Here is a 144,179-nt window from a genome sequence, read left to right on the forward strand (position 1 = left end):
GAATTGGCCATGCTAAATTGCCCGTAGCGTTAGGTGCATTAGTCAGGGGCGAATGGATCTGGGTGGGTTGCTCTACAGAGGATCGGTGTGGACTTCTTGGGCCAAAGGGCCTGTTTCCACACTGTAGGGAATCAAATCTATAAACAGAATTGTTTGGTTAATTCTTTACTCAGAAAGTAGTAAGGGTATGGAATGCTTTGCCTGCAACGGTGGTAGATTCGCCAAGTTTAAGTGCAGTTAAATCGTCATTGGACAGGCAAATGGACGTACATGGAATAGTGCAGGTGGGATGGGCTTCAGATTAGTATCACAGGGTGGCGCAACATCGAGGGCCGAAGTTCTATGTTCTACGTTCAATGTTATGATTCAGAAGAAACATAACAAATAGGAGTAGGTCATTCAGCCCTTCAAGCCAGACATACCAAATTCAGTATAATCATGGTTGATCGTCCGACTCAGCACCTTGTTCTCCCCAGACCATTTAATCCCTTTAGCCAGAGGAACCATATCTAACATCTCCTCGGAACTATGTTTTGGTTTCAATGCCTCTGTGGCAGGGAATTCCACAGGCTTGGCACTCTCTAAATAAACACTTTTCTCCTCTCAGTCATAAATGGCCTACTGTATTCTTAAACTGTGACCCCTGGTTCTGAATTCTCCAATCACTGGGACCATCCTACCAGCATTTACCTTGTCTAGTCCTATTAGAATTTGAGAGGTTTCCAAGACTCCACCACCCAGTCTTCTAAACTCCATTGAATATAATCCTAACTGATCCAGTATTTCTTCATACATCAGTCCTGCCATCCCAGGAATCAATGTGGTAAATCTTTGTTGCACTCCTTCCATAGCCAGACATCCTTCCTCAAATAAGGAGATGAGGGGATTTAAGATGGCGGTGATCTGAGATCACACTGCAGAGCTTCGCATCGCAGCAGGAGCAGGACAGTCCTTTAACCCACCCAACCCAGATCATCAGGATTTCTTGGGTTGTTGGAAAGATTGTGGAGCCCCAAGAAACATTTAAAAATTGACTTACCTGTATTTTCGCTGCAAATGTGTTGCTGGTCAAAGCACAGCAGGTTAGGCAGCATCTCAGGAATAGAGAATTCAACGTTTCGAGCATAAGCCCTTCATCAGGAATAAGAGAGAGAGAGCCAAGCAGGCTGAGATAAAAGGTAGGGAGGAGGGACTAGGGGGAGGGGCGATGGAGGTGGGATAGGTGGAAGGAGGTCAAGGTGAGGGTGATAGGCCGGAGTGGGGTGGGGGCGGAGAGGTCAGGAAGAGGATTGCAGGTTAGGAGGGCGGTGCTGAGTTGAGGGAACCGACTGAGACAAGGTGGGGGGAGGGGAAATGAGGAAGCTGGAGAAATCTGAATTCATACCTTGTGGTTGGAGGGTTCCCAGGCGGAAGATGAGGCGCTCCTCCTCCAGCCGTCGTGTAGTTGTGTTCTGCCGGTGGAGGAGTCCAAGGACCTGCATGTCCTCGGTGGAGTGGGAGGGGGAGTTAAAGTGTTGAGCCACGGGGTGATTGGGTTGGTTGGTTCGGGCGGCCCAGAGGTGTTCTCTGAAGCGTTCCGCAAGTAAGCGGCCTGTCTCACCAATATAGAGGAGGCCACATCGGGTGCAGCGGATGCAATAGATGATGTGTGTGGAGGTACAGGTGAACTTGTGGCGGATATGGAAGGATCCCTTGGGGCCTTGGAGGGAAGTGAGTGTGGAGGTGTGGGCGCAAGTTTTACATTTCCTGCGGTTGCAGGGGAAGGTGCCGGGGGTGGAGGTTGGGTTGGTGGGGGGTGTGGATCTGACAAGGGAGTCACGAAGGGAGTGGTCCTTGCGGAACGCTGATAGGGGAGGGGAGGGAAATATATCCTTGGTGGTGGGGTCCGTTTGGAGGTGGCGGAAATGGCGGCGGATAATACGTTGTATGCGCAGGTTGGTGGGGTGGTAGGTGAGAACCAGTGGGGTTCTGTCTTGGTGGCGGTTGGAGGAGCGGGGCTCAAGGGCGGAGGAGCGGGAAGTGGAGGAGATGCGGTGGAGGGCATCGTCGATCACGTCTGGGGGGAATCTGCGGTCCTTGAAGAAGGAGGCCATCTGGGTTGTGCGGTGTTGGAATTGGTCCTCCTGGGAGCAGATGCGGCGGAGACGAAGGAATTGGGAATATGGGATGGCGTTTTTACAGGGGGCAGGGTGGGAGGAGGTGTAGTCCAGGTAGCTGTGGGAGTCAGTCGGTTTATAATAGATGTCTGTGTTGAGTCGGTCGCCCGAGATAGAAATGGAAAGGTCTAGGAAGGGGAGGGAGGAGTCTGAGACAGTCCAGGTGAATTTCAGGTCGGGATGGAAGGTGTTAGTAAAGTTGATGAACTGTTCAACCTCCTCGTGGGAGCACGAGGCAGCGCCGATACAGTCATCGATGTAGCGGAGGAAAAGGTGGGGGGTGGTGCCAGTGTAGTTGCGGAAGATGGACTGTTCCACGTATCCTACGAAGAGGCAGGCATAGCTGGGGCCCATGCGGGTGCCCATGGCAACTCCTTTAGTTTGGAGGAAGTGGGAGGATTGAAAAGAGAAGTTATTCAGGGTGAGGACCAGTTCAGTCAGTCGAAGGAGGGTGTCAGTGGAAGGGTACTGGTTAGTGCGGCGGGAAAGGAAGAAGCGGAGGGCTTTGAGTCCTTCGTGATGGGGGATGGAGGTGTACAGGGACTGGATGTCCATAGTGAAAATAAGGCGTTGGGGACCGGGGAAGCGAAAATCCTGGAGGAGGTGGAGTGCGTGGGTGGTGTCCCGAACGTAGGTGGGGAGTTCTTGGACTAAAGGGGACAGGACCGTGTCGAGGTATTGGGAGATGAGTTCGGTGGGGCAGGAGCAGGCTGAGACAATGGGTCGGCCGGGGCAGGCAGGTTTGTGGATTTTGGGCAGGAGGTAGAAACGGGCGGTGCGGGGTTGTGGGACTATGAGGTTGGAGGCGGTGGATGGGAGATCCCCTGAGGTGATGAGGTCCTGGATGGTCTGGGAGATGATGGTTTGGTGGTGGGAGGTGGGGTCGTGGTCAAGGGGGCGATAGGAGGAGGCGTCCGCGAGCTGGCGTTTGGCTTCAGCGGTGTACAGGTCAGTGCGCCAAACTACCACCGCGCCTCCCTTGTCTGCGGGTTTGATGGTGAGGTTGGGATTGGAGCGGAGGGAGTGGAGGGCTGCACGTTCTGAGGGTGAGAGGTTGGAGTGGGTGAGAGGGGTGGACAGGTTGAGTCGGTTGATGTCACGGCGGCAGTTGGCTATAAAGAGGTCGAGGGCGGGTAGGAGGCCTGCACGGGGTGTCCAGGTGGATGGGGTGTGTTGGAGGCGGGAGAAGGGGTCGTCAGAGGGTGGGCGGGAGTCTTGGTTGTGAAAGTAGGCACGGAGGCGAAGGCGGCGGAAGAATTGTTCAATATCTCGCCGCGTGTTGAACTCATTAATCCGAGGGCGTAGGGGAACGAAGGTGAGGCCCCTGCTGAGGACTGATCTTTCATCCTCAGAGAGGGGGAGATCAGCTGTCCAGAAATGCCGAAAAAGGGAGGAGGAGCATCTGAGGCCTGGCCTGCAGCTCAGCCTGCAGCAGCCTCAGAGCCGATTACTCTCCAGGACCTGGTGAACCAGCTCTCGAAATCTCGAGAGATATTGGGGAAACAGATTGAAGAGAAGCTGGCTCCAGTCTCTCTCATGCTGCAGAAGCACGAGCAGCAGCTGGGAGACCTGGCGAAGAGGACGGATGAGGTGGAGCACAGGGTCACAGTGGTGGAAGCTGATGCCAGTTCATTCAAGGAAGAGATCCAAACCCTGAAGACACAGGTTCGTAATTTGCATGACCAAGTGGATGATCTTGAAAACAGGGGCAGGAGAAAAAACATTCGGATCATCGGTCTGCCTGAGGATAAGGAAGGTGAGCGGCCTGCGGTATTTGTTGAAGATTGGCTTCCGAAATTCCTTGACTTGGAGACTGGCATGAGAGGATTGAAGATAGAGAGGGCTCACCAGGTCACAGCACGGAGGTCGGGTCTGGGTCAACATCCTCGTCCTTTCCTGGTGCAGTTCCATCATTACCAGGATAAGGAGAGTGTCATGTAGGCTTCCAGACTCCAGGGGAAGGATCCAAAGGCCCTAATTTACGAGGCGTCTAAGATCATGTTTTTTCAGGACTTTTCAGCGGCGGTGATCCAGAAACGAAAATCGTATGATGGTGTCAAGAGAAGATTGAAGGAGCTTGGGATTCAGTACTCCCTGAGATATCCGGCAGTGCTTTGGATCACCTGAGATGGATCCATGCATCTCTTTGACACATCGGAGAAGGCAAGAGACTTTGTGGACAAACTAACCTAATTTAAACAATTGTGTATGTATAAATATTGTTGCTTGGGTATGCGTTTATCATTCTGTAAAAGAAATGGAGGAAATCTGGTTGGAGCTTTGTTTTTCCCCTTCTTTTTCCTCTATTGATAATAATTTGGTTCAAACTATGTCTGGCGGTGGTTAAGATGTACATTTTAAATTTCTAAGTTAGGACATCCCAAAGGATGGGTGGCGTATTTATTCCCCCTTTTTTTAATAAAAGGATTTTTTTTATTCATATCGATATTCTATGGGGTGTTTATTCTTTTTAGCTTGTGCTTGTGATGCGGCTTAAGCTGGGAGAAGTGAAGGTGGTTGAGATGGTTAGATGCCTATTTATGGGCTGTTCGGGATGGGTAGTTGCTCCCTCCGGGCAGGGGGTGAGTTCCCCTACTCAGCGCTATTGGCCCTTTATATGTTGGTTTGTTTTCTGGTTTTTGTTGTTTTTTATTTTTAATAATTTTGTATGTTTGTTAAATGTAGTGGTTTTAGTTTACATAGTTTTTATATTTGGTGGACCATGCGACACTAAGGCTCAGCAATTTGTGGTTCAGGTTCCTCCTCTCTGGAATTTAAATGTAATTGCAGAAGATTATGGCTAATGATTTATTTAAATGGTGTACCTGGAATATCAAGGGAAGTCACTCACCAATTAAGAGGAAGAAGGTACTCTTGAGTCATAGAAAGGAGAGGGTGGAGATTGCTTTGTTATAAGAGACACATTTAGATGACAAGGAGCATCTGAAATTACAGCAGAATGGCTTTAACTGAGTTTATTTTTCATCATTTAATAACAGAAGTAGGGGAGTGGCTATATTGGTAAGGAAAAATCTCTCATTTAAATTGTTGGAATGTGTTAAAGACACATATGGGAGGTTTGTAATTCTTAAAGCCTTGATAAATGGGGAAGAATATGGCATTTTAAATGTTTATTGTCCCCCAGCTCATCCTCTTAAATTCTTGGTAGATGCTTTTTCTAAACTGATAAGTCTCAAGTCTCAGCACATCATTATAGGGGGAGATTTTAACTGCCTCATGGACCCCACAGTAGACAGGTTGCCTAAAGGTCCCTCGATACCCTCTGCACAAACTAAACAGTTATTGGGTTTGTGTGGGGAATTATGATTGGTGGACGTCTGGAGGTGTCTCCACCCTACAGGTAGGGATTTCACGTTTTTCTCCAATCCGCACAGATGTCACACGAGAATTGATTTTTTTCTGACCCCTGCGGTAACTCTGGATCTGGTGGCATCCTGTATGATTGGTAATATTGCCATCCCTCTGATCATGCTCCAGTGTACCTCATGGTTAAGATTAAGGAAGTTACACTAGATTCAAAGTAGTGGCGAATGGACCCCTTTATTCTCATGGACAGCAAGTTTGTGGAGTATTTCTCTAGGAAATTTTGGGCATTCCTAGACATCAACATAGGCTCAGTTGATAGCTCATCTGTTCTCTGGGAAACTGCCAAAGCTTATGCCAGAGGGTTAGTTATTTCATATTCCACAAGTAGGAAGCAGCAGAAGGGTGAGCAGCAACATCTCCTTGAAGCACGGTTGAAGGCAGCCGAGAAGGCCTACTTTGACAGACCCTCGTTGGTCAAACTACAGAGGACTACGGCACTGCGGTCTGCACTAAATTCCGTGCTCATGCAGATGGCAAAGAAGGAGCTGGCTTTTGCAAAGCAAAGGTTATATGAGCATGGTGGCAAGCCAAACAAATACTTAGCATTCCTTACCAGAAAGAGAAGTGCCCCACAAACCATTACAGCAATTAGGGAAGGGTCTGGGAACCTAACATGTGATTCTAAAAAGATTAATGTGGCGTTCCAGAGATTCTACACTAAGTTATATCAGTCTGAGAATTGTGAGGAGGGGCAGGCCAAAATGGAATCCTTTTTTAGAGATCTGAAGCTCCCGGGTGTGACTCCCGAACAACAGTCCTTTCTCAATGCCCCATTATCAGAGCAAGAAGTGCAGGAAGCTGTGAGGCAGCTTCAGAGTGGAAAGGCGCCCGGTCCTGATGGACTTCCCAGTGAATTCTATAAGGAATTTATAAGTATACTGTCAGGCCCGATGCTGAGTATGTTTAATGATTCATACAGTCATGTTTGTCTCCCACCATCTCTGAGAGAGGCCAATATTTCACTTATCCTTAAAAAAGGGAAGGATCCAGAAGACTGTGCTTCATACAGGCCCATCTCACTCTTAAATGTGGACATTAAGATCCGCTCTAAGGCTCTTGCGTTAAGGCTGGAGACTGTGTTACCCTCTATTATTAAAGAGGATCAGATGGGCTTCATAAAGGGTCGCAGATCCTCCAATAACGTTAGGAGGCTGCTTAATGTAATTCAAGCATGCCAACAGCAGTCAATACAGGGATTGGTGATTTCTTTAGATGCAGAGAAGGCATTTGACCGAGTTGAGTGGCCGTACCTTTTCTATACTCTAGACCGGTTTGGTCTGGGCGAAGTTTTCATAAGATGGGTAAAGGTTCTCAACAGTGTACCTCTCACTGCGGTCATTACCAACGGGGTAAGATCAAGCAATTTTAATATTTCTAGGGGCAGCCGGCAGGGCTGTCCCCTTTCACCATTACTTTTTACGTTGGTGATTGAACCGTTGGCAGAGGCCATTCGTGGGGATCTCAATATATCAGCTCCAGAAGTGGGGTCAAAATTACATAAGATCTCACTGTATGCAGATGATGTTCTAATTTTCTTGACAAATCCAACAGTCTCAATGCCTTGCCTGATACAATGTATTCACGTGTTTGGCGCTTTTTCAGGGTATAAGATTAATTTTGCTAAATCAGAGGCTATGCCTATGGGTGGTCTTATGAAAGAGTTGGCTCTTGAGAGTGACTATAGATTCCCATTTAGTTGGTCATGGGGGGTTTTGTGTATTTGGGCATATTCATTACTCCAGTTCTGGATTGGCTGTTCAAAGCCAGTTTTACTCAATTATTTGAAAAAAATTAAACAAGATCTCCAAAGATGGGAGGCACTTCCAGTCTCATGGTTGGGTCAGATAGCGTTTATTAAGATGAATATTCTCCCTCGTTTGCTATACCCTATATGGATGCTCCCCCTGATTTTCAATAAACAAACACTCAGGAGACTGAACAATTGGTTCAGCTCCTTTATCTGGCACCATAAATGGTCCCTCAATTAATTAGCCAAACTGCAGTTGCCTCACAGATTGGGGGGAGTAGACCTTCCGGACATTAAAAATGACCAATTAAGCTTGCTTTTGACCTATGTAAATGATTGGGTTTGTGGGGACCCTCTTTCAATATGGCTAGATGTTGAAGTCTCCCAGGCAAGGTGCCTCCTTACCAGTTTGCTGTTTTTGGACAAGGTGAGGACAGTTAGGGAATATTGCCATAACCCAATAGTCATCAATACTGTTAAAGCATGGAGGGCAATTCGGCAGAGGGAAGGTAATATTGCCAAAACATCTTTGTTTACACCTTTAGTGGGTATGCCGGGTTTTCAACCAGGTATGATAGATTCAGGCTTTAAACATTGGGCAGCTAGGGGTATATCTTGCATGGGTGATTTATTTGAGGGAGATGTAACGATGTCCTTCGATCAGTTCGTACGGAAGTATGAGTTACATAATAGAGACCTTGTTTGTTTTTTTCAAGTTAGGGATTTTATTCAAAAAAAATCACACTTTTGACTGATCCCTACAAATCTGACATAGAAAGAGGGGTATTCAGGGCTGAGAGTACACTCTCTGTCCGTACTCTATATCACCAATTGGGGAGTGCCACCTCAGATGAGTCTGATCGACTCTGCAGGATGTGGGAAAGAGCTGGGTGTTGAAGTTTCTTCAGAGGCATGGGAGGATATTTGGGAGAATGCAAGCAAGATATCAATTTGCAATAGGACCCATGCTTTACAGTTGAGGATTCTCCACAGGGTCCATTTAGCCCCAGACTGTTTGTCAAAATTTAAACCAGGGGTATCTTCAGCATGTCCCAAGTGCAAGGTCTGTACGGGTACTCGTACCCATTGTCTTTGGTCTTGTGACAGGCTTCAAACATATTGCAGTGCTGTGGTGGGTGCAATGGAGAGGATTTTAGGTGTAGGGTGGAGAAGGACCCTGTCTTTCTCCTTTTGGGCCTACCCATTGTATTTCCTGCAGACTCGTATAAGGCAAAACTTTTCAATATTCTTACATTCTGTGCAAGAAAAAATATCTTGTTAGGTTGGATTTCAGAAACCCCCCCAGGCCTGTCGGGTTGACGGAAGATTGTTATGGAGTATATTCCCCTGGATTTTCTCACAAATATGGTACACCACAAAACTGAGAATTTTTACAAGACATGGCAAGCCATTTTGAAATACCTGGACACCGATTTATCTGCCACACTAACAAGGGCTTTTATATAGCCGTAACGATTGTGTTTCATGTGTCCAATATCCAGGGAGGAGAAACTGTGAATGTATGAGTGTTTTGTTTGGCTGAGCTGAGTTATTACTATTTATTTGTTTGTTGTTAGGTATTTATTTAGTTAGTTAAATAGCTACTTTAGGTTTTTAAAAAATTTTATTCTTCTCTATATATGTTAAAACATTCATATAGGAGGGTGGATTGGGGAATTCTTTTATTACTTGGGTTTAGTTTTGCACTATTTTTGTACTGTTTTGAATTGCATTGTTTTGTATTTGTTGTAATATTTAAAAATCTATGTTTTCAATGCACACACTACTCCAGGTGTGGTTTCACCCGGTACAATTACAGCAAGGCACACTTGCTTCTACACTCAAATTCTCTGCCTCTATAGACCTACATCCCATTTGCCTTCCTTACTGCCTGCAGCACCTGCATGCTTACTTTCAGTGAATGGTGTACAAGGAAACCCAAGTCATGTTGCATCTCTCCTTTTCCCAATAAATCATCATAACCTACCTTCTTGTTTTCGCTACCAAAGTGGACAACTTCATATTTATCCAGATTATAGTACATCTGGCATGCATCTCTGCGTCCTGCTGACAGTCATCTTCAAATCTGAAATTATTACATTTGCTCTCTTATTTAAATAATTAATACAAAGAAGAAGGCCTTTCGGTTGATTGTATTTGCATCTGCTCTGAGAATGAGCACCATGATTTAGTCCCGTTCCTCCACGCTTTATTTCCACTTGATTGAATCAAATTGATCCACTGCATTTCTGGACACTGCATTCTGACAGAACCATTCACTGAGTGAAATTCTCTCCTTTGCATTTACTTCTTTTGAAAATCACTTTAAAGCTGTTGTCCTCTCATTCTTCATCCTTTTATGGGCAGGGACAACTCCTCCTTTTGCACGGACAATTTTGAAAATTTATATCAATTCTCCTCTTTGCCTTCTCCTCTCCATGGAAAACACTCCAAAAACTTTTATAACTGAAATTGCTCAACCTTGGAGTGTCTTCTGCACTCTATCCAATGTGTTCACATCCTTCCTGACATTTGGTGCTCAGAATTGTACACAGCTGAGGCCTAATTAGTGACTTATACTAGTTTGGCATAAACTACCCACTCTTGTAACATTGGCCCCTATTAGATTAGTTTAGATTAGATTCACTACAGTGTGGAAACAGGGCCTTCGGCCCAACCAGTCCACACCGACTCTCCGAAGAGTAACCCACCCAGACCCTTTTCCCTCCGATTAATGCACCTAACACTCTGGGCAATTTAGCATGGCCAATTCACCTGCCCTGCAGGTCTTTGGACTGTGGGAGGAAGTCGAAGCACTTGGAGGAAACCCACACAGACACAGGGAGAATGTGCAGAACTCCACACAGACAGTTATCTGAGGGTGGAATTGAACCTGGGACCCTGGTGCTGTGGGGCAGCAGTGCTAACCACTACAGTCTAGGCTTACCATATGTTTTAGAATTACCAAATGATTTATCAACTGTGCTCTCGCCACCAATTTTGCCATGTTTAATGACTTACACACAAGAACAAAGAACAAAGAAGAACAAAGAACACTGCAGTACAGGAACAGGCCCTTCAGCCCTCCAAGCCTGCACAAATCCAGATCCTCTATCTAAATCTGCCATCTATTTTTGAAGGATCTGTATTCCTTTGCTCCCTGCCCATTCATGTATCTGTCTAGATATATCTTTAAAGATGCTATCATTCCGCCTCTACCACCTCCACTGGCAACGCGTTCCAGGCACCCACCACCCTCTGTTTTTAAGAACTTTCCACGTATATCTCCCCTAAACTTTTCCCCTCTCACTTTGAACTCATAACCTTTAGTAATTCTCTCCACTCTGGAAAAATATTTCTTGCTATCCACCCTGTCTACACCTCTCATGATCTTGTAGGCCTCAATGAGGTCCCCCCCAACCGTCTTCTTTCCAATGAAAATGATCCTAATCTACTCAACCTCTCCTCACAGCTAGCACCCACAACCTTTTGGTAATGTGGTGACCAGAACTGTTTGCAGTATTCCAAAATGTGGCCGAACCAAAGTCTTATACAACTGTAACATGACTGCCAACTCTTGTACTCAATACCCCGTTCAATTAAGGAAAACATGCCGTATGCCTTCTTGACGATTCTACTGACCTGTGTTGCCACCTTCAGGAAACAGTGGACCTGAACACCCAGATCTCTCTGTACTTCAATTTTCCCCAGGACTTTTCTATTTTCTGTGTAGTTCACTCTGAAATTGCATCTTCCAAAATGCATCACCTCACATTTGCCCGGATTGAACTCCATCTGCCATGTCTCTGCCCAACTCTCCAAGCTATCTTTATTCTGCTATATTCTCTGAAAGTCCTCTTCAATATCTGCTACTCCACCCATCTTAGTGTTGTCTGCAAACTTGGTAATGAGGCAACCTACATCTTCATCCAATTCATTTATGTATATCACAAACAACAGTGGTCCCAACACGGATCCCTGTGGGACACCATTAGTTATAGGTCTCCAATTTGAGAAGTTCCCTTCCACTACTACTCTCTGTCTCTTATTGCCAACCAGTTCCCTATCCATCTAGCTAGTATACCCTGGACCCCATGCGACTTCACTTTCTTCATCAGCCTACTATGGGAAACCTTATCAAATGCTTACTAAAGTTCATGTATATGACATTTACATGCCTTCCCTCTTCAATCAACTTCTGTTACCTCTTCAAAGAATTGTATTAGGTTTGTAAGACCTGACCTTCCCTGCACAAAACCATGCTTCCTATTACTGATAATCTCAATAATCAGGTCTCCCAGCTTCTGTGCACCCTTTAGAATAGTGATCTTTATTTTGTATCCTTTCCGTGTTTTCCTAATGTACCACCTCACATATTTGCGTTGGACTTCATCTGCGACCTATCTTCCACTCTACTAATTTGGCAATGTTCTTTTGAAGTTATGGGCTCTCCTCCTTTGTTTACAATGCTTCCAGGTTTTGTGTCATGCACAACTTGTCCCCTGTATTTCAATATTTACATCATGAATATAAATCAGGAAAAGCAAAGTATTGAATACCAACCACTGGGGAACTTCACTACAAACCTTCCTCCGGTCTGAAAAAAATCCATGAAACATTACTCTCTGTTTCCCATCACTCAGACAATTTTGTAGTTATGTTGCTACTGTCCCCTTTATTTAATAAGCTATAACTTTGCTCACACATCTGTTGTGTGGTCCGGAACCAACTGTCTTTTGGAAGTCCATGTATACCACCTCAACTGCGTTACCTCTCTGTTACCTCTTCAAAGAACTCCAGCAACTTAGCTAACTGTGGTTTTCCTTTAAAAATTGACAGTCAAATAAATGAAAAGCATGTAGTCCCAGTACTTAACCGAGTAGGCACCCATTAAACACACCAGAAAAAGGTTAGGGCTCACCTGTTCAAAAGCATTTGAAGTTTTAGCTATATGAGAAACAACATATCCTGTAATTCAATTTATTCAGTGGAGGGGCAATTTTATCCAGTGTCTGGTCCTGGCAATTGATTTGCATAAGCTTTGGTTTCATTCCTATGGACATTCAATATTATTGAAGATATAGTACGTTTTTTCTCTGACTCTTTTAATTCCCTCTTAGAGTCATAGAGTCATACAGCACAGAAACAAACCCTTCAGTCCAACAGTCCATGCTGAATATAATCCCAAACTAAACTAGTCTCAGCTCCTGGCCCGTATCCCTCCAAACCTTTCCCTTTGATGTATCTACCCAAATGTCTTTTAAACGCTGTAATTGTACCTGTGTCCAACACTCACTCAGGAAGTTCATTCCACGTGCGAACAACCTTCTGTGTAAAAAAGTCTCTTACGTCTTTTTAAATCTGTCTCACCTTCAAAATGTGTCCCCCTAATCTTGAAATCCCCCATACTCGGGAAAAGTATTACCATGAACTTGATCTATACCTCTCACTATGATATACATTTCTATGAGATTGCCTTTCGATTTCCTACGCTCCAGTGAAAGAAGTCCCAGCCTATTCAGCCTTTCTTTACAACTCAAACCTTCCATACCCAGCAACATCCTGGTGAATCTCTTCTGAACCCTCTCCAGCTTTACAATATCCTTCCTATATCTAGGTAACCAGAACGGAACAGAGTATTCCACAAGATTCCTCACCAATGTTCTGTACAACCTCACCATGTCTTCCCAACTCCTTTACTCAAAGGACTGAGCAATGAAAGCAAATGTGCCAAATGCCTTTTTAATCACCCTGCCTATATATGACACAGACTTCAAAGAATTATGTACCTGCATCCCTAGGTCCCTTTGTTCTGCAACACATCTTTTTTCCCTCTCATTATTTTGCCCTCTGTCGGTCATGTTCTATTAAGTTAAACTCCTCCTGATAGAGACTGTCAAAGATTCAGTGATAATCTTTCAACCTGACTGAACAGACTCAGCCCAGATTTCTGCTCCTGAGTCACTGACTCATTGACCTGCCAGAATGTTGTTCCTGGGTAGGTGGCTGTATATAACCTTTATAGATTTAGAGCATTCCAACAAATTCAGAAATCCACAAATCATGGTTCAGAAACTTGGTGGATCAAAAACACTTCTGTTTGATGATAACTGCACTTTAAATCATACCTCTGCCCCTATAAGTTCTAGATTTACCCTCCCCAACCCCAGTGGAAAAGAATAGAACTTCCAGATACAGGCCCTGCCAAAATATTGGCTAAGGCATGGAATCCTTCTTTGTAAAATGTTTGACCATGTTTTGGCTATATGTACAGTTCATGGATATTTTTCTAATTATTGTGAAATGCTGCATCAAAGCTGGTCGAGCAAAAGACTGCAAGTATGATGAACAGCAAGCACTATTTCAATGTAGAATAGAAATTCTATCATAGAATTCAAACCATTGAAGTTGGGAGAAATGCTCTATGTGGTAACTTTGTAAGGCATTAAGGTAGACAAGTCCCCAGGACCTGATGGGATCTATCCCAGAATGCTGAGGGAGGTGAGGAAGAAAACTGCTGGGGCCTTGCATGAAATCTTTGATTCATGTTTAGTCCCTAAGGACTAGAGAATAGCCAGCGTTGTTCCTTTAAGAAGAGCGACAGCGCTAATCCAGGGAATCACAGGCTGGTGAGCCTCACATCAGTGGTAGGGAAATCATTGGAGAACATTTTTAGACATAGGATTTACTCACATCTGGAAAACATGTAGATTATTAGTGATAGGCTGCACAACTTTGTGCATGGAAGATTGTGTCACACAATTGAGCTTTTTAGGGAGGTGAGAAATATGATTGATGAGGATAGGGTGGTAGGTGTTGCCTATGTGGACTTTAGCAAGGCCTTTGACAAGGTCCCTCATGACAGGCTGATACAAAGGTGAAGTCCCATGGGATATATGGTGAACTGGTAAGAAGGATATAGAACTGGCTGAGTCAGAGGAGACAGGCAGTAGCACAGGAAGGGTGCTTTTCTGACTGGAGATCTGTGACCAGTGGAGTTTCACAGGGTTCAGTGCCATATAATGATCTGGAGGAGCATGTAAATGGCCTGAGTAATATATTTGTGGGCATCACAAAGATTGGAGAAGCTGTAGATAATGAGGATTGCCAGGGGGTACAGCAGGATATAGATAGGCTGGAGACTTAGGTGAAAAATGGCAGATGGAGTTTAATCCAGACAAACATAAGGTGGTGTATTTTGGAAGATTTAATGTAGGAAGGAAGTACACAGTAAGTGGCAGTACCCTCAGTCGCATCAATATATAGAGGGATCTGGAGTACAGATCTCCAAAGATCGCTGGGGAGAACGCTGGTAAGTGGAGTTGAAATGCCCATCAGCCATGATTGAATGGCGGAGTGGACTCGATGGGCCGAATGGCTTTACTTCCACTCCTATGTCTTATGGTCTTATGGTCTTATACAGTTCCCTGAGAGTTGTAACACAAGTGAATAAGATGGTCAAGAAGGTATATGAAATGTTTCCCTTCATTGGTCAGGACATAAGAGTATAAAAATTGGCAAGCGATGTTGCAGCTCTATAGAATTTTAGTCAGGCTACATTTGGAATATTGTGTACAGTTCCGGTCACCACACTACCAGAAGGATGTGGAGGCTTTAGAAAGGGTACATTTATGGTTTACCAGAATGTTGCCTGGTTTGGAGGCTATTAGCTATCAGCAGAGATTGGACAAACTTGATTTGTTTCCACTTAAACATCACAGGATGAGGGGAGACATGGTAGAAGTTTACAAAATTATGAGAGGTATGGGACAGAATGGATAGAAATGTCAATTATGAGGGGAGATAGGTTTAAGGTAAAAGGGAATAAGTTTACAGTAGATTTTGAGAGGCAAGAGTTTTACTCAGAGGGTGGTAAATGCCTGAAATGCACTACCAGAGGAGGTGATGGAAGTACACACAATCGCAACATTTAAGAGGCATCTTGACAGATATATGAGTAGACAGAGAATATAGGGACATGGACTGAGTAGAGGCAAAAGGTTTTTAGTTTAGAAAGACATCACGTGTCGACACAGTCTCAGTGGGCTGAAGGGCCTGTTCCTGTGCTGTACTGTTCTTTGTTATTCTTAGTAAAATCTTGTGGAATTAACAGTTTATAAAGATTTATACAACCTTTCCTTGCTTTTGGCATGGGACCCTGGCAAATATGTATGTAATGAAGTTGATGCTATAGTCTTGATTTGCAGCCTGAAACAAAATGACAGGGTGATGATCTTTGACTCTAATTTACACTGACAGACTACCTAAGGGTAAACAAGTTAGGTGAGTTCCTTTTCAATTAATCTCTCCACACAATGAGAAAAAGATATGCTGGTGACTTCTAATCTTTAAGTGAAATTAAAATGTAAAACTTAAAAGACGGAGTTTTAGTCCAATGAAGTAACACTCGGCCTGAAGCTGGGGATTGACAAATGAGAAACTTTATTTATTTTGCACTATGGAACTATATTGTAGTTGGTGTATGCAAATATGCTGCCTGGTGTGCAGTAAATGAGCAAGTGGAGCACAGAGCAGAGGGATAGACTACAATAATAGCTTGCTTCAAAATGTTATATGATTTTAACAACAGCGAAATGTAGTTTACTAGGTTTGCAACGGCAGTCATAATCTTACTGGATGGAGCCAGCATCTGGAGCAGCATATGTATAGAAAGTGCAGGGGTATATCGATGCAGCTACAGTTACTGAAGGAACAGCAGGATTTACTCATTTATACAGAAGTACATATTCTTTGATTCACATAAATTGCCTGCCTACATTCTTCACATTTATAAGTGACATAGACAGCTAAGATGAATTCCTGTACTGTCTTCTGTTGTGGTCACCACACTTCTATAATTTTGTGAAATATTGAAGGAAAAAAGTGATCATGTTAATCTCTGTCCAGATTGTAAAGCTAAATGACACGAGGAGATTGACAGCCCATGGTTTTGAGACACATCATTGACAGCGCTCTAAGACAGGCACAGCAGGTCAGGCAGGTAAAAACAAGGACTGCAGATGCTGCAAACCAGATTCTGGATTAGAGTGGTGCTGGAAAAGCACAGCAGGTCAAGCAGCATCCGGGGAGCAGGAAAATCAACATTTTGGGCAAAAGCCCTTCATCAGGAATACAGGCAGAGTGCCTGAAGGGAGGAGAGATAAATGAGAGGACGGTAGGGGTGGGGAGAAAGTAGCATAGAATACATAGGTGAATGGGGGTGTACTCTTTGTTACCTTCCCCCACCCTCCTCTCTGACCTAGCACGTCCATCCCCACCTCCATTCACCTATTGTATTCTATGCTACTTTCTCCCTACCCCCACCCTCCTCTCATTTATCTATCCATCCTGCAGGTACTCTGCCTCTATTCCTGATGAAGGGCTTTTGCCCGAAACATCGATTTTCCTGCTCCTCGGATGCTGCCTGTACTGCTGTGCTTTTCCAGCACCACCCTCTCGACTCTGATCTCCAGCATCTGCAGTACTCACTTTTACCTCATGCTCTAAGATAGTGGTTTGTCCAATTTACCATGAAAAAAAATTTTGAAGTGTCCAAGACAAGTCAAACCCTTATGCCTCATTTACCATATTTACTGGGTTTCTTTCCACCTTTTGCTGATATTGGTTTTATTTGCCAAATGCTTGTGAGAAGCTCACATTACCTGGTTTTCGGAAGGGTATTTGCACCAAGGACAGGGAAGTGGCCCTCAGCACTTCCTTGCTGGATCCCTCAGTAAGGCCTTATGTAGCTTTGAATGAGGTCTGAAGCTGAGAAGGAACTCAGACAGGGTTTGCTTTTATGGCTGTATCTGGCAATTCCCTCTGAGGGGATGCACATGATGTAAGTGTAAGGCTGTTAGCTGTGCATTTAAAGTGGCATTGGTGAAGGAATGCTGTGCATGAGCTTTCCTGCCATGGACTTAATTGGGATTGAAGCAGGAAGGCAATGGGTTCCCATTTTCCATCCTTCTGTCTGATTAAAGGGCTTCCCCTCACCCCTCACACCATGGGTTAGGCATGAAAATCAACCCCAAACCTAAACTTTGCAGCTTAGCCACCTTAACAACCACCTGCCTCCAGAGAGCTGGTTAATGACATACTGCTGATTGCCTGTAGAACGCAGGAGTGGCCACACTGGTGGTGGGTTGGGGTCAGGCTGTAAGACTATATGGTATTCTTCTTTGGAGGAGAAGGAAAGTTATTCCCTGCATCATGACCAATGTTTGTCGCTCAGTCATCATTACATAAACCAGATTATCTCATCATAATCACATTATTGTTAGTGGGAGTTTACTGTACACAAACTGTCTGCTATGTTTCCCACATAACAACAATGACTACACTTCAGAAAGTATTTTAGTGCCTGTAAAATACGTTGGACATATGATTGTTATGAAAGACACTGCATAAATACAGATCTTCCTTTTCCTTTTCAACTAATAATCTTATGGACCATTAATCGTAACTCTAGAACTATTGCCAGAATCCCCTTCTCCGCATCAACTAACTCCCCAACCAATGTTGCTGTCTCCTTGAACTCTGGTTCACACTCAGAGTCTGTGGAAAGATCATAATTCTGAATTGAGAACCTCAGGCACAGCCAATCTAGAATCAAAGCAGGAACTACTGGAGAAACTCAGCAGCTCTGGCAGTATCTTGGCGAGAGAAATTGCATAAATGGTTGAGTCCAATGTGACCTCTTCGGAATGATACCTATCTATACTTGGACCTCACATGTTACACAGTCATGGGAACCAAACCGAGGAATCGCACAAAGGCCTCACTCCTCACATTCCCTAAACTCAAAACTCACATGTCTAAACCCTTTCGTGCATTTGGACTCAATAAAGGAGAGAACGCTTGAAATGGGAGGAGGCCATTCAGTCCCTTGTGCCTGTGCTAGCTCCTACAAACCACTTCCCTTCCTACATATCGTTAGATATTTATGCTATTTCCTTGAAAACAAACTCTCAGACTTCTGATTGGTTGGCAGCTCCCAGCAGGCAAGACCTTCCCCACCTTTCAAGCCACACACACCAGAACTTTAAAAAGACAGGGTTTACAGTGATATAAACTTTTAAGGCTTTTTCCACTACCCTTAAATTCAAGCTTTGCCATTCCACTCTCCCCACCCCCATCCCCTTGTTCTTCCAATCTCAATCTCTGTCCCGTTATGCCCAGCCTATTCCTGTTTGCCCAGACATGGATCCCTAGGTTCCATTCATCCATTTGCTGCTGACCCTCTCTCGGCCCCATTCCAATTCCCAACATTCCTGCTGCTCAGACCTTTGCAGAAAACACATTTCTCCACTCGCAAGTGCCCAGTCTCACACCTTGCCAACCTTCCAACAACACCCGCAAATTCCCTCTGTCCCCCATCTCCCTGACACGCCATCCCACCATCCACATTCCTGTTTCCACTCTTTCTGCCACTCCATTCCTTCTCATTGTCTTTGCAAGTCTCAAACTCTTGCTTTAATATGCTCACTCCCAGAAGCACCCTGCTGTCCTCACTGGGTGCCCTAAGTAGCACAGCACTTTTGGAGCAGTAATCCAGGTGGTTGGGTGCCACGTTTGGTTCCACAGTATCCAGTTCAAACACCTGCCTTTCTTCTTGACCTGCCACTTTGGGATCACTCTGGGGCATTGCTTCCCAACATTAAGGCCACTCCTTGTTCGCTGCAGGTTTTCTCTGCGCCATGGTATTCCAAGATTACTCCAGGTTTCCACCGTTAGCTAGCACTCCGAGATTACTCTAAATCCTTCTGTGAGCTGGTCCTCCAGGATCACTCTAGAATGGCTGCAGGTTTCCTCCATGGATTGGCACTCCGGGATCATTCTGGGATTACTCAGGTTTACTCTGGACTGGTTCCAGGTTTCCTCTGTGCTTTAGCGCTCCGGCATTGCTCCAGGCCTCTTCCAGGTGTTTTGCTCCAGGATCACTCTGGGATTATTCCAGGTTTACTGACTGTGCTTTGCTGCAGGATTACTCCAGGCTTCCTCCGGGTTCTTTGCTCCCAGATTACTCCAGGTTTCCTCTGAGTTCTTTGCTCCAGGATTACTCCAGGTTTCCTCCGTGATTTGGCGTTCCGGGATCACTCTGACTTTGCACTCACTCCCTGTCCTGACTCAGTCCTGGGTTGTAACTATGCCCCAGGTTTGATGTTAGATTTGGGCAGGATCCTGGTGCCCGTGACTTGCCTCTTCTCCCTGTGTCTGTCACCGAGAGCTGGAGGTCACTGCTGCCCGGTGATGGTTGAAACCACCGTTGTTGTTGCTTCCTTCGACTTCCAGATCTTATTGGCCACTGATTCCGACAAGGTGCAGTGAAAAGCTGGTGTTGCTGCCCACTCCTGGGGAGCAGGCACTGGATAAGGAACCGGGCATCAGAGCTGATTGTCAGGCTGTTTGTTACCTGTGCTGAAAATGTGTTGCTGGTAAAAGCGCAGCAGGTCAGGCAGCATCCAAGGAACAGGAAATTCGACGTTTCAGGAATGATTCCTGATGAAGGGCTTTTGCCCGAAACGTCGAATTTCCTGTTCCTTGGATGCTGCCTGACCTCCTGTGCTTTAACCAGCAACACATTTTCAGCTCTGATCTCCAGCATCTGCAGACCTCACTTTTTACTGTTTGTTACCTGTGCCAGGGGGTCTGGGACTGGAGGGGCATGCAATATCACATAGTTATCCTTGGTACCTGTACCACCAGCTGTGATGCCAAGTACTGTACTTTGGAACAGTTAGAAAACTGCTTACATGTATGATGCTCATTCTGATCATTTTAAAATCTGCCTGACACTTTTAAATTGATGTTTTTTCATCAGGACATGGTATTGATTTAAAATACACGTATATTCAAGACATGGACACATCCAAACATACACAAAATATTCAGATATAGATAACCCTGTTCCTGTCCAGGGGAACGAGAATGACAAGATGAAGAGGAGCTGTACCATCTGTGCATTGTAGTGTTCACTGCTAAAGCTCAAGGGCCTGTGGGAATGTGGATAAGAGTGCTGTTGCAGGAACAATAATTCAGAGAATGACAGGTATCAATCTGAAACCAACTCCTTGTTCAGTGGCTGGGACGGGAGTTAAAATAAAGTTTGCAGTTGTGTAAAAGTGCTGCTATATCACAAGTACTGATAAAGTTAAACTTTGGCATTAAAATAAAACACAGAACAGTGGATGCTGAGAATTCTAAAACAAAAACATAATCACTGGAAAAACTAAGCAGATCTTGCAGCATGTGTGGAGAGAAAACAGAGTTATGTTTTGTGTGCAGTGACCCTTCTTCAGAATTTCTGTTTTTGTTTCCAACTTACCATTCAGTTCTCATATGCGCAATGTAACTAGAGATTTCTACCAAGTGCTTGATAATGCCTAAAAAACAGTTGTAGTGAATTGACTGTAAATTATAATTGATGAAAATTAAATTTAAAAACTCATTTCGCTTTCCTTCTTCAAGTTTTCATTGTTTTCATAGATTTGAATCAATTGTACCATGCTCTGGGTTCCTCACTCACCATCTTGATCTTGAGCGTTAAAGTTAAAAGAATTATTTCAGCATTTGATGTGCACAGTTATATGTTGGAGCTGATTCATCAAAATTGTTTTACTTATATCGAGCATGCATTGCCCATCCCTGATTGCATTTGGTAAAATAATGGTGAGCATGTTCTTAAGCTAATGCAGTCCTTCAGACATTGTTAGGAACAGAGGTCAGGACTTTGACCCAGAGACTGTGAAGGACCACAATATTGCTCCAATTCAGATGTGTCACTTGGAAGGCAACCTGATGTTCCCAAGCAGCTGCTGCCCTTGTCCTTCAAGCAAATGAAGTTCATAGGTTTGGAAGATGTTATTGAAGGATTCTGCATGAGTTGCTGCAATGGATCTTGTACTTAGTACACACACAGCCTTCACTGCATCAGTTATGAAAGGATGGAGTGGTGTAGGTTATGGCTGGGGTAGCAATGTCCTGGATGGTATTAAGCTTCCTCAATATTGCTGGAGGTGCAGTCATGCAGGCAAGTGGGAAGCATTGCATCATAGCCTTGACTTAGGTGTTGGACAAGCCTTGGGGAAACAGGAGCTAAGTTACTCTCTGCAGAATTTCTAGTGTCTGACCTGCTCTTATAGCCACTCTATTTATATGGCAGATCCAGTTCAGTTCCTGCTCATGGGATTCAGGGATTATAATGCCTTTGAATGTCAAGGGGTGATTGGTTAATTCTTAATTGCGGGAGGTGGTAATTGCCTGGCACTTGTGTGGCATAAAAGTTACTTGTAACCTATCAGCTCAAGCCTGAACATTGTCCTGGTTTTTCTGCATCTGGACAAGAGCTGTCTCAGTATTGAGGAATGGTACATGGTACCGAACATTGTGCAATCACCATCCTCTGGGCGAAGAAATTTCACTTCATTTCAGTAAAGCAGCAATTGCTGAAGACAATTGGGCCTATGACAGTATGCTGAGGAATTCCTATAGTGATACTTCTGGCTAAGATGATCAACCTCCAACAACCAGAACCACCTTACCTTGTGCTAGTTATGACTCCAGCCTGCAGAAAAGCTCACTCCTAATTGCCTGTGACTCTTGTGCTAGGGCTTCATGATGTCACATTCAGTCATATGCTGCCTGGATGTGAAGAGCATCACTCTCACCTCACCTACCTTTATTTTAAAGCACCTGAGGAGAAGCTGTTTAATTGTCAGTGGTGGAAAGCTGCTATCAACTGATGACTGATAGAGCAGGATAACTTCCTTACCCTTAACAATTTGCACAATATAAGATGTAGCTGCATTTGAATGTGTAAGTAAGTGTGACCTTACCAACAGCTGTAGTGTTAATGCAACTACAGCCAGTACCCAAACAGAACTGAGGAAGGTGAAGCCATTTCAAATTTAAGCAATATTTTAGTAATATGAAAGAAAAATATTGTGAATTGTGAAAATCTAAAATAAGAAGCAATACTTTCTCTCTACAGTTGTTAGCCTGATGTACTGAATTTTTTCCCAGCTTTTATTGTTTTTAAACCTTTTAGCGCTGTGAAACAAAAAGAATTAGCACAATGTTTCATTTATAGTGTGACACAACCTTAGATTAAGAGTTACGCTTTCTCTCATGCTATTGATTTTACAAAGAAAAACAGTTCCTTATCACATTTCACCAGATTTTACATGTATTATATATTGTCTGTAATATCCTTTAAAATCTTGAAGGCAACAATTTTACCAATTAAAAATCAATGATGCAACTGTGTATTGCTTGAAAACATTAGGGCCGGCACGGTGGCACAGTGGTTAGCACTGCTGCCTCACAGCGCCAGGGACCCGGGTTCAATTCCCGCCTCAGGTGACTGACTGTGTGGAGTTTGCACGTTCTCCCCGTGTCTGCGTGGGTTTCCTCCGGGTGCTCCGGTTTCCTCCCACAGTCCAAAGATGTGCGGGTCAGGTGAATTGGCCATGCTAAATTGTCCGTAGTGTCAGGTAAGGGGTATATGTAGGGTATGGGTGGGTTGTCGCTTCGGCGGGTCGGTGTGGACTTGTTGGGCCGAAGGGCCTGTTTCCACGCTGTAAGTAATCTAATTTATAACCTTATAATTTTAATATTTTATTTTCATATCTTCTATTATTATTAATGCTTGTGAGCTATATTGTGTATGTCATTTTATTACTGTGGAAATATCAACTTTTTCTAGTATTGCAATACTATTTTCAATTCATTCTCAGGATATGGATACAGTAATTGCAAGCAATGCTGACATTTATTCCTTACCTGGGATGCTCTTTAGCAAGTGAGGGCTGGCCTTTTTCATGAACCACTGAAGTCCATGTGATGAAAGTACTCTTGCAATGCTGTAAAGTAGGAAGATCTAGGATTTTGAGCCAGCAATTTTGATGAAATGGCAATCTTTGAGCAAGTTGTGAAGATGCCAGACTTGGAGGAAGCTTGTTGTTTTGCATAGCATTTAATGGTGGAACTGCTGTCGTCTGTTTTCTTCTTTAGTTGTTTGGAACATCATTCTTCAAAATTATTTTGTTTAAATATGCTTTTATGTATTTTTCTGCCTTTTTCTGGTTGTCTAAAAAATTTAAACTAGGGTCAGCCAATTGTGGTCAAGTTATTGTTTTCTGCATATCCTAGACTTGAGCTTACATGTAGAGCCATTTTATGGATATAGATGTGAACAGCATAGCTGAATAAAGGTGTTAAGACATAAGGATCAGTGGTGAATGTAGTTGAAAAAAATAATGACTACATAAATCTCATGGAATTAACAGAATGACTGAATTATTATAGCACAGAAGGAGGCCATTTTGCCCGTTGAGTCTGCTGTTAAGATTTTTTTTGCTTCTCTGTGTTCTTGTTACGGACGATAAAGCATAAAGGACTATTCAAAAACCATGGATTGTGGGAGGGATTGCTGGATGGTTTAAAAGGAAGTTCTGAAACTCATTATACGTGTTGTTTACACTACAAGTTTGTTCAACTGTTAAGGGGTAGCTGGTTGCAGGTGGCTGGCCAGGGTGTGCACAAAGTGAGATTTGGCTGACAAGAAGTAGTTGATTGGTTTGTGGAATGGTGACTAGTTAATCATGACAAATGTTTTTAGCCTGCCAGCACTATCTGATTGGCTCCTGGTAGCTGAACAGCTTGTGAGTATGAATGACGTTGCCAAAAGACTCTGACCCCTGGAAGAGGAGGTGATGTGTGTCACTACAAAAGGATATAGCTGAAGCCTGAAGATGTCCAAATATCTTCTAGCACAGTGGTTATAAGCTGTTGTTGACCTTTTGATTTGTAAATCATTTGCCCTGTGTTCTAAAGTTGAAGACGTATACTGTACCATTAAGAGAGGTTGAATAGTGTTCTGAATTGAGAGCTTACAAGCGCCTGTGTATGTGACTCGATGGCAATCCCAGAGTGTACTGGAAATTTGAAAATATGTAACATTTGGCCATGAAACAGATACCTGAGTTTTGCTTACTCTTTTGACAACAACTCAAATTTAACCAAGCAGTTTAAATTATGCCCCAGGATGATAAAACCCAATCGAGTTTGAATTTAGTGTTTTGTCAACATTGAACCAATGAGATGATCCGATGTTGGGGGGTATAAAATGTAGGCATTTTGAAAACTGATCAGAGAGCAACTGTTGTTGAGACAGAAGCATATGGACATCTTGCTCTCCAAGAAATTAGGAATCCCTCCCTATCATAGATACCTTTTCATATGTAACATTCTCACAGTAAGAAGAAATAAGGCAACCCAGGGAAGAAAAAAGGCACAGACAATAACAGCGGCTGTGTGGTTTTAAAATTAAATTGATGTAATTTTAGTAAGTGTCTTATTGAAACAGCATATTGTTATAGAGCTGGAAGCAGAAAATAAGCAGTCAAGTGAAGTGGTGGGGGGGGGGGGTTAGAATTGTGAATAGTTGTTTAACGTCAAGAATGTGGTGCTGGAGAAGCACAGCCAGTCAGGCAGCATCCGAGGAACAGGAGAATCAACGTTTTGGGCATAAGCCCATCATCAGGAATTCTATGACCAAAATGTTGATTCTCCTGCTCCTTGGATGCTGCCTGACCTGCAATGCTTTTCCAGAACCACACTCTTGATTCTGATCTCCAGCATCTGCAGACGTCACTTTCTCCCAATTGTCATTTAATGCTCATTTTTAGGGTAAAAACAATAAATTGATGTTATTTTCTTTAAATAATGGAATTTGGGAGTTCTGTATTACTTGTATTTTAACAGTTTACAAGATGGGGCGAGCTTTTCTGAGTGTTCGGGTCAATTAACAAAGGGGTTCCCCACTGTGGCATAACATTTTGGAGGCTTGGGTCTGGGATCTGGACAGATTGGACAAGGTTTGAATTGATTTGGGGTTATGAAAGATCGCAGCAGACTTAAAAACTTGGTGATTAGTGTCCTAGTCTTTAAACAAAACTTAGGTAGAAAATTTGTTTAATTACGGATACTTGTGGTTGGTTAAATTAAAAGGGGGGGAAATGGCTCTAAAGATAGCTAAAGATATTCTGGAGTTTGAAGATGCTTCCCAAATTTGCCAAGAGAGTTTAGAAAGCTAATTACTTTTTGAATTAGCAAATAGGTTAGAATTGGGTTTAACCAGGGACCAAAGTAAAGCTGAAATTGTAAAGGAGTTGGTCAAACACTTAGGTGTATCAAGGAAACAGACAAATGCATAGAGTTAGAAAAACATAAATTGCAATTGAAGCAACTAGGAGTAAGAAGATAAAGAAAGGCTCTTAGGTTCTTAGAGAAGATTCTTAGCTGAGCAAAGTGAGAGAGAAGAAAGCGAAAGAGAGAGAGAATTTAAACTTCAGAAATTGCGAATTAGTCAGGAAAGTTAAGTTAATAGGATGGAGATGAAGACAGAAGGTAGTGATGTATACAAATATGTTAAAATATTGCCACATTATGATGAGAAAGATGTTGAAGCCTTCTTTATTTCATTTGAAAAATTGGCATGGCAGAAATTGGCCAGAGAACTTGTGGGTAATGCTAGTTCAGACTAAGCTGGTAGGCAGAGCTAGTGAGGTATTTGCAGTGCAGTCAGATGAGAGATCAAGAGATTATGCAGATGTCAAAAAGGCTATTTTAAGTGCTTATGAATTGGTACCAGAAGCCTATCGACAGCAATTCAGAAACATAAGGAAGGAACCAGGTCAGACTTATGTTGAATTTGAAAGAATTAAACATAGTCATTCTGATAGATGGGTGTGGGCCTTAAAAATATATAAGACCTATGAGGCTCTAAGAGAGTTTATTCTGCTGGAAGAGTTTAAAAACTCACTTCCAAAGATGATAAGAATTCATGTGGATGAAAGCTTAACAGGTAGAGGGTCAGGCAGAAGTGAAAGGTTAATGGACTTACAACAAAAAGATGAGATAATAAAAGATATATAAATTGATGCATACTCAGAAAAGGAATCAGAATGTATTTCTGAAAGGTATTAGCTTAAAGATAGAATCCTAAGATGAAAATGGAGACCACAGCAGGTTAGTTCAGAGGAGAAATGGGCGGAAGTGCACCAGGTTGTGTTGCCAGTAGGGTACAGACAGGAAATATAACAGGTAGCACATTCATTACCAGTAGGAGGTCATCTAGATGTGAGGAAGACTCTGGCTTAGGTATGAAAGCACTTCTATTGGCCTGGACTGCACAAGGATGTGGTTATGTTTTGCTGTACATGTCATACATGCCAGTGGAAGGTAAGCATCAGGTAGTAATAAAACCAGTATCTTTGTTGCCAATTCCCACATTTGAAGAACCTTTCACACAGGTTATAATTGATTGTGTAGGTCCTCTCCCTAAAACTAAAAATGGGAACCAATACTTGCTAACCATAATGGATGTGTCAACCGGATTTCCAGAGGCAATTCCATTGGAGTATTAAGGCAAAAAGCGGTGTGGAGAAGTTGGGAGCTTTATTTACACGGTATGGGCTACCCAGAGAGATTCAGTCAGACCAAGGGTCTAATTTTACTGCTAGGCTGTAGAGTCATAGGTAGCTTAGGCATACAGCAATTTAAATCCAGTGCGTACCATCGTGAATCCCAGGGAGCTTTGGAAAGTTGGCATCAGACCCTGAAGACCATGTTAAGTGTTTACTGTCAGGATTACCTAAATAATTTGAATAAATTATCCCATTTGCACTGTTTGCCATTAGAGATCCTCCAAGTGAATCCAGTGAGTTTACTCCCTTTGAGTTAACATCCAGGCATGGTTTGAGATGGCCTTTGAAATTAATTAAAGAAAAAAATGATAGGACTGAAGTCGGAGATCTCACACTTGGGGGGATTATGTATTGGAGGTGAGAGAGAGATTAAATCAGGTAGGTGAGTTAGCTAAACAGCAAGTGAAGAGGCTACAGCATAGAATAAAGAAGATGGCAGATAAAAACTCGAAATTTCTGATATTTTGCCATGGGGATGACATACTAGTATTGTTACCAGTGGTAGGAGATCCTTCAAAGCCAGGTTTAGTGGTCCCAATCAAATTGAGAAAAAAGTTGAGTCAGGTAAGCTATCTGGTAAAGATGCCACATAGAAAAAAATTGCATTGGGTATGTCATCTGAATATGTTTAAATGTTACTATAATGGAGACAGGGAACTGGAGAAACAGGTGTTAGTCACTGCCCCGTGGAGTGAGGAATCAAATCCAGATGTCGTGGAGTTTGATGTGCCTCAAAATACATTAAATAATGAGTAATCCTTGAGGAGTGGGATGGTTAGTGAGTTATCTGTCTCAGGAGCAAAGACCTGAGTTGAAAGGTTTATTGCAGCTGTATGGGGACATATGCAGTGATAAGATAGGGAGGACTAATGCTATTGTCCATTCTGTTCTGATAAACAACACTCCTATAGACTTAATCTTCTCAAACCCACACAGGTCCAGAAGGAAGTGGATGGGATGCTCAATGAAGATATCACCAAATCGAGTCAGAGTGAGTGGAGTTCACTGATTGTGTTAGTTCCCAAATGGGATGGGACTCAATGATTTGTGTGGACTATCAGAAGGTCAACGCCATAACAAAATTGGTCACACATCCAATGCCAAGTTTGGAGGACTATGTAGAGAAGGCTGGACAAGTCACTTATATCACAATGTTGGACTTACTGCATGTTTATTGGCAGGTACTTTTGTCAGAGAAAGAAAAAGAAATTTCTGCATTTGTAACCCCACACGGGCTATATCAATTCAAAGTGATGCCCTTTGGAATGAAGAACACACCAGCTACATTCCAAAGACTCATGAACAGAGTTGTGGCCGGATTAACAAATTATGCAATATATTGGTGATGTAGTGACCTTTAGCGAGTCATGGAAAGATCATATGATACAGTTTGAATGATCATGAGAAGTAAAACTGATAATAAACTTAAATAAAACAGAATTCACTAAGGCAGAGGTGACGTTCTTGGGACATAACATTGGTCATGGAATTTGACCCCAAGGAATGTGAAAACGAAAGCCATTATGGAATTTCCATGACCATCCTTGAAGAAAGAAGTGCTTCGATTTTTGGGACTAAGTGGATTCTAAGAGACCTTGGATGCAGGTTCATAGCTCCTTGAAAGTCAAGTCGCAGGTAATAGGATAGTGAAGAAGGCATTTGATGTGCTTTCTTTTATTGGTCAGAGTATTGAGTACAGGAGTTGGGAGGTCATGTTGCACCTCTACAGGACATTGGTTAGGCCACTGTTAGAATATTGTGTGCAATTCTGGTCTCCTTCCTATCAGAAAGATGTTGGGAAACTTGAAAGGGTTCAGAAAAGAGTTATAAGAGGGGGAGGATTTGAGCTATAGGGAGAGGCTGAACAGGCTCTGAGGGGTGACCTTATAGAGGTTTACAAAATTATGAGGGGCCTGGATAGGATAAGTAGACAATGTCCTTTTCTTGGGGTTGGGGAGTCCAGAACTAGAGGGCATAGGTTTAGGGTGAGAGGGGAAAGATATAAAAGAGACTGAAGAGCAACTTTTTCACACAGAGGGTGGTATGTGTATGGAATGAGCTGCCAGAGGAAGTGGTAGAGGCTGGTACAATTGCAACATTTAAGAGGCATTTGGATGGGTATATGAATAGGAAGGGTTTGAAGGGATATGGGCTGGGTGCTGGCAGGTGGGACTAGGTTGGGTTAGAATATCTGGTCGGCATGAATGGGTTGGACTGAAGGGTCTGTTTCCATGCTGTACATCTCTATAACTATATGACTGTAAATTCGTTCCAAATTTCAGCAGTATGGTGGCACCAGTAACAGACTAACGAAAGAAGAATACAAAATTTCAGTGGACAGAACAATACCAGGAGGCACTTGAGAACTTAAAAGCAGTTCCTGGATCAGTAATGCTGGAAGAGCGCAGCAGTTCAGGCAGCATTCAAGCTGCTCGTTGGATGTTGCCTGAACTGCTGTACTCTTCCAGCACCACTGATCCAGAATCTGGTTTCCAGCATCTGCAGTCATTGTTTTTACCAACTTAAAAGCAGTGTTAACCACCACATCAGCTTTAGCTTCCGCAATCTTTTTGAAACTCTTCAAAGCTGCAATTGACGCTAGCAATGTAGGAATTCGGGCCGTACTGCTACAGGTAGACAATAATGGAATTGAATGTCCAATCGGCTACTTTTCAAAGAAACTCAACACCCACCAGAAAAAGTACTCTATCATCAAAAAATAATTATTGGATTTGGTACTGGCTTCACAACATGTTAATGTTTATGTGATGAATAATGTATTGGAAACAGTTGTGTACACTGACCAAATTTCTTACGTTCTTAGAAAAAATAAAAGACAAAAATATGAGACAATTTTGGTGGACTTCAGTTACAAACTTAATTCACAAATTGTACATGTTGTGAGTCGCAAAAATGTGATAATATATGTGCTGTCATGGATTTAAAGGAAAATATAGATAAGATTTCACAGATTCCAATGTTATATATATGTGCAGAAATTAATCTGGAACATATAATTTAGATAATGACCTATGTATTTCATCGTAATGGGATTAAGAAGTGGAAAAAAATTGAAGCCATTTTTTCATTATGATGGTACATTCTTTTCTTAAGGGGAGAAATGTTATGAAGTTGAAGATGTACTGTACCTTTAAGACAGAGTCAATGCTGATCTGAACTATGAACTTACTTGTGTATGTTAACCAAGCAATTTAAATTATACCCCAGGATACCAAAACCCATTCGAGTTTGAATTAATTGTCTTGCCAACATAGAACCAATGAGACCAAATCATGCTTGACTAATCTTCTGGAATTTTTTGAGGATGTAACTCTGAAGATGGATGAGGGAGATCCATTAGATGTAGTATACCTGGACATTCAGAAAGCTTTTGATAAAGTCCCACATAGGAGGTTAGTGAGCAAAATTAGGGCGCATGGTATTGGGGGCAAAGTACTAACTTGGATTGAAAGTTGGTTGGCTGACAGGAAACAAAGAGTAGTGATAAACGGCTCCATTTCGGAATGGCAGGCAGTGACCAGTGGGTTACCACAGGGATCAGTGCTGGGACTGCAGCTTTTTACAATATATATTAATGATATAGAAGATGGTATTAGTAATAACATTAGCAAATTTGCTGATGATACTAAGCTGGGTGGCAGGGTGAAATGTAAGGAGGATGTTAGGAGATTTCAGGGTGACCTGGACAGGTTAGGTGAGTAGTCAGATGCATGGCAGATGCAGTTTAATGTGGATAAATGTATGGTTATCCACTTTGGTGGCAAAAACAGGAAGGCAGATTACTACCTAAATGGAATCAAGTTAGGTAAAGGGGCAGTACAAAGAGATCTGGGTGTTCTTGTTCACCAGTCAATGAAGTAAGCATGCAGGTGCAGCAGGTAGTGAAGAAGGCTAATAGCATGCTGGCCTTCATAACAAGAGGGATTGAGTATAGAAGCAAAGAGGTTCTTCTGCAGCTGTACAGGGCCCTGATGAGACCGCACCTGGAGTATTGTGTGCAGTTCTGGTCTCCAAATTTGAGGAAAGACATTCTGGCTATTGAGGGAGTGCAGCGTAGGTTCACGAGGTCAATTCCTGGAATGGCGGAATTACCTGACACTGAAAGACTGGAGTGACTGGGCTTGTATACCCTTGAGTTCAGAAGACTGAGAGGGGATCTGATTGAGACACATAAGATTATTAAAGGATTGGACATTCTAGAGGCAGAAAACATGTTTCCACTGATGGGTGAGTGCCGAACCAGAGAACACAACTTAAAAATACGGGGTAGACCATTTAGAACAGAGATGAGGAGAAACTTCTTCACCCAGAGAGTGGTGGCTATGTGGAATGCTGTGCCCCAGAGGGCAGTGGAGGCCCAGTCTCTGGATTAATTTAAGAAAGAGTTGGATTGAGCTCTCAAAGATAGTGGAATCAAGGGTTATGGAGATAAGGCAGGAACAGGATACTAATTAAGGATGATCAGCCATGATCATATTGATGGTGGTGCAGGCTCGAAGGGCAGAATGGCCTACTTCTGCACCTATTGTCTATTGTCTATTGAGATGATCTGATGTTGCAGGGTATAATATGTGGGCATTTTGAAAATTGGTCAGAGAGCAAGTGCCATTGAGACAGAAATGCATGGAGAGCTAACATATTGCTCTCCAAGAAATTAGGTATCATTTTCTATCAAAGTTACCATTTCATATGTAACATTCTCCCAATAAAAAGAAAGAAGGTGACCCAGGGAGACCTTCGGTTGGAAAAAGGAAGACACAGAAGATGAGAGCACCTGTGTGGTTTGAAATGGAGTTCATGTAATTTTAATTAATGTCTTATTGGAACAACATAACATTATAGAGTTGGAGGCAGATAATAAGCAGTTAAATAAAAGGGGGGCTTAGACTTGTGAATTGTTGTTTAATGTTCACTTTTAGAGTTAAAAATAAATTGATGTTATTTTTGTTAAATAGTGGAATTTGGGAGTTCTCTATCACTCATATTTTAACAGATTACAAGATGGGTTGAGCTTTTCTGGGTATTTGGTTTAATTAACAGAGGGGTTCACCACCGTGTTGTAACACTCTGTGTGTGCTGTAATGAAATGAGAAGTGCTTGATGATTGCAGAACAACAAAAGGATCATCTCTGCAAATACCGAAATACTCTTGTTAAATACCGAAACCTAGACCATATTTTCCATCTGTCTATATCCAATCTGACAATTAAGTTGTGGATTTTTTGCGTACTTTGATAAAAGTTTAATTTTTGTGATGATTCCTGGAATAATGGGGTCTGATTTCCAGTACACTGCCTCAGTGAAATATGACACCGCAACAGCTCTTCAAATGAGCTTCTCATCTCATGCCACTCTTCGGACTTCTTCCCATAATCCTGAACGTTCTTCCTTTTCAAATAACTATCTCATTCCCTTTGAATGCCTCGATGGGACCTGCCTCCATCACACATTTGCAGGCAGTACCTTCCAGACACTAACCATTCACTGAGTGAAAAAAGTTTTCCCACATCACTTATCCTTCCTTTATTGAAATCTGCATCCTCTTGTTCTTCATCCTTTTATGAGTGGGAATAGTCTCTCTGCACTTCCATCAGATTCATCTCAGCCTTGTCTTTAACGTTGGATGTTAGGTTGGGCAGCTGGGAAATTAGATGTTTCGTTGTCAGTGACTTGACCATTATTGGTCTTCACTTTCCACTGTGGAAGATTCTGGTGCCTCAAACTGAAGGGCAATCCGCTGTCAGGAGGACGCCCTTTTGAGTACAGTAGTGACTGGAATTGTTTGGTCATTCAAATAAATATATTACCTTGATTTTTACAGTTGCCAGCCTGTACAAGTGCCACAATTTTGTATGAATATTGAGTCCACCTGTGCTTTTTTAAAAAAATTGTTTGTAGCCAGCAACAATAGCTGTTAGATAACATTAAGAAAATTATAGATTCATATTTGAAGAAAATTGAAATAGTTGATCTTTCCTAATTGTCTGTCTCATCCTGGGTATATTACATTTCTATCCAAGTACAGCACTTTTTCCCTTTTGGTCCTCCCATACTTATGCCCTCTCTGTGCTTTTCCACTGCTCTCTGCTCTGACGGTTGTTCCTATTTGTAGTTTTTCTTTTTTTCCCTCTGCACACTGTGGTAATAACTTGATCTTCAAAAAGCTTGTGAGAGATGACAGTGCTGCCACTCCTATGTTTCTTTTTGAGGTGGGAAAATTTTATTTTGGGATTTAAAATTATTGGCTAAAGGTACTGAAGACTTTTTTTGGTTCATCAGGTTACTCATCTCAAACAGTATTCACCCGGTCACCGATAAAATCTGCTCCTGTTTTGAATGTTGAAAAGGAAAGAATTCAAAGAAATTGTGTTCTTTGGATTATAGAATATTCTGAAGAAATATCTATTAGGTAAAATATTTGGTGACCAAGGATTTTAAAAATATCAAGAGCAAAAATCTTTGACTCAACCAATCACAATTTAATATGACTTCTGGTCTTATAGCTTTTGTTTGTTATGTGCCAGCTAGGAAGCAGGATGCAATCCAACACATCCTTGACAAGCCCAAGTTCACTGAAAGTTATCCTTGATTTTTAGCTATACTTTTATATTGTTTTTGTAAGGCCATATGTAATATTAACAAGAGCTGTCTTCAAACCCCCGGGTGATACAAGGATTCTGTAACATGCAATAGCAAAAAAAACTGCAAGTTCTGGAAATCTGAAACAAAGACAAAATTCTGGACACACACATTCATGGAGAAAGAAAGAAGATGAACATTTCATGTCTGAGCTTTGATGAAAGATCGCAGATCTGAATGTTAGCAGAGCTTAATGTTTTTGATGTCAGTCCCAACCAATGGTTGGAGAATTGATGGGACCCCCATGTAGCTTCCATGTGAGAGGCCCAAGTGTTCAGTAGCAGATGTTCTTGATGATTTAGATTAGGAGGCATAATGACAGATAAATGAATAGGCAAGGAATTGAGGTATACGAGCATGTGGAGGCTAAAGGTTTTTAATTTAGAAAGTGTCATGTGAAGGACCTGTTTCTGTGCTGCACTGTTCTTTGTTGTTTGTCAGTATGTAGCTTTCCAGAAGGCATTTGATAAAGTGCCACATGAAAGGTTATTGCAGAAAGTAGAAGATTTGGTGTAGGAGATAGCAAACTAGCATCGATAGGAGATTAGCTAGCAAGCAGGGAGTTGGCATGAATAGGTCTTTCTTTCAGGTTAGCAGAATATAATGAGTGATGTGCCATAAGGACCAGTGCTGGGACCTCAACAGTTTAAAAATTATATAAATGGCTTGACAGGGTTGGAAGTGTGGTTACCAAATTTGCTGATGACAGAAAGGTAAGTTGTGAAGAAGACTTGAGGTTTTGAAAATATATAGCTAAGTTAAGTGAGTGAGCAAAGTTGTGGCAAATAGAGTACATGTGGGAAATATGAAATTGTCCATTTTAACAGGAAGAATAAAGAAAAGCATACAGTCAGTTCTGCTATAACACTGTCGTTCTGTTCTCATGCAATCCCGTGTTATATAAAAGTGTCAAGTAATAGCAGCACTATTTAAATTAATGGAGCTTGAATAGCATTATTACCAATGTATGCTTTAAAACTGTGTTTTAGAAACTGTCCCCAAATCATCGATCGTGTTATAGCGAATTTGTGTTAATGAAATGCATGTTACAGCAGAATGACCTGTATTGTCTAAAGATGAGATTGCAAAGCTTTGAAATGCATAGAGATTTGGATGTCCTAATCCATGAAACACAAAAGGTTAGTAAGAAGGTACAGCAAGTAATTAGGAAATGGAAAGTTAACTTTTATTGCACACAGGATTGAATACAAAAATAGAAGCAGTATGTTTCATTTATGTGGGGTACTGTTGAGAATACATTTGGAGTACTATATACAGAATTGGTCACCTTATTTTAAGGAAGGATGTAAATGTGTAAATGAAAGTAATTTATAGAAGATTTGTTAGATGAATACCTAGAATTAGGGGGTTGTCTTATGAGGAAAGGTGAACAGGTTAGGCTTGTATCTGCTGGAGTTTAAAAGTGTAAGAGGCAACTTAATTGAAACAAAAAGTTTCTGGGGGATCTTGCCAGGGTAGATGTGCAGATGACATTTCCTCTTATAGGAGAATCTAGAACTAGGAATCCTTGTTTAAGAATCAAGATATCTATTTAAAGAGATTAGACAACAAAAATTCTCTGGATCTTGAGACTTTGGTACTCTCTTCTTGAAAAGGTAGTGTAAGTGGGACCTTTGAATATTTTTATGCCAGAGATAGATAGATTCTTGTTAAGCAAGGAGGTGAAAGGTTATCAGGATTAGACAGGAGCACATCTGAAGTTCCAATCAGATTAGTTTATTTAGATTAGATTCCCTACAGTGTGGAACTGTGATCTTATTGAATGGCAGAGCAACCCTACATACCTGAATGACCAACTCCTCCTCGTTATATTTACTTAAATTGCACCTTTCCTTTAAGAAGGAAATGGTAATGAGTTCTGCTGAGTAAAAAGAGTTTGACCAATGGAAGACTTTTAGATTAGATTACTTACAGTGTGGAAACAGGCCCTTCGGCCCAACAAGTCCACACCGACCCGCCGAAGCGCAACCCACCTATACCCCCACATTTACCCCTTACCTAACACTACGGGCAATTTAGCATGGCCAATTCACCTGACCCGCACATCTTTGGACTGTGGGAGGAAACCGGGGCACCCGGAGGAAACCCACGCAGACAAGGGGAGAACGTGCAAACTCCACACAGTCAGTCGCCTGAGTCGGGAATTGAACCCGGGTCTCAGGTGCTGTGAGGCAGCAGTGCTAACCACACTTTTGTTATCTCTGAAATACTGGTGACAGGAAAATGACTGTACTTACCACAGTTACTGTTCCCTCTGTCACAGAACAGTGGAGTCAGATTTTTCACATGTGCGTGCTTCCCAAGCGGAGCTGAAAAAAATGATTATTATAATGGTTGTTAAATATTTGGATATTTCAAATGATGGTTTTCACCAATAAGTGAGGAAGATTAGGAATGAAACAGAAAGGAAGGATAACTTAGGACATTTTATGATTTCCAATATCTCTAATGATAAGAATGTTAGCATTAAGGCACTTTGCCTGAATGCTCGTAGCATTCATAACAAAGTAGATGAACTAACGGCACAGATCATCGTGAATGCTTATGAGGTGGTAGGCATCACAGAGACATGGTTGCAGGGGGTTCAGAACTGGCAGTTAAACATCCAAGGATTTACAACTTATCGAAAAGACAGGGAGGTGGGCAGAGGGGGCGGGGTGGCCTTGTTAGTTAAGAACAAAATTAAATCTATGGCACTGAATGACATAACGCCGGATGATGTGGAGTCTGTGTGGGTGGAATTGAGGAACCACAAAGGCAAAAAAAAAACATAATGGGAGTTATGTACAGACCTCCTAACAGTGGTCAGGACCAGGGGCGCAACATGTACTGGGAAATAGAAAGGCAAGGTCACAGTGATCATGGGGGACTTCAATATGCAGGTGGACTGGGTAAATAATGTTGCCAGTGGATCCAAAGAAAGGGAATTCTTGGAATGCTTACAGGATGGCTTTTTGGAACAGCTTGTCATGGAGTCTACAAGGGAGCAGGCTATTTTGGACCTAGTGCTATGTAATGAACCAGACTTTATAAAAGATCTTAAAGTAAGGGAACACTTAGGAAGCAGCGATCATAATATGGTAGAGTTCAGTCTGCAGTTTGAAAGAGAGAAGGCAAAATCGAATGTAATGGTGTTACAGTTAAACAAAGGTAATTATGAGGGCATGAGAGAGGAACTGACAAAAATCGAATGGAAGCAGAGCCTAGCAGGGAAGACAGTAGAGCAAAAATGGCAGGAGTTTGTGGGTATAATTGAGGACACAGTACAAAAGTTCATCCCCAAGAAAAGAAAGATATCCGGGGAGGGATTAGACAGCCCTGGCTGACAAAGGAAGTCAGGAAATGTATCAAAGAAAAAGAGAGATCCTATAAAATGGCTAAGAGCACTGGGAAATCAGAAGATTGGGAAGGCTACAAAAACAAACAGAGGATAACAAAGAGAGAAATAAGGAAGGAGAGGATGAAATATGAAGATAGCCTTGCCAGTAATATTAGAAATGATAGTAAAAGTTTCTTCCAATACATAAGAAACAAATGACAGGCAAAAGTAGACATTGGGCCACTTCAAACTGATGCTGGAAGCCTAGTGATGGGAGATAAGGAAATAGCTGGAGAACTTAATAAGTACTTTGCGTCAGTCTTCACAGTGGACAACATGAGTAATTTCCCAACAATTAAAGGGAGTCAGGGGGCTTAGTTGAGTATGGTTGCCATTACAAAAGAGATAGTGCTAGAAAAGCTAAAAGGTCTTAAAATTGACAAATCTCCTGGCCCCAATGGGCTACATCCTAGTGTTCTGAGGGAGGTGGCTGAGGAAATAGCGGAGGAGTTGGTTGAGATCTTTCAAAAGTCACTAGAGTCAGGGAAAGTCCTGGATGATTGGAAGAATGCTGTTGTAACCCCATTGTTCAAGAAAGGATCAAGAGAAAAGATGGAAAATTATAGGTCAATTAGCCTAACCTCAGTTGTTGGTAAAATTCTAGAATCTATCGTTAAGGATGAGGTTTCTAAATTCTTGGAAGAGCAGGATTGGATTAGAACAAGTCAACATGGATTTAGTAAGGGGAGGTCGTGCCTGACAAACCTGTTAGAATTCTTTGAAGAGGTGACAAGTAGATTAGACCAGGGAAACCCAGTCGATGTGGTCTATCTAGACTTCCAAAGGCCTTTGATAAGGTGACACACGGGAGGCTGCTGAGCAAGGTGAGGGCCCATGGTGTTCGAGGTGAGCTATTGGCATGAATTGAGGATTGGCTGTCTGACAGAAGGCAGGGAGTTGTGATAAGAGGTTCTTTTTCGGAATGGCAGCCGGTGACAAGCGATGTCCCGCAGGGTTCAGTGTTGGGGCCGCAGCTGTTCACGTTATATTTTAATGATCTGGATGAAGGGACTGGGGGCATTCTAGCGAAGTTTAGCGATGATACGAAGATAGGTGGACAGGCAGGTAGTGCTGAGGAAGTGGGGAGGCTGCAGAAGGATCTAGGCAGTTTGGGAGAGTGGTCCAGGAAATGGCTGATGAAGTTCAATGTGAGCAAATGCGAGGTCTTGCACTTTGGAAAAAAGAATACAAGCATAGACTACTTTCTAAACGGTGAGAAAGTTCATAAAGCCAAAGTACAAAGGGTCTGGGAGTGCTAGTCGAGGATTCTCTAAAGGTAACCATGCAAGTTGAATCCATGATTAAGAAAGCGAATGCAATGTTGTCTCTTATCTCAAGAGGGTTGGAACATAAAAGCAGAGATGTGCTGCTGAGACTTTATAAAGCTCTGGTTAGGCCCCATTTGGAGTACTGTGTCTAGTTTTGGTCTCCACACCTCAGGAAGGACATACAGGCACTGGAGCGTGTCCAGTGAGATTCACACGGATGATCCCTGGAATATTAGGTCTAAGATACGAGGAATGGCTGAGGATCCTGGGATTGTACTCATTGGAGTTTAGAAGGTTAAGGGGAGATCTAATAGAAACTTCTAAGATAATACATGGCTTGGAAAGGGTGGACGCTAAGAAATTGTTTCCATTAGTCGGGGAGACTAGGACCCGTGGGCGCAGCCTTAAAATTAGAGGGGGTCAATTCAGAACAGAAATGTGGAAACATTTTTTCAGCCAGAGAGTGGTGGGCCTGTGGAATTCATTGCCGCAGAGTGCAGTGGAGGCCGGGACGCTAAATGTCTTCAAGGCAGAGATTGATAAGTTCTTGATATCATAAGGAATTAAGGGCTATGGGAAGAATCCGGGTAAGTGGAGTTGAAATGCCCATCAGCCATGATTAAATGGCGGAGTGGACTCGATGGGCCGAATAGCCTTACTTCCACTCCTCTGTCTTATGGTCTTAAAGCTGAGATCCCATCCCTGAGGGTTACTGGCCACCCTGGGGTCGACACCTCTCCATTGCCTACATTGCCACTGGGAGCGTCACCAGGGATTGCCACAGGATCCTTAAACTCGGGTGACTGGGGGCAGAATGTTGGTCTTGGGGAAGGGATCACTGGGGTGAAAAGGTTGGAGATGAGAGCTCAGAGGCAAAGGAACATGGGTGACTCTGTAGCTACCCCCTTCCCAATGTCAAGTCCCTCAATCAGACAACATTTATCATGGAAAGGGGATCCCCACTCCTCCCTTTAAGGCAGCCACAGGCAAATACAATCCTTTTTACCTGGCTGACTTCACTGAGGAATTGGAGGCTCTGTCGCTCAGACGTTCTTCCTGAGCCATCATAAATTCCGATTGGTTCAGGGCTAAGTCATGTCACTAATGTACCAAAATGACATTCCACTAGAATAGACTAATTTCTCACCTTGGCCCATTCCCAATACATTGAGGAGACTGGGCGCCTCCTAGCAGAGCGCTTTAGGGAACATCTCCGAGACACCCGCACCAATCAACCACACCGCCCCTTGGCCCAACATTTCAACTCCCCCTCCCACTCTGCCGAGGACATGGAGGTCCTGGGCCTCCTTCACCGCCGCTCCCTCACCACCAGATGCCTGGAGGAAGAACGCCTCATCTTCCGCCTCGGAACACTTCAACCCCAGGGCATCAATGTGGACTTCAACAGCTTCCTCATTTTCCCTTCCCCCACCTCATCCTAGTTTCAAACTTCCAGCTCAGCACTGTCCCCATGACTTGTCCAGACTTGTCCGACCTGCCTAGCTCCTTTTCCACCTGTCCACTCCACCCTCTCCTCCCTGACCTATCACCTTCATCTCCTCCCCCACTCACCCATTGCAGTCTATGCTACTTTCTCCCCACCCCCACCTTCCTCTAGCTTATCTCTCCATGCTTCCAGCTCACTGCCCTTTATTCCTGATGAAGGGCTTTTGCCCGAAACGTCGATTTCGCTGCTCGTTGGATGCTGCCTGAACTGCTGTGCTCTTCCAGCACCACTGATCCAGAATCTGGTTTCCAGCATCTGCAGTCATTGTTTTTACCCCATTCCCACGTCCAGTTTAATTGCAAGAGATTTTCCTGCTGCTCGGCAACAGAAGTGTGCCTTCCCTCAGGATTAACTGGACCCATCCGTCATGTTTCCCATTATGATAGGCTGGATTAAATTCCAGCTGTTAACTCTCTTTTTTTCTCTAAGGGTGCCGCATAACCTGTTGAGAATTCCCTGCACTTTGTGTTTTTATTTTGCCACGTGTTGTTTGCTGACATTGCAAAAATTGTTTCCCGACTTTAAGTTTTGTTTTTCCACTGCCATTCTCCCATCCCGAGAAGACTTTGCGGTGATTTATGATGCAGTTATTTGTGTTTCATCTATAAGTTGCAGTCACAGCTTGTCTCTGTCCCAATGACTAATCTATTTCCTATCAGCGTCAATAGCTTAATGTCATGATCTTCTGAAATCCTATGGCTGTTACAGCCTAATCTCCATTTGCAATTGTAACAAAACAGCTCCAGGGATTTGGGAGGGTAAAGGAGATTTATTATTCTTCCTACAACCCCTCTTGTTGTTACTTTTACATATATGGAATGAACTATTACACAGCAATACAATTGAAGTGGATTGCAGCTTACACTACTGAGTATATTATAGTAATAATTTTTCTTTTGCTGAAATGGAGAAGTTTCTATTTAGATTTTTAATAATTGATTAATGAAAAGCTCAATTTCTATTAAGCCCCCTGTGACTACGTGTCCTGTCTTATGAATTATTTTTGGCATTCAGTGAATTTTCTAATCCATATTGAGGGTATCTATCTCTTAGAGAACCTTCTCCCTTTCGGATCTTACCCTGATATAATAGCAAATGTTCTTGTTAATAAAGCTTATACAGGTTCAGTCATAACAGAAGAAAAGATTCAACAAACCAAACAAATCTATGAGCTTCATTCCAAGCAATCTGTCTTTCATGAGGAAGGATGGTGATACATTAAAAATGTAAAAAATTATTCCTTTACAAAAAATATTAGAATGGGTGAGTGATCTTATCAATCTTACAAATACATCCTTTTCAGGATACAGAATGCATCTTTCCCATTATTGTGTTGTGTTAGTTTCACAGTAAAATTGTAAATCCTGGATGTAAATTTGAGGAATATGATTTCATGCTTCAGCACTAATCAGTGTGTGTGCACCTTGAACTTGATGTGCAAAACAAAGTTGCTGGAAAATCTCAGCAGGTTTTGCAGCATCTGTATAGAGAAATCAGAGTTAACGCTTCAGGTCCAGTGGCCCTTCCTCAGAACTGAAGATAGCTCAGAAAATGATTTTTTTTACATAGAAGCTGGAAGAAGAGTTTCTCTCCACAAATGCTTCCAGATCTGCTGAGCTTCTCCAGCAATTTCTGTCGTTGTTTCTGATTCCTAGCCTAATTGTTATCCACTCCTTTGTCTGTCCAACTGTTCTTCTCTCTCTGTGTACACAGTTAAAAATCACACAACACCAGGTTATAGTCCAACAGGTTTAATTGGAAGCACACTAGCTTTCGGAGCGACGCTCCTTCATCAGGTGATAGTGGAGGGCTCGATCATAACACAGAATTTATAGCAAAAATTTGCAGTGTGATGTAACTGAAATTATACATTGAAAAATTGATTGTCTGTTAAACCTTTCATCTGTTAGAATACAGTGAAAGTTTCACTTCTTTTAGTGTATATCACAAACCCTTTTTTTTAAGTTGCATTCTCGGGTTAGCTGTGAACAATGGTGATAGCTAGACAATATGTAGGGTTTTGTGATTTACACATGAAAAAAGTGATTTCAGTTGCATCACACTGCAAATTTTTGCTATAAATTCTGTGTTACGATCGAGCCCTCCACAATCACCTGATGAAGGAGCGTCACTCCGAAAGCTAGCGTGCTTCCAATTAAACCTGTTGGACTATAACCTGGTGTTGTGTGATTTTTAACTTTGTACATCCTAGTCCAACACCGGCAAATCACGTCTCTCTCTGTGGGCTGTATTTCCACCTATCGTCTACTCCTTACCCTCTCCCACCCCCACCTGTTTTCTGTTTCTGATTTCCAGCATCTGCAGTTCTTTCAGTTTGAATTTGATGTGACCATGTTAAATTTATGAAACAGAGGATTGTTGTTTTGGGATTTTAATAATCTTTCTCAGTACCAAGTACTGTCCCTGTATTATTCCTTTAATCCAGAATTTATACTGATTTTTAAAAAAAACTTTGTCAGAGTTACATTGTTAGAGTTAATGATTACCACATTCAGTGAAGTCTTGGGACTTGTTTGAGAAACAGAAACCCATTTGTTGGAGCATATTGATCTATAGCAGCATAATGGCTTCCATAAACACTGCATGTAAGTGAGGTGAGAACTTTCAGTGATTAAAAAAAATGTTTACTAAAATCTACAAAAATCTGAGAAACTCAGTGCAAATCAAATTTAGATTGATTTATCTTTTTAAATCCTGACCTCCCTGAATCTGAACTGATAGCTTAAAATTTGTTTCCACAGTGCATTCATGCACTACCTGTTAAGTGAAGTAGACATTGTACAGCTGGCATATTCAATGAAATACAATATGATTCTCTTTAATTGTAGCATTATCTGATTGTAAATTGAAATCCTATTTTACTTCAGAAACACAATGGACAGTTACCTGACCGTATTAAAGCCATTCCTGAAGGAAGCATCATTCTTTGTGGAAAGTTTCTTTTTACAGTGGAGAATACAGATCTGAAATGTTTTGGTTGACAAAGTACATTGACATTTGTTTTTCCTGCTTCTTATTCAACCTCAATACCTGATCCTTTCAGAATTCTTTGGGTTAGGAGGTTAGTATAATGGAAGTAAGTGTTTGTTCCAAGTTTGGTACTCATCCTCACCCTCATCCTCACCCTCATCCTCATCCTCATCCTCATGCCACACTGGGGAGGCAGAGGCAGCAGGCTAAGTTAGAAATGTTAATGATGACTCGAGATCAATTTTAAAAGTGGCAAATTTGCTCCTCTTCACACTGTTCAGGCCATTAAAATGACCTGAATGACTTTAGCCTCTTGTAAACATACTGTAATTTGAAAGCACGAATGGTAAGATAGGTTGGAATCCAATGGCTATTCTTATCCCACTCGCATTTATAATGTCAGGCTGTAAGGACTGGTGCAATAATGACTCGATCTATGTTCAATCACCATATTCTGTGCACTTCAGATACATTGAAAACTTGCTGAATATTTAACGACACTAACTCTTAAACCAGTAATGAAATTCAAACTGAGACTCTGTGAATTAAAATGAACTGAACAGTCTTCATTATGACTGAGGGTTTTTCAGTATTAATCATCAAGCAGAAATAAATCTAAATACTTTTTCTCAACAGACTATTCTTATTCACGGTCTGGTTTCCTATCACTGTTGCTACCATATCCAGAGAATTTAAGAGTCTAGCTCTGTATTTACATAAAACATCAGGAAGTCTGGATAGTCTGGAGTCCAAATTATATGACTTTGGTAAAAAGGACGCTCTTCTTAGGATGTACTTTTTTTAACATTCCATTTAAACATTAGACGCAGTTGTCTTTCACTAAAGTTATTTTCATTTGAGATGAACAATGAACCAACCTAACGCATGTGATTGCAATGATGTTTGAGCAGTAACTATAGTAAAGTGAATTCAGAGATCTTTCAATGCAATGCGACAGGATTTAATAAGTCATTGTAGAATCATGAAATCCCTACAGTGAAAACAGGCCATTTGGCCTGACAAGTCCACACCAACTCTCTGAAGTGTGTCTCACCCAGATACATTCACCTACACTATTACTTTACATTTCCCCTGACTAATGCAAACAAGTTTCACATCCCTGAACACTATGGGCAATTTAGCATGGCCAATTCACCTAACCTGCACATCTTTGGATTGGAGGAGGAAGCTGACACAAACATGGGGAGCAAACTCCACACTGAGAATCACCCGAGGCTGGAATCGAACCCAGGTCCCTGGCACTGTGAGGCAGCATTGCTAACCACTGAGCTGTTTTATTTGGATCATTTGTTCAAATTAATTGGTTTTCACCTTTTTCATGTTTTTCTATGTAAAGGAATTGGGGCTGCTACCCAAATGTGTCACACTATAGTTCATCTAATAGTTTATTTTGTATTGATTGGCATGAGTCAAAGGATTTGCTTCTGTAGTGTAGAAATTTAGCGTGTAATATAGAAAGTTACAATGAATGATAATGTTTTGCTTAGAAATGAGGGGCAATTTTCCCTTGATTTGCATTCAATGCATTTGGAAACCAAGACTTGCTGGTTATCAAAACAAAAAATATTTTGGAGTAAGTTGATCGGATTTGTGATATATTGTAAATTACTCAAGAACAATCAGATAAAGTCATTTACCAAAATGCACCCAATCATCTTGATAATGGCTGGCTGGATGCAGACAAAGGAAAATTCTCTCATTGGAAGTTCTTCAGTGTGACCTAGGCAAGTTGAATGAGTGGGAAAATACATGGCAATAGAACTATGATGTGCATTAAAGTGATAGTGAAAACAGCAAGCCAGATTATTATCTTAATGGTGATATGTTGGGAAAGGGAGAGAGGTGCAATGAAAGCTAGTTGTTCATGTACACAAGTCACTAAAGGTAAGGATACAGATGCAACAGGTGGTGAAGAAGGCAAATGGTATGTTTGCCTTCATAGGGAACAGTGATGTCTTGCTGAAATTGTGCAGAAGTTTGATGAGACGATACCCTGGAATACTGTGTGCAGTTTTGGCCTTCTTTTCTGAGAATGTTCTGCTTATGGAGGAAGAGCAACGAAGATTTACCAAACTGATTCCTGGAATGGTAAAGCTTATGCATGCAGTGATACTAGATCAGTTAGGACTATACTCTTTGGATTTTAGAAGAATGACAGTGTTCTCATCGAAATCTATAAATTTCTAACAGGACAATATAGAGTAAAGATTAGAAGGATTTCCCGATGATCGAGGAGATCAGAATTAGGGACAATATGAGGATATGGGATATGTCGTTTAAGGCTGAGCTGAGGAGAAATTTCATCATCCAGTGAGTGGTGGAATTCTCTGCAACAGAAAGCAGTTGAGACCAAAGATGGATGACCAGCCATGATTGTATTGAATGGCAGAGCAAGTGCAAATGACCGAATGGCCTACTCCTGCTCCTATTTTCTGTATTTCTATATTGCATGTACTCTGGCTAAAATGGGTTAACTTCCCTTTGCTCACTGTAAATTGTAACATTTGTTAAAGTAGTTTTCTTCCGAATGTAATGACATGAGTTGGATTTCAACTCTTGGATCATATTTCTTCCATTTTTGACCTCTGTTGAGAGTCCTAAAGCATGGAGTAAAAAAAATCCTTTTTGTGAAGTAGCTGTCAGCTTATTTGGCTTTTCTTAAGTAAATTAATTTTGTCAGTTGAATTTAAATATAATTAAAAATTGCAATCAGTGCAAATACTCTCAGAAGTTCGATCTTGTGGACAGAATGACCTATCCAAGGTGAAAATCTCAGACCTTATACAGGAATTAGATGCATGCATTTTTTTGAATCAAGGATTCAGTCAAAACTTGGCATATCAACCAGCTGTAGCTTGAATTTTTAAACCTTATTATCCTAAAATTACCCTTGTCGTAATATACATTCCTTGCTTGAACTACCTTTCAAAATTATCAATCAAAGAAGCAGCTTTTCATCTCAATATTTGATTATATTGATTTATGTTAAATTTTTGATGGAGTTGATTTTCTGCTAAACGCTTCTTGTGAGTCTATGCCTGTATTAATGGATAGTTCCTATAGATCTAATCAAACCAAGTGACTATCTATAAATCAACATGATTCAGACAAGATGTTAGAGAAAATGCTCTTCCAAGATTGTAGATTACGAAACAGAAGCTCTGAATTGTGTTTCAACCTTGGGGAAACTGGTTTTCACTTTTTTCCCAAGAATTTTGCTTAGGCTGAAACATTGGTTAATCAAAGTGAACATTATTTTCTGGTTGACAAATGCTGGGTCTGTGTGTCTGTTGAAGTTTGTAGTGATATTTGGATCTAGTTTCCACAGGCCTGGTACTACATACTCCTGGATACAAAGTGTTTTGGGAAGACGGGGCAAGAGAGAAAGGAGATGGGTGATAGTATTGGTACAGCAGTTCAGCTATGAATCTACTTGCTTAGAATTAAGAAACATAGAAATTTCATAAGACCATGAGATATATGGACAGGAGTAGGCTGTTTGGCCTCTTGAGCCTGGTTCACCATTCAAAAGGAACATTGCTGATCTGACATTCCTCGTGACCACTTCCCTGTATTTTCCCTCTAACCCTTGATTTCCCCCACTGATGAAGAATCTTTCTATCTCAGTCTAATGTATACACAGTGACTGTTCCCCAACGGCTCTCTGTGTTGTGAAGAAATTCCTCTTCATCTTAGTCTTAAATTGATACCCCTTTATTCTGTTACTATGTCCTGGACTCTTACATGAAGGGAAACATCCTCTCCACATTTACCCTGTCATGTCCTTTCAGAAGGAGAAAGTGAGGTCTGCAGATGCTGGAGATCAGAGCTGAAAATGTGTTGCTGGAAAAGCACAGCAGGTCAGGCAGCATCGAAGGAACAGGAAATTCGACGTTTCGGGCATAAGCCCTTCTTCAGGAATTCCTGAAGAAGGGCTTATGCCCGAAACGTCGAATTTCCTGTTCCTTGGATGCTGCTGACCTGCTACGCTTTTCCAGCAAAACATTTTCATGTCCTTTCAGAATCCTATCTGGTTCAATACAATTAGCTCTCATTCTTCTAAACTCCAGTGAATAGAGTTCTAACCTGTTTAAACTTTGCTCATAAGACAGTCTCTCCATACCAGAGATCATCCTAGTGAACTTTCTGTGAACTGCCTCCAATGACATATCTTTCCTTAAATAAGGGGACCAAAACTGCTGACAGTACTCCAGATGTGGTCTCACCAGCACATTGTACAGCTGCTGTAACACTCCATTACCCTTATACTCCAATCCCCTTGAAATAAGGGCTACCTTTCCATTAGCCTTTCTGATTTCCTGCTGCACGATGTGCTAGCTTTCTGGCAAAACTAGCCTCAACTCTATTTGTATTGCAGCTTTCTGCAGTTTTTTCTACATTTTAGTAACACTATGATTACACAACAGGATATATTCGATCGGCTCCTAACCAGTGGGAAAGATATGAAGTGATATTGCAAAATAATCAGAAAAGATACATTCCAGTGAAAAGGAAAGAATAGGAAGGACTCACAAATTCTGCTTAACTGAGGAAGTTAAAGATATTACCAAACTGAAAGAAAAAGCATATAATTCTGCAAATAATAGATGGCAGTCAGCAGATTTGATAGAATATGAAGAATAACAAGGAATGAGTAAAAGATTAAGAAGGGGGGAGAAATTAAAGTATGAGAGTAAGCTAGCTAGAAATTGAGGAAAAATATGTTTTCTAGAGGGCTTCTCTCCTTGAACTCGAGCAAGGTATTTCAAGCAGGTCACTTGAAATGTGTTACATTATGTGTGCACCTTGCCTTTTGGCACCCCAGTTATGCTACTGTCCATTCAGCAATGCCTGAATACTTGTCACTGCTGGGACCTCCCAAGATTGTTGGTCCTAGCACTATATTTAAATGCCACTGTGCACCTGGCCAAGTGCTGCCAGCCAGGAGTTGCCCTTTATATTTCATAGAGGAAGGGGAACAAAAAAGAAGTGCTCCTGAAGCCCTCTATTTCACAGGTTGTAGGGAGGACAGTGCATTGTACACAGAAACTCAAATTCAAATATGTATTGCTACTTTACATCACCTCCTCTCTGATCGACAATCATTGTAACTGCAACTACAAGAATCAAGCTACCTAGGTTTTCCATCTGTAACATCATCCCATCTTAGAACCCTGTCTAAGAAGGTTCTGCTCTTGCCCTAGCGTCCAGCACAGTCTAATATCTTCTCATTATTTAATATGGGGACATTACAGTACTGGAAAGCCTTCAAACTGTTGAAAACATTAAGTTCCATTCAACAACAGTAAAAGCAAAGAAGGAAATAAACAAAATGCTGCATTTGCTTCTGGGAATAAACACAAACCACTTACTTTTTAAACAAAAGCAAATTTATGATCAATAAACAATCACTGTATGCCCCAGCTCTCAGCTATTGGACCTGTATGTCTAGCTTGTCACACCCCACGCCACACCACTCTATCATGCTGAAGGTGATGCTTTTCCTTCGGAGATTGCTGTCACTTTCCCAGCTCTTCAACATCCATCACGTGTATTCTTTCCCTGCTTCTGGTGTACAGAGCAGAGAACTCTTTTTTGTGAGGGTTTTGTCTGACATTGGAAATCTTTACCCCAGACAGTGGTGGAAGCAGGGTCATTGAATGTGTTTAAGGCAAAGGTAGATTTATTAATATAGCATGTAATTAAGCAAGTCATTGGAATTACTTGATTCACTCAGATATAAAGGACTGGTGAGTAGATGGAGCTATAAAACTGAGTAGTTAATAAACTTTCTCTGCAAAGAAAAGGTGTCAAGGGTTCTGTGTAGTGGAAGGTGGTTGCCTAAAGGTGAAGATTGGAAACTGAGTTCATTTCAGACTGAAGGTTGTAACTGATGTTGTTTGGAGAAAAATGGCTGAAATCAAATGTAAAGTTTTAACCGATTCTGAATCTTCATTGAATAAATTTCAGTTTTATAACTTAATCATTCTTGTTTACTGAAGAAGCCTGAATCATGTATTTTTTGGCTGTATGGCTAATACAGAGAAAGCATGTGGTTGGCCACATTGGGCACTGTGTAAAGCAAGTATTGAATTGAATTAAATTGAATTGAATTGAATGTATTGTCACATGTACCGAGGCACAGTGAAAAGCTTTGTCTTGTGAGCAATGCAGGCAGATCACACAGTTAAGTAGCATGGATAGTAAGTAGTACGTAAACAGTGTGAAAAACAAAAACACAGGTAGAGGTGAATGTTAAGAGTTGGTGAGTCCATTCAGTATTCTAACAACAGTAGAGCAGAAACTGTTGCGAAGCTGGCTGGTACTTGTGTTCAGTTGAAAATGTGTTGCTGGTTAAAGCACAGCAGGTTAGGCAGCATCCAAGGAATAGGAAATTCGACGTTTCGGGCATTAGCCCTTCATCAGGAAACTTGTGTTCAGGCTTGTGAACCATCTCCCCGGTGGAAGAGGTTGTGGAAAAACATTGCCAGGGTGGGATGGATCTTTGAGAATGCTGGCAGCCTTTCCTTGACAGTGGGCCTGGTAGATGGATTCTATAGATGGGAGGTTAGCCTTTGTGATTGTCCAGGCCAAGTTCACCACTCTCTGTAACCGTCTCCGATCTTGAATGGTACAGTTGCCATACCAGGTAGTGATACATCCAGACAGAATGCTCTTGATGGCACACCTATAAAAGTTGGCAAGGGTTTTTGCTGTCATGCCAAATTTGTTCAGCTGCCTGAGGAAGAAGAGATGTTGTTGGGCCTTTGTAACCAGTGCATCCACACGAAGTGTTCGAAGAAAGCTTATTGTAGATGACCACTCTCTACTCGTTCCACCTCTGTGCTGTTAATGCATAGCAATGTTATGTTGTGGTCTTTGGCGCTGTGGAATGAGAGAAAGACAGCGCTCAGTAAAAACGTAGCTTGTGTCCTTGAAGTGATTTTCCATTGATCATAAAGTTCAGACGTATGAAACACTTTTGAAAAGTTATATCTCAACACGTCCCATGGACCACATTAATTATTCTATCTCACAAAAATGCTTTGCAATTGATTTCAGCCAGTCTTCTGCATTGCAACTCCAATTACAATCTTCTCTACAAAAAGAACTCTCAGGGCTGAATCTTACGATATTTTGGATAACTGTCATTTTCATTGAGTTTCGTGAATGGTTTCACTTTGTGAGGCTTAGTGAGTCTTCTCACACTATTCTCTCAAACTGCACCCCAATGGTACCCTTGGTTATCTAATGCTGGCCTGGTTCCACTATTTATCAAAGCTAGAGGTACACATCACTCTGGGATTTCCAGAATAGGGCCTGATTCTTGTGCCCTTTTTAAAATGCCGGTGCACCCAGTTAAGCAGTGGCTTTCAGGAATTGCCCTGCATGGGCGGTACGGTGGCACAGTGGTCTGCACTGCTGTCTCACAGTGCCTGAGACCCGGGTTCAATTCCCAACTCAGGCGACTGACTGTGTGGAGTTTACACGTTTTCCCCGTGTCTGCGTGGGTTTCCTCCGGGTGCTCCGGTTTCCTCCCACAGTCCAAAGATGTGTGGGTCAGGTGAATTGGCCATGCTAAATTGCCCATAGTGTTAGGTAAGGGGTAAATGTGGGGGTCTGGGTGGGTTGCGCTTCGGCGGGTCAGTGTGGACTTGTTGGGCTGAAGGGCCTGTTTCCACACTGTAAGTAATCTAATCTAATCTAATCTAATGACTGTACACATTAATCCTGGACATGGCACCTGTTTCATGGACAGAGACCTGGAGATCCCAGTGGATGGGATGGTGCCATTCTTCTTCCCCAGAACTGCCAGAAGAGGATACATCATCTGCCTCTGCCAGTTTGGACAAAGATAGCCACTTAGATTAGTGTGGTCTCTACTGTTTGGAAAAAACCCAGCAGTGCAAGCAAAAGGTCAATAATTTTCTCCCCTTCACCAGGGTAAGTGCTACCATCTTCATTCTGCTACCTTACATTCACTCAATCTCTGCTGTATGCATCTCCCACCAAGGCCCATGCTGTACCAAAGTCACTGTCTTGCTCTTACCTATCCTGATTCCCCAAACTACTAATCCTGCATGGTGCCTGTATGCCATACTCGCTTATTCAGGACACATCACCACTCTTCCCCCACTGTATCAACACTGCCAGCTGTGCCACACGCTTTCATCTCATTCCGTCACACACATTTGTCTCATTCCAGGAGAAAATGGCCACTAACAGGGAAGAAAGTGCCAGACATGGTGCTGGAATGTTCAACATTTGGCTCCTCATCCCCTTTGAGGACAGGACGTTGGCTCTTGCAGGAGACCACCAGGATCACTCCTGCGGAGATGCTGAAACATCCATGTCCTGACAACCAAGTAAGAAGCCCTGTCCACTGCTGTGCTACTTTCCCATTACCCACACTGTGCATTTAATCTCAACATATCACAACTGGTGCTGCTTGGGTGAGCCATTCTTTCAGGTACAAGTGTCATGTTCACGGTGGCTGTGTTTTAGTGAGCTGGCCTGCAAAGATTCCTTTTCTCCACCTTTGAGGGAGGAAGAGAGCACACATGCCTTGGAGGAAGCATTGGCAACACTGCCTCCTACACCTTGTACCAGCTCCAATACCGACATCTTAGTGGGTATTTTATCTAGATTGGAGTCGGGAGCAGCAGCTGCTGAGCACTGCCATGTCTCTGCAGCTGGTGGAGGGAGAAGTGCCCCAGACGGCTGGCACTCTGAGGACTGCCATGATGTTAGCGATTTGTGACATCGCCCCTCCCCCAAGTCCCTCCTCCCTACCTTTTATCTTAGCCTGCCTGGCACACTCTCCTCATTCCTGATGAAGGGCTCTGGCCCGAAACGTCGAATTTCCTGTTCCTTGGATGCTGCCTAACCTGCTGTGCTTTAACCAGCAACACATTTTCAGCTCTGATCTCCAGCATCTGCAGACCTCACTTTTTACTCGAAGATTTTAACCTACTGCGAATCCTCTTGCAAGGATGCCTTCCTTGAAGAAGCTCTCTTCCTCCCTCTACAAGGATTTCAGTGAGTCTCTCTCTCACTGCACCCCCCAGGTCATCTCCTCTGCACAGAAACTCTTCAGCTACGTTCTCAAACAGACTCGCTCCACCCTTGCAGCCATGCGTCGCTACCTACATTCCCTGCAATCAGACCTACCCCAGCTCAGGCAGATTTCTCCAGTTTCCTCATTTCCCCTCCCCCCCACCTTGTCTCAGTCAGTTCCCTCAACTCAGCACCGCCCTCCTAACCTGCAATCTTCTTCCTGACCTCTCCGCCCCCACCCCACTCCAGCCTATCACCCTCACCTCGACCTCCTTCCACCTAACACATCTCCATCGCCCCTCCCCCAAGTCCCTCCTCCCTACCTTTTATCTTAGCCTGCCTGGCACCCTCTCCTCATTCCTGATGAAGGGCTCTGGCCCGAAACGTCGAATTTCCTGTTCCTTGGATGCTGTCTAACCTGCTGTGCTTTAACCAGCAACACATTTTCAACTTTGTTGAAATACACAAGCAGATACAGGAGCAGACAGATATATCAGGGGCACTAGATAACAATGGCTGCAGGGCTGCTCCAATGCAGTTGGGACCCTGTTGCTTCAGGCATGTGACTGTCCATGCTTGGACAAGTTGGTGACTGCCACTGGAGGACCACATCCAGTACCCTCTGTATCTGCTGGATGTATGCAGTGACCCTGAATGCCATCACTTTAGCAAGGTGACAGGGGAAAAGGATCTAGGTGCCCCTTCCTCCCAAGGAGACAGGGCAGTGCAAATTGGCATCCAGCCAGAGGTGAAGTCACAACAACATCACCTAGCAGTTTCCTCTTAGTAAACTTCAGAGATGAATGGGCCTTTTATTTGTAAGCTGCCTGCCACCCTCAGCCCTATGGGAGGTCAAGCTGAGGAGGGTGAACTTGTCTCTGGTGTACATGAACTCTCTAGGCACATATGCCTCTAGGTTTGCCCAACCAAACTTCCAAGGTAAACAGGTTCCACTGTAGGGCAGGCTCCTTCTACCCCAGCTGTAGAACCCGGGTCTGCACTGAGACATATTGGAAGGGAAAGAAAAGAGCCAATGTTAGCACAGGTGTCACTGCTTTGTGAAGACATTCTCACTTTAGTAAAGTTATGTTCTGTTCTCTCATTATGTACGTCTCATACTGTGTATGCAAGTCTCTATCTAGCTGCAAATGCAACATTGATTGTTATGAACCCACCTACCCTTATCCTGAGATAATGTTCCATGGACCAAGATGTGCAGTCAGCAGCTCCTCCACCATTTCCAGGCAGTGGGTAAATCTTAGATAATAATGACTTTGGTAACCAGACTCTATCTCTCTAAATGTACAGACATTGCTATTGCATCCCAGATCTGAGAGGGCTTCAATTGTTGTTCTATGTGAAATAGTCAGGGGCTTGGATTGAGAAGTTGAACTATGCACTGTAGGGTTTTGCCTGAGAGTCACAAGGAATGCAATGTATGCAGGTCTGTTTCACCTTCACTCTATGGGTATGTACCAAATGGTGTTTTCCTCTGAAGGACCCCACGTTGCACAGACTTGAAGCCCCCTCCCTCATAGAAAGAAGCATTTACCACATCCACTCCAGGTGTTATCACAGCCATTTTCTTTTCCATTGTGCCCTTGTGCTCTACAGGATGCTGGGAGGCAACACTGGGCTCTCCTCAGACAGTAAGTTCCAGGCTTTGCTTGGGTGCATTCCTAAGTATAAATATCCCTTTCCTGGTAGCATTTTCTGTTACTCCTCTAGATAGCACACCTCCGCACGTCCACATCCAACCAGTCTACATTAGTCTACTGCCACTTGCCCTCCCTCCTGGCCCCAAGCAAATCAGTTGGACATGCCAAGTCTGGGAATGCACTGTTCCCCTGGAAGCCAGGATGTTGCTCTGGTTGACTACCATCCACCTGTTTTGCATAATGCCTTTCCCTCCAATATTTCTGCCCCCTCCTTATACTGAGTTGCCCTCTTCACAATTGTCATCCTCTCTGCATCCTAGCATTTTGACTCAAATTCCAACAATTGAGTTCGAACATGAGGATAGACACATCTCTGGTAATTATAATATACAACAGGAAATGGGAAGAATATGACATAAGGATACATCCCAGGAATACCTGGGGTACGGTCAACAGGTGTGTTATGCAACTCAAAATACCATTTTGCAGTAAATTGTTCCAAATTTTGTATGATGCAGAAAATTTGATAGGACAGATAGTGATATTGTTCAGAAAGAGGGAACCATCCTATTTACAAGAAGCTTCAGCCTAGTAATGAATGTTTAAATCACAGACTAATGCAATTGCACTGTGTTGGTTCGTGGATGCACACCAGTAGTATGTGAAGTAAATTGATTAAAATGTCACTTTGATCTTTTAAATAATACAGACTGGAGCTTAAGAAAATTGAGTTTCACTTGCTTCAGGTTTAGGGATGACAGTACACACAAATCATTAAAAAGAGTGGTGATTCCAACAAACGAGCCTTGGTAAACTACATTATCAGCACAAATATGGTATCAAGTAAAGTACACTTGCTGTAAGAGAGCATTGTGATGGCTCATCATGAGTATCCAATCTGCAATAGACTTTAACAAAGTTGTAGCAATGATCTTGAAGTTATGGTATAAAGAGAAAAACAAAATATTTTTTCATTTTGTAGACATAGCAACTTGATATAGTTCCTTGAAGCAGTCTTCCAGTACAATCCAGCATTCTGCTTCCTAAATGACCTGCAAATGGATTCGAGAGGTGGCATGAGGACCCTAACGTGTTGCCAATGGCTGGATGCCAGTGTTGGTTGACGAAGGGGCTGGTGCCCTTGGATCATGCCCTGTGATGCTGTTAAGTGGTGACCAATATAGAGGTTCTTCACAGCCAGTGGTGAGAGATGAAGTCACTAGGTACCCACCCTGACTTCTTTGTTGAGAGTTCTCTCGTTAACTCATGTTCAGTTGTTGGATAAAAAGTTGCCTATTAATGACGTGAGGTGTGCAACAAATAAATTCATTAAGAAACTGTAAACCCCTTAAATAGGCAACTGACTGCTGCCTAGGTAGAAACTTGTCTCGACAACAAAAGAGATGCATAAAGATGCAGCGACTTACTCCTGACATTGAGAGAGGGCTTGCTGGACTTCGTGTATGCTTTTCCAACATTTCTTGCCATAGCCCAGGCCCTTTTAAGATTCCACCCTCTGTCTTTCTGCCCACAAATCGTATCATGCCTGATAGGTTTGTCTATACGTTCAACATTTCGCTTTTATTTCAGAAGAATGCAGCACATGACTATAAAAATGCAATTTGAATTACATTGATGAATTCTGGTTCAATTATTCCACCACCTCACATTGCCATTTCACTTGATGACTACACTTGTTCACAACTCCAAACTTGGATTTCTATAGAAGATCAAATAACACTCGTCTAATGTTTGCTCACACATCCTTTCCTTGTTTTTTCAATGCAACCTGACATGAATTCATTTGATGGCATTTTCAATCTAGCCATCTCTTTGCAGGTAGAAAAATTGGATATTGTCTGGGCCAATATCAGTTTGTGAACATGGTGATGGAAGGGCAATTGTAAGAAATATTCTTCAGGTATCTTTTCACCAGCTAAGGATTTTGGTGATTTTCACTGAGGGATTAATCCAGCTGCTGCATATATTATGCTGTTTTCCGTCAATCATGGTTCACCTGTGACTTTGTGTTTCTCATGCAGTGTCATGATCTCTATTTTCAATATAGCCAAGACCTCGGCTTACACCTTTGAAACAAATGCAGCATTTACTATTTGTGCTATTTTCTTGGACTGTTCCTAAGTTATATTTGAAATTTTTGATTTGTTATGACTTTTACCTCTCTCTTGACATTATAGTGCTGTCATTATATGCATTGAAACATAGGATGAACTGCAGGCAAAAAGACTTATTTCTAAACAACCCTCCTGTTGGACAAGTAGAATTGCTAACAGTTAGTGTGGTCAATGGTTGTCAGATGAAGTTAGGCTCCATTTCACCTTTGACCAATGATGTTCCTGAGAATCTGTTTGCAAGATTGTTTGGGGATCCAGACCTTGGTTTAAACTGTCTATGGATTTGTTTTCCTGTTTGATTTATCAATTCTTCAGAGAAATGACTGTGTCAGTAATGTACATAAAATTAGTAAAGCAGAACTCTTTAAAAACATTTTTTCATGGTAGCATCACAGTAAAAAGCTGGATAATTTACGAAAACTTGATCTTCTTGTATATTTTGGGTGCTTCCGAACCAGTATTTGGCTTAACTTTAACAGTGGACAAATAATTGGCAAGATGAGGAGCTGACTTGAAAGAGGAATTGAGACCTGGAGCACATCAGCCGTGATCTTACACAATGGCAAGGCAGGCTTGATGGGACAAATGCCAACTCCTGTGTTACTGAGAGTTTTGAAGATGATGGTATATTCCTGCCTTGTATGCTTCTCCACTTGCAGCTCACCATCATCCTGTTACCTGACGGATTGAGCCAGCTGCATGTTGTGTGACCACAAACATCTTGCTTCTCACCTTGCTCCAACTTTCCATTCTGAGTTCCTTTTGACATGTAAGAATTATTGGCTGCCCAGCATAGAGCTAATGAAGGGGTTCTGTTACAGCACTGTTGAAGGTCTAACATCTATTATTGGGAAAATGCCAGAGCCCATTATTTAGGAGAAATAGCAGTGCATTTAGAAAGGTGAAACAGAAATCATGTTTGTTAAATTTGCCAGAGATCTTTGCAGATATAAGTAAGAGTTGATAAAGGGAAATTAGAGATGGTAAATTTAGTTTTCCAAAATACATTCCATAAGGTGCCACATAAAAGGACCTCATGTTAATGAGGGTAATAGTTTATCATGGTTTTAGGATTGGTTAACACAAAAAAAGACAACAAAACAATATTGATGGGTCTTTTTAAAGTTAGACTTTAAGTGGATTGCGACAATAATCAATTCTAGAACCTCAATTATTTACCAGTTATATTAATGACTTGGAGATGGGGTAGAGTGTAATTTATCGATATTTGCTGATGATACAATAGAGGTGGGAGATCTTTATTGGTGAAGACATAAGGAATCTGCTAGAGAATATAGATAGGTTGAGTGAGTGTGGAAAAGCTGGTAGATGGAGTTTAATGTAGAAAAGTGCGAGATCATGCACTTAGAAAAATCTAAAGGCAGACTATTACTTAAATGGGGAGAAATTCCAAAAAGTGCAACACAGAGGGATCTGGGTGTTCTTCTGTATGAAATACAAAACATTAGCATGCAGGTGCAGCAAGTAGTTAAGAAGGCAAAAAAAGCATTGCCTTTGTGTTAGTGGGTTGAAATTTAAAAATAAAGAAGTAATTTTACAACTGGGCAGGATGCTGGTGAGGCCACTGTGCACAGTTGTGCACAGTTTTCATTCTTGTGTTGAAGAAAAGATATGCTAGCACTAGATGTAGTTCAAAAGAGACATTCACTAGGCTGATTCCTGGGAGGAAGGGGTTGACCTATCATGAACAGCCAAACAGCTTAGGCCTTTATTCATTAGTGTTTGGAAGAATGAGGGATGTCTTATTGAAATATACAAAATTCTGAAGAGTCTTGACATGGTAGATGTTGAGCAGATGTTTCCACTAATGAGGGGACCTCAAACTGGGGACATAATTACAAAATCAATGGACATTCATTTAAAACCGAGATATAAAGGAATTCTTTCTCCCAGATGGTAAAAAAAATCTGGAATTCTCTATCCCAGAGAGTCATGGAGGTGAGATCACTGGAAGTATTCAAAGAGGAAGTAGGTAGATTTTTGAAATATCGAGGAGTCAGAGGAGTTGAGGGCTGTGAAGAGCTGACATGAAAGAGTGTTGAGACTTGGAGCAGATCAGCCATGTTTTTATAGAATGGTGAGACAAGCATAAGGGGATATATATCCTCTTCCTCTTCCTGTTTCTTATGTTCTTATGATCTGATACCTCCATGATTATTCTGCATGTATCTTAAAGGCTGAAATAGACTGGGAGTCAGCATGGTAAGTCATGCAGGCACAAATGGCTGCAGCCAGGCAACCTGGAGGTAAAAGGTTAGCTCATTCACTGGAGCACAGAGGAGTTCCACTGCAGAGAAAAAGAGGGATCTGCATTCCTGACCACCAAACATCACAAAGCAATCAGAGGAGACAGAACGCCAACTTGCAGAGTGTTTCAAGGAACATCTCTGGTCACATGTACCCAAAAACCCCACCACCCTGTGGCTGACCACTTCAACTCCCCCTCCCACTCCACTAAGGACAAGCAAGCCGTGGCCCTCCTCCACCATCAAATCCAAGCCACCCTATGACTGGAGGAAGAACTTCCACCTTGGGACCCTTCAACCAAACAGCATCAATATCAACTTCATTGACTTCCAAATCTCCAGTCTCTCCACCTCATCCACCCTGCCCCCTGTAAAAACGCCATCCCATATTCCCAATTTCTTCGTCTCCGCCGCATCTGCTCCCAGGAGGACCAGTTCCAATACCGCACAGCCCAGATGGCCTCCTTCTTCAAGGACTGCAGATTCCCCCCAGACGTAATCGACGATGCCCTCCACCGCATCTCCTCCACTTCCCGCTCCTCCGCCCTTGAGCCCCGCTCCTCCAACCGCCACCAAGACAGAACCCCACTGGTTCTCACCTACCACCCCACCAACCTCCGTATACAGCGTATCATCCGCCGTCATTTCCGCCACCTCCAAACGGACCCCACCACCAGAGATATATTTCCCGCCCCTCCCCTATCAGTGTTCCGCAAAGACCACTCCCTTCGTGACTCCCTCGTCAGGTCCACACCCCCCACCAACCCAACCTCCACTCCCGGCACCTTCTCCTGCAACCGCAGGAAATGTAAAACTTGCGCCCACACCTCCTCCCTTACTTCTCTCCAAGGCCCCAAGGGATCCTTCCATATCCGCCACAAATTCACCTGCACCTCCACACACATCTATTGCATCCGCTGCACCCGATGTGGCCTCCTCTATATTGGGGAGACGGGCCGCCTACTTGCGGAACGCTTCAGGGAACACCTCTGGGATGCCCGGACCAACCAACCCAACCACCCCGTGGCTCAACACTTTAACTCTCCCTCCCACTCCACCGAGGACATGCAGGTCCTTGGACTCCTCCATCGGCAGAACATAACAACACGACGGTTGGAGGAAGAGCGCCTCATCTTCCGCCTGGGAACCCTCCAACCACAAGGAATGAACTCAGATTTCTCCAGCTTCCTCATTTCCCCTCCCCCACCTTGTCTCAGTCGGTTCCCTCAACTCAGCACCGCCCTTCTAACCTGCAATCTTCTTCCTGACCTCTCCGCCCCCACCCCACTCCAGCCTATCACCCTCACCTTCACCTCCTTCCACCTATCACATCTCCATCGCCACTCCCCCAAGTCTCTCCTCCCTACCTTTTATCTTAGCCTGCCTGGCACACTCTCCTCATTCCTGATGAAGGGCTCTGGCCCGAAACGTCGAATTTCCTGTTCCTAGGATGCTGCCTAACTTGCTGTGCTTTAACTAGCAACACATTTTCAGCCCCAACCCTCCATTAGCCCTCTTGACCTGCCATACCTGTCCATCTTCCTTCCCTGATGCTCTGCTATCTGCTCTGTCCTCCCCACTGACCTATCACAGTCACCCCCCACCTGCATCAACCTATTGCCTTCCCAGCTACCTGTTCCTCTCCAAGCCCCAACTCCACCCTCCTAATTATCTCTCAGCCCCCTTCCCCTCCACATATTCCTGATGAAGGGCTTATGCCCGAAATGTCGACTCTCCTGCTCCTCAGATGCTGCCTGACCTGCTGTGTATTTCCAGCGCTACATCTTTCGACTCTTACTTGCAAGGTGGCCTGACTCTTTAAGGAATAGTAATATAGATCCCATCTTATATTTCTGTCTATGTTTTCTGAAGTGTGATTGCCAGAACCAACAAAGTCTAAATGAGAAGGTATCCTGGCATTGTATCAGCAGATTGACTGCCTGTCATCAGGGAGGAGCTGTATGAAAGGCTTCCTCTGCACCCTGCTCTAGGGAGCAGACTGCAATGGCAGCAGCAGGTGGCAGTGCATTCCTAACAAGATAGCGCAAGGTCTGCATTGTGCCATCTCCAGTGATACTACAGAAATAAAATTTATGTCTATTACCATACTACATACTAACTCCAGCAGGAACTTATTTGGTACATTCCAACTTTGTTCAACTCTTGCTACCATTATTAACAGAGCTGCAAAGGCAGACTTAGTAACTTCTTCAGTACCAATGTAAATTACCCTTAATTAGTCTTCATGACAATATACTATCTCATCTTTAACTCACTGTTATGTCCAGAAAAGACAAAAATTAGTTTGTCAATGCAATTGCTCTATTTATAATAAATTTTCAGGAATATTCCCATTTATATGACAAACAGTACAAGAAGATATATTGGAGGGCAATTGTTATAATATATTTACTCCTGTCATTGATGTCCACTAGTGTCTAATATGGCAATACATACGTTTCAGTTGTATGCCCTTCTGCTTTAGTTTGTTGGAACTGTGAAGACATGATCCAGGAAAAATGTAGACATTACTATCTTGGGAATTAGGAGTTAAAAGGCTGTTGCTAGATTTTCTAATGCCACCTAAGAGGTTCTGGAAATGATCTCCAGTCAGACTGTTCTCCAGGTTTTGGAACAGAAGTATCTGAAAGTGTCATTGTTCATAGCATCAGCCCTGCTAAATGTAAGATGAGGTTCAATGACCCCTCAGTCAATGATCTAAGTAGTGAAGCTGAGCACAGCTGTTCATCTCTCCAAACCTCTGTGCAAATCTGCCAAATCATTCTCTGCATGCGATTCCTGCTGAAGAGCATGGAAAATGAGGAAAAATGACTCGTATCTTCAAAGCTCCTGAAAGACCCCCATAAACAATTTATCATGTGATCACTAATGAAAGTTATGTTAATGATCCATTAAATTCCTTTGAAACCATGCAATCTGTGATAAAATTGGTGTTTCCTCCTTTGAATCATGTCCATTAGTTTAGGGGTAGGTGATGACCTAGTGGTATCATCGTTAGACTATTAATCCAGAGACCTTTATAATGTTCTATGGATCTAGGTTTAAATCCTGCCATGGCATATAGTGGAATTTGAATTCAACAAATATCTGGAATTAGGATTTTAATGATAATCATGAAATCATTGTCAGGAAAAGCCTACTAACATCCTTTAAGGAAGGAAACTTCCATTCTTACCTATTCCTGCCTACATATGACTCCAGGCCCATACCAATGTGATTGATTCTTTACTCTCTGGGCAATTAGAGTTGGGCAATGAATACTATTCTAGCCAGAGAAAAATACCATTCTTCCAATATCATTGGCCACCACTGCTCTTTATTGAGCGTTACCTACTTTTTTGTGATGATTCCATTCAAAATTCATAACTTCTATCATAATCGCAACCTGGAGTCTCATATCATGATTTCACATCAAAGGCACATCTTGATTTCTGCCAATGTTTAAACAATGAAATAGTGAAATTCTTGTTTTTTAAACTTGTTTCAAGATTATGAGGTAAACATTTAATGTTGTATGGAGTAAAGCCGGTAGTATAAATTTGGAATGGAAAATAAAATTACTGTGGTTTGCATAATGTGCAGCTATTGTCACCATCACTCTTCTGTCCAAGCATAGGTTGAAAATCTACTGCTAAAACTGTTCTGAATCTAACCAATTATTACCCCTTTGATGCCTGTATTCCTTCTTCCTCAATCAAATGTCTTTTTCAACTTCCTAGTCTCAAATGGAGCTCTCCTATCTCCTCCATTGTTAGAAGTTACTTCCAAGAAGGGTCTTTACTTCCATGTCAAGCAAGCCCTTCCTTTTATCTCAGTGCATTTCTCTACAATGCCCAAGTCCATCCAGTATAACATACTGCTTTCATGTTTAGAAAACAATTCTTATCAAAATAATTCCACGGAGGCCGGTTTTCTACAATCAAGACGTCCTTTATTTACACATGGTAAGTCTTTGACTCTGGCACAGCTTTGTCAGAGTCAACATCCAGAGTGTGTGAATCTCTGGTACTCCTCCTTTTAATCTGTTTGTCAAGGGTCCCTGATTGAATCTGATGAACAGCCCAACTGGGGAACTCATATTCTATTAGAACCACAAATGCTGGAGATCACAGCAGGTCAGACAGCGTCCATGGAGAGAGAGCAAGTTAACATTTCGAGTCTAGATGACTCTTCGTCAGGCCCACCTGGCTGACCTTGTTACTGTCACTATACTTCCACCTTCTATTCTGCTTCTGGACTGGATACAATAACAATAATAATCCATCACTCTTGATGATATTTTAAATTTTATTCTCTGTGAGTTTAGCAGCCAACTCTTTTCCTCTTAGTTTTATATTTGAGTTTTATATACACTGTATACAGATTTCGCTCTGAAATCTTCTCTCCAGCTGAAGAAATTCTTGAGCCTCTCAGTTTTTCCTTTCTTTCAATTGCAGACTTTAAAAGACCAAATTTCCAATGCACTCACGCCTCGTTATCCACTGATTTGCTACCCATGGATCTGCACACTTTATTCTGAACTCTTCAGATTAAGTAGTTTTGTGACAAAAATCAGTCTGTTGTTTGCAGATTTACATTGTTAATTCTACTCACAATCCACTATCAATGTAACTGTTGTTGGAATGAATGATGTGTGAATATATGAATCAACTTCAAAACAATTATAGGAGAATAAAGCTGACAATAATTTGAAGTTGGAATTAGAAACTGCTACCTACCCTGATATATAATACTTTTGCTGTCCGTTAGCAAACTTGGGACCTGTGGGTAAGGCAAATGAAACTGGCCAAATCATTTAGCATCTTATTGAGAAAAAGGTCACTGCTCCTATAGCTCTCCTCTATTATATCACTATCCGTTGATCAAACAAAGGTTCTACATGTCACTCAGCATAATCCAATTACATTAGTGAGTGCTATATGGCTAAGATCTTCATAGAGCAAGAGAACTTAAGAAAATGTGCAGGTGCTGGTGGATATGCAGGATAGGAAGGGGAGGAAAAGCAAATGTGCATCTGCAGTGTTGACTGAAGTTATAGAATAAACTCTACCAAAGATGTGGCTCAAAATATCTGAAATATGTCTGAGTTTTACACTTCCATGTCAAAGTTTAATGAGTGAGCAAACTATAATTGCAGTGTTGGCTTGGTCGAATAAGCTCCAGTTAGCATGGCAACGAGTGCTAGAATAGTGATAATATTTACTGAACTAATAATCCAAAGGCTTGAACTAATAGTCTGTGACAAGAATTTAAACCTTACTGTGGCAGCTTAATGACAGGGGAAATTACCTTTACTTAATAACCTGAAATAACAGAAAAGTTTATTAATACAATGTCTATCAGCTCTCCTTTAGAAATTCTGTTAGTAATATCTAAAAAAAGAACGCCAACAAATTTGTCAAATATGATTTGCCATTCACATATCCACACTGACAATGTCCAATTAGAGAATTATCAACTAGGAGTCAATGTATCCCAACTTTTATTATATATTCTAGCATACGGATATAAGGATAACCGGTCTGAAAATCCTTGCTTTCTCTCATGTTCCCTTTTTAAATAGTGGGGTGACGTTTACTACCTTCTAACTTGTAGGAATCATTCCAGAAGCTATAGAATATATTCAAAGATAATTACTAATGCATTGGCTATTCCTACAGCCACATAGAATCCCACATGTGGAATCAAGCGATTCAGCTCATCAAGTTCACCCTCTGAAGGGGTTTCCAGCCAGATCCCTTCCTACCTTATCTCTGTAACCCCACATTTCCCACGGTCAACCCAGCTAGCCTGCACATCCTTGGAGACTATGGGCAATTTAGCATGGCCAATCCATCTTTGGACTGTGGGAGGAAACTGGAGCACATGGAGGAAACCCACATAGACATGGGGGGAATGTGCAAACTCCATACAAACAGTCGCCTGAAGGTGGAATCAATCCTTGGCCCCTGATGCTGTGAGGCAACAGTGCTAACTGCTGACCAACCCCAAACATCATTCAGCACTCTGGAATGAAGATTATTAAGTCCTGGGGATTTATCAACTTGCAGCCCCATTAATTTCCCAGCCTCAGTTTCTTCTTGCTGGTGCTAATTTCCTTCACTTTCTCATTCTCCTGAATCAGTTGGATCTCTACTTCTGGGAGATTTCTGGTATCTTCCTCAGTGAAAACAGGGACAGCATAATCATTTAGCTTCTCTGCCGTTTCTACATTGCCCATTACAAATTCTCTGGACCTCGTCTTTAATGGACCTTTACTCATTTTTGCAAAATGTTTACTTTGTATGTAGCTTATAAGTTTTTACAATTTTTTTTATAAGTTGCAGTCATATTTTGTGTACCCTTTGTTTATCAATTTTTTTGCTCCTCCTTTATTATATTCCATAACCCTTCCAATTTTCAGATACTACTGAGTTTTTTTGACAACTATAAAGGCTTTTTCATTTATTCTTACGCAATCCTAAACTTCCATTTGTTAGCCCCAGCTGATTGTCCTTCCTTGAGTTTTTGCATTTTGAACCCATGTATAGTTGTTGTAAATCTTGCAATAGTTTCTTAAAGCCTATCCATTGCCTATGTCCACTTCTTTTGTTTAAGTAATTTCCCAGTCTACCTCAGTCCGGTTGTGCCTCATGCACTCATAATTGTCCAATTCACATTTGACATCCTTGCTTCAGAATAAACAACCTCACCTCCAAACATAATGTTTGGTAAAGTGTCACATGACAATCTGGTATTCAACATTGAAGTCCACAGATGTAAGGCTGTTTCAGTGATAGGATTTGCAGTTCACACATAATATAAAACTTGACTATTATAAACTGTGGGTGGACTTAGGTTGGATGGGTAAACCCATGGCACCTGAAATTTAATACAGAAAAGTGTAAAGTGATACATTTAGTAGCAAGAACAAGAAGAAGCAATATAAAATACAACACACAATTCTAATGGTTTAGGAACAGTAGAACATAGGGTGCATAAATCATTGAAGGTGGCAGAGAAATTCCTTTGTATTTAATGAATTGCTGTCTGTCCAAATTGTATACGTTAACAGTGTTCCTCTAAAACATATGCTCTGAACACTAAATTCGACCTATTTAAATAAATGTCTTAATAAGAATGTACCTACAGCATCTTCTACATGATTTTAATCAATATTATAAGGTTTCGTTCTGTAGACTAAAAACAGTTTTTGTTATATTTATGTATATGAGGATAAAATGTTTTTTCAATACATAAAGTTCAATGTACAGCAGTTACTTACCCAGATTACACCCAGAATTTTGACATCAAACTGTGTGTTCACCAGCATTATACATCAGATACTGTCTGCAACTCTAGGATATAATTTCTTTCCTCATTAGCATAAGCTATGTTACTCTTGCATAATTTATCTAGCTCATATTTCTGAAAAGCAAATCTATCTTTATTTTGTGGACTATGTGCTTTTCTTGAATGAAGTGTCAACATCTAAGAAAATGTTTAAGTTTTCTCCAGTCCTCACCTATCATACATGCTAATATGTATTTGATTTTGATCTTAAAACAGGGAAATCTGAATCCAAAAGTCAGTTAGTTATGTCTTGTATATTTTAATATCCTCTACTTTTTATTTTTTTAACTACCAGTGAAATAACAGAACACAGATTGAAAAGCTTAATACATTAGCTATAAAGTGAAACTTAACCTTCAGAATGCAAGTTTTGCAAAATAATGTGGGTAAATGTATTTACAAATAGAATTATTACTACAATTTTGTGATACATATGCATATTATTCTATATTTCCACAAAAAATTGTAATTTGAGCAGAAAGGAGTTGACTTAGTTTTCTTGCCAGATTTTTTTACAATATCCTCTTGAGTTGTCAACCTCACATCTCCCGGTCCAGTAAATTTTGACAAGCATGACACTTAATCTCTGAATTTCTTTGCTGATATGTGGAGACACAAGACAGCACCCTAAATGTAAAATTGGGATGAAGTGTAATTAAAAATGTAGAGATTAAGAAAATTACTAAAACAGGATCAACACAGTGGCTTAGTGGTTAGCACTGCTGCCTTGCAGGACCAGGGACCATGGTACAATTCTACTCTCGGGTGACTATCTGTGTGGGGTTTGCACATTCTCTCACATCTGTGTGAGTTTGCTCCAGTTTCTTCCCACAGTCCAAAAAAATGTGCAAATGGATTGGCTGTGGGAAATGCAGGGGGGTGGGGAGGGTGGGGCCACGTAGTATGTTCTTCATGGGGTGATGGTGACTTGATGGGCCAAATGGTCTGGTTTCACAATGTAGGGATTCTATGATCTTAAGCTTTCATTTTCAATTCAATGCCAGCGAATACATCGGTGTATTTTTGATATGGTTTTCCAGGAACAATTTCAAAGCCAAGAACATTAGAATGTGTTGTTTGCTAAATTGTCTTTCTGCATTAGTTATACGGACAATTTAACTAATCTAAATTTAGAAATCATGTTGTTATATTAACAAGTGAACACTGACTAAGCTTTGCTATTTTAGCACTGAAATTTAAATGGATCGATACCTGTCTAAAGCTCGAGATGGAAAGGATGCCACAAAATTGCATTAAGTACTTTTTAGTCAATATGCCTGATAGTAATTTCCAGCCTATAATTACTATTAAATTGCTATTGTATTTGGTCGAATTCAAAAATTTTAAAAGTAAAGTCTAACAACCACAACACTGAGGAAGCTCAGTTACGTGATGAGATAGTAGATGTTGGAATTGTTCTCCTTAAAGCACAGAAGAGTAAGGGTTGACCTAATAAAGGTAACCAAAATTATAAGTTCTTAATTAAGATGTTTCTTAATTGCCCTCTTTCCTCAAACAAGTGGATCAATAATCAGAGACAATTGATTTGAAAAAATGGCAGAAGGACAAGGCGGAGAAATTAGCAGGAATATCTTCATATACAGGATTTGGAGAAGCCGGTGTTGGGCTGGGGTGTACAAAGTTAAAAATCACACAACACCAGGTTATAGTCCAACAGGTTTAATTGGAAGCACACTAGCTTTTGGAACCCCACTCTTTCATCAGGTGATTGTGGAAGCGATAGTGTCCTCCGCTATCACCGGATGAAGGAGCAGCACTCCGAAAGCTAGTGTGCTTCCAATTAAACCTGTTGGACTATAACCTGGTGTTGTGTGTTTTTAACTTCATTTACATGGTTGTTATGATCTGGAAAACACAAACTGAAAGCACAGTGAAGTTGGCTTCTACCTTAACTTTCAAAAGGCAATTAAACATGTTCTTGAAGAAAAGCAATTTACAGGCTTATTGGGAGAAAACGGGAATCTAGAACTCAATTGGAAACTCTTTACAGAAGCTTTTTCTGTTTAATAAGATTCTATGGTTTCTATCTTTACAGGGATGGATTCAATGAGCAACAGATGGACTTTTGAGGGCTAAACCATGTGCGTGGATTTTCTTGTAATGTGGATTCTAATTTCACAATATGTGCCTATTTGTTTGACAGAATCCCCATTCAGGACATTGTTCTAATTGATTGACTTGCCTTGGCAGAGGAATAGGCTGCAGCTATAGGTATGAAACCTGCAGCTGCTACTGAGAGCACAGGCCTATGGGTTGTTCACTCTTTGATTTCTACTCCTTGCCCACAAGCAGTGCTACAAAGAGTTCTCTCCATGCTCTGCTCACCTGAGTTGAATTGCATGAATTCCAAAGGACTCAGAGAAGTTAGCCAGTTATCACAGAGTTGTACTTTAAAGGGAATACAATGAGGGAGAATCCCTAGTCAGTGAGGGGCACCAAAGAAAGTCTCCAGTAAGTATGAAAAGGAGTGGTAGTGAAAATGAAGATTCATTCATCATTCAGCAGAGGGTGGTGATAGTGATGGTACTCAGCCAGTTCAAAAAGCTATAGTGAGGAAGGAACTCCAGTTGGTGAAGATCATAAATGGAGGAATGCTGCATACTTACACTGCATTCCATCACTATATCCGTAGGTGTTTGACATCAATGACAAGATGAAACAGGGTAATGTTGGTTCATTTACACTCTTCAAGTGTTTGCTTTAATGTTTTTGTCACTGTTGGACCTGGTGAAGTTACATCCGTCAAAGAGTTGAGCAGCCTCTCCAAATATCCTGAGGATTAGAGTGCTTGTCATGGTCCAGCATTGCTCATCTCTCATAAGGAGCCAACTCTTTAATTGCAAATAGCCTCATACATGCTTGTGCTTTAATGTGAACTACACAGAGGCTAAAAGCAATGTGCACGAATCATAGTAGGATGAGTGCAGAACAAATGATCCACACTTCCACCTAGCCTGTGAGTGAGAGTATGGAATCAGTGATGATTTCACACATCTCTGCAGGCAAAGTTTCATTCTGTCTATTGGCTTTTCAAGAGAGTGCACTGCCATTCAAGGCTCACAGATATGTAATGGGAAATTTAAATCTCTATTCTCTCTCAGTGAGGTGATGTGCTGAGAGGAGCTGCAGAAAGCACTTCCTCTCTCACGTTAAATGCTGACCGACAGGATGCTTGAGTATTTCAGGGCAATGCAGCAGTGCCAGTGAACTCAGAAACACTGAAGGTTAATTAACAGTGGAAGAACGAGAAGAAGATCCCTCAGAATTGTTCCCATCCTTCCGCCTGTTGTGGGAGACACTTCACTGAACAACATTCATATATCTTTCTGACTGATGCTTTAGTTTAACTCCAGGTCCACATGTACTTCGAATGGACCAGACGCTGTTTGCCATGTATCCATCAGAAGGTTACACCATGAAAGGAAGTCCAGATATAGCACATTCATCCTGGATCCAGGTTTCAATGGGCTCTGACTGACTTCTTGAGATTGACAACGCATAGCTCTATTATAGTCTCCACATCCCATACTCTAATTCTTATATTTTTCATCCTCAGAAGATTGCCGTAGACCCTCATTTTCTCTGCACTGGGACATCTCACTTTGTTGACTCGAGTTATGAAAGCACAACGTGCCGGAATGACATAGCACACCATTTCTGGGATATACTGCAAAAGTCCCCCAGAGCAGTCTGGGTATTGAAATTCATTCTACGGAGGTTAGGTGTCTGTTTCACTATGGCCTTGAAAAATCTTCCCCTTAAGGGTTTTGTCACATCATAAGCCATGTTTGGAGAGGGTGCCACTTGTTGGCCGGCAGCCATCCCAATATAGCCTGAGGAACTTTGAAAGAAGCAGGAACCTATGAGTACTCCAATATGTACACATATGGCAACACCTAGAGTATCTGGTGAACTCCTCCAAAATCTGGCATTGATGATCACACATGGCTGAACACTGGCAGAATGGAAGCATTTTAGGAACATAGGAACAGGAGCAGGTCAATCAACTCGTTCATGTGGCAGTGAGGTGAAAGTGAGGACTGCTGATGCTGGAGATTAGAGTGGAGAGTGTGGTGCTGAAAAAGCACAACAGGTCAGGCAGCGTCCAAGGAGCAGGAAAATCAACGAAGGGATTATGCCGGAAATGCCGATTTTCCCAATCAGCCTGTTCAACCTGTTCCACCATTGAATGTGATAATGAATGATCAAACATGTGAATGCTTTTTACCTACCCCATCCCCATTTTCTGTTAAAGAATGCTATAGATCAGTGCAAGGATGCTCTCAAAGCAACATGGATGCAGTCTTTAGTGCCCAACCTCTAGAGGATTGTGGCAATGTTGGAGAATCCTCACAAGAGAAGGATATAAACTGGTACAATCTGTAGAAAATGGCATCGGTGACATCTTTGATGGCTTAGGAATTAAGGATTTGGAAATGTCACGCAGGTCCTCAGTTGCTCCTTTGATCAAGCTGTTCGCATAAAAATGAAAGGAAGTTGTAACCTTGATAGCCACAGGATGGGATGACCAGTCATTCATTCTAAGCACAGACTCTACTGCAGAAAATTACAGCAAAGTCAGTATATGAGGCATCTGTTTATTCCCCTCTGCCTCCCCTGGGGAGCTTCACCTGCTGCCTTTTTCTCTGGAGGTTATACAGCATTTAGTGGAGGTTGCTCTTCCTACTGGGCTTGCTGATAACGTTGCAATTGCTCCCTCTTTCTACACAGTTTTCACCTGAGCACCAAGGTCACCAGGAAGACAGCTTTTAAGATAACATCTGATTATATTTATTTATTTGACATGATAAGGAATGCAATTTCTTTAATAGCCATGATTGCTTGAGGTCATAATTTTCTATGTTCATTGTTGCAGATAGATGAATTGCTGATGAATTACAATTTAATATCAGATGGGTGGCATGATTGAATCAATGGCTACATAGTAATAGGTTTACCCAACAGGGTCACATATTTCAAAGGATTACAATCCATCTCCAAAGATAATCTGTGATTTACATTGTCTTCTCTACATATAGTGGCAGCTATTTTCTCTTGTTATTACAGAGTTGAAGTTGAATAAAAGACAGTGAGGTTTTAGCTATGTGAGTGACTTGCATGCTCCACCTGAGGTACAGGCTGATCTCCTCACCTTCGTATTCTCTTTTGAGTTGCTGCTCCTGGGTTCCCATTGACCCTTTTCCCATCCCACTTGCCATTTATTCCATTTACATCATGGTTAGTTTGTCCTCAACATACTCTCAGAGTTCATGGCTTTGCAAATTACCATGCTGTTTTGGTCATACACTCTCTCCATGTAGAGGCCAGAATGATTGTCACTTGTGAGAACTCCTCCTGCAGATTCCCCCAAATGCTCTATGAAATCCCACTCTTCTACCTTGAATTACCCCCTTTAACTTGAGCATTCCCTCAGGATATAAGTTATAAGTGTTCTTGGGTTCCAAAATGAAATCCTGAAGGGCTAAAGTGCATGAGTTAGTCCGTAAGCAGCCATGAAAATGTGGTGAGGTTGGCAGATCTCCAGCATCTGCAGTCTCCATTTTCTCTGAGGTTGGCAATTTGGCAATGCTAACTTGTGTGGACATGGAAGGAACTGTGTCCATAGAGCATGAAGGGAAATGGTGGTGAGTTTCTGAAGGCCCAGAGATAGAAGTGCTGAGTTGCTGCCACCAGGCAACTGCTCTGACTTCCATGATGAGAATTGGCAGCGTCAATGGCCACTTGGAGCTGAATAGAAGAGGTGATATTAGTTATTTATGAGGAACAAATGCCTGGAAATAAGGTAGTTACCACTCAGTAGCAAGATTCAAAATTAGCAGTGAAAATCAGAATTCTTTTTCCTCTGTATCAAGAATCTGAATTTCAATTTTTTGCTATCTTTTCCTAACTTTCTTGCTAATGCAAGAAATTCTACCCAGTGCATCCAATTCTGTGCACTGCATATTAGGAATGATATATTCAAGATGGTGCAGGAAACGTTAATGAGAATGGTCCTCATTGAGACTGAGAAACTTCAGATGCAAGCTTAGATTTGTCTCCTTACAGAAGAGAAGGCTGAGAGGAGATTTAATAATGTACTAAAGCTATGAGGGATATGGACAGTGTGGATAGGGAGGCTGTTTCTCAATCCTTTAACCAATGGAAACAGAGGCTGCTAGGTAAAAGAAGCAATTGTGACATGAGGAAAAACATTCATACAGTCAGCGTTTAGCATCGGGAATGCATCATCTGAGAGTCGTGGAGGCAAGTTCAAGTAGACTTTCCAAAGGGAACTGAAAAAGGACCTGAAGAGAAAAGAAAATCCTGGTCACGAGGGAAAGGGTTGAAACCTGGGAGTTACTGATCTCCTGTTGCAGAGATAGCACAACAGCCTTAACGGGCTCCTTTTGTGCTATATCGATTTTATGATTACATTCTACAGTATCTTGCAAACAGGTTGAATGTGAAGGTTTTAATCTTATTGGAATATTTAAATAAGCAACCCAGCTCCGGGTGGAAATTGAAAATCAACTTTATGACTCTAATTGAATCATAATTCTAATTGCAGTAAGGGTTTATACAAGCAATATTAGAAATGTTGATTCTTTGTGCCACCTCTAATTCTTTGTTATTTTTATTTCTGATTTTCTGTTTAACTTTCCTGACAGTCTACAGCACTCAGAGGTGCAGCCCACTTGGCAAGTTTGCAAAACACAGACACAGTTGCAGGACTTTTGATGGCTCAGCAGTTTTACAAATGCAAAATGGCTGGATTTCCAATCCCAGCTGCAAAACTCAGGTAATGAGCTTCCAAGAGCAGATCGTCCAGCAGGATCTGAAGTTTTGTAATATGAAGTGATGAATCTGCAGTAAGCTTTGATGCAAAATAAAATTGTAACCAAGTGCTTGCAATCTGATTTAATTCCATGAACATAGTTTTGTTCCTATTTCAGAAAACATTCATTAACTTGCATGTGTATATGTTATTTGACAGTTATGATTTTGTTTTCATGAACTATTTTTATATTGCTTTAATGTAGTAAAGTATGATTTTTTTAGAATTAATTCCATGTATTCATTACAAAATGCAGGTGTAACTGGTAATCTTTTTAATGCATTTTATTATACTTTACAGATCACTGCAATTAATACATTGATGTGCCTAGTTAGGTCGTTGTTTTATTTATATCCTGTGTTGATTGTGGTGTCAGTGATTCTTCTCAAGATGCTAGATTCCAATAACAATTGAAACTTGTTGTTTTCATACCTCTCAGCTAAAAAAGGAATTGTGATTTTAATAAATAGATCAATAACTGAGTTAGGTTTGTTTTTAAAGTGTATTTTACAGTATTATTGTCAGAAGTTACATCTGGTGCATAATAGTTATTCATTACAAATTGCCATAATATAGGGAACATTTGTAATTGGCTGTCCCACTAAATGTAATACTGAATGCAAGATTGCATTAGCCTTTTAAAGTGAAAGTTGTTCTACAAATTATCTCTGTAGGATTTTGCTGAGAAGTGTCTGATGTCTTAAAATTCAATTGCTGTAAATTGTCATTTAATCTTGAAATTAGTACAAATCTTGAATGAGGCTCAGCTGGTAGCAAACTTGCTTTTGAGTGACAAAATTGTAGGGTCAACTCCATCAAGGATTTGAGCATATAATTTAACAGTGCTGCTCTGAAAGTGCAGATTGGTGCTAAGTGGTTAATAAGATGGTAACTGAGTGCTTTGGTGCATATTAAAGGTTCCTTCATTAATTTGATGTGTTTTCTTGTTGCCATGATGAATGTACTTTCCTGAATCGGTTGCTGGTCAAAAATATATTTCCTGTTCATTCATTTAATAGACCCTCTATATGGGATACTGATGTACATTTTGGGGTTTGGACCTCATGCAATTGCTGATAGTAAACTGCTACTGTCTGTTGTGGTTCTGCTCGCCGAGCTGGAAGTTTTTGCTGCAAACGTTTCGTTCCCTGGCTAGGGAACATCATCAGTGCTGTTGCAGCCTCGTGTGAAGCGCTGCTTTGATGTTTCTTCCGGTATTTATATTGGTTTGTTCTTGCCGCATCCGGGTGTCAGTTTCAGCTGCAGTGATTTGTATGTGGGGTCCAGGTCGATGTGTCTGTTGATGGACGTTCTTGCCGTTTCCGGGTGTCAGTTTCAGCTGTAGTGGTTTGTATATGGTGTCCAGGTCAATGTGTCTGTTGATGGAGTTTGGGGATGAATGCCATGCTTCTAGGAATTCCTAGAAGCATGGCATTCATCCCCAAACTCCATCAACAGACACATTGACCTGGACACCATATACAAACCACTACAGCTGAAACTGACACCCGGAAACGGCAAGAACGTCCATCAACAGACACATCGACCTGGCCCCCACATACAAATCACTGCAGCTGAAACTGACACCCGGAAGCGGCAAGAACAAACCAATATAAATACGGGAAGAAACATCAAAGCAGCGCTTCACACGAGGCTCCAACAGCACTGATGATGTTCCCTAGCCAGGGAACGAAACGTTTGCAGCAAAAACTTCCAGCTCGGCGAGCAGAACCACAACAACGGATACCCGAGCTACAAATCTTCAATCAGATGCTACTGTTTGCTGATAAGATATTGGCTCATACTGTTATTGTGTTGGGTGGCAGGTCAAGCTCTTAAGAGGGAAGCCATTTTCTAAGTCAGCAGCTTTGACCCAGAAGACATTTCATGGACATAGGAGAGGGTATCTACTATTCCTTCCAGCTCCACAAAAATTAAAGTTAATTTATTTAGCAGTTTTATAAACTCTCTCCAATGAATAAATTAGAGTGTCTCAAGTCACTTAACCCTGGTACATTTGCTTTCCAGTTCCACACATTCTTACTTGAAATTTGAAAAAAAAGTTGATAATGTGCCTCGTGAGTCTGTAATGCCAGCCTATTATTGATATGATTTGGAGATGCCAGTGTTGGACTGGGGTGAACAAAGTTAAAAATCACACAGCACCAGGTTATAGTCCAACAGGTTTAATTGGAAGCACTAGCTTTTAGAACCTGCTCTTTCATCAGGGTGGAACTACCTAATGAAGGGAGAATGTTCTGAAAGCTAGTGCTTCCATTTAAACCTGTTGGACTATAACATGGTGTCGTGTGATTTTTAACTTTATTATTGATATAGAAGTCACACTAATGGTCAAAATCTAACAGGTTTATCGGCTCACCACAGAGATCTGCCAGCTAATCAGATTGCCCAGCAGCTGCATGCTCTGAGACCTCTGGAATAGGACTGGGCTAGCACTACAAGCAGTCCCCAGATCCAAAGCCCCAGAGTCCAGGACCAGCTAAATGCAAGTGGCCTCAAGGTGGGATTGGAAAGTGAGGCCAGAGGAGGTGGGGAGGGAGAGGTGAGTTTCTTGTTGGAGGGAACAGAGGTAAATGGAGAATTGTAGGGGAAAGCCGCTAAAACCCTCCCTTCTGCTGTTCCCCAGACCTCACCTTACCACAATTTTATGATAGGATGGACGTAGCCTCGGCCAACCCACCCACCCTGACCCCAATTGAGGCCTTTCGAAGGGCAATTACTGGGCATTAATGGGCTGCTTCCTGCTGCACTCGCTTTTGAGGCTATCACAAAGAGTTTAGGGTTGGTGGAGAAATGGAACAACTCACCCTGTTTATTCTTTGGTTGGGAAAGGGTGCGGGTGCCTCCCTCACCAGCCTCCTTTTCACATTTCTCGACCTCTGCCCCGCCCCCTCCATGATTCTCCTTTCACCTCTGTTCCCTCCAACAAGAAACTCATCTCTCCCTCCCACCTCCTCTGGCTTCACTTTCCAATCCCATCTTGAGGCCACTTGCACTTAGCTGGTCCTGGACTCTGGGGCTTTGGATCTGGGGACTGCTTGTCATGCCTGCCAAGTACTATTCCAGTCTGATTGGCTGGCAGCAGTGAGACTCCCTGTTAATTGTTGATGGAAATCCTGTCTCCTGACAATTAATGCTTCCTATATGCTGTGAGACAGAAAGACATTCCCTGTTGAATGTTTATGCAGCAGGGTGGGAAACCCCACCATCAAAACACCCAGACCAATGAGTTTGTTATTTTAATGAAGGAGTAGGAGAGTGGTGACGGACATAATTCAGTCTGTTCAGGCAGAGGCTTTATTCAAGCTTTCAGGACAAGGAAATGAGAAGAACATGTGATTACTAAGCAAGACCTCTAAATGTGTTTTTTTTTATAAATACTTGTTTATGAACGTTGGGCATTGCTGACAAGACCTGCATTTATTGCCCATTCCTAATTGCCTTTGAGAATGTGGTTCAAGAGTTGCCATCTTGAATTCCAAGGGAGTTCCAGGGTTTTGACCTAATGCAAGTAAAGAACATTGGTATAGTTCCAAGTCATGATTACATCTGACTTGTAGGGGAATATACTGATTAGGCTTGTTTTCCAATATTCTCGAGGTCACAGGTTTTGAAAGTGTTTTCAAACAGAATCTTGGCAAGTTGCTGCAAAAAGTTTTTTAGAAGTACACCCTGCTGCCATTGCACCATGGAGGAGGATGGGTATCACTCACATGGTTTGCTTTCACCTGATGTTCATAGTGTTTCTAATCACAGGAAGAGGCCCCTTGACCAATCATGTCAATGTCAATCATCAAACATCATCTGTTGTAATACCATTTCTCAGCATGGCTACTAGCTATTCTATGTGATATTTCATATGTTCATTGAAATAGTTATTTATTGTCTTAAAGGTTCCTATTTTTATCACTGTTTTAGCTTCAGATATCTACAACCCTCTTGGTGAAAATTATTTCCTTAAGTCCCCTCTAATCTTTCTGGCCCTTAACTTAAAACTGTGGCCCCTACTTATTAACCCCTCTACTATGGGAAATGATTCTACTCTTTCCATGCTCCTCACAACTTTGTACACACCACCTTAGCCTTCTCTATTTAAGGAGAACAATCCCAAACTATTTAAGTCTCCCTTCATATCTAAATCGGTAAAGCCCTGCCAACATCCTGGTGAATCTCTGCTGAACTCTCTTGAGGCAATCATATCCTTTCGGTAGTGAGCTGACCAGAACTGCACACAGCAGTAATCCAGCTGTAGCCTAACTAATGGTACATACAGCTCCATATAACTTTTGTGCTCTGTATTTAATCTCTTGATTAATAAAGGCAGCTATTCCAAATGCCTTCTCAACCACCTTGTCTATTGTGGTGCTTCCTTCAAGAATCCTTGGCCAAGCACAGGTGGTGCTATGTATTATTTTGGGTCTGACCATTCAACATGTGCTCCCTTGTTTTATTAGTCATCCCAAAATGCATCACCTCATACTTTTCAGGATTATATTCTATTTGCCATTGTTCAGTTCATCTGACCCGCCCTTCTATACTATCATGGAGTCTAAGGTTTTCTTCCTTGCTGTTTATCACACCACTAATTTTTGTGTCATCTGCAAACTTATTCAACATACATCCTACATTCACATCTGAATCATTAATGTAAACAACAAACCACAAGAGACCCAGCACTGAACTCAGTGGTATGCCTCTGGACACAGGCGTCCAGTCACAAAAACAAGATTTGATCATCACCCTCTGCTTCCCATCACTAAACCCATTTTGCATCCAATTTACCAAATCGCCCTGGATTTCTTGGACTGTTAGCTTCTTAATCAGTTTTCAAAAAGATGTAGACTACATCAACTGCATTCCCCTGACCTACACATTTTGTCACCTCCTCAGAAAATTCAGTCAAATTTGTTAGACGTAATCTCCCCTTGCCAAAACCACGCTGACTTTCCTGGATTAGTCCTTGTCTGTCCAAATGGGAGTGCATCAGAATTTTTCCAATAGTTTCCCTACCACAGCTGCTGCAGTCAATTATTGGCTTGCAGTTTCCTGATATATCCCTATTGTCTTTCTTGAATAACAGTAGTGCATTAGTTGTCCTCCAGTCCTCTGGCACTCCTCCTTTGGTCAGAGAAGATTTGAAAATTAATGACAGGGTCCCTGCAATCTTCTCCCTTGCCTCCCACAGCAGCCTGGATACATCTTGTGTGGACCTGGGGGTGTAACCATTTTCAAGTCTGCTAAAATACTAATCTCTCCTCGCCCTCAGTGTTAATTAATTCAAATATATCACAGTCCCTCGCCCTGATTTCCTTCTCTACAGTGAATACAGCTGCAAAGCACTTATTTAAAATCTCAGCTATATCTTTTGACTCCAAACACAGGTTGTTAATTTATAAATGTGAATATAGTCTTGGGTCAGAATGACGAAATCAATCACTTGACACCCAGGTTCACTTCCAGCATCGAAGTGTTTATTGTTGTGCATCGATGGGGAGAAAATCTCTGTGCACGCGAGGGGCTTCTCCACTGAACAAATGAAAATATACACTTGTTATAGATTTACTTTTAGACTGCCTTTGGCTGATACAAACCAATTGTATTATTAATTGATTACAAAAACATCCAATCAGGTTAGTCATTTGCTAGTTCATCTTTAGCTCATCTTATGATTTCATGATGATTAACCTTATTCATTACCCTTGGGCCTTCACAATGCATTGTATTCAGTTACTCTCCAGACTTTAGGCTACTGCAATAATTTCTGCTCATAAGAAAGGTCCTTTTCTAGCTGTCTTCGACTGAATATCCACAGGAAATCACTTAGTGCTTGTATACCTGAAGTTCTGAAGTAATTAGGTCAGTCTCTTTCTTTCTATCCCATGCTAAATATCAAATTTTGGATCAACTTGAAAAGGAGTTTCTATCAACATTTCTCAAGGATGTACCTTATCAAACCATATCGATACAAGCAGCTACATCTGCTTCAGTTTAACCAGAGTTCATTGTGTGTATTTCACAAGAGCCATTGTGTGTTATCTTGATCTTGTAACCTTGGATATGCTTCCTCCATGAAGATTACAATTGCTCTTGTTTGTACTTTAGCTTCAAACAGCAGACTATTGAAGCTGCTGTTTCAGCTAAAACTCTTCCTTCACCATTTTAAGTCAACTGACATCCACTTTCAGCCATTTTGCGGTGTTTCAGCTATGAGCAGCCTGAACAGTAGTTTTACAAAATAAAACTTGCATTTGACGTATTTGTGAGTATTCTCTGAAGGTGTAACAATCTGTAACAAAATGAAAGAAAAAGCAATCAATGCATGCTGAGTGCAGCATTACAGAAGGATTGGAGCGTCCTCATGCATGAAATACAAAATATTAGTGTGAGGATACAGCAAATAATTAAGAAGACATAGAATGTTGGCCTTTATTGTAAGGGTGATGGAGTATGAATGTAGGAAAATCTTAGTACAACTGTTAAAAATCACACAACACCGGGTTATAGTCCAAAAGGTTTATTCGGAAGCACGAGTTTTCAGAGCACTGCTCCTTCATCGGGTAGCTAGTGGGCAGGATCATAAAACACAGAATTAATAGCACATGTTCTTCACAGCCTGCAACACACTATCGATGAGGATGAGCACCTCGTCAAGACCTTTCCTATGCATCCACTTCTCACCTTTTAAACAACCGGCAAACCTTAAACAGACCATTGTTCGCAGCAAATTGCCCAGCTTTCAGGACAGCATTGACCACGACACCTTAGAACCCTGTCATAGCAACCACTGCAAAGCGTGTCAGAGTGTCAACATGGATACCACCGTTACGCGTGTGACACCATCCATCATGTATGCACAGCTTCTCATATGACTCAGCCAATGGTGTCTATCTCATACGCTGGAGGCAAGGATGCCCCGAGGCATGGTAAATTGGCAAGACAAAGCAAACGCAATGACAATGGATGAATGGATACCATCAGCAATTGCCAAACAGGGATGTTCCATCCCTGTCGGGAAATGCTACTTCAGCGGTTAGAGATATTCAGCCTTGGATATTCGGGTGACCGTTCTTCAAGGCGGACTTCAGGATATGCAACAATGCAAAGTGGCTAAGCAGAGGCTGATAGCCCACTTCGACACCCATGAGGATGGCCTCAACCAGGACCTGGGGTTCATGTCACATTACAGGTGACCCGACTACACAATACACTCTCTCACACACCCTCACACATAAGCATGCATACACACACCCTTACATACTCACACTCACGCAGACCCTCTCTCATACACATGCTCTCTCAGACACACACACAGACCCCCACACTCACATCCAAGCATACACCCTCTCACAGGCTTATACTCTGTCACACTCACACACTCTACCAAGCATGCACGTGCGCACACACACATGCACTCACACTATCTCCCACATTGTCTCTCTCCCTCACATGCATGCACACATATATATAAGTCTATGACGTAAATTTGCATTTGCAGAATTGTATTTGCAGATACATTCTATTTTGCTCAAAAAGCACACAATCTGTCGGCAATCAATCCATGTGACATTTTATAAATTCCTACTTTGGAAATAGAACCACTCTGACTCAAGATTGGAACACAGACAGACTCTAACCACACACCTTTAATGCATGGTCTGAGCTGCGATGTCACCTTTTTAAATAAAACCTTAAGTTATCTCGGGAATTCTAAGATTTAGATACTAATAAATCAAAATGTGCGATTGATTCTAAAAGATGAAAGACTTAATAGCAGTCTAGGTTTGTTCAATATATCGTATCAGTTGCATGATACAATGATCTTGTGCTCTAAATTCTGTGTCTGATGATCCTGTGCTACTAGCTACCTGACGAAGGAGCAGCGCTCCCGAAGCTAGTACCCCCAAATAAATCTGTTGGACTACGACTTGGTGTTGTGTGATTTTTAACTTTGTCCATCCCAGTCCAACACTGGCACCTTCTCATCACTAGTACAACCTGACAGGATTTTGATGGGACTGAAGCTCTAGGAAAGTGTATAGTTTTAACAGGATATGACAGGATTATGATCCCAGCTGATGTTATTACTGGACAACTCAGATCCCAGTCTGAAATCTGGCTTGCTAGATTATGTTTGTTTTGGTTTAATTTTTACAAGGTGGTTTCTCACTGAGACAGGAACACACAATATTGCAGATTTTGATTTAACAGTAAAACAAGTTTATAAAGCAAAAATAAAATAAAATAGAATGAATTAATCTATTTGCTTATTGTACAAATTCAAAGACTTTTAAACACACAAAGTATAATCCCAGAACATTCCATTATAAGATTTTTAAAAATCAACATCCCTTGTGTAGCATCCAATAGCAATGCCTATGTAGTACTCCCAATGCAACTCCTTTCTCTATCACCTCGATAGATTGAAGGAAATGCTGATTCAAACTCCTGGACTGTAACCTCTGATGGACGTATTCCTGAGACCATCATCCAACTGAGTTTAAACAAACTCAATAAAGCCCTCTTTAGGGTTTTATCCCAACACTTTCCAACTGGGACTATCACAAACTCCTTACTCTAATGTAATTTAGTTTTATTATACTCTCCTCTTCTCATGAGCACAGTACTAGCCAAAGCAAAGTAAAACTGAAACAAATAAACCTCTCCCTCTAGGCTTAAAAGAATCTCCAATCCAGGAAGTGCTAACAGAAACCTTGAGCTACAATTGCCTACCTTGCTAGGTAATAAAATTTAAAAATAAGGACAAGTTATGCTCCCAAAGTAGCCCTCTCAAACTGTTTCTCAAATAAATCACTACAGAAATATTTTACAAGTTAATTAATAACTTTAGACAAACCTCATTGAAATTGGAATTAGACTACTCAGCCTTGGTTGGTGGTGTTGTGTTTAAGTTACAGAATTTGTAAACTGGAGGACTAATACTCTGCAGAATATTATATCAACCCCTACAAGGATAATTTCAGACTTTAAAATTCATTTTCAAAAAATATTTGGAATTATAAAGTCAGTTAACTGTTGGATCATTGTCATTGATAACATGCAACTGGCTCACTTGTACTTGAGAAAAGCAAACTTGCTTTATTCTTTGGTCTGGCACATACATGATTCCAGTCATCTCAAAATGGATAACTCTCCAGTCCCTTTAGGGATAGCCATAAAGTCAACTTTGCCAAAAATGACAAAAGCACAGCAATGCTTTTTAAATATAAATTCAGGTTGTTGTCAGAATGATAAGATTTATTTTTTATCCTGGGATGAATTTGAACTCAAGCATCTAAATATGGCACAGTCCCACATAACATGCTATTTTTATGCAAGAAGTGATCAATTGACCAGAATTTTGATAAGGAAATTCTTTAAGTAATGTAGACAGGGATTATTTGCCTGACTCTTGGTTTATTTATGTAGATCAGTATTATTTACAAAGAACTTAATATGGATCATTATCAAAATGCATGTGTAAAACCTTGTAAACAATACAAAGCATACTTTTGCCATGGCTAAATTATTGAATTCATTAATGTTTATGAGGCTTAGTGGTGATCTAGCAGACGTGATACATATTTTAATACAGACCATGACATTTTTTTTAAAATGATGTCTTAAGAGTTTATTCAACAACAAAAAAAGCAATGCATATCTTCTCATACATGCAGGTCCTGAGAATACTGGCAGAAGTTTTTGGAAGTACCTTGAACTGTCAGGGCTACAGGCTACTACCATCTTTCATCCAAGTCTTTCAAGGAGCTGCTATAAATCTACTCTCAATAGAAAATGTACACGGATTCTTTTTCCTTTTTTTTTATTGGTGTCGTAAATTACAGATGTTCACTTTGAAATCTGGATTTTTATTTTATCTTCCAGATCCTAACAGCTCTTAAAAATGAATACTGGAGTACAGAAAACATTGTTTTTGGTTGTTGTATGGCTCTTCTACAGAAGCTGAACAGAGATCCACTAACTTGTTCTTTCAAGTGTAGTTATGTTGAACAGAATGGAAAAGGGGTAAAAACAAGTGCTTACTGGTTTGAGTTATGCATAATAGAGTTGATAGAACGGGAAAAGAAATTGAGTATTTGGATGGGTATTACAAGGAAATATCAGCAAACTGGTACATTTGAGTTGTCCCATGGAATTCACATGTGTCATATCAATAGCTATAAAATATTTCATCAAGTTTTGATTGCTTTTTCATAGTTATAGCTTTCCAATTCACCAGTATTTTGAAATATATAGAGGCGTCTGCGTCATTTTGCAAGGCTATGCAATGCAGACTGGAAATTGGGCGCACACTGCCTCTGCTTCTGATTGTTCAACCATTTCATTTTATAGTCAGCAAGTTGTGAGCAGTGTGCAAGTGAATGCTAATTATGCATTTCCAGTTGGGAAGGATCTTGAAAGCAGGATGTGTTCCCTTTCAACAACCTTTCTTAAATGACATGCAAACTTTGGGTATTCCATTTGGACCTTCAGAATACGCAACCAGTCATTGCTATTGCAAAGTGGGTGCTTTAAATTGACCTTAAAGGTTTGAAACAGCATATCTGTTTTCTGATTTAGAGATTATTAAAAACCTGCAACTTTTGCTCTATAGTTACATTAAAATATACTTGTTTTTGAACATATTTTAACTGCATTGAATAGAGCCTTCTATTTGAATAGACTCAGAATCATCATACCTATGCTGTTCGACAAGTGGCCATCCAGCTTAATCCCACTTTTCCACTGTAGCCTTGTACATTACAGCGTTTCAAGTGAATATCCGTGTACCTTTTCAAACATTGAGGGTTTCTGCCTTTCCAGGAACTATAGGTCCAGGTTATCACCACTCTGTGTGAAAAATAATCCCCTTGAACCCCTCTGACCGCCTTCTCTAAATTTATGCTTCTGGTTATGGCCTCCTCAACCAAAAGAAGTAAGGTTTATCACTCTTCCTAAAATCTTTTATAATTTTATATACTTAAATTAGGTCACCCCAATCTTATCTGTTCCAAAGAAAACAGCCCTAACCTCTCCAATCTCTTTTTATAACCAGAATTCTCCAGTCCTGGAAACCTACTTGCAAATATCTATATCCTCTCATAAAATCACATCCTTCTGCGAGTGCAGTGGTTGAAGCTGCAAATAGTACTCTATGAACTAATAATTTATGCAGTTCCTGCTCTTATGCTCTATACTTCAGTTAATGAGGTCAAGTTGTCTAATTGGCTATTATCATTGGTTTGGTGTATCTGAACACTTGTAAAATGGGAGCTCCAATTTTTCTTTTAACGTTTGCTTTTCATGAGTAGAAGCGCCAGGAGCAGGAAAGCTGTCTGAACGATGTGAAAAAAGAAATCCACATTCACCTTCTTAGAATGCTAGCTGAGTGTTTGTTTTAAGGCCTTCTTCAAAATGAAAAGCAAAGATGAAACCGCTGTAAAACGCATTTTCAACAAGAACTGGGCATAAGCAACAGCTGCCCAACTTCCTATTTGTAAGTCAGTTTTGGATCCAATTTGCCAACTTGCCTCAACTCCTGTAAGCTCTTACCTTCTCAACCAGCCTTCATATGAGACTTTTTCAAAGGCCCGACTGAAGTCCAATAAATCACATCAACTGCACTACCTTTATCATTTTTTTCAAAAAACTGAACTAAATTAGTTAAAAAGAATCTCATTGAAACAAATTTGTGCTGACTATCCCTGATTAATTTCTGCCTTTCCAAAATTGATTGTCCTTCAGAATTTGTTGCAACAATTTCCGTACACTGATGTCAATCGAACTGGTTTCCCATTACCTGTCCTATCACTGCTGCTCTTATTGAACAAAGGAACTACATTAGTTATCCTGCAGTCATCTGGCACTTCATCAATAGCCAACAAATGATTAAATATATACACCAGGGCCACAGTAATCTCCTCCCATGCCTCCATAGCAGCCTAAGATACATCTCATCAGGGCCTGGAGATTAATGCACCCGCATGCCTATTTAATACATCTAATACCTCCTCCTTATTAAATCTAAGGTCTTCTGGAACCTCACTGTTCCAACCGATATCCCTGGCTCCAATATCTTTGGTCTTTGTGAATAAAGATGAGAAATATTTGCTGAAGACTTCACCCATTTCCACTGACTCCACATACAAGTTGTCTGTTTGGTCTATGATAATCCTGGTAATCCTCTTACTCTTAATAAACTTTTAAAAAGCCTTAGGTTTTTCTTGATCCCACCTGCCACAAAGAATTTGTGACCCCTCTTTGTCCTGCTGATTTCCTTTTAAGAAAATTTCTACACCCTTTATACTTTTGAACATATGCTTTCTTGCCAGAGTTTCTTTGACTTGCTGCCTTTACCCTTCTTAGAGGAACACGCTGATCCTGACTTCTCACTATAATACTTTTAAAAGACTCCCACTTTCCAGATATAGATGTACCTGCAAATAACTGCTCTCATTCTATGTTTACCACTGTCTAACGAAATTGAAATTAGCCTTCCCCAATTTCGACACTTGACAACTGCACTGTCCTTTTCCACAATGACTTTGAAACCTACACAGTTACAGTCACTATTCCCAAAATGCTCACCCATTGAAATGGCAACTACTTCCTGATTTCATTCCTAAAGATTAGATATAGCACAGCCGCATCTCAAGGTGGACTATCCACGTACTGGCACAGAAAACTCTCCTGGATGTGCTTTAAAGATTCCACACTGTTTAGGTCGGAGGAGTTAGGCGACTTTATCTGCACATGCAATTAGAATATTCATTCAACATCCACTGTTATTTCATGAATCATATTTGCTTTTGGGAATGTTTCTGTTTTTAAAGCATGACAAAGTGTGATTGTTTTAAATATTTCACTAATTCAGTGTATGCAGATATTCTGTAATTATTATAGATATTACAAGACACCTCTGGAGCAGGTAGAACTTGGACTTGAGCCATTTGGCTCATAGGTAGGCACACGACACCTTAATTCAGTGCATGCATTGCAAAAGTGACAATCCACAATGCCTGTCCTTGTTTCAGCACATAACTCCTTGTGTGTTTTATAATCAGCTGGATGTCTATAAACAGCCAGTGACTGATCGGATCAAACATTCAAAGAGGGGGCAGCTAACTCTGAGGAGAAATCCGGATCAAACAATTGAAACAATACAAGAAGGGAAAGGGAATCCAGAGGAGGTATGGGCAATTAATAACTTTCGTTCTTGTATCCTTTGAGTCGAAACGGTGGCTTTACTCAAAGGGAAAGGGATGGGTATGCAGAGTGGAGAGAAAGGAAAAGCTTTAAATACCACTGAGATAACAAATTGAGATTAATAGCTGCAACTCTTTCATGGGAAAATTTGGGAGCAAGTTTTCGATTAAACTAATTATCTGTTTTGATGGCTGAAATCTGATCAAATGTTCTTGAAAACTGAAAGAGTTGTTATTCCGGGTCATCACAATATACACAAAGTTTAACCTTATGTAGGAGTGAGTTTCAAATGTTGTTATTTGGGGTACTCCACACAACTGTAGACACACCCAAGAGAGACATTTTCCCTAAATTTTAAAAGATAGTGCCACCTGAAAATGATAAATATTTTTGCTATGTATTACCTTTTGTGTACACAGACACATCATAGTATGTAAATAAACTAATACTGGAAGTTTAAAATTAGCAGTAGTATATATACGTCTCATGGTTCAGTGTTCAAAGTAAGTAGTGCATCCAACTCCAGACTAACTGAACTCTGAACTCTATTTCTTGGAGAAGAAATACATTTCTCACTTTAGTCTCTTCTGTTTCTCAGTAAATCTTTTACTTGTCTTTAGGATCTCATGGTTGCTGTTTTTGAGAATGGAAATATTCTCCAAGAATACGTGGAGGCTAAGGGGTAACCTTATAGAGGTTTATAAAATCATGAGAGGTGTGGAAAAGATAAACACCCCTTTTCCCTGGGGTAGGGGAAGTCCAGAACTAGAGGTCAGAGGTTAAGGGTGTGAGGGAAAAGATTTAAAAGGGACCTAAGGGACAACTTTTTTCACACTGAGGCGGTGTGTGTACGGAATGCATTGCCAGAGGAAGTAGTGGAGGCTGGTACAATTACAACATTGAAAAGGCATCTGGATGGGTATATGAATAGGAAGGGTTTAGAGGGATATGGGCCAAGTGTTGGCAAATGTGATAAGACTGGGTTGGGATATCTGGTCGGCATGGACAAGTTGGACCAAAGGGTCTGTTTCCATGCTGTACATTTCTATGACTCCATGATTCTAATACATACTTGAAGAGGTGCAATCAAATGCAAAGCTGCAAGTTAATGAGTTGTCGTACCCCCAACCCAAATGTACAGTTGCTACATGGAAGTTGATTAAAATGCAATTCATAACATTAGAGCAAAATACAAAACTGTACAGTCATTTGGAAACATTGGTTAAAGTACTATCAGCTGCTGAAAAAACAATGGCTAAAACAAGCAGTCTACAGTTTAATATTCAAAAGAAGAAACCAAGTTCGAAAATTTCATCAGTAAAAATATTCTGGAAGAACTTAAAACATGGAACATGTTTTCAATGACGTTTTGATAATATAGCTTTGTAATGGTTAAATGTTAATGGGAGATCCAAAATGGCGGCAATCTAGGAAGATCTAGGAGTCCCAAGAAACTTCTAAAAGTTAACTTACCTGCGTTTCCAGCCGTCCAGAGATGCCGAAAAAGGGTGGAGGAGCATCCGAGGCCAGGTCTGCAGCCCAGCCTGCAGGTTCCTCACAGTTGATTACTTTCCGGGCCCTGGTGAATGAGCTCGTGAAATCTTGCGAGATGTTGGGGAAACAGATAGAAGAGAAGCTGGCCCCAATCTCTATCATCCTGCAGAAGCATGAGCAGCAGCTGGAAGACCTGGGAAAAAGGACGGATGAGGTTGAGCACAGGGTCACAGTGATGGAAGCTGATGCCAGTTCACCCAAGGATAAGATCCAAGCTCTGGAGACTCAGGTCTGTAATTTGCATGACCAAGTGGATGACCTGAAGAACAGGGGCAGGAGAAAAAATATTCAGATAATCAGTCTGCCAGAGGGTAAGGAAGGTGAGTGGCCTGCGGAATTTCTTGAGGACTGGCTGATGAAATTCTTTAACTTGGAGGCTGGCATGAGAGGATTGAAGACAGAGAGGGCTCACCAGGTCACCATGCTGAGATTGGGTCTGGGTCAACGTCCTCGTCCTCTCCTGGTGCAGTTCCATCACTACAGCAATAAGGAGAGAATCATGAAAACTTCCAGAATTCAGGGAAAGGATCCAAAGGCCCTAATTTATGAGGGCTCAAAGATCATGTTCTTCCAAAACTTCTCAGCAGTGGTGATCCAGAAAAGAAAATCTTATGACTGGGTGTCAAGAGAAGACTGAGGGAACTTGGGGTTCAGTATTCTGTGAGGTATCCGGCGGTTCTTTGGTTCACCTTAGATGGAGCCATACATCTCTTTGACGCGTCAGTGAAGGCAAGAGACTTTCTAGACAAATTAACCTAATTAGGAACAATTTAGTATGTATGAATAGTAGTGTTGTTTGAGTGTGTCTTTGTTGTTTTGTAAAAGAGACAGAGGAAGTCTGGTTGGAGCTTTCATTTTTTTCTATTGATAATAATTTGGTTTAAACTATGTTTGGCGGCAGTTGAGTTGCATATTTTCAAATTCGAAGTTAAGATATACCAAAGGATGGGTGGGGTATTTACCCCCTTTTTTCTCTTTAAAAGTTTTTTGTTTTATTCATTTTGGTATTCAATGGTATGTTTACTTTCTTTGCTGCTTGTGTTCACATTGCAGCTCGGGCTGGGAGAAGGGAAGGTGGGTGGGATGGTTAAATGCCTACTTATGGGCAGTTTGGGATTGGTAGATGCCTGCTCTGGGGAGGGGGTGAGTTCCCCTATTCAGCGCCTTTGGCACTTTAAATATTGGTTTTTTTTTGGTTTTTGTTGTCTTCAATTTTTAATAGTTTTGTAGGTTTACTAAATGTAGTGGTCTTCGTTTATGTAGTTTTTAGGTTCTGCAGATCATGTGACACGAAGGCTCAGCGATTTATTTTTCGAGTTCCTCCTCTCTGGAATTTAAATGTTACTGCAGAAAGTTATGGCTAATGACTTGATTAAATATTTTACCAGGAATATTAAGGGAAGTCACTCACCAATTAAGAGGAAGAAGGTACTCTTGAGTCTTAGAAGGGAGAAGGTGGATATTGCTTTGTTACAGGAGACACTCTTGGATGACAAGGAGCATCTGAAATTACAGCAGAATGGTTTTGACCGAGTTTATTTTTCATCATTTCATACCAGAAGTAGAGGAGTGGCTATATTGGTTAGGAAGAATCTCCCATTTAAGTTACTAGAGTGTGTTAAAGACACATATGGGAGGTTTGTAATTCTTAAAGCTTTGATAAATGGGGAAGAATATGGTGTTTTAAATGTTAATTGCCCTCCAGCTCATCCCCTTAAATGTTTGGGTAGATGTATTTTCTAAACTGATAAGTCTCGAGTCTAGGCATAACATTATGGGGGGAAATTTTAATTGTCTCGTGGATCCCACAGTAGACAGGTTGCCAAAAGGTCCCTCGATACCCTCTATACAAACTAATCAGTTAGTGGGTCTGTGTAGAGAGTTAGGGTTGGTGGACGTCTGGAGGCATCTCCATCGTACAGGCAGGGATTTTAAGTTTTTCTCCAATCCACACACATGTCACACTAGGATTGATTTTTTTTCTGACCCCTGCAGTAATCCTGGATTTGGTGGCATTTTGTACGATTGGTATATTACCACTCTGATCAAACTCCATTGTACCTTATGGTTAAGATTAAGGACGTTACAGTGGGTTCAAGGCACTGGTGAATGGATCCTTTATCCTCAAGGATAATAAGTTTGTGAAGTATTTGCCCCACAAGCCACTACAGCGATCAGGGAAGAGTCTGGGAACCTAACATGTGACTCTAAAAAGATGAATGTGGCGTTCCAGAGATTTTACTCTAAGTTATTCCAATCCGAGGATTGTGAGGACGGGCAGGCTAAAATGGAATCTTTTCTAAGGATCTAAAGCTCTCAGGTGTGACCCCCAAACAACAGTACTTTCTCAATGCTCCGTTTTCAGAATAAGAAGTGCAATAAGCTGTGAGGCAGCTTCAGTGACCGACTTCCCTGTGAATTCTATAAGGAATTTATAAACATACTGTCAGGCCTGATGCTCAATATGTTTAATGATTCATACAGTCATGATTGTCTGCCGCCAATTCTAAGAGAGACCAATATTTTACTTATTCTTACAAAGGGTAAGTCATGGGGGCTGTGCTTTGTACAGGCCCATTTCACTCTTAAATGTGGACTTTAAAATCTTCTCTAAGACTCTTGCGTTAATGTTGGAAACTGTGTTACCTTCTATTATTAAAAAGGATCAGACAGGCTTCATAAAGGGCCGCAGATCCTCCAATAATGTTAGGAGGCTGCTTAATGTAATTCATGCATGTCAACAATAGTCATTACAGGAACGGGTGATTTCTCTAGATGCAGAGAATGCATTTGACCGAGTTGAGTGACCATATCTTTTCTATACTCTGGAGCGGTTTGGTTTGGGCGAAGTCTTAATCAGATGGGTAAAGGTCCTCTACAGTGGCCCTCTCGTAGTGGTCATCATCACCAATGGGATACAATCAAGCAATTTTAACAATTTTAACATTTTTAGGGGCAGTTGACGGGGCTGTCCCCTTTCACCATTGTTTTCACGTCATTTGAAGCATTGGCAGAGGCCATTCGTGGGAATCCCAATACATCAGCTCCAGAAGTGGGGTCAAAATAACATAAGATTTCATGTGTAGATGATGTCCTAATTTCTTTTGTCAAACCCAGCAGCTTCAGTGTCTCGCCTGATACAGTGCATCTCCCCATTTGGCGCTTTTTCAGGGTACAAGATTAATTTTGTGAAATCAGAGGTTATGCCTATGGGTGGTCTTACGAAGGAGCTCGGTCTTTAGGGCGAATATCGATTCCCATTTAGGTGGTCACAGCGGGGTTTTGTGTATTTGGGTATATTGATTACTCCAGTTCTGGATCATCTGTTTAAAGCCAAGTTTGTTCAATTATTTGACAAAATTAAACAAAAGACCTTCAAAGATGGGAGGTACTTCCAGTCTCGTGGTTGGATCAGATACCGCTTATTAAGATGAATATTCACCCCCATTTGCTATACCCTATACGGATGCTCCCCCTGATTTTCAATAAACAAACTCTCAGAAGACTGAATGGCTGGTTCAGCTCCTTTATTTGGCATCGTAAGTGACCCCTCATTAAATTAGCCAAACTGCAATTGCCTCACAGATTGGGTGGAGTGGACCTACCAGACATTAAAACCTACCAACTAAGCTTGCTTTTATCCAACATGAGTGATTGGGCTTGCGAGGATCCTCTTTCAATATGGCTAGATATCGAAGCCTCACAGGCAGGGTGCCCCCTTACCAGTTTTCTGTTTTTGGACAAGTGAAGACAGTTAGGGAATATTGCCATAACCCAATAGTCATCAATACTGTTAAAGCATGGAGGGCAATTCGGCAGAGAGAAGGCGATATTGGCAAAACGTCTTCGTTTACACCTTTAGTGGGTATGCCAGGTTTTCAACCAGGGTTGATAGATTCAGGATTTAAATGTTGGGCAGCTAGGGGTGCGTCTTGCCTGGGCAATTTATTTGAGAGAGATGTAATGATGTCCTTTGATCAGTTGGTACTGAAATATGAGCTATCTAATAGGGACGTCTTTTGTTTTTAATCAAGTCAGGGATTTCATTCAAAAAAAGATGACATTTTTGACTGATTCCTACAAATCCAACATGGGGGGGGGGGTTCAGTGCTAAGAATATATTTTCTGTCAGTATTTTATATCAACAGTTGGGAGGTGCCCCCTCAGATGAGTTTGATCGACTCTGCAGGGCGTGGGAGGGAGAGCTAAGTGTTGAAGTTTCCTCAGAGGCATGGGAAGGCGTTTGGGAAAATTCAAGAAATATATCAGTTTGCAACAGGATCCATGCCTTACAGTTGAAGATTTTCCACAAGGTTCACTTGGCTTCAGACTGTTTTTCAAAATTTAAACCAGGGGTATCTTCAACATGTCCTAAGTGAAAGGTCTGTTACAGGCACTTTTACCTATTGTCTCTGGTCTTGTGGTAGGCTCCAAACATATTGGAGTGCAATGGAGAGGATTTTTGGTGGAGAAGGACCCTATCTCTCTTGTTCTGGGCCTGCCCAGTATGTTCCCTGCAGACATGCATAAGAAAAAAACTTTTCAATATCCTCACTTTCTGCGCAAGAAAGAATATCTTGCTAGGTTGGATATCCAAACCACCTCTCATTTGTACACGAGGGTGGGTTTTTTTTACTTGTGTTTTTTGTGCTGTTTTGAATTGTATTGTTTTGCGTTTGTTGTAATATTAAAATATTTCAATAAAAATATATTTTTAAAAAATGTTCTCAACAATGAGTTGCTTGCTGTATGGGCACTTTCTGGAAATTAGTCCCAATTTCATGTATTTTTAAAGTAATTACTAAAGTTAGGATGAAAATATTGTGGAAGTTCCATTTTTGAGTGGAGGGATATCAATGTGCAATTGTCTGGCACCCTATCACATTGAGGCAGGCCAGACAAAAACTTTATATTTCTCCTAATTTAATCAACTTTAAGGTGAAACAGAGTGTAGAATGTACTGTTGCCAAACTGTGTGCTTAAAAGGGGTTCCAGCAGGATATGTGTCAAGAATATGTTTCAGTTAGCTTGCACATCTTTAAGGGAAGTTGGTACTAATTGTATGAGAGCTGCTGCAGACTTTCTTGGATGATTCAGATCAAAGCAAATACTCGGCAAATGGAGTATCAATTGACTCCTAGGTTTACTGATGTGGCACTTGAGAAATGAGAAGAGATGGCATGTTTCTTTGAGAATCTGGGAGGCTTTCAAGGCAAACCTTGGAGAGGACTGGAGCAACTGTCCAGCGAGACCAATTCTAAGAGTCTCGTCTGAGAACCTGAATATGGTACTGAAGGAAGTACAATGGCCTTGTACAAGTAGTCACAGTCAGTGAATGGATCTTTACATAGTATTTTCACTAGAATCTCATAGTGCTCAGTGTACCATGCCTCTATTGCTCATCCATCTGCAGGACCTAGATACATAGTCTCTTTCACATCAGCCAACCTAACCAATAACCGCCTCATTGTCTACTCTCGATTATCAGTAAAGTGATGGACGGTTTCATCAACGATGCTATCAAACAGCATCAGCTCAGCAATAACCTGCTCAATGATGCCCAATTTGGGTTCCTTCAGGGCCACTCAGTTACAGACCTTATTACAGCCTTGGTTTAAATATGGACAAAGATCTGAATTCCTGAGGTGAGCTGGGAGTGATAGCCCTTGACATTAACTCTGCATTTGGCCAAGTATAGCATCAAGACACCCTAACAAAACTGAAATCAATAGATAAAGAGGGGCACACTCTGCTATTTACTGCCCAGCTATTCATCTATCATGTGCACCTGAATACAGTGAAATATACTCACTGACATTCTTCCTTTTCTCTTGCAGCACAAGGGGGCTGTATCTTCAGGGTCTGGCCAGAACAAATGTGGGACAGTTGAGCATGCATTATTTGAGTCATCTGTATAAAATGCATCATGTGGTTTCAGGCCACTGTGTCAGAATCACCATGAATATCCAGGATGATGGTTTTTTTCTTGCCTTCTGACTCTTGTCAACTCCTACCTCACCCTGATCCTGCTTTCAGGTATGACATGCAAGCTTCAAGTGGTGTTACTGTGGACTGTCCTTCCTTATTTCATCCCATCAATCTGGTTTTCAAGAACCCAGAAACTATCTATGGAGAAAGGTCATAGTTTTTTCAAACCTCTGCTGAAGAATCAATGTGTCACGATCTGGCAGCCACCACAATACTAGCATAGTGTTATAATGCCAGCAGATGTTATTACTGTTCAAGTTAGATCCCACTCTGATACTTTGCTTGATATTGTGTGTGCTTTTTTTTTATTTCAGAGGTGGTGTTCTGAAATACAAGCAATGTTGCAGATCTAGTTATATGGTTATAGAGATTTACTTCAAAAAGCAAGGCCTTCATTTGGTGCACTGAACCTGTGACAATGAAAAACAAACACCTAACTATCCTAATTCCATTTTCCAGCACTTGGCCCATACCCTATTCCAAGGCATCACAAGTATGCACCTAAAGACTTCTTCAATGCTGTGAGGGTTTCTCCCTCTACCACCCTGACAGGCTGTGAGTTCCAGATTTTCGCCACCCTCTGGGTGACAAAAGAATCTTTTACATCCTCTCTAAATCTCTTGCCCTTTAACTTAAATCTAAGCCCCCGTCATTGATCCCTCCACCAAGGAGAAACATTCCTTCCTGTCTATCCTGAATATGCCCCTTATAATTTTACACAATCCTATCATGTCTCCCTCGATCTACTCTGATCCAAAGAAAACAACCCTAGTCTATCCAATCTGTTTTCTTAACTAAAACTCTCCAATACAGGCAACATCCTGGTCAACTTCCAGAACATCACATACCTCCTGTATAGTGGATTACAGAACTGCACACATTTTTTTAGCTGTGGCCTAACCAACGTTTTATACATTTCCAACACAATCTCTCTGTTCTTAGACTCTATGCCTCAGCCAGTAAAGGCAAGTATCCCATAAGTCTTTTTAACCACTTTATCTATCTGTCCCACTACATTAAGGGACCAGTGGACACATACATCTAGGTCGTCCTGATCCTCGATGCTTCCCAGGGTCCCATCATTCATCATGTATTCCCTTGCCTGTTTGTCCTGTCCATGTGCAAGACCTCACACTAATCCTGATTGAATTCCACTTGCCACTTATCTGATCACTCTGACTCTATCCTCCTGTAATCTAAAGCTATCCTCCTCAATATGTACCAGCCCCCCCCAATTTTCGTATTATCCACAAACTTACATCATACAACCCTTCCATATTCAAGTCTAAATCATTTTTATATACCACAAACAGCAAGGGTGTCAACACTGATCCTCAGTTTTAACAGTAAAACAGAAGTTTATTACAGAAAAGAACCAGCTCTCTCTCAATGTAAATGGCATAAATTATATTCCTCAAATACCACAAGTTCACTGTATTATCAGATATATTATCGTGACTTTCATGATATTTGAGCAGTCAGTTGAGGGTATGATGGAGAAGCTCTTTGCTAATAAGCTTTATTTAAGGCAACATTGCATTATTGTTCAAGTGGCTCATGTCGCAAACAAAGTATAATAGTGATATGTTAATGCCTGCATTATGTTTCTATTACTTAGTGTGTGCTTTTATATTGATTATGTAGAGGTCTTGATCAACTGGAACATTTGTTCAGTCAGTACACTCCTGGTCCCATAGGTGGCATTTCCTGTAATACAATTGGAAAGATTTCAAAAACAGTAAAAATGCAACCTTCCATCTATTCCAACAGTATCTCTTTATAGTGCCCTTTCCAAAGGCAGAGAATTCCTTTCTCTATCACATCTTTATGTTTGACTTGACTATTAGTTCCAATTCCCATTATTCAGTTTGATAGTCTCTTCTATGTTGCTGAGCACAAAATAGTATCTCAGGGCAAGATCCATGAGCACTAACAATATGTATCATTTGTCCACAGACACTGAACTATGATAATTGCCATCTCCACAGGATCACTATGGCATCTTTCTGACCCACTTGAAGCTTGGGAAGTTCAGACCTTATGTTGCAGGGTGCAGCAATGACTGGCATTGAAAGGCTGTTTCAAGGAAGTTTAGTTTGTGCCCTGGGATTGGCACCCAGCTCATGGATTGGACCAGGCCACAATTTCAGGACACTTTGTGTGCCTGCTCAAATGCTTGCAACAAGTGCTTTGGCAAATCAAAGGCTCCCAGGAAAACCATATTGAAATATTCTTTTGTGCAAACACAAAGTCAGGCTGCTTGTCACACTTGTCAATCAGGATTGATCCCAATGGAGAGAGGAGGATTTTTGCTGTGTTTTTTTTGCATCACAGTTCATTTTTGACATTCGTCCCTATTACTCTGGTGTCTGTCTGTTGTTCTTGAAAATAGTACCCCTTCCATCTTCACGTTTTCTATTCCTGTAGTTTTCTTATTGATTTACACATGACCATCTCCCTGTTTATAATTGCCTGTGTGAGATATTGTGTGTGAGAATGCCAGAACTGTTGCTTCTCAGGTTTTAACACTTGATGCTTATCCAGATGGGGTTTTAAACAGCAGGACTGCTATTACTCAATTCTTCCACAGTCATCATTTTCTTTTCAGTCTCATTTCTTTTCCTAAGCTTGAGCGATCTAAGCCACTGATCCCACAACATTTATTTCTCACTTACAAATTCTGCTAATGTCTGATTAGGTTTTTCAATATAGCTCTACATTTTAATTGATAAGCTTCAGACACAAACTCATAAGCGTCAAATATTTCTTGTTTGACAGCTTTGTACACTTCAGTTGTTCTTCTGATAAACTGGCAAACAAAATCATAATTGTATGTATCAAAACACATACAAAACACACAATTGTATGTAGCATTATGGACCAAATCTGTTTCAGCCACTTCTTTTATCCAATTACTTTCTCAAATGAAGCAAAACCCCTTTCAATTCCATCCTCAGTAAATTTAGATCCTAAGTAAAGATCCTTAGTTCAATCAAATCCCTGATTGGAATCAGGCTCATCCTCAGAAATATTACTTCTTCATTCATTCCTCTAAGCTTTCCTTGAGCTAGCTGTTAAAATGTTATGATGTGGAGCAGAAAGTTGGCTCATTATCCAATCAAGTCTGCTCTCCCATTCAATGAGGTAATCCTCAACTCACTTTTCTATCTTATCCCATAAGCCTTGATTCCCTTACTGATTCAAAATCTGTCCACCTCAATACTGAATGACCCAAACTCAACAATCCTCTGTAGTAAAGAATTACAAAGATGCACAGCCTTCTGAGAGATGAAATTCAACCTGATCTCTATCTTAACTGAGCAATCCCTTACCCTGAGATTATGCTATCTAGTCTAAGACTTACCCACAAGGGGGAGCAGCCTTTCAGGATTGATTGACCCTGTTAAGTATCATAAGGATCTTGTATGTTTCAATAAGGTCACCTGTCATTTTCTTCAACTTCAATAAACACAGATCCAACCTATCTTCAAAAGAAAATCCCTCCATTCCAGACTCTCTGAAGTGTTTCCCTTGGAATAAGCCAACCAAAACTGTTTACAGTTAGAGGTATGTTCTGACAAGTTTCTTGTGTGCTTTTAGCAAAACACTCCTATTTTTATATTCCATTCCCTTTGAAATAAAGGCCAACCTCCCATTTGTTGTCCTTACTACCTGCTGTTGAAAATGTGTTGCTGGTTAAAGCACAGCAGGTTAGGCAGCATCCAAGGAATAGGAAATTCGACGTTTCGGGCATAAGCCCACTGATTCCTGATGAAGGGCTTATGCCCGAAACGTCGAATTTCCTATTCCTTGGATGCTGCCTGACCTGCTGTGCTTTAACCAGCAACACATTTTCAACTGTGATCTCCAGCATCTGCAGACCTCATTTTTTACCCTACTACCTGCTGGACCTGTATAGTATTTGTGATGTATGCATGTGGACTCCAAATCCTTCTGTGCTGCAGCTTTGTGGAGTCTTTCTCCATTTAAATAATATTTAAGTTTTTTTATTCTTCTTGTTGGCAGCATTTTGGTAATGTTACTGGACTAATAATCCCAGTTTGAAGTATTCCAGTCACAAGGCTGGAATAAAAGCTAACCTAATAGTAATCGGAGGAAAGCATATGTCAGGTATAGACAGGAGAGATTGAGTGAATCCTTAGAAGAATTTGTGTTGCAGACATTTCGTCCCCTGTCTAGGTGACATCCTCAGTGCTTGAGAGCCTCCTGTGAAGCGCTTCTATGTTGCTTCCACCAGCATTTATAGTGGTTTGTCTCTGCTGCTTCTGGTTGTCAGTTCCAGCTGTCCGCTGCAGTAGCCGGTATATTGGGTCCAGGTCGATGTGTTTGTTGATAGAATCTGTGGATGAGTGCCATGCCTCTAAGAATTCCCTGGCTGTTGTCTGTTTGGCTTGTCCTATAAAAGTAGTGTTGGCCCAGTAGAACTCATGTTGCTTGTCATCTGTGTGTGTGGCTACTAAGGATAGCTGGTCGTGTCGTTTTTTTGGCTAGTTGGTGTTCATGGATACAGATCGTTAGCTGTCTTCCTGTTTGTCCTATGTAGTGTTTTGTGCAGTCCTTGCATGGGATTTTGTACACTATGTTGGTTTTGCTCATGCTGGGTATCGGATTCTTTGTCCTGGTGAGTTGTTGTCTGAGAGTTGGTTTGTGTGCTGTTATGAGTCATTGTGGTCATAAAAGTCTGACTGTCAGTTCAGAAATGTTCTTGATGTATGGTAACGTGGCTAGTCCTTTGGGTTGTGACCTGTCCTCATTCCATTGTCTTTCCCTTCGGCATCTGTTGATGAAATTGCGGGGGTATCCGTTTTTGGTGAATACATTGTAGAGGTGTTCTTCTTCCTCTTTTTGCAGTTCTGGTGTGCTGCTGTGTGTTGTGGCCCTTTTGAACAGTGTCTTGATGCAACTTCTTTTGTGTGTGTTGGGGTGATTGCTTTTGTAGTTCACAAATTCCCAGCGCGGCGAACAGAACCACAACAATGAGCACCCGAGCTACGAATCTTCTCACAAACTTTGAATCCTTAAAAGAGTATAAATGCAGTAGGAGTATACTTAAGAAGGAAATCAGGGCCATAAGATAGATTTGGCAAATAGGGTTAAGGAGAATCCAAAAGGATTTTATAAATACAGTAAGGACAAAAGGGTAACTAGGGAGAGAAAAGGGCCCTTCAAAGATCAGCAAGGCAGCCTATCTGTGGAGTCTCATGAGATGGGGAGATACTAAATGAGTATTTTGCATCAGTGTTTACTTTGGAGAAGGACATGGAAGATATAGAATGTGGGGAAATAGGTGGTGACATCTTGAAATGTGTCCATATTACAGAGGATGAGGTGCTGGATGTTTTGAAATGCATAAAAGTGGATAAACCCCCAAGATCTGATTAGATGTACCTTAGAACTCTGTGGCAAGTGAGGGAAGTCATTGCTGGCCCCCTTGCTGAGATAGTTGTATCATCGATAGTCACAGGTGAGATGCAGGAAGACTGGAGGTTGGCTAACATGGTGCTACTATTTAAGAAAGGTAGTAAGGAAAAGCCAGGGAACTGTACACCGGTGAGCCTGACATTGTGGTGGGCAAGTTGTTTGAGGGAATCCTGAGGGACAGGATTTACATCTATTTGGAAAGGCAAGGACTGATTAGGGATAGTCAGCATGGCTTTGTGTGTGGGAAATCATGTCTCACAAAATTGAGTTTTTGAAGAAGTAACAAAGAGGATTGATGAGGGCAGAGTGGTGGTCATGATCTATATGGACTTCAGTAGGAGGTTTACAAGAATGATCCTGGGGATGAAGGGCTTGTCATATGAGGTGTGGTTGAGGACTCGAGATGAGGAGAAATTTCTTCAGCCAGAGGGTGGTGAATCTGGTTGAAGAAGGCTATGGAAGTGAACTCGCTGAGTGGATTTAAGACAGAATTAGATGGGTTCTTGATTAAGATTGGGCCAGCCAGCGAAACCGACATCCTATGACGAATAAAAATAATCACAATGTTAATTGTAATAGCAGAAAAGACCAATAAGACTCTCATTGTACTTGAACAGCTTCAACACTAAAGGAAGCTTTAAAGGTGATGCAGTATCGCAGTGTGTAATTTTGTTAACCAACTTTCCTAGAATGTACAACATTCACATCCGGGCTGCAATGGCACGAACAATTATGCTGATTACCATAGAGATTGGTGTAATTCAATGAAGTGCATATTAAATAAGAATGGCACATGTATAAATCTGAGACATCTAAACCTCTCCTTAAAGAGAGGGCCACACAAGATCCTACATTAGAGGGATTGTATTCCCTAATGCACAGGAGTGAAATTATTTCCAGTCTGGATGCCAAACATTCACTTAGTCAAGGAATCTAAGGAAGTCACTATCTTCACAAAATGATTTCGAAGACATTGCTTCTAGAGACTATCTTCTGGTTCATCTGTTGGTCAGGATTTGTTTGAGTAGTGTTTGGACAGGATTATAATTCTTGGTGTTGTGATAATGAGATAAACCAAAGAAGCACATCAACTCACTGTGATGAATGGCAGGTAAATGTAAGTTACATCATTTTTTTTGGCTCTATATCTTCAGGAACCCATCCTGACCAGATAAATTCGAAGAACTAAGACACATGCCTAACTCACAAGACAAAGAAGACCAATAAAAATATGTTGGATTCTTCAACTTCTTGGCACCCTATTGTCTGAACTCTTTTGACAAAGCATCTTCATTGAGAATGCTCCCAAAGAAAAATTACCATGTGTATAGCAGGGGGAGAATCAACTTATATCTGAAAGACTTGAACAAGAGTTGTCAGCAGAAAACTGCACAATAGTTGTTTGGCTTAAGAAAGAAGACAATTATGGAAGTCAACATTTCATTTTAGATCTAGGATCAGGTGTTATGCAAGATTTCAACCAATTGTATTCAGATTTGAAAATCTATCACACACACATTCCAATTATTCCAAGCTAAGGTATAAAACACTTATAGAGTCATAGAGATGTACAGCACAGAAACAGACCCTTCGGTCCAACTTGTTCACACCAACCAGATATCCCAACCCAATCTAGTCCCACCTGTCAGCACTGGCCCATATCCCTCCAATATCTTTCCTATTCATATACCCATCCAAATGCCTTTCAAATGTTGCAATTGTAGTAACCTCCACCACTTGCTTTGGCAGCTCATTCATACACAACCACCCACTGCGTGAAAAAGTTGCCACTTAGTCTCTTTGATATCGTTCCCCTTCATCCTAAACCTATGCCCTCTATTTCTGGACTCCCCCAACCCAGGAGAGACACTTTTATCTATTTATCCTATCCATGCCCCTCACGAATTTATAAACCTCTATAAGGTCACCCCTCAGCCTCCGATACTCCAGGGAAAACAGGCCTAGCCTATTCAACCTCTTCCTTTCGCTCAAATCTTCCAACCCTGGCAACATCCTTATAAATCTTTTCTGAACCCTTTCAAGTTTCACAACATCTTTCCGATAGGAAGGAGACTAGAATTGCACGCAAGATTCCAACAGTAGTCTAACCAATGTCCTGTACAGACACAACATGACCTCCCAGTTCCTGTACTCAATACTCTAATAACAGAAAGAATACCAAACACCTTCTTCACTATCCTATCTACCTGCAACTCCACTTTCAAGGAACTATGAACCTGCACTCCAAAGTCTCTTTGTTCAGCTTGCTGTATCAGTATTCAGTATCTCAAACAGAAATGAGTTTGGTTTCTTAATAGGTGTTTTCTTCAAAGGAAACCAAGTACTTGTTCCTGAAGTTTTCCACCAGAACATCTTGTAATTACACCAAGAACATATGGCCGTGGTGCATATGAAACAACAAGTATGTGAAAAGTTTTGTTGATCAGGGATTAATGGTGACATTAATGCTGAAAAGTCAAGTGAGGATGAGTCAGCACGTCAGAACCACCAAATATAGCAACATCGAGAATCTCCACATCCACATGAAATTCTGTCAGTCCTTTCATGCAAAATCACTAACAATCTGTCTATTGTAAATGGAAGTAACTATATTTTAGTCACTGATTATTTCTCGATGTTTCCAGTTGTCAGACAGGGTAACGGATGCTTTATCCTCTCTGCAGCAGACATACTAAGTGTCATATTCAGTCTCTTTGTAGCACCTGAAGCAGTCATTTCTGACAGTGTGTTATAGAATATCGGCAGACCCTTCAGGCTCAAGAGTGCCAAATGGAGTGTGAAACATGTGACCATCTTCGCCACATTGCCCTGATTGAACGATCTCGCTGTGAGAATGACTCACACCATTAAATCATACTTTCTGAAGTGAAGGGCTATGTTACACCTCAGAGCCACACCTCCAGGCTTACCATCATGTTTAGGAAGTAGGTGAGAATGATATCTTGCCAAACCACCACCTATTCAAACTCTGGAAGATGCAGGGTATAACTCCTGACAAACAAGGGACAATGAGATGGTGTATGGCTGTTGTGCATATACAGAACTACCTCACCTATATGTAGGACAAAAGGTCAGTTTCATACAAAGTGGATGTTTTAAATTTTTCTTCAAGTAGGTTGTCACTAATTCTTAACTCGTTCACATCTGGATTGTTCTTATTTAATTCTGCTTGTGCAGAAGGATATCTTCTTGCAAAATTCTTAGCAGAGATTGTGATTATTTTGTGAACCAAGTTGGTTCAGATTAGTCTTTTTGTTTCAAGAAATCAGAAATTTGACAACCATAACAACTAAGAATCTGAGTCCTAACTTCAACAAGGAGCAATTTGGAAATCTATCCGACAATCTGGGAGCACTGACAACTGCTGACTGTTTCTTGTAAAAGATGCTGTTGCATCACACATTGTTGCTGTTCTTCTTGTTGTTCACAGTGTTATTTCTCTTTTGAACACTACAACACAACTGAATTTCCATTTCCTACTGACTGTAAACCTTTCACAGGTACAATTAGAGCACCAAATATTAAATGAGCACTCTGAGAGCAATGTATTTTGCTCCCACCTTCCCAAATTCCTACCTCATCAAATTAGTGGTCATGCCTCTTGACTCCTGGGCTCTCTGCCTTGAATTACCTTTCCTAAGCCTCTCAGCCCACTTTTTTTTTCCATTAAGAACCTACTTAATACCAAATCTTTGGTATTTTCTATCTTAAGTTTTTTGAAAAGTTCATATCCAGGATGCTGGAGTCCTTGGCTAGATCAGCATTTATTACTATCTCTAGTTGCTCTTGAAAAGATGGTGGTGAACAATTCATGTGGTTTAGGTACATCCACAGTATTATTAGGGAGGAGTTCTGAATTTTGACCCAGCAACAGTAAAGTAAGGGCTATATAGTTCTAAGACTAGCAGGCACTTTGTTGTATCTAACTTGTACAAAGTTTGATCACTATGTTTATTTGCCCTTTTATCTAATTCACTCTGGATTACAGCTCTTTGAAACCAAGTGGGTTTTTAAAAAAAATATGTTCCTGTCTCTATAAGAAATACAAGTTGCTGGTGTTAAGTTTTCTGAAAGTTCATAGAAAAGCTTTTGCATATATACCATTATTTGTTTTGAATTATTTCTATTTTATATTATCATTGCCTGGTATTTAACATATTAAGAGTTACATCAGTGCCAAAGAAACCTGTGACTTTGTAGTTTTACTGGACCCTCTAGAGCTTCAAACAGAAACCTTCTTTAAGAAAAAAATAATTTTTGACAAGTACCAAAAAGATGTAATAATTATACATAACACATCTGTTAGGACTGAAACAGTAACACTTTCAGAGAATGTTATCCCACCCTGCCCACTGAAAATGGGCTTCAATAACTGTGCAAAGACATAGCTATTGACTTTGCTTAACACATTGCCTTCTATTAAATCGTATAGTTGCAACAGTCTCTTAACAACCATGTTCCCACCACAAAATGCTTCAGTTCTCCCAAGCACAATATGCTAGTTGGTGCTCACATCTTTGTTCAACGCATGAAATGTATAAACAAATGATTATTTAAAATTTATTAGTTAATCATGAATATACCACATAAAATTTCCATAGAATTTACAGCACAAAGAGGGGTGCATTGACCTACCTGACCTGTTGAAGAACACGCCTGCAGATGTGTTTAAAGTTTATTTCAAGTTGTTCTAATTTTCATTTTTGACAGTATTGATTTGGTTCATGATGAAGTTTGTAGATCTCCCTGTAGGATGCAGCAAAGCTCTTCTGGGTCTTTAAGGTTGACTTAAAACCTCTTTATGCTTTACTGCAGTGATATATTCAAGGGAGATCTTCTGATTTTGAACACCCTGGAGCAAGGTATGTGTGTTTGGTCTAGATCTTCTACAGTGCTGTAAGAGCTTGACCTGTCAGCTCCTCTATTATAGCTTCTCCAGCGTGTATGCTATAAAAGTATAAAATCAATCAGGAAAAATACTGTAAAATTCTCTTTCATGTTAGACAAATTCCCCAAACGGAACAATTTGTCATAAGAAAAATAATTAAAACTAAGAACTTCAGAAGTAAAGAAAACAAAATTACTTTGACTATCTATCAGCATACTGAAACATAAATCCTTCTTTAATATCAGTCTTCTTCAGTTGCTGTTCTAAGCTATCTGTTTTATAGTCAAATGAGTGGTTCTTAGGGCAATAATTACAGAATGTAGGACAAATTATATCATCCTAGCCTAAAAACATCATGTGCATGATTGCACTCTTGCTGGAGAGAGCACATCTATACTCCCTCACCACATCTCTGACCAAATTTAAAGCAGAAGTTAAATGGGGCATGAAAAAGGCAATTTCTCTCTCCTCCAAATATTCTACCAGCTACTTCTCAGAAATAAACAATGGTTTCATGCTGTGGTAATACATTAGAGTTTCAGGACTCACATTTTTAGTCAGTCAGATGCCAAAACACTAAATCTGGTTGTAATGTAGATAATCTGTTTATATGACTAGTCTATCTTGAAATATCAGAGATTCATACCCACAAGCCAAACTATCTTATCTAGAGAAGCAGTGAGTTAACACAGAGTGAAATATAAACAGTGGAATAGGGAAGAATAAATTAAACTACTGTTCATTTCTATATTTATTTTGTTCACCAAAAAAACAAATGACAATCTTCAGGTATTATTGAAGAATATTTTGAGCACATTTCAATGGAAAGGATTTCAAGTCAATTTTACAGAATTGGCTTTATTTAAGTTATGGGGATTTCACAAGATGTCACAGTTCAGCTGCTAAGGCTGGGAGAAATATTGGGCTCAAACTATCTCCAGGCCTGCTTGACAAATAGGAGAAGTTTTCAAGGGTGAGGGTTTGAGTGCGAGTGAGGGCTTGGGTGGGTTGGGGGTGGGACTGGGGTTGGGGGGAGGGGGGAATTGGCTGGTTGTGATGGTGCTTATGTGGTGATTCATCCTAAATAAAGCTAAGCATGATCCTAATCCCTTTGCGGGCAACTTGGACTGTCCAAGAAGAGCAATTTATTAACATATTTCAGCCACACTCCCATTGTGCATTTTTGAGCCTGATTTTAAATTTAACAGCTGCTGAACAGGCTCATAGAGCTTGAAAATCCTGGTACCAATAGGTCGTGGGGGGTTGTCAATTACAGAAGGCAAATGCTTTTAATAACATGGATCAGAAAGAACTGCAGTGCTCCTCACTTGGCCCTCAAGAATACTTTTATAGTCTCTTATGCCAATCACTGCCTTTCTTTAGCCCTTGGGTTAACCTTCCCAAGCTCCAATCTGCAGCTTGCTCCTCACCCAGAATTAAGGCTGTTCTGTCACCACCATAAGCAAATCTCCCTACTAGAGTGAACCATTTTAACTGTTCATGGATGTGACCTCTTGCTGATAGTTTCCTGAACCAGCCTGTCACACTGGGCAATTGCCAGACAGTAAGGAAATGGAAAAAATTATAAAGTGGTCCTACTGTTAAATTTGGCCCAGAATTGACAGGTTCATCAACTGCTTTTGGCTTTCCCTTCCCACTTTCCTGTAACTGTCAGATCTAAAGAGTTCTGTAATCAAGTCAATAAAGTCAATTCCATGGAATCTGGGTCCACATAAATCTGAGATAATTAAGAGGAGGGCCATTGTTCAATCTCAGCTCTCTCCAATTACCTGCACCATTAATTGTTTGGGTAATCCTACTTATATGAACTCAGCAGAGGTTACCTGATGATAATCTGCATTTTGGAGAAGAAGATGGTTCAATTCTGCTTTCAGGTTGCTGGGCCGAATGGTCGCGTGGACTGAGGAAACCTGGAAAAATCTTTCATTCCAACTCTGTTCATTGCCATTAGGAGCTTTGATAGAGCTATGCTGCCAGCCAATTTATAACTTTAATGTTGTAACTTGTCAAAAGGTATTTTAAATGCTTTGATTTTTTGTGTAACAACTTAATTAATTAAATTGGATAACCCCCAAATCAGACATAGGGACTATGATACAGTATTACATAGTCTCTTGGCAGCCATAAGCATTGCTGTCCTTGCCCAAGACTGAAACATAGAAGGAGGTCATTCAATCCATTAACTCTGAGCTGGCTATCTATCAGAATATTTCAGCTAAGTCCATTCCCTTGGTCCTTGTAGCCCTGCAGACATATTAAGGTGCTTATCTGTTCACTTTTGAATTCTATTATTGTATTTGTCTCCACCAAATTCTCAGGTACTGCAATTCAGATCCTAACCACCTGCTGCATTGAACAGGCTTTTCTCTATGCAATTTGTTTGGCAGCCATCTTAAATTGCTGTTTTCTTGTTCTTAACCCTTTGATAAGAGGGAACAGTTCAGATTGTACTTGTGGCCAAAGTAGTCAACAGATTACAGTCACAATCTTTTTCGTGAAGCAAAGATGCCACATATATTTGTCTTTACTGACGCTGAGATAAGAAATTTTCTTCTTGAAGATATCTGCTGGATACAACTTGCTGCTGAAAGCCCTCCCATCACTTTTCTAGCCTATTGTCAAGCTGTATGTGGCTTCTTTTTATTCTCCCAAGTCTCCAAGGAAGCCTCACCAGGCTAGCTATGTCTACAAGCAGCTTATTTCAGCATAGGATTTTAAATAATTAAAGAAGCACTTCACTAAGCAGACCATTTTCTGTAAACTATTCACACACAAGACAAGGATGGGAAGCACCAAAAGCACTTACAATTGCATCAGCTGCCAGAACAAATAATTAAGAAACTAGTTCACAGTTTCTTTGGATAGTAGTGGGAGTTCTATCACTGAGAAAGGAGGAGTGCACAGGAGTCCGAGTCCTACAGATCGGAATACAAAATAAAAAAAAACATGCCTGAGTCCTGAAATATCCAACTGCACGCTTTCTCTGCAATAGATTTTTTATTGTCGTTAAGAAACACACATTATAGAACTCAACCCATTGAATGAAGGCACCAAATTAGTTAACAATTATAATTTGCAATTCAAAAATTTAATGTTAACTCCCAAACATAATCCAAAACATGCACACAAATGCGTCCACTTCTGGTAAAGAGGAAAAATGATTTCTCTCTTTGCAGAGTTTTACTTTTAAAAAAGTAAATACACTTTCTGGCCAATGATTATTATTCTTGAAGGTGAAAACGATACGGTGCAGAATGTTTTGGAGTCTCTCAGTCTGGTGTTCTTGCATGTGTTCTTGCACATTTGTTTTGTCCCTGAAGTGTTGGCACATGCAGTTTGCTCAGGTAGTAAAATATCAAGAAGTTCTTTCAGTCACACTTCCAGAAGAGCAGTAGAGTTTCACACTGAAGTCACCAAAAAGTTTGTTTCAGAAACAGGACACTTTGACTGAACCACGTTTTCTGCAGCAGATTTTCCTGTGTTGCAGTCATTCTATTTTGTACTGTATTTCAACATCATGAGAAATTCTTCAGTTTTGCTGCTCATAGTCATTCTCATGGTTGTTCACTTTATTGCTCTCCCACTGCCTAAAAGGCAGGTTGGAGTAATCAAGACAATGGTAAAAATAGGTGTTGATCTTGGGGTAAAGAGGCAAAAAGATACTTTTGATTTCTAAAGGTATCGGGAAAAAATAAATGAGAATTTTATCATTTAAAATTGCCATTCCTAAGATGGTAGAAGTTTTCCTGACACACTCTAAGGTTCTTGAACAAGTTACACCTTCAACCAATCAACATTGCATGGAAGTCTTAACAAGTATGTGGAGTTGGACTTCGAATTCAGAAGTAGAAAATACTGTAACCAAGCCAAGGCTTGCATTGACAACTATTAAAAATGAACATCGTGGCCAAGAAGTGTTTTAGAATAGCAAGAAGTTGTGAAGAGAATTTAGAAATATTCGGGCTAAATTCTTTAGATTACCTTCTGTACATAAGCAGTGTCGAGAATTTGTATTTTATGAGTAAATTTAACATTCTTCTGCTTCTGCTTGGTCTACAAGTATTTGCCTTGATGAATGAACAAAATTTCTATTTTTTTTTACCTTATACATGTGGGGAGGCGATGGCCTACTGATATTATTGTCAGACGTTGTTAATCCAGAGATCCAGGTCATGTTCTGGGGACCTGGGTTTGAAACCTGCCACAGCAGATGGTGGAATTTGAATTCAACAAAAATCTGGAATTAAGAGTTTAATGATGAGCATGAATCCATTGTCGATTGTTAGAAAAAAACTATCTGGTTCAGTAATGTCCTTCAGGGAAAGGAAACAGCCATTCTTACCTGGTCTGGCCTACGTGTGACTCCGGACCCCAGCAATATGGTTGACTCTTAACTACCCTCTGGGAATTCAGGATAGGTAATAAATGCTGGCCTAGCCAGTGATGTCCTCATCCCACGAATGAATAAAACTAAAACTTCTTGCCAACTTTTGTTTTAAGCCTCCTAGGGATAAGCAATTAATATTTGAGGGGTTTGATTTGACAAAGATCATGAATATTTTATTCGTTATTCATTTGGAATCAGAACTCCATTTTCCCCAATCAAAATAATATTTTTCCCGAAGTCATCTGCACACCATACTTCATATTCAAATATAGCTCCTGGAAATCATTCACCTCACTCAAAGGGCAATAAAGGTTAAATTTTTGTGTTTCAACTTCTGTGTTTCTGCTCACAAAATTGATTGATTAAAAAAAAATTAAAACTGTACTAAATCAAGTCATGCAATTTGCTTCCAAGGTTTCTAATTTCACCATATGATGAACTGGTTATACCTCAAATTCTTTACATAAAAAGCTTTTAACAATTATGAGCTTTAATGTATAGAAAAATATTGAGCTGATAAATTCTATGAAGATGTGATAATGAAGTAGCAAATATCAAAAGGACACATTAATTATATCATGACAAAACTTAGTAAAAAAGGAAAATCCTTATGTAAATTATTTTACATATTTTAATTCATTTTAAAAATGGATTATACAGTTAATAGAATTATGTAATATATTACATTTATCTTCAAGATTATGCATAAAAATTAAATAAGTTAACAAATTAATTGCCAGTTTTACTATTAAACAGTGAAGATTGTACTTTTGGAAGGGGATTACTTTCATGAAAACTAGTCAAAGGTTCAAATCCTGTTTCATCAGACTCCAGATGACAAACTAAAGTCATATGTGCTTAACTGATAGTAACTTGTGAACAGAAACAAAACCACAGGATTATCTGAAAAGAGCATTTGGCCAATATTTTCTCCCTCATACAACACCAAAAACTGATTAAATAATCATTGATTTTGTAGGACCTTGAACAAAATACTTGCTATTCATTCCTAGCCTGCCACCATCTTGAAGGCAAGATGGTGAAATCTTTTTTTCAACCTGCTTGCCACTGCTGCCTCTGCCAACTCCAGAGACTATTTGCCTCCTCACTCTCCACAGGATTGTACCAGAGGATTGGAAGGAGGCGAATGTTGTTCCTCTTTTCAAGAAGGGTAATAGGGAAATCCCTGGCAATTACAGACCAGTCAGTCTTACGTCTGTGGTCAGAAAAGTTTTGGAAAGAATTGAGGAATAGGATTTATGAATATTTGGCAAAGCATACTGTAATTAAAGGCAGTCAGCACGACTTTGTGAGGGGCAGGTCATGCCTCACAAATCTTATTGAGTTCTTTGAGGAGGTGTCAAGACAGGTTGACGCCTGTCGAGCAGTGGATGTAGTGTATATGGACTTCAGCAAGGCATTTGATAGGATTCCCCATGGTAGGGTATTCATAGAGTCAGGAAGTATGGGATACAGGGAGATTTGGCTATCTGGATTCAGAATTGGTTGGCTGACAGAAGGCAGAGAGTGGTTGCAGATGAGAAGTATTCTGCCTGGAGGTTAGTGTTGAGTGGGGTCCCGCAGGGCTCTGTTCTTGGGCTTTTGCTCTTTATAGTTTTTATAAATGATGTGGATGAGGAGGTTGAGAGGTGGGTTAGTAAATTTGCTGATGACACAAAGGTTGGAGGTGTCGTCGATAGTATAGAGGGCTACTGCAGACTGCAGCACGACATAGACAGGATGCAGAGCTGGGCTGAGAAATGGCAGATGGAGTTCAACCTGGATAAATGCACAGTAATGCATTTTGGAAGGTCGAACTTGAATGCTGAATATAAGAATTCTTGGCAGTGTGGAGGAACAGAGGGATCTGGGTGTGCAAGTACATAGATCCCTCAAAGTTGCCACCCAAGTGGATAGGGTTGTTAAGAAAGCATTTGGTATTTTGGCTTTCATTAACAGGGGTTAAGAGCCACGAGGTTTTGCTGCAGCTCTACAAGTCCCTGGTGAGACCACACTTCGAATATTGTGTCCAGTTCTGGTCGCCCTACTGTAGGAATGATACAGAGGCTTTCAAGAGGGTGCAAAGAAGGTTTACCAGGATGCTGCCTGGACTGGAGGGCTTGCCTTATGATGGAAGCTCGGATTTTTCTCTCTGGTGAGAAGGAGGAAGAGAGGAGACCTGATTGAGGTATACAAATAATGAGAGCAATAGATAGAATCAAAGCCAGAGACTTTTGCCCAGGGCAGGATTGACTGGTACGAGAAGTCATAGTTTTAAGATATAAGGAAGAAGGTATAAAGGAGAAGTCAGAGGTAAGTTCTTTACGCAGAGAGTTGTAAACGCATGGAATGCGTTGCCAGCTGTGGTGGTGAAAGCAGAGTCATTGGGGACATTTAAGCGACTGCTGGACATGCACATGGATAGTAGTGAGTTGAGGGGTGCGTAGGTTAAGTTACTTTATTTTACATTAGGATTAAACTCGGCACAACATCGTGGGCCAAAGGCCTGTTCTGTGCTGTACTTTTCTATGTTCTATTTCGAAAAAATTAGAAGTTAGCACTGAGGTTGTGGCAGGTTTCATCAAGTCACTGCATGGAGAGAAAGCACAGTCTTCCTCACCCCCACCTGAATCAGACCTGAATTATGATTTGTTAAAACCTGATCTAGTTGAAGGCTAAGGAAAATGTTGATGCTATCTTTTGTCATCCAAATATTTCATGCTGCAACCACAGTCACACAGCAACACCAACAGAATTCTCTTCTGAGGTGTCAGGTTTTCTCTTCATGGCACTGTCTCCAAGAGAGCTGAATACATTTCATTCTTTCTTGCCAGACAGTAGCAAATGGAGCAAGTGCTCAGGTTTGCTAAGATTGCAGGCTTCCTCATGAGGCAGGGTGCTGTTGACTACATGTGTTTCATATGTGAGTGCTGCATGTCAGCTCTGGCATAAACTGAAATGGAAGTGAGTTTCACTCCCTCAACATTCGGCTTGCAAATGATCATGTAGAGCACATTTTGTAGATCAACCGAATAATTAATTGGCAGTCCACGGTACAATCTGAATTTGAGCCACCACAGTGTGACTATAGGTTGAAGCCAGGATCTAAAGGCCAAGCTGTCTTACATTAACGGTAGGGGCACTTTTGGAAAAAAATGAGGAACAGAAATCTCCACATGGAGAGGCAAGGAGTAACCAAGTAAAATAAAACAAAGAATTATGCATGTTGGAAATCTAAAACAAAAACATAAATTGCTGGAGAAACTCAGCAGGTCTGGCAGCATCTGTGCAGAGAAAGCAGATCAATGTTTTGAGACTGAAGAAGAGTCATTATACTTGAAATATTAACAAAGCCCAATCAAGATTGGTCTGCATGGCTTTGACAGGGGGAGATCACATCTAAAAGGTTTGATTGAGTTTTTTGTGAGGTGACTAGGTATGTAAATGTGTGGAAGAAGGTAGTACAGTGGAGTGCAGTCTACATGGATATCAATAAGGCTTTTGACAAGATCACACAAAGGCTGGTTAAGAAATTAAGAGTCCATGGAATCCGGTTTCATTTGGCAAATTGGATTGAAAATTGGCTTAGTGACAGGAAGCAGATGTTGGTGGATGAAATGTGTTTTTGTGACTGGAAACCAATGTCCAGGGATGTTCCACAGGGTTCAGTGCTAGGTTCCTTGCTGTTTTTAGTGTATGTTAATGGCCCAGACATGAATACCGGAGATTTGATTAGTAAGCTTGCAGGAGGGAGCTTTGAGGGGAGCATTGGGCAGAATCCTCTTCACAAGCAGTGCCTTGCATGCTATGAAACATCGGGAGACCCATGCTTTTTCTTGGCAGAAAATTTTTCTGTATCTTCGACCAACAACAAATGGACAACAATGTGCTTCTTCCTGACTATGGACCCTATGATAGGACCCTCTGTCCTTACTAACTTGCATGAGAAAGCATGAATTCTGTGAACATACTCTAGATGGGCAAGCAGTTCTTAGGGGCAACCTGGTCTAATCTGAGCTGGGTTCCTATCCATGCATGCAAAGTGTCCCTGCTGTAGCTTCTCAATGGCTAGTTTGTGGTATGTCCTGCAATGCAAGTCTGTACTTCCAAAGTGTCTTGCTTGTCTATTGGAGAAGTACCATGATGGCTGTGAGGGGTTGGCAAATGCCAAAATCCTTTGGCGCAAAAGCAAGTTAAATCGACTAAGTAGCTGCTTTGGTTTCTGTGTTGAGATTAACATCCAGCTTATTTGGTAGATTTGGCAAGATAGGAAGCTAAATATTAACGTGGTGAATTGGACAATCAACAAAGCATTTCAAGCAGTAATTGCCCTTAACTGGTAACTCTTCACTGTCTCGCAAGAAGCTTGCCATATGGCTTTGGTTTGTATTTCTGTCAGGTTGAGAAAGCTCTCACTTGTCTTTCTCAGAGTTGAATTACTTGAGCTTTGTTTCAAAACCAACAGAACAATAACATTTCTTGTCTGGAGGCTCTGTTAGAAACAGCACTTGTCAGTAATAGAAAACAGGATGGTGATCAGAACAGCAGCGAGATCTACAGAATCTACATTGTAGAACTAATCTACAGTAGCTGGTGAAGTTGTTTTATTCTTGTCTAAAGCTTTATTCCTAAAGCATATTTTTTAGCTAACCATAAGTTATAAAATGAATATTCATGAAAAGCAATAAAAAATTCACAAACTCTACTCACTTATTCTTATTAATTACATTTGTCCCTCAACAATGCTAATCAATATCATTTTGAGAAGAATACAGATAACCCTGTCACTGGAAAGAGAAGCAGACATCCAGGATATAAAGGGCAACATCTATCAAATACATTGATACCCTCCAGAACCAATACCAGCAAAATGTTTCTGGGGAAATTAGTGGATGATTGGATTATCAGTGGAGAGGATGGGAGTTATACTTCAAGAGTACTTCATTGCTACAACATGTTTTGTGGTATCCAGACATTTTCAAGGTACTACAGACAAGTTTTTCTTTTTTCTATATAACTCCTCAATTAATTATTCTCTCTACCGTCTGCAATTGCAACATGTAAATGCTTCCATAATTTCTGTACTTATGACGGTGTATGTTTCAGTCCTTGGCAGGTACATGAATGATTGTGTTCACTGCTCATAGCTAAAAACAACTTGCTGTTTGGGAAAAGTACAAAATATGTACCTCATGTTCAGTTCCCAACCCTAGGAATAATCAACTATCTCAAGATTCATAACACACAGACTGGCATGCTGTACTACTCCAACATGCAGCACAACAGTATGGGGTGCCATTGATTTGCCACTCTGTAAGATTTGTTAATTTCAAATATGTTGCTATACAAATAATTATCAGTCAATTCCCTTAAGGGAATGAAACTAGATAGTAAATCATTTCCATACAACTGTCACAGAATTTCCAATAAGCTTCAAGAAACGTTGACAGTGGTCTAGAAAAAAGGATGACCCTGCGTACTCACAGGTAGTGTGACTTCATGGTCTGGAAAACATGAATATTAGGTGGAAATTTAAGTTATGAAAGTTTGGATGCATCATTACCAAAATGATTTAAGCTTAATCAAAATTTGTAGGCAAATGCTAACAAAGTAGCTTGACTTCCACATAAATCTCACATTCACTGAAACCAGCATAAGTGTAAACAAACACAATAAACAATGTAAAACCAACTAATAGCAAAATCCTGATGTTTAGGTGTAATGTGATTGTAATAGAAAGCTTAAATGGAAGGTTGTAGGCCTTGAGTCATTAGTACTAGTGTATTTGAGTTAAGCTGACACTTCAGTAAGGAATTGTTGAACGTACTGACTTTCAAATTACACTGAAATCAAAGTCATGTTTGCCTTTTCATGTTCACATAAAAAGATTCTGGTTGAGCAGTTCAGTTCCTTAGGGCTTGGTTTCTTGATGGCTTTCGCATTTTGACACCAGAATGACATTTGTACCAACATGGACATTTCTGTATGAGTCACATTGGATGCCATTTTGGTAAGGCCATTAACACTTGTGCAAAGAATGTCTACACATAAATTTATCATTTTTAGCATACTTATTATAGTTCTTTGAAAATCTAACAATCGGTGTGAATAAATAGAAACCAGTTGATCTAATTTATTTGGATTTCCAAAAGGCATTCAATAAGATGCCACATAAAAGATTACTGCAAATGATAAAATATTATGGGTTGGGGTGTAGATACGACTCTAATATGGCAATGGAGTAGGACACTTCAGGGCAAGCTTGTCTGCTCTGTCCATTCCTTTTTTTTCTCTTTGCATTTGTTTTCTTCTTTCAGCATCTTCTTTCATTCTCTCAGCTTGGAGTGGGTGTCTTTCAGCGCTCCATGATGGTGCCTCTCGGCTTGGAATCCAAGGCGGTTGGTGGTGAGAGCAGGGCCTAACACATACCCAGTGAATGGAGGCTGTGAGCAGGTCCTGCGATTGGGCATGTTCCAGGAGCAACAGGAGGGAATCAGAGGCGGCAGTTTCACTGACAGCAGCAGTGGTGATGGCATCATGGCCCACTGCATGAAGAGGAAGCAATGAGGGAGGTCCCCAGTATCTGCAGCGGTAGCATCGAGAACAGCGAGCTGAGATTTCCTAGAGAGTGAGCTAAGAAGAGGAGATTGGGCCCCAACATTTAAGAAAGACTGTTGAACTTTTACCTTCATTCCTTTATTTTTCTAGTTTATATTAAGAAGGACTTTAATGTTAACTGTTACCTCACTTTATTTTTCTGCATATTCTATGAACATCTGTAATGCTGAACATTTTAACTTTATTTCTCCTCCTTTACTACTTTGTACCTAAGGTTTTGTACCTAGGTTCCTTAGTACCAAGAATGGCATCATGTATAGCAACATTATACACTTTTCACTGTACTCCCGTACTTTTGGATTTGAGTACACATGAGAACAAAATCTAAATTTAAATCTAAATCTATATTAGCATTAGCTGACAGGAAATTAAGAGTTGGGATAAATGACTCCTTTTCAGATTGGTTATCTAATGAGTGCTACCAGGAGCAGTACTGGGGTCTCAACTATTTATGATGTATATTCATGACCTGGATAAAGGGATTGAGTGTATTGTAGCTACATTTGCTAATGACACAATATAGGTAGGAAGACAAGTTGTGAGGAGGATGTAAAGAGCTTGCAAAGAGCTATAGATAGGTTAAGTGAGTGGGAAAAATTTACCAGATGGGTTATAAGGCAAGAAATATGAAGTTGTCCACTTTGGCAGGACGAAAAGAAAACCAGAATATATTTCAATACAGAGATATTCCAAAATGCTCTAATATAGAGGGATCCATGTGTTCTTATACATAGAGTCATAGAGACATGCAACATGGAAACAGACCCTTCACTCCAATTTGTCCATACCAACCAGCTATTCTAACCTAATCTAGTCCCATTTGCCAGCACTTGGCCCATATCCATCTAAACCCTTATTATTTATAAACTCATCCAGATGCTTTTTAAATGCTGTAATTGTACCATCCTCCAACACTTCTACTGGCAGCTCATTCCATACACGTACCACCCTCTGTGTGAAAAAGTTGTCTCTTAGATCTCTTTTATATCTTTCCCCTCTCACCTTAAACTTATGTTCTCTAGTTCTGGACTCCCCCACCCCAGGGAAAATACTTTGTCTATTTACTCTATTCATGCCCCTCATGATTTTATAAACCTCTATAAGCTCACCACTCAGCCTCCGACACTCCAGAGAAAACAGCCCCACCTTGTTCAGCTTCTCCCCATAGCTCAAATCCTCCAACCCTCGCAACGCCCTTGTAAATCTTTTCTGATCCTTTCAAGTTTCACAACATCTTTCCTACTGGAAGGAGACCAGAATTTCACACAATACTCCGAAAGTGGCCTAACCAATATCCTGTACAGCGCAACATGACCTTCCAGCTTCTACACTCAATGCTCTGACCAATAAAAGAAAAGCATACCAAACGCCTTCTTCACTATCCTATCTACCTATGACTCTTCTTTCAAGGAACTATCAACTTGCACTCCAAGGTCTCTTTGTTCAGCAACACTCCCCAGGACTTTACCAGTACGTTTATAAGTCCTGCTCTGATTTGCTTTTACAAAATGCAGCACCGCGCATCTATCTAAATTAAACTCTATTTGCCATTCCTCAGCCCATTAGTCCATCTGATCAAGATTCCATTGTACTCTGAGGTAACCTTGTTTGCTACACCTCCAATTTTGGTGTCATCTGCAAACTTACTAACCATACCTCTTTCATTCACATCCAAATCATTCATATAAATGACAAAAAGTAGTGGACCCAGTACTGATCCTTGTAGCATACCATTGGTCACAGGCCTCCAGTCTGAAAAGCAACCTTCCATTACCACCCTCTGTCTTCTACCTTCGAGCCAGTTCTGTATCCAAATGGCTAGTTCTCCCTGTATTGCATGACAGCTAACCTTGCTAATCAGTCTTCCATGGGGAACTTTGTCAAAGCCTTACTGAAGTCCATACAGATCATATCTATCGCTCAGCCCTCATCAATCTTCTTTGTTACTTCTTCAAAAATCTCAGTCAAGTTCATGAAACATGATTTCCCACACACAAAGCCATGTTGACTATCCCTAATCAGTCCTTGCCTTTTCAAATATATGCCAATCCTGTCCCTCAGGATTCCCTCCACTGATATCAGGCTACCAGTCTATCGTTCCCTGGCTTTTCCTTATCACCTTTCTTAAATAGTGGCACCATGTTAGCCAACCTCCAGTCTTCCGGCACCTCACCTTTAGCGATGATACAAATATCTCAGCAAGGATCCCAGCAAATCACTTCCCTAGCTTCCTACAGAGTTCTAGGGTATACCTGATCAGGTCCTGGGGATTTATCCACTTTATGCATTTCAAGACATCCAGCACCTTCTCCTCTGTAATATGGGCATGTTTCAAGCTGTCACCATCTATTTTCCTACATTCTATATCTTCCATGTCCTTCTCCACAGTAAACATTGATACAAAGTACTCATTCAGAATTTCCCCCATCTCCTGAAGCTCCACATATAGGCTGCCTTGCTGATCTTTGAGGGACCCTATTCTGTCCCTAGTCCTTTTGCCCTTAATGTATTTAGAAAATCTCTTTGGATTCTCCTTAACCATTTTATTTTAACCATTGCTATTTTAAAACTAATAGAATTATCGTCGCTGGCCCCAAAGTGCTCCCCCACTGACACCACAGTCACCTGCCCTGCCTTATTTTCCATGAATCAGGGGCGGCACGGTGGCACAGTGGTTAGCACTGCTGCCTCACAGCGCCTGTAGACCCGGGTTCAATTCCCGACTCAGGCGACTGACTGTGTGGAGTTTGCACGTTCTCCCCGTGTCTGCGTGGGTTTCCTCCGGGTGCTCCGGTTTCCTCCCACAGTCACAAAGATGTGCGTGTCAGGTGAATTGGCGAAGCTAAATTGCCCGTAGTGTTAGGTAAGGGGTAAATGTAGGGGTATGGGTGGGTTGCGCTTCGGCGGGTCGGTGTGGACTTGTTGGGCCGAAGGGCCTGTTTCCACACTGTAAGTCTAATCTAATTAACCCTATTTGCCAAATCTATCTCATGTCCCCTTTGTGCTCTCTTGATTTCCCTATTAAGCATACTTCAACTGCATTTCTACTCCTCTAAGGATTCTCTTGATCTCTCCTGTCTGTACTTGACATATGTTTCTTTCTTTTTCTTAACCAAAACCTCAATTTCTCTCGTCATCCAGCATTCCCTACACCTACTAGCCTTTCCTTTCACCCTAACAGAAACATACTGTCTCTGGACTCTCGTTATCTGATTTTTGAAGGCTTCCCATTTTCCAGCCGTCCCTTTACCTGTGAAATCTGTCCCCAGTCAATTTTTGAAAGGTCTTGCCTAATACCATCAAAATTGACCTTCCTCCAAATTAGAACTTCAACTTTTAGATCTGGTCTATCCTTTTCCATTGCTATTTTAAAACTAATAGAATTATCGTCGCTGGCCCCAAAGTGCTCCCCCACTGACACCACAGTCACCTGCCCTGCCTTATTTTCCATGAATCAGAAGAAGTTAACATACACATAGAGCATGCAATTAGGAACACCAATGGAGTGTTGACTCTTCTGGCAAAGGAGATGGAGTATTAAATAAGGAGGGATTTACTTGCTTTGCAAGCAGATCAAAGAAAATTTTCTAAGCTCATTCCTAAGATGAAGGAGATGAAGAAGAAATAATGAATGAGTTCTGCTGTCTAATTGGAATTTAGAAGAATGTGAAATGATCTTATTGAAATACATGCAGTTTTGAGGAGGCTTGACAGGCTAGAGGCTGAAGGGATATTTTACTCTTGTGGGGAAATCTCAAACTAGGGGACACAGCTTAAGTTATGGGGGCTTCCATTTCACACGGAAATTGAGGTTTATTTTTCTCCCATTCCTGATGAAAGGGCTTATGCCTGAAACATCGATTCTCCTGCTCCTTGAATGCTGCCTGACCTGCCGTGCTTTTCCAGCAACACACTCTTGACTCTGATCTCCAGCATCTGCAGTCCTCACTTTCTCCTTATTTTTCTCTCAGTTATTATTGTTTGGAAATCTTTACCAGAGAGAGAAGTGAAAACTGTCATCAAAAATATTCAAAGCTGATATAAATAGATTATGGATCTATAAGAGAGCTAATTGTTATGGGGGATAGACTTGAAGTAGAGTTAATGTCACAATCAGATCACCCATGATCTTATTGATAGTGGATCAAGTTTAATGGATTTAATGGACTACTCCTGTTCCAGTTTCATATGGCATTATTGACCTAAGCCATCTTCAGCTGCTCTATAAATGACCCTCCCTCCACGATAACGTCAGGACTGGAAATGTTTGGTTGTACAGTATTCAGTAGCATTTTCAACTGCTTAGTCAACTATGTACCTGTTCTGATTTTGGCAAATGCCTGCAGATTATTAGTAAAAAGGTATTTGGAAGATTAACTTCATTTCTGTACTAAAGTTAGTGTAGAATGGTGCCTCTAGTTTTATTCCTTTCTGTAGTTAAAAAATACACTCAGAGTCTTGAAGTTCAGTTGAAGACAATGGTAAGCTTTCTTTATTGTGTGAGAACATTTTGCATTTGAATAAGTGAGCTTTCTGCATTGGTAGTACTGGCTCTTAAGTTGTATATTACAGCATCCTTTCAGACTCTTGGTGAACAGTTCTTTCAGCTGAGATCTACTTTCATTTTTGCTGGGGGTTCTCTTTTGTCACTTACTTATTGATCCTTGACAAAATGATCCTTTGATTGTCAGGATTTTATAAACAAGGCCACTACAACAATCAGGGCTAGCTAAGTTGTACATGAGGATTTCTCTGATAGTATTGAGCCAGCTAAACTTTTGTCTTAACATTTAATGGTCTGGTGTAGCAAGATTCTGATGGTTTGTGTGTTTTATTGCTTTCTAAATTTCTTCTTATATCTTGGTCTGCCAGAGTAGTCATAAAACAAGGGTTCTGTGGACAGTTTTTGTTCCTTAGAACTCAATCATGGTCAATGAAAGAAATCACTGACCAACCAAACAATGTACCTGTACTTGCCAGGTACATAACGCAGTTGCACACTGCAGCTTTGGAGTTTTAGCATATATCTTCTGCCGATACTAGGAATATTTGGCATAAAATGCAATGCACAACCCGAGATGCAAATCTTTTCAAAAACTCTCATCACCCTGATCGTACCTGCTGTCAATATAATTCCAAATTCTAAGTGCATTAATTGTATCGTTCTGTCACAACATCCACAATAAATCATAACTTCCACATACAAATCTCCTCAGATGTGGAGGTACAAATGCTTTCCATGCATTACCTTCTTGTATGATCCTGTTGATCCCATGATGTGGCTTGATAATGTTGTGCCAAAATAGAATTACATCGATTGCTGTTTTTTTTTCTCTTTCAACTAATAGCTTTAAGAAAATTATTACACTCAAATAAAAGTTGTATGTTAATTAAAGGTCAACCTACTGGCTTAGATACAAGAACATTGATTTATTATGCAGTTATGCAGATTCAAAATAGACATCAAGGGATTGCAAATGTGGGCAAATGGGTCATCGGCACGTTTTGCATTTAATTTCTTTAGTCTACAGTTGTCTAAACAGCTTAGGCAGCTGCATTTGTTTGCCAAGTATTATCATATATTTTATACCAAAGACTCATTATGGTCTCAAATTCATCCAAAACAATTCAAATGCATAACCTTTTGCAGTTTTTTGGTTTTTTTCACAGATTTGCACCGTTTGCTTTCAAATTTAATTTAGAATGGGATCATTAGGCTCTCTACGTAGAACAGAGCTCTTGAAAGCCAATACAATTGATTTTGATCCAATTTGCTTTTTTGCAACAGATTATTCCAACATTTTGAATGCTTTTATAACTATTAAAAAGTATTTGTGTAATTTGTTACAGCAACAATATTTACATGCTCATAATAATTAATATGTGTTTTAAAACAATATTATTTGCCCACAAGAAATACAGAAATAAGTGAATCATGTACTGGATTTCAGAGCAGGAGAATCAAAGAAGATGAGATTTAGGAAAATGCATTAGTCCAGTCTGCATTTTCACATAAACTCCAGGTCTATAAGACAGCTGAGTGTTCCATGATAGTTGACAAGCCAACATGGAGGTAATGAAGGCCAAATTTACGTGTGCCTCTAATAATTTGTTACTGTTCATTTGTGTACATTCAGTCTCACCCACTGTTGCATTTTTAAAATCATTAACTTTACCTTTGTGAAATGTGTAGCTCCGGTATTGTTTGTTAACTTTGGTAAAGATGATGTAGAATGCTGTATTCTTCAGGCATTACTGGTCACCTCTAGGCCTGCAAGGAAAGAAAATGAAAAGATACTAGTATCCTGGCTCCAAACTACATCTACAAATAGAGCTTGCACTACTGTACACTAAATATACATTACACCATAAGACCATATCATGGAAGCCATTCAGCTCATGAAGTTGATCATGGATGATATGAATCTCAAACCTATTCTCCTGCCTTCTCCCTGTTATCCCTGCTCCTCTTATTAATCAAGAACCTATCTCTCTCTGTCTTAAATACACTTAAAAAGATTTAGCCTTCACCGCCTTCTACATCAATGTGCATCACAAACTACCCACCCTCCTTATCTCAATTCTAAAGGGTCGTTCCTTCACTCTGAAGCTGTCCTCTCAAGTCCTAGTTTCTCCTCCTAGTGGAAATATTTTCTCCACATCCACTGCATTCACTGTATCCAGGCCTCTCAGCATCATATTTCAATCAGATCCCCACCTCATCCTCCTAAACTCCATTGAATACAAATCCCAGAGTCTTCAACCACATCTCATGGGGCAAGCCCCACGTCCCCAGGATCATTCTTTCAACCTCCCCTGCACCCTTTCAACGGTAGCACATACTTTGTTCCATAGTGCTCACAATATTCCAAGTGCAGTCTGACCAGCCTTATACAGCCGTAGCAGCACATCTCAACTCTTGTATCCTAGCCTTCTTGAAATGAATTCTAACATTGCATTTCCCTTCCTATCAACTGAACCCACATAGTAACCTGAAGAGAATCCTGAACTAGAACCCCTAAGTCCATTTGTGCTTCAGATTTCTGAAGGCTTTCTCCATTTAGAAAATAATGTACATTTCAATTTTTCCGATCAAGTACACAACTTCATACTTTTCCACAATGTATTCCATCTGCCACTGTTTTTCCCGCTCTGCTAGTCTGTCCAAGTCCTCCTGTGACCTCCCCACTTCCTCAATATTACCGGTCCCTCCACTTACCTTTGTGTCATCTGCAAACTTAGCAACAATGCCCTCAGTTCCTTTGTTTCTGTAATTGTGAGTATATCTGTGTGGGAGTCACTGAGAAGGGCAACGTAAGAGTAGAATGATATTATTTAAGCTTATAAAAGACTGCTGGTTCAAATGTACCCACCTTTTCCTGGACCTTGCTTGTTGCCTTCAGGAAAATCAAATGTTTAATTTCTATTTTCTGCTCGTGTTAACATCTATATTGTGTAACATATTGTTGTGCAGAGGTTAGGTGCATGAGTCAAGGGTAAATATGGGGTAAGGGAATGGGGTCTGGGTGGGCTGCTCTTTGTAGGGTTGGTGTGAACTTGTTGGGCCAAAGGTCCTGTTTCCATACTGCAGGGAATCTAATCTAAACTAATCTAATCTAATCTATTCTTCACATATTGTAGCAAGAAGGAACATATAGAAATATAATTCTTATAGAGATGGATAGTTTTTATAAAACGTAATCCCAGCAAAGCCTAACTGACGGATAAAATGTAATCATTGAACTCACTTATTTGTAACAAATGAGCTAAACTCAGTTTTCAAGAAAAGTCACATTGAACTTGAAATGTTAACTGTTTCTCTCTTCACAGATATAGCCAGACTTGCTGAGTTTTTCCAGCACTTTCTGTTTCTATTTCAGATTTTCAGCATCTGAAATATTTTCTTTAACTAAAATCAATAAAGATCAAATATTAATTAATAGGCAACAGACACATCAAATAAAGAAAAAGCAAACTTTTTTTGCAACTAACACAAAGAAAAGTTGCCTTATGAAATCTACATTATACTTTTGGCAAATATACAGTTGTAAAGAGACTTTTTCAAAGACATTTCTCTCTCTCCAGCAAAGTTTCACCTCTTCCTGCTCTGTTAGGTAAAAGCTTTCATTCTCTTTCTTCTGCAGTATCTAAATTTAAAAGATGATCGTTTCCAAGGTGTAACTCGATGAATCTTCCCCCACTGTCAGTTTATGACAGTGCTAATCATCCATATTTCCAGGGGTTGCTATATCTGACCCTTTCAAATAACTTAGTTAACATTTCCTACAGAGAGTTTTATTTCTGCTCCTATCATATTTTAGATAACAGAGAGGACTTATTCCTGAAAGAGTTCCAAATTGCTATTCTTTGCTTTGCAACAGCCACTTTGGACTATGACCTGCGATAAGAGGTGCTAAAAATTACAGTTGAATACCTCGGCGGATATCTATTTGACTTTCTGTCACTTCTTAACTCTCCTCCCCATGACATCCTAACGTACTGATATGTTTGTGAGGAAATCCAATTACACCTTTTCACAAATTCTCTTTTACTTTTAATTTAAGTGGACTCAACTCTTTTGCCAAGTCCCTTGTTCATAACAAACGAAACCTTTGAGTTTCAGTCGCTGACCATACATTAGGCAGCATGATTGCATTGCCATGATTGGCATGTGATGCCTTTAAAAGGTGTGAGCCTGCCAAGTTTCTTTGCTGGACATGGACCAGAGCATGGAATCTTGCAGGGACTTGAGTGAGGTAGGATATGGTGAAATTTGTGGCAGAATTACATGAGAAGTCTTACGAGTCCTGTCATGAAGTCAGGAGGAACTCGCAGCATCTTTTATGTATTTGCCAAACGGTGAGGCAAGTTCTTGCTAGAGAGCAGTGAGTTGGCAATTAAGGGGGACTATAGCTTGTTAAATGCCTTATTAGTGGCACAACTTTCCCCATTAATTTTCAGTTACATATCTTAACAACTGCATCAGATAAGCTCGACATTGAGAATACTTGGCATGGAAGTCAGAGCAGATCTGGTAACTTCATCTCACTGCTGGTTGTGAAGAGACTTGATTGAGTTCAACACTAAACAGCAGCTCAGGGCCTGCTCTATAGGCACCAGCTGGATGCAGATCTTTTCCATAGAATTTGACATTTAACAACCCCTCATGATCATCATGGCATGTCTCTGAACCACCTACAGAAATCTTTGAAAGCACAGACTTCATTGTGGGATGGACCAGTAAGTAACATTGAAAGGCTGCTGTAAGGACATCTTGTGCACTGGAGCAGGCCCTCAGCTCACTGATTAGACAAAGCTGCATCTCAATGCTGTTTGCTAGTACTCTAAGTATTCACTTACATAACACTAATCTGGATGCTCACAGCCTTGCCTTTAATTTCTTTACCATGATGTGTGATGCCTGTTGTCGCTTCAGTCAGAGCAAATGACAATTAGTTTTGCTGTATTGAGGTTCACTTTTGTGCAGATACATAGACAGGTTGCTTGTAACATTTGTCAGCAGGAATCTCTTTGGGGTGTGCGATGGCATCTTACTAGTACAGTAGATTAAAATGTCAATGGAACACCTACAGCACATACCAGATGCCTTCATGGCAAACACACTTCACTGTTATTCAACTAAGGGGCCATGTTGGAAAGTGGATGGGTGCTTGTCTTCAATCCAGTCAGGACCAGGGGGCCTGAGTACTGTCAGTAACAGACATAGTCCATAAAGTTAGTCATCCACTCAGGTCAGGCATGGTCTGGGGATATGTCTGACTACAGCCCTGAAGTGGACAATGGTCAGTCTTGTGGGACTATCACAATCAGTGAGGAGAATCAGATATCATCAGACAGGAAGCTGCAAACTTTGGCTTTGCTGGAGCACTGCTAAAGTGTCAGATAGTTTTGTTAGCTGATGAGCATAATTCAGTAACCCAAGCTAATGTTCTGGGGGCATATGTTTGAATCCCACAATAGCAGATATTTGAATTCAATAAAAATCTGGAATAAAAATTGGCCTAATGGCAACCATGTAACCATTATTGATTGTTGTAACATTTGGTATACTAATGTCCTTAAAGGAAGGAAATTTGCCATCATTTCATAGTTTGCCTTATATGTGACTCCAAACTCATGACAGTGTAAGACTCTTAAGTACCTCTGAAGAGTTAGAGATGGGCAATAATTGCTGGACGAGTCATGACACCCTCATCCCATGAACATATAAACAAAGAAGTATGGTTGAGGTAAGTGAGTAGGTTGGCACCCAGGTGGGGTGACAGGGACAAGGGTGGCTAAGTGGGTTCTGAGTTAGTCTGGTTAGTTGGAATTGGTGGATCGGGGCTAGTCAAGTTGGGTGGGATGAAATCAGGTGATCATGAAGGGCGTCAAGAAAGATTTAGTCAACTGGTAAATTGAGGATGTCATGGGGGTCGAGGAGAGAGTCAAAATGGTCATTTGTACAATTACTGAGGTATTTTAATCCATTTTACATTTCATGGTCACTATCCAAGTAAGTGACTGGAAGTAATTGAGAGTGTTACGTTTGCCAGTTGTCTGTAGTCTCTGACTCTAACTTAGTTGGTGACTTTTTCAAAGCATACCATGCAGGAGAATTTCCAATCAGATCTTCCTAGGTAATTCCTGTGGAATGGATGCGTTGGGACTTCCAAATGATGGGTCCCTATATGCATCATTTGTCTTCCGTTGGAGGCCAGGAGATCTGGGCCAGTAATGTAGTGGTAAACCAACAATAACTGTACAGTTTGCCATGCAACACAATTTCTTCAGAAACTGAATGCTTGAGTTACTGTTTATAGGGTGCATTAACTCAGTTCTATAAGCTTTTAGTGGTGACATGAGAAAAATGTTCAGAGCAAGTTCAAGTTGTAATTGTAGGCCTTTCATAGGGCAGCAATGTTTTCCCTTGGCGACTAATCGGAGTGTATCTGAAAGGCAAACAAGTAATACAGCCTGATAAAGAGCCAAGCATATGACTTGTATCCTGTAATGAAAAAGAAAAGGCTGCAGTTGAAATTACAATGATTGATCTACATGCAAACCTTATTGATTTGCAAAAATTCTAGGAGACTTGCCAATGTTTGATGTTGAATGTCTGCGTTGGTGTGAATCACTGTTGCAGAACGTTCCATCACCAAAGGTGAGAATGTTTGTGTTAAACACATTTTAATAATTAAAAGCCTCATAAAATATATGATGAATTGACAAAGTTATTCAAACACTTGAAATCATTTATAGAAAAACTTAGAGAACGGTGTGAAAGACATGACTGGACAATAAGAAGATCACTGTCTTTGGCAATGAGAATAGTACTTCTGCCAATTGTATTGCTTCATGACTAGTTGGAAAGCACCAAACCCAGGGAATGACAGATGATGCTATCAGCCTACATCACAGAGGAAAACTGCAAACAGATGGGGATAATTGTGTAAGGCACCTAACTTGCCTGATATGGGTAAGGAGACGCCATGTTATGAATACCAGTGTGTTAATGTTCACAAAAGCATCAAGGTTATATAATTAACAGTTTGACTGACCAAAGGTCAGAGGATTTGGTGGTTCTCTTAATTCTGAGAAAAGACTGCACAATTCATTCAATAAAAAATGGTGTATATGATCATATTGAGGGTGTTGATCTGAAGTGCTTTTGATTTGAGGAATTTATGTTACCTTTGTGATAGTAAATGCCAATATTTCTTTTTATTGTTTTGTCATTAAAAATACAAAAATTACCTGCATGCTCTTACTACTTTCCCTTGAACTTCAGGATTAATATCAGATCTTCACAGTACAGCTGTAGCCATCTTTAAGCTGGTGTGCCTAGCAGCCATAATGTACAGACAGAAATAGCTCAGTTGTCAGCATTGCTTCTGCTAATTTGCATTCACAGTGTCATCACTTTGGCAGGCACAGGAAGCTGTTCTTATTTGCAATTTTTGTCTTTTGCCTGAAGAGAAATTTACAGTCCAGCTCACTTCTTTGTGCTTCATCAGACAAATTGCTCGGTTAATCAGCAGAAAAGGGACTGCAGACAAGAACCGAAGAAAGATTGGGTGTAGCTGTTTGAAATACATTAAAATAATGGAACTGAATTAATTATATCGTTGTGCTCAGTATTTAAAAAATAAAGTTATGAAAGCATATTTTGAATGCAACAAAACTCAGAAGAACAAAATCATTCATGTGAATGTTGTAGCCGGTCTGAAAATAGATTCCTCTCAACACAGCTGAAGACACATTATGGAATGATAACGGTGTCCACAGGGACCAGCATTGCTCTCTATATTGGCAGGACATTGGCAAGAAAACACAAGATCAAATTGCACTTTGAATTTGAATAACACATTTATAAATTATTGTTTACCACACACAGATATTGAGTACTCGAACTTAAGTTCTAATCAAACTTTCATTTGCTGGGTCATTTTAAATATAAAATAGATGTTATTTGGTAGGCTTAGTGCTGAAGATTTATTTTTGTCCAGTGCCTGAAAATGCTGTGCAAGCTTCCATGAATGATGCAGCCCCTTTTGTCAGTGAAAAGCCTGTGGCACCACCTTCTGGATGAGGTTTTCAAATAAATGCAAGTTGACATAAACCTGCGACAAAACAGCATAAGCGAATGGAACATCTTAAATCTGATTGAAACTTAGGACAGTTGTCATGTGGGTGGAAACAGACACTTTTGTGTTTGAACTCCTCAGCCACATCTGAAAAGGCCCTGTCGGTGTCCCACCAGGAATTGCCATCTGCTTGCTGCCAGGATTGGGAGGTCAGAAAGCGAAACACTAAGAGACCATTTCTGGGACAGTGGGGGTGTTTGATGCAGTGCCATGGAGACCAAAGATGCCCTTGTAAGACCAAACTCTCCTGATCCTCCTGGCTCCACAAAAAAAACTATTCAATCAGATTTGGCAGCTCAGCAACACGATCATGAGCGATGGTCACCCTCATAACTGAGTAAGTGGAACCGTGGGATGGTGGCATTACATCCAATTAGTGAATCTCAGTGAGGGATAAGATCGTGCTAATAAGGGTAGACAGCATCATTGCCATGTCATAGAGTCATAGTCATAGAGTCATAGAGATGTACAGTATAGAAACAGACCGTTCGATCCAACCCGTCCATGCCAACCAGATATCCCAACCAAATCTAGTCCGACTTGCCAGCACTCAGCCCAAACCCTTCCTATTCATATACCCATCCAGATGCCTTTTAAATGTTGCAATTGTATCAGCCTCCACCACTTCCTCTGGCAACTTATTCAATACATGTACCACCCTCTGTGTTGCCCCTTAGGTCTTTTTTTATATCTTTCCCCTCTCACCCTATACCTATGCCTTCTACTTCTGGACTCCCCGACCCCAGGGAATAGACTTTGTCTATTTAATCCTATCCATGCCCCTCATAATTTTGTAAACCTCTATAAGGTCACCTTTCAGCCTCCGACGCTCCAGGGTAAACAGCCCCAGCCTGTTCAGCCTCTCCCTGTAGCTCAAATCTCCAACCCTGGCAACATCCTTGCAAATCTTTTTTGAACCCTTTCAAGTTTCAAAACATCTTTCCGATAGAAAGGAGACCAGAATTGGACACAATATTCCAACAGTGGCAGAACCGATGTCCCATACAGATGCAACATGACCTCCCAACTCCTGTACTCAATACTCTGACCAATAAAAGAAAACATATCAAACGCCTTCTTCACTATCCTATCTACCTGTGACTCCACTTTCAAGGAGCTATGAACCTGCACTCCAAGATCTCTTTGTTCAGCAACACACCCTAGGACCTTACCATTAAGTGTATAAGCCCTGCTAAGATTTGCTTTCCCAAAATGCAGCACCTCGCATTTATCTGAATTAAACTCCATCTGCCACTTGACCCATCTGGTCAAGATCCTGTTGTAATCTGAGATAATCTTCTTCGCTGTCCATTACACCTCCAATTTTGGTGTCATCTGCAAGCTTACTAACTGTACCTCTTATGCTCGCATCCAAATCATTTATGTAAATGACAAAAAGTAGAGAACGCAGCACCAATCCTTGTGGCACTCCACTGGTCACAGGCCTCCAGTCTGAAAAACAACCCTCCACCACTACCCTCTGTCTTCTACCTTTGAGCCAGTTCTGCATCCAAATTGCTAGTTCTCCCTTATTCCGTGAGATCTAACCTTGCTAACAAATCACCTATGGGGAACCTTGTCGAACACCTTACTGAAGTTCATATAGATCACATCTACCACTCTGCCCTCATCAATCCTCTTTGTTACTTCTTCAAAAAACTCAATCAAGTTTGTGAGACATGATTTCCCACGCACAAAGCCATGTTGACTATCCGAATCAGTCCTTGCCTTTCCAAATACATGTACATCCTGTCCCTCAGAATTCCCTCCAACAACTTGCCCACCATTGACATCGGGCTCACTGCTCTACAGTTCCCTGGCTTGTCCTTACACTGTTCTTAAACAGTGACACCACATTAGCAAACCTCCAGTGTTCTGGCACCACACCTGTGACTATTGATGATACAAATGTCTCTGCAAAAGACCCAGAAATCAGTTCCCTAGCTTCCCACAGAGTTCGAGGGTACACCTGATCAGGTCCTGGGGATTTATCCACCTTTACCTGTTTCAAGACATCCAGCACTTCCTCCTCTGCAATATGGACATTATGCAAGATGTCACCATCTATTTCCCTACAGTCTATATCTTCCATATCCTTTTCCACAGTAAATACTGAAGCAAGATACTCGATTAGTATCTCCCCAATTTTCTGTGGCTCCACACAAAGGCCGCCCTGTTGATCTTGGAGGGGCCCTATTCTCTTCCTAGTCACCCTTTTGTCTTTAATGTATTTGTAAAAACCCTTTGGATTCTCCTTAATTCTATTTGCCAAAGCTATCTCATGTTCCCTTTGTGCCCTCCTGATTTCCCTCTTAGAAGCATACTCCTACTGCCTTTATACTCTTCTCAGGATTCACTCGATCTATCCTGTCTATACCTTACATATGCTTCCTTCTTTTTCTAAACCAAACCCTCAAATTCTTTAGTCATCCAGCATTCCCTGTACCTACCAGCCTTTCCTTTCACTCTAACAGGAATATATTTTCTCTGAATTCTTGTTATCTCATTTCTGAAGGCTTCCCATTTTCCAGCCGTCCCTTTACTTACGAACATCTGACCCCAGTCAGGTTTTGAAAGTTCTTGCCTAATACCGCCAAAATTAGCCTTTCTCCAATTTAGAACCTCAACTTTTAGATCTGATCTATCCTTTTCCATCACTATTTTAAGTCTAAAAGAATTATGGTCACTGGTCCCAAAGTGCTCCCCCACTGACACCTCAGTCACCTTATTTCCCAAGACTAGGTCAAATTTTGCACCTTCTCCAGTAGGTACATCCATGTACAGAATCAGAAAATTGTCTTGTACACACTTAAGAAATTCCTCTCCATCTAAACCCTTAATATTATGGCAGTCCCAGTCTATATTTGGAAAGTTCAAATTCCCAACCATAACCACCCTATTATTCTTACAGATAGCCGAGATCTCCTTACAAGTTTGTTTCTCAATTTCCCTCTATTAGGGGGTCCATAATACAATCCCAATCAAGTGATCATCCCTTTCTTATTTCTTGACTCCACCCAAATGACTTCCCTGAGTGTATTTCCAGGAATATCCTCCCTCAGCACAGCTGTAATGCTATCCCTTATCAAAAACGCCACTCCCCCATCTCTCATGCCTCCCTTTCTATCCTTCCTATAGCATTTGCATCCTGGAACATTAAGCTGCCAATCCTGCCCATCCCAGAGCCAAGTTTCTGTAATTGCTATGATATCCCAGTCCCATGATCCTAACCATGCCCTAAGTTCATCTGCCTTCCCTGTTAGGCCCCTTGCATTGAAATAAATGCAGTTTAATTTATTGGTCCTACTTTGTCCTTGCCTGCCCTGACTGTTTGACTCACTTCTGTTCTCAACTGTACCAGGCTCAGATTGATCTCTTTCCTCACTATCTCCCTAGGATCCCCCACCACCATTGCTCACCGCTCCCCCACCCCACACCTTACTAGTTTAAATCTTCCCAAGCAGCTCTAGCAAATCTCCCTGCCAGTATATTAATCCCCTTCCAATTTAGGTGCAATCCGTCCTTCTTGTACAGGCCACTTCTACTCCAAAAGAAAATCTAATGATCCAAAAATATGAATCCTTCTCCCATACACCAGCTCCTCAGCCATGCATTCATCTGCTCTGTCCTCCTATTCCTGCCCTCACTAACACATAGCATCGGAAGTAATCCAGATATTACTACTCTTGAGGACCTCCTTTTTAAATTCCTGCCTAACTCTCTGTAACCTGCCTTCAGAATCTCCATCTTTTCCCTTCCTATGTTGTTGGTTCCAATGTGTACCATGATGTCTTGCTGGCCCCTCTCCCCCTTGTGAACATTCTGCACCCTCTCTGAGACATCCTTGCAGCACAAGCCCTTCCCTGGATCAATGTACCTGAACTGGAGAGTATCCTCCCTCGTGAGTTACTGCGAGATCACTAGGGTTTACCTGAGGAGTTCCTAACATGGCCGAGGGGACCCAACCCCACCACTTCACCCTCACTTACATCCAAGGCCCCAAATGATCCTTCCACATCTGGTAGAGATTTTCCCACACATCCAAACACTTTATCTACAATGTCCGTTGCACTAGATTTGGTCTCCTCTACATTGGGGAGACAAGACGCCAATTCACGGAACATTGTAGAGAACATTTCTGGGACACATGGACCAAACAACCCCAACGCCCTGTGGCTGACCACTTCAACTCCCCCTCCCACTCCACCAAGAACATGCAAGTCCCGGGCCTCCACCACTGCCAAATCCTAGCAATCTGATGCCTGGAGGAAGAACACCTCATTTTCCACCTTGGGACCCTGCAACCCCACGGCATCAATGTCAATATCACCAGTCTCCTCATCTCCCCTCCCCCACCTCATCCTACTGCCCTCTTGAATTGTCCCATCTGTATATCTTCCTTCCCACCTATCCACTCTATTCTCCACTCTCACCTATGACCATCGCCTCCACCTGCATCTACCTATTGCCTTCCAAGCTACCTTGCCCAATCCCACCCTCCTCCTATTTATCTCTCAGCCCCCCCGACACACACACACACTCCCCCCCGATGAAGGGAACATCGACTCTCCTGCTCCTTGAATGCTTCCTTACCTACCGTGCTTTTCCAGCGCCACGTTTTTCGACACATAACAACAATCCACTAATTAGTCACTTAGGTAGCTCATATCCTTTAACAAATATGTTTCGGTAAGAAATATGCCATTTCCAGTTCAATCAATATTGCCTTCCAAACGGGGAATTGGTAGGGGTCTGCCTTTGTCACTAAATAAACATTTCTATAGTTTCTGCAGAATCTGATTGAATCATTAGGTTGAGGCACAACATGACTGGGCAACTCTGGCTACTCTTACCGGTTTGAACTTGACAATTTCCAGCATGTATTTGATCTCTGTCTTCATTTGGTCCAGTTTCTGTGGACCGAAGCAAAAAGGAGTACCTTTTCCTACAACGACATCATTCATGGATAAAGTTGTAAATCCTGCTTTGTCTCTACTGATACCTTTAATATATTTCAGTAACCTTGTTGGATCTGCTTATTGTTCTACATCTAAATCAAAACATGGGGCGTTGTTTCCCTTAGATTAAATTAGATTAGATTACTTACAGTGTGAAAACAGGCCCTTCGGCCCAACAAGTCCACACCGACCTGCCGAAGCGCAACCCACCCATACCCCTACATTTACTCCTTACCTAACACAACGGGCAATTTAACAAGGCCAATTCACCTGACCCGCACATCTTTGGACTGTGGGAGGAAACCGCAGCACCCGGAGGAAACCCACGCAGACACGGGGAGAACATGCAAACTCCACACAGTCAGTCGCCTGAGTCGGGAATTGAACCCAGGTCTCAGGCGCTGTGAGGCAGCAGTGCTAACCACTGTGCCACCGTGCTGCCCACAATATCTCAGTGTTTGATAACTGCATAGTTGGAGGTTCAATTTGGGAATTGTCTAGGCTTCCTTCTACCTCATTTTCACTCACAATTTATTCATTCCTTCGTTGCTCTTACTACCTAACACTTGCCTATCTACCCATTGTTGTGGTACATTTTTTAAGTGGTGGTGGGGGGGGTACTGGGTCGGCTTTACTTTAATTTTCTAATCGGCTTCTTCACAGATGTTCTTACACACCTCTGGAGCAGGTGGGATTTGAAACCAGGCCTCTTGATCCAGGGCTAGGGACACTACCACTATACCACAAGAGGGTGCCATTATAGTGTACTGCTTCAACGGATGACACCGCTGATTCTTTCTTCAGTGATATTGGGTCTCAATCAAATAAATTGCTTTACTAAAACTTTTGACTATCCTCCATGGATCACTTAACTGTACGTTCAAGCTATCAAGATAGTAATATTGTACAGTATCCTCCAGTTCAAATGGCAAGCTTGCCTGTCCATGTTTTCAGTTATTTGTGAAGTGCAAGGTGCTTATGAGCTACTGTGCAGGCTCTCTTGAGTTGCTTTTAGATAATAGATACATATTCTGGCATAGAAGATTCATCCCTCTGTTGTAAAGACATTTCTTTGATTAGTTTCAGAAATCCCCTTATCACATGACATCAAGCAATTCAAAAAGATTAACCCAGTTTGATTAATCCTCCGTGACAAACAAAGAAAAAAATTCCCAGCCTTTTATCTCATTTGTGAGTATATTCATGGCAGTGTGTCCTGGTCATTGTTTTGAGGGTTTGCTGTTCCTGTTCTGAAGCTCCATGTTTCTGGGGGTGGTTCCTGAAGATTTTAATTTTGTTATACCAACCAACTTATAAAATCCTGATAAAGTTTAGACATAAAATTGAAATCTTGATCCAAATGGATCTCCAACAGCAACCCACATTGAGTAAAGAATTGGGTTAACTTCTTTATCACTACCTCAGCAATAACTATTTCAAGGGGATGGGAACTGAGTTACTGAGAAGTTATATCCATGATAGTAGGGATATATTTCAGTTCCTCTTTTTTTTAGCAAATATCCCACATAATCTACGAACGCTTTACTAATTGGTTCCTCAGAAACTGGAATGGGAATTCGAGATGTCTTTTTCATTTTAACTTGTGCCTTTCCCACAATCTGATACATATGGCACATTTAACAAAACTGCATCACTTCCCTATGAAGACCTGGCCAGCAGAGTCTTTTGGATTCTCACACGTCCTGCATAGAAATTTCATGGGCTATCCATAATATTTCCTAATGATACTTGGGCTGTATCTGCTGATCACTTCACCTGCAGGTTTGTGAAGAGTTCTCCATTTCTTCACCAGAATCCCATTTCATGTAAACTAACATGCCAGTACTCTTAGCTTCAGCTTCGACTTGAGTTGATTGAGTACTTTGCTTAACTTTAGATCAGTGTTTCTGAACCTAGATCAGCAAAGGCTCCTTGAACATTTTCTTTGGATTATCCAAATGTCCAAAAAGGTTTCAGATAACCAAATATCTGTCCATGACACCAATTTGACCTCTGGTGATAGACTTTGTTCAGCCATTGATTGGGTCATTAAAAATTAAAGGAAAAGTTCTGAAATATGCACTGTACTTGCTCTGTCTCCTTGACCTTGATTTGACCTTTCCCGGATTACTAGAGAAATTGCTTTTTTCGCTCCAGCCAAATCATTCTTTTGGAGTAGGTCAACTCTGTTTGCAGGCAAACTATGGATAATAGTCTGCCATCCCAGATATTAGATGACATTTCAATGGTACCCAACACAAGTACAGGTGTATCTTTCCTGCTAATATTATTTACTGAAATGTTGGCATTCACTGTGCTCTCTGTTGGAAAAGAGTTTGAGTAGCTCCTGTATTCCGTATAGGAGTACAGGCTTATCTGCATTAAAAGAGGAATAAGCAGTTAATTTTCTCTTGACAAGGATTCCCTGTAACTCTCTGGTATCTTGTTCACCTTCCATGCACTCACAATTATGACTTGGTCTGTTGTACTTACAGTTCGGGCACCTTTCTTTGCATCAACCCTTTATACTCCATTATGTCCCTTACACTTATTTCACAATTTCTACCTATCTGCATATAGGTGTCCCACCAATGACTTCACACTTTTGTTCTTTATTACCACCCTCAAACATTTCCTTGCTGGTCTGAGGAGAAGATCCTGGAATATTCCTAACTGGCCAACATCATCCCTGGCTACTTGCCTTCTGGACCTGGAGACCAGCTTATAATCAGCCAGCTCAGTTGGCTGGCAGTTTTTTTTTACTATTCATTGGATGTGGGCATCACTGGCTAGACCAGCATTAATGCCCATCCCTAATTGCCCAGAGGGCAGTTAAGTGTCAACCACATTGCTTTGGGTCTGGAGTCGTACGTAGACCAGACCAAGTAAGGTCAGCAATTTCGTTCCCTAAAGGATATTATTGAACCAGACACATTTTTCCAAAAACAAACAATAGTTTCATGGCCATTGATAGACTCTGAAATCCTGATTTTTATTGCATCAAGCAGCCAGCTTGATTTGCACTACATCTACAAGCATATACCCCCTCCACCACCACTCCACAATCTGCTATGGCGGAATGTAAAACCCTGGTCTCCTGAATATCAGTTGGGTCATTGGATTCATCATCTAGCAATAATCCCATTAGTTAATCAATCACTATCTTTTAGTTCTCTATGCATTTTCATACTACTGGAGGGATTTTGGATTCCTCCAGAAGAATTATTTCCCTCAGTATATCATATACTCCACTCGCAATGCCTACAATTAATGGTGAAAAATATTTTATTAAGTGTCAACCTTTTTATTTCTCGCCTTTGATGCTGGTATTCCCTTTCTCACTTTTTCTCTTGTGCCTAATTCTAGTTCCAAACTCACAAACTCCCTTTCTTTTTCTCTTTCCTCTCTCTAAAATGCTTCTCTTTCAAATTCTAGGCATCAATTTCATCTGCTATTTCTAATTCAAGATGCTTCATCTACAACTGAATTCTAGTTAATTCAATTGACACACCAGCTGAATTGCCTTATCTCTCTTTCAATATCAAGTGTTGTGTTATTACCTTGATTATGTCTGCTTGCCTCATCCCTGCTCTTCATTCTAACTTCAACTTCTTTTCCAATTTTGATAGTTGTCCTTGATTACTTTAAAAGAAAGGAATAAATATCACATCTTCTGAAAAGTCTCAGCCAAAGCTATTTTGGTTTAATAATGCCTGACATCTTTCTATTTATCTTTTTTCAATTATTATTACCCCATCACCACTTACACATTGACAGCATTGGGTACCCACTGCAAGTCCCCAATTTGATGTTATTATTTAGATGGGAAGAAGAGTACTGTCTTTCTGCAATACTTCATCAGTTATAACAAATTTAAATGTTTGCCTATTTCCCAGTATGGGCAATTCATTGCTTTCTCTATGTTAAATTCAAAATAAAAAGATCCGTCAATCAGATTTCTTTAATAAAGACAAAAATATTAATTTATGATAAAAAAAACTGATACATAGGTTCCCCATGGTAGGTTCATTCAGAAGGTCAGGAGGAATGGGATACAGGGGAACTTAGCTGTCTGGATACAGAATTGGCTGGCCAACAGAAGACAGTGAGTGGTAGTAGAAGGAAAATATTCCGCCTGGAAGTCTGTGGTGAGTGGTGTTCCACAGGGCTCTGTCCTTGGGCCTCTATTGTTTGTAATTTTTATTAAGTACTTGGATGAGGGGATTGAAGGATGGGTCAGCAAGCTTGCAGATGACACAAAGGTTGGAGGTGTCGTTGACAGTATAGAGGGCTGTTGTAGGCTGCAGCGGGACATTGACAGGATGCAGAGATGGGCTGAGAGGTGGCAGATGGAGTTCAACCTGGATAAATGCGAGGTGATGCATTTTGGAAAGTCAAATTTGAAAGCTGAGTACGGGATTAAGGATAGGATTCTTGGCAGTGTGGAGGCACAGAGGGATCTTGGTGTGCAGGTACATAGATCCCTTAAAATGGCCACCCAAGTGGACAGGGTTGTTAAGAAAGCATATGGTGTTTTGGCTTTCATTAACAGGGGGATTGAGTTTAAGAGTCGTGAGATCTTGTTGCAGCTCTATAAAACTTTGGTTAGACCGCACTTGGAATACTGCGTCCAGTTCTGGTCGCCCTATTATGTGGATGCTTTGGAGAGGGTTCAGAGGAGGTTTACCAGGATGCTGCCTGGACTTCTCTCCAACAAATATACTTACTAGGAGCAGAAATAGACCTTTCAGCCCTGCTTCACCATTCAATAATATCATAACCGATCTCCTAACTTTATAAATTCCATATTCCCATTTATCCCCATACCATTTGATATTCCTGCTTGACAAGAGTCTATCTAGCTCCACCTGAAAAATATTCAATGACTTTCACTTCCACTGCCTGATGAGGCAAACAGTTCCAAAGTTACCAGCCCTTCAAGAGAAAGGAATTCGCCTGATTTCTGTCATTAGGAAACCTTATTTTAAAACAATGTCCTCTGGTTCTGAACTCAATCACAAAACTAAATATCCACCTGTCCAAGTGCACAATGTCAAGACCATTCAGGATCTTAAACATTTAAATTGAATTATCCCTGCCCTTCTAAACTCCTGTGAAAACAAGCCCAGCCTTTACAATTGTTCTTCATATTACAGGTATCTGTCTCATAAGCCTCTTCTGAACTACCTGGACTGCATTTACATCCTCCCTTAAGTAAAGAGACCAAAACTGTACGCTCCTACCTTTCCCACTAGTGGCAAAATGTCACTGCCTCCAAAACCTTTCCATGCTATTTTGCTAGCCTACCCATTTCCCAACCCAATCCAAAAGGTTAATAAAATTTAAGCTAGATGTCAGGGCTCATTTGCATTTAAATTTCAAAACTCTTATAATTCCTTGATAACAGTTACTTCTTGTCCCTGCCATCTCAGGAAGTGGTTTATTCAAGAAAGAGTTATTGCTGATTCTTCCAAATCCTAAACAGTTATTAATGTTTGAAGTTTGCAGTATCACAAGAGATTTAGAGTATTGTTTTTTCATCTGAAATCTAATATTAAATTTCAGAACTCTTGAATACACAATTAATGTTGAATTTAACAAGGAACAGGGAAGCTACTTCAGCTAAGAAGGCGACCTACAGACTTGATGAATCCAGAAGTGTGAATAGTGTTGGGATGAATGGATCTAAAGCATCATCAATAATGTCACATAAGAAACTTCACAAGACAGAATTTCCTTTAATAATTCAACCTTAGGATTTTTTAGTAGCAGTCCTTCAAAGAACAACAATGCACAAGGATCGAACATGGATCTCCAGAGACAGATGCTGTTGATTGGTATCATAGCTAAATTCCATCTTTAATTGGATAATAACTAATTTGAATTGTGAGGCTGACTTTCTTGAGAGGAATTATTTTGGTTGCTCTGTGCAACAAAGTTTAAATTTTTTTCAGTATTTTGTTATCTGAGATTTCTTTAATAAAAATTAAGAATTAAAGGAAACTTATGATAATTAACACATGTTGCAGCTCTATAAAACTTTGGTTAGACCGCACTTGGAATATTGCGTCCAGTTCTGGTCTTCCTATTGTAGGAAAGATATGGATGCTTTGGAGAGGGTTCAGAGGAGGTTTACCAGGATGCTGCCTGGACTGGAGGGCTTATCTTATGAAGAGAGGTTGACTGAGCTCAGACTTTTTTCATTGGAGAAAAGGAGGAGGAGAGGGGACCTAATTGAGATATACAAGATCATGAGAGGCATAGATAGAGTTGATAGCCAAAGACTATTTCCCAGGGCAGAAATGACTAGCACGAGGGGTCATAGTTTTAAGCTGGTTGGAGGAAAGTATAGAGGGGATGTTAGAGGCAGGTTCTTTACACAGAGAGTTGAGAGAGCATGGAATGCGTTGCCAGCAGCAGTTGTGGAAGCAAGGTCATTAGGGACATTTAAGAGACTACTGGACATGCATATGGTCACAGAAATTTGAGGGTGCATACATGAGGATCAGTGGTCGGCACAACATCGTGGGCTGAAGGGCCTGTTCTGTGCTGTACTGTTGTATGTTCTAGGTACTATGTTCTATGATAGTGATTCAGAACAGATTAACACAGTTTGCAATATGAAAATGTAAACGTTTAAATAACATAAAATACAACAAAAACACATGCCAGATAAAGGGGAAACAATGGATCTCTCCCTGTGATGATTATGTTTGGAAAAAATGCTTTTAGTCAATAATTGTTATTTATTGAAGGAAAAAGAAGCTTAAGTTATTGGTTGTTCAGATGGTTATCAATCCGGTCCACTGATGGATCTTTAGCTATGCTCAACTGTTTCTGGGATCTTGGCAAACCAAGCTTGCTCAGGAAACACAGCATTGATAAGACGATAATCATTCAAAGTCCAGAATGAAACTTGAGGCTAACACCTAACTATTCACTCATCTATCAGACATCTTAACTTCTCACCTTACATACTTACCAGATGTTACCATAATTACTCATCCAATTGGCATGCTACACCTTCATCCACTTTCCTGCCATGCTATGTGCTCACTCACCCATCCTACACAATCAACTTTTGTCTATAGCTTCTCAAATTACTTTTGGGACCTTTAAAGCCTAGAATATAGCAATTACTATTGTAAAATGGGGACATGGTGTGGCCTCCAACAGTGATTCTGTGTTGTCCAGGTAGATGTGCTGAACATGTACATTCTGCTTTTCTGAAGAGACTGAATTGGGGAACAGAACTGCAAAGCTCTGGGACATGTTAAGGGAAAGGAGAGGAATGGCAATCTGATTGTGTTTGCCATTCTGGATAAATTTGGCATTTGATGTCTTAAGTAAAATGAAATTAACTGAATACTGAACCCATATAGTGTTTAATTTTGTTTAATAGTTTTCAAACATAAAATTGGACATCTAACTATTCATAGAATACTCAAATAATTTTTTATGTTGGTGCTTATATTGCTAGTTACTGTATGATATGTTCCTTTACAGAGTATTATATGTTCAACAAAGGAGTATAACATGTGGACTTGGGTAAGGATGTAAAATGTGTAAGTCAGCTGAAGGATGGCAGTAAGAGAATAAATAGAAAATTAATTGGTTGGAAAAAGAGGGATTTCAATGAGCAGACCAGCTTGTGGAAGATATTCAAATAGAGAATCATTAAGATAATGGTTGCATTAAAACAATGTGTCAAAGGCTGAGGTTCCATGGATAATTAAGAGAAATTAGAGTAAAATTGATATTCTAAAAAGAGACATATGATAATCATGGGGAAAGTCAAATAGAAGAAAACTATGGGAAATATAGAAGGGAAACAAAAATGGACATTCAGAAAGTGAACAAAGAGTATAAAACAGGTCATCAATGTAAAAGAAAGAATGAGGGCATTTTGCAAGCACATAAGAACTAAACAGATTTCTCAAAGGTAATAGGAACATTTAAAATGTTAAGAAATATTTTGCCTTTTTCTTACAGAGGAGAGTAAAATTAAGTCTCTGGGAATTCTGCTGAGGATGTGGAATTTGCATTAACAAAGATTTTGTGAGTGCATCTTGCAATAAACAGCTATTAAACTGTTATAGAACATAGAACAGTACAGCACAGAACAGGCCCTTCAGCCCACGATGCTGTGCCGACCACTGATCCTCATGTATGCACCCTCAAATTTCTGTGACCATATGCATGTCCAGTAGTCTCTTAAATGTCCCTAATGACCTTGCTTCCACAACTGCTGCTGGCAACGCATTCCATGCTCTCTCAACTCTCTGTGTAAAGAACCTGCCTCTAACATCCCCTCTATACTTTCCTCCAACCAGCTTAAAACTATGACCCCTCGTGCTAGTCATTTCTGCCCTGGGAAATAGTCTTTGGCTATCAACTCTATCTATGCCTCTCATGATCTTGTATATCTCAATTAGGTCCCCTCTCCTCCTCCCTTTCTCCAATGAAAAAAGTCTGAGCTCAGTCAACCTCTCTTCATAAGATAAGCCCTCCAGTCCAGGCAGCATCCTGGTAAACCTCCTCTGAACCCTCTCCAAAGCATCCATATCTTTCCTACAATAGGAAGACCAGAACTGGACGCAATATTCCAAGTGCGGTCTAACCAAAGTTTTATAGAGCTGCAACATGTGTTAATTATCATAAGTTTCCTTTAATTCTTAATTTTTATTAAAGAAATCTCAGATAACAAAATACTGAAAAAAAATTTAAACTTTGTTGCACAGAGCAACCAAAATAATTCCTCTCAAGAAAGTCAGCCTCACAATTCAAATTAGTTATTATCCAATTAAAGATGGAATTTAGCTATGATACCAATCAACAGCATCTGTCTCTGGAGATCCATGTTCGATCCTTGTGCATTGTTGTTCTTTGAAGGACTGCTACTAAAAAATCCTAAGGTTGAATTATTAAAGGAAATTCTGTCTTGTGAAGTTTCTTATGTGACATTATTGATGATGCTTTAGATCCATTCATCCCAACACTATTCACACTTCTGGATTCATCAAGTCTGTAGGTCGCCTTCTTAGCTGAAGTAGCTTCCCTGTTCCTTGTTAAATTCAACATTAATTGTGTATTCAAGAGTTCTGAAATTTAATATTAGATTTCAGATGAAAAAACAATACTCTAAATCTCTTGTGATACTGCAAACTTCAAACATTAATAACTGTTTAGGATTTGGAAGAATCAGCAATAACTCTTTCTTGAATAAACCACTTCCTGAGATGGCAGGGACAAGAAGTAACTGTTATCAAGGAATTATAAGAGTTTTGAAATTTAAATGCAAATGAGCCCTGACATCTAGCTTAAATTTTATTAACCTTTTGGATTGGGTTGGGAAATGGGTAGGCTAGCAAAATAGCATGGAAAGGTTTTGGAGGCAGTGACATTTTGCCACTAGTGGGAAAGGTAGGAGCGTACAGTTTTGGTCTCTTTACTTAAGGGAGGATGTAAATGCAGTCCAGGTAGTTCAGAAGAGGCTTATGAGACAGATACCTGTAATATGAAGAACAATTGTAAAGGCTGGGCTTGTTTTCACAGGAGTTTAGAAGGGCAGGGATAATTCAATTTAAATGTTTAAGATCCTGAATGGTCTTGACATTGTGCACTTGGACAGGTGGATATTTAGTTTTGTGATTGAGTTCAGAACCAGAGGACATTGTTTTAAAATAAGGTTTCCTAATGACAGAAATCAGGCGAATTCCTTTCTCTTGAAGGGCTGGTAACTTTGGAACTGTTTGCCTCATCAGGCAGTAGAAGTGAAAGTCATTGAATATTTTTCAGGTGGAGCTAGATAGACTCTTGTCAAGCAGGAATATCAAATGGTATGGGGATAAATGGGAATATGGAATTTATAAAGTTAGGAGATCGGTTATGATATTATTGAATGGTGAAGCAGGGCTGAAAGGTCTATTTCTGCTCCTAGTAAGTATATTTGTTGGAGAGAAGCTACCAGTTGCTTTGGGCCATGTTCCAGGAGTAGCTGGCGGGTGGGGGGGGGGGGGGGGGGAGCCTTCCTTTTGGTGAACTCCATGGACCATCCAAGAGATCTTGGTGGCAATGCTGTGGCTTATTTCCAGTGACACCCTGTCTGGGAGTCCTGCTTGACTGCTCATAGTGAACCAGAAATCCAATGACCTGACTTTGAGGTTGCACAATCATTCAGCAATGCCACCCTGAATACTGGTTCTGCTGACTGCTGGCTTCTGATTGGACAAGTAGTCTTTAGGATAGGCAGCTGTCAATAATAAGACAAAGGCCCAGTGGCTGTCACTTCGTGGGTTCCTATAAGCCAAATACACTGCTGCATCTCACTGCCTGCTGAAGAGTGGTTACCCTTTCTGGCTTTTATCCCTGCCTACAACTGAACATATGCCCTATATTTCCCTCTGGTGGAGTTGGAAATTCATCAGCTAACCATTCAAACATTACTTATTGTCAGATAACAGTCACTAGTTGTCATTTGCTTCAAATGAATGGAGTTAGGTCAATTAACTGATGTAGCTTTTATATTTTGTGAAATTCAAAGTAATTACCAAACAGACATTTGACATTGTTATCATTGCCTGTTCAGATATTTTTGACTGTTAAACTATGTTTCTGTGACAGCATTTATGTTTGGCCTCTCAGAATCTTCTGAAACATGGACATGTAATAGGAACAACATAATAAATTTCCTTATCATAGCTGAGCAGCAGAATGGAGCCAAAAGGATAAATCCCCTTTCAAAATCAGGTTAAAACAGGTAAATAGTATAAGTCAAACCATGAGAGGAAATACAATTTAATTCTGTATTGATGGGAAATGAACGGAGCATAACATTTTGTCCAAACTGTGTTATAAAAAATAATTCTAATAAATATACATTCAAGATTGTTTCTGTTGAGTTGCTGGAGCCACATGACAACCGCTTCTGGTGCCTTCAAGTGCAGCATACATGGAACACCATGCTGTTAAGGATGTGAGCATGGGTATACTGTACATGTGCTAGAAAATTCCACAGTGGAAGCATTGTGACATCAGACTTTCAGGCCAATTTAACACACATTCTCCAAAGTTGGGCTGCACAAGTCCTGTTAAGGTCATATCCTAACTGCTTTCAGCAGAACATACATTCGTTTGCAGAAGAGAACTCTCATGAGTTGTCTTTAAAAGGTAAGTCAATCAATTTGAACTTAAATATTTTTTGCCTTACTTCTGCTTTTTCACAACATGTGGAAGTATTGTGGTGTGTTCTTGAAAGGTGTTGATAACTTTTTAGATTTTGACAGGTGAGCCAGAGATATGTGGTTCATTCTGTTAATTTAATGGACATTTCAATGCAGGGAGCCACCAACTGCACACATTTGGATCTGTGGGTTGCACATACAAATGGGAAAAGGGCTTCCAAGGGCGACCACTCCATCAATTTTATGGTATAGTTGGTGTACTATGCCTAAAATATCATGTCAGTGAATATCCCCCTATCCTGAAACACCACAGTACCTTCATCTGAATCATTCACTGGGCTATTAGGTCACCACAATGAATCAGAGGCTGATTGTTTAGAGACAGGGAATAGGCTCTGTACACATGCTTCATAACTCCCCTCTGCCACGTGACCACAGAAGAACAATACACTTCATTCAAGAGCCAATCATCTCAAAGCAGATCATGAATTTCCTGAAACAATATTCCACCATCCAAACCACTCAAGGAGAGCATTCCAGCATTCACCAAAATAAATGTCCAGTGTGTGGACAGTCTCCATAGCCTTGTCATCAGGAAGGCACAGCCCATGCCAGAAGGGATCCAGAAGCTACAATGGAAGGAGGGGAAAGAGGAAGAGAAGAGGAAGCACAAACAAATCATCCAGCACCCCCTTCTCTGTGAACTCTCACTGTTTATGAGCAGCTACTGAGAAACTGTTTTCCAAAACCATTCCAATCATGATTACCCAATAATTTCCCACTTTTCATTTCATTTGTCAAATGACTTCACAGTGTTCTCTTGGCCAAGATCCTGAAATAAAAACCTTCCATAACATTTTCATCCAACAACACATGCAATAAGTCTGACAAATTAAACTATTCACCTTGTCCTTCTGCTTTGTGCCTGTCTTGCAAACACTTTTGACTGTCCTTATGTCTGCATGAAGGCGACCCAAATGAAAGCAGTCTGTGCCTGCAATGTTACCAAGCATAGATTATAGGATATGTAAGGAAAGGTACATTCAAAGCATTATTTGTTACGTGAAGACCACATGGGAATGAGTGATACTTGCTAATTGCAGTGTTACTGTTGAATTGAGTATTAGAGTAGTTAATAGGAGCAAACTTTGAAGCCAAACAATCACAGTGGGACAGGAAGACGTCCTTCATATGAATTACCCCTTGGAAGACAACTTTGAAATACTCTAAAATCCGACAGCTGATCATGCACTCAACAATTAAACTCACATCCAAAAGAGAGTTGGACAGGAGCT

At 40.9% G+C, this 144,179-nt stretch overlaps 1 protein-coding gene across 1 annotated transcript; it reads left to right on the top strand.

Annotated features, from left to right (window-relative positions):
• Positions 1–33,137: 33,137 nt before the first annotated feature.
• On the top strand, positions 33,138–86,542 carry nampt2 (nicotinamide phosphoribosyltransferase 2). Its single transcript, XM_060835858.1, is given in 12 exon segments — positions 33,138–33,210; positions 40,738–40,841; positions 42,504–42,597; positions 42,600–42,630; positions 43,243–43,398; positions 50,834–50,993; positions 71,787–71,917; positions 81,600–81,768; positions 81,857–81,997; positions 85,036–85,161; positions 85,798–85,840; positions 86,241–86,542. Coding segments are annotated over 12 exon segments (1,530 nt in total).
• Positions 86,543–144,179: the final 57,637 nt, after the last annotated feature.

This window comes from Hemiscyllium ocellatum, chromosome 14 (assembly GCF_020745735.1).
Source record: "Hemiscyllium ocellatum isolate sHemOce1 chromosome 14, sHemOce1.pat.X.cur, whole genome shotgun sequence".
NCBI classification, from domain to species: Eukaryota; Metazoa; Chordata; class Chondrichthyes; order Orectolobiformes; family Hemiscylliidae; genus Hemiscyllium; species Hemiscyllium ocellatum.